Source organism: Aphelocoma coerulescens, chromosome 3, assembly GCF_041296385.1.
Source record: "Aphelocoma coerulescens isolate FSJ_1873_10779 chromosome 3, UR_Acoe_1.0, whole genome shotgun sequence".
In the NCBI taxonomy this organism is placed as follows: Eukaryota; Metazoa; Chordata; class Aves; order Passeriformes; family Corvidae; genus Aphelocoma; species Aphelocoma coerulescens.
In genome coordinates this window covers 26891599-27027029 of record NC_091016.1, presented here as the reverse complement: position 1 = coordinate 27027029, position 135431 = coordinate 26891599, and positions in this window count along the sequence as shown.

Here is a 135431-nt window from a genome sequence, read left to right as displayed (position 1 = left end):
GCGCTCTTTTTCCCGTTCCCTTCTTCCTAATTTTTCCCCGCACTCGTTCCTTGCGCTCTTTTTCTCGTTCCCTTCTTCTGGATTTTTCCCTGCACTCGTTCCTTGCGCTCTTTTTCTCGTTCCCTTCTTCCCAATTTTTCCCTGAACTCGTTCCTTGCGATCTTTTTCCCGTTCCCTTCTTCCCAATTTTTCCCTGAACTCGTTCCTTGCGCTCTTTTTCCCGTTCCCTTCTTCCCAATTTATCCCCGCACTCGTTCGTTGCGCTCTTTTTCCCGTTCCCTTCTTCTGGATTTTTCCCTGCACTCGTTCCTTGCGCTCTTTTTCTCGTTCCCTTCTTCCCAATTTTTCCCCGCACTCGTTCCTTGCGCTCTTTTTCCCGTTCCCTTCTTCCCAATTTTTCCCCGCACTCGTTCCTTGCGCTCTTTTTCCCGTTCCCTTCTTCCCAATTTATCCCCGCACTCGTTCGTTGCGCTCTTTTTCTCGTTCCCTTCTTCTGGATTTTTCCCTGCACTCGTTCCTTGCGCTCTTTTTCCCATTCCATTCTTCTCAATTTATCCCCGCACTCGTTCGTTGCGCTCTTTTTCCCGTTACTTTCTTCCCAATTTTTCCCCGCACTCGTTCCTTGCGCTCTTTTTCTCGTTCCCTTCTTCTGGATTTTTCCCTGCACTCGTTCCTTGCGCTCTTTTTCTCGTTCCCTTCTTCCCAATTTTTCCCCGCACTCGTTCCTTGCGCTCTTTTTCCCGTTCCCTTCTTCCCAATTTTTCCCCGCACTCGTTCCTTGCGCTCTTTTTCCCGTTCCCTTCTTCCCAATTTTTCCCTGAACTCGTTCCTTGCGCTCTTTTTCTCGTTCCCTTCTTCTGGATTTTTCCCCTGCACTCGTTCCTTGCGCTCTTTTTCTCGTTCCCTTCTTCCCAATTTATCCCTGCACTCGTTTCTTGCGCTCTTGTTCTCGTTCCCTTCTTCCCCATTTTTCCCTGCACTCGTTCCTTGCACGCTTTTTCTCGTTCCCTTCTTCCCGATTTTATTTTGCACTCGTTCGTTGCACGCTTTTTCTCGTTCCCTTCTTCCCGATTTTATTTTGCACTAGTTCGTTGCACGCTTTTTCTCGTTCCCTTCTTCCCGCTTTTCCCCTGCACTCGTTCGTTGCACGCTTTTTCTCGTTCCTTTCTTCCCGATTTTATTTTGCACTCGTTCTTCGCACGCTTTTTCTCGTTCCCTTCTTCCCGCTTTTATTTTGCACTCGTTCGTTGCATGCTTTTTCTCGTTCCCTTCTTCCCGGTTTTTCCCTGCACTCGTTCGTTGCACGCTTTTTCTCGTTCCCTTCTTCCCACTTTTTCCCTGCACTCGTTCGTTGCACGTTTTCTCGTTCCCTTCTTCCCGCTTTTTCCCTGCACTCGTTGGTTGCACGCTTTTTCTCGTTCCCTTCTTCCCGCTTTTTCCCTGCACTCGTTCGTTACACGCTTTTTCTCGTTCCCTTCTTCCCGCTTTTTCCCTGCACTCATTCCTTGCACTCTTTTTCCCGTTCCCTTCTTCCCAATTTTTCCCTGCACTCATTCATTGCGCTCTTTTTCCCGTTCCCTTCTTCTGGATTTTTTCCCTGCACTCGTTCCTTGCGTTCTTTTTCCCGTTCCCTTCTTCCCAATTTTTCCCTGAACTCGTTCCTTGCGCTCTTTTTCTCGTTCCCTTCTTCTGGATTTTTCCCTGCACTCGTTCCTTGCGCTCGTTTTCCCGTTCCCTTCTTCCCAATTTTTCCCCGCACTCGTTCCTTGCGCTCTTTTTCTCGTTTCCTTCTTCCCAATTTTTCCCTGCACTCGTTCCTTGCGCTCTTTTTCCCGTTCCCTTCTTCTCAATTTATCCCCGCACTCGTTCCTTGCGCTCTTTTTCCCGTTACTTTCTTCCCAATTTTTCCCCGCACTCGTTCCTTGCGCTCTTTTTCTCGTTCCCTTCTTCCCAATTTTTCCCTGCACTCGTTCCTTGCGCTCTTTTTCTCGTTCCCTTCTTCCCAATTTATCCCTGCACTCGTTCCTTGAGCTCTTGTTCTCGTTCCCTTCTTCCCAATTTTTCCCTGCACTCGTTCCTTGCGCTTTTTCTCGTTCCCTTCTTCCCAATTTTTCTCTGCACTCGTTCCTTGCTCTCTTTTTCCCGTTCCCTTCTTCCCAATTTTTCCCCGCACTCGTTCCTTGCGCTCTTTTTCTCGTTCCCTTCTTCTGGATTTTTCCCCGCACCCGTTCGTTACGCTCTTTTTCCCGTTCCCTTCTTCCCAATTTTTCCCTGCACTCGTTCCTTGCGCTCTTTTTCCCGATCCCTTCTTCCCAATTTTTCCCTGCACTCGTTCCTTGCGCTCTTTTTCCCGTTCCATTCTTCCCAATTTTTCCCTGCACTCGTTTGTTGCGCTCTTTTTCTCGTTCCCTTCCTCTGGATTTTTCCCTGCACTCGTTCCTTGCGCTCTTTTTCCCGCTCCCTTCTTCCCAATTTTTCCCTGCACCCGTTCGTTGAAGTCCTTTTCCCGTTCCCTTCTTCCCAATTTTTCCCTGCACTCGTTCCTTGCACTCTTTTCTCCCGCTCCCTTCTTCCCAATTTTTCCCCACACTCCTTCCTTGCGCTCTTTTTCCCGTTCCATTCTTCCCAATTTTTCCCTGCACTCGTTCCTTGCGCTCTTTTTCCCGTTCCCTTCTTCCCAATTTTTCCCTGCACTCATTCCTTGCGCTCTTTTTCCCGTTCCCTTCTTCTGGATTTTTTCCCTGCACTCGTTCCTTGCGTTCTTTTTCCTGTTCCCTTCTTCCCAATTTTTCCCCGCACTCATTCCTTGCGCTCTTTTTCCCGCTCCCTTCTTCTGGATTTTTTCCCTGCACTCATTCCTTGCGCTCTTTTTCCCGTTCCCATCTTCTGGATTTTTTCCCTGCACTCGTTCCTTGCGCTCTTTTGCCCGTTCCCTTCTTCCCAATTTTTCCCTGAACTGGTTTGTTGCGCTCTTTTTCTCGTTCCCTTCTTCCCAATTCTTCCCCTGCACTCATTCCTTGCGCTCTTTTTCTCGTTCCCTTCTTCCCAATTTTTCCCTGCACTCATTCATTGCGCTCGTTTTCCCGTTCCCTTCTTCCCAATTTTTCCCTGCACTCGTTCCTTGCGATCTTTTCTCGTTCCCTTCTTCCCAATTTTTTCCCTGCACTCGTTCCTTGCGCTCGTTTTTTCGTTCCCTTCTTCCCAATTTTTCCCTGCACTCGTTTGTTGCGCTATTTTTCTCATTCCCTTCTTCTGGATTTTTCCCTGCACTCGTTCCTTGCGCTCTTTTTCTCGTTCCCTTCTTCCCAATTTATCCCTGCACTCGTTCCTTGCGCTCTTTTTCTCGTTCCCTTCTTCCCAATTTTTCCCCGCACTCGTTCCTTGCGCTCTTTTTCTCGTTCCCTTCTTCTGGATTTTTCCCTGCACTCGTTCCTTGCGCTCTTTTTCTCGTTCCCTTCTTCCCAATTTATCCCTGCACTCGTTCCTTGCGCTCTTTTTCTCGTTCCCTTCTTCCCAATTTTTCCCCGCACTCGTTCCTTGCGCTCTTTTTCTCGTTCCCTTCTTCTGGATTTTTCCCTGCACTCGTTCCTTGCGCTCTTTTTCTCGTTCCCTTCTTCCCAATTTTTTCCTGCACTCGTTCCTTGCGCTCTTTTTCCCGTTCCTTTCTTCCCAATTTATCCCCGCACTCGTTCCTTTTGCTCTTTTTCCCGTTCCCTTCTTCCCAATTTTTCCCTGCACTCGTTCCTTGCGCTCTTTTTCCCGTTCCCTTCTTCCTAATTTTTCCCCGCACTCGTTCCTTGCGCTCTTTTTCTCGTTCCCTTCTTCTGGATTTTTCCCTGCACTCGTTCCTTGCGCTCTTTTTCTCGTTCCCTTCTTCCCAATTTTTCCCTGAACTCGTTCCTTGCGATCTTTTTCCCGTTCCCTTCTTCCCAATTTTTCCCTGAACTCGTTCCTTGCGCTCTTTTTCCCGTTCCCTTCTTCCCAATTTATCCCCGCACTCGTTCGTTGCGCTCTTTTTCTCGTTCCCTTCTTCTGGATTTTTCCCTGCACTCGTTCCTTGCGCTCTTTTTCTCGTTCCCTTCTTCCCAATTTTTCCCCGCACTCGTTCCTTGCGCTCTTTTTCCCGTTCCCTTCTTCCCAATTTTTCCCCGCACTCGTTCCTTGCGCTCTTTTTCTCGTTCCCTTCTTCTGGATTTTTCCCTGCACTCGTTCCTTGCGCTCTTTTTCTCGTTCCCTTCTTCCCAATTTTTTCCTGCACTCGTTCCTTGCGCTCTTTTTCCCGTTCCTTTCTTCCCAATTTATCCCCGCACTCGTTCCTTTTGCTCTTTTTCCCGTTCCCTTCTTCCCAATTTTTCCCTGCACTCGTTCCTTGCGCTCTTTTTCCCGTTCCCTTCTTCCTAATTTTTCCCCGCACTCGTTCCTTGCGCTCTTTTTCTCGTTCCCTTCTTCTGGATTTTTCCCTGCACTCGTTCCTTGCGCTCTTTTTCTCGTTCCCTTCTTCCCAATTTTTCCCTGAACTCGTTCCTTGCGATCTTTTTCCCGTTCCCTTCTTCCCAATTTTTCCCTGAACTCGTTCCTTGCGCTCTTTTTCCCGTTCCCTTCTTCCCAATTTATCCCCGCACTCGTTCGTTGCGCTCTTTTTCCCGTTCCCTTCTTCTGGATTTTTCCCTGCACTCGTTCCTTGCGCTCTTTTTCTCGTTCCCTTCTTCCCAATTTTTCCCCGCACTCGTTCCTTGCGCTCTTTTTCCCGTTCCCTTCTTCCCAATTTTTCCCCGCACTCGTTCCTTGCGCTCTTTTTCCCGTTCCCTTCTTCCCAATTTTTCCCTGAACTCGTTCCTTGCGCTCTTTTTCTCGTTCCCTTCTTCTGGATTTTTCCCCTGCACTCGTTCCTTGCGCTCTTTTTCTCGTTCCCTTCTTCCCAATTTATCCCTGCACTCGTTTCTTGCGCTCTTGTTCTCGTTCCCTTCTTCCCCATTTTTCCCTGCACTCGTTCCTTGCACGCTTTTTCTCGTTCCCTTCTTCCCGATTTTATTTTGCACTCGTTCGTTGCACGCTTTTTCTCGTTCCCTTCTTCCCGATTTTATTTTGCACTAGTTCGTTGCACGCTTTTTCTCGTTCCCTTCTTCCCGCTTTTCCCCTGCACTCGTTCGTTGCACGCTTTTTCTCGTTCCTTTCTTCCCGATTTTATTTTGCACTCGTTCTTCGCACGCTTTTTCTCGTTCCCTTCTTCCCGCTTTTATTTTGCACTCGTTCGTTGCATGCTTTTTCTCGTTCCCTTCTTCCCGGTTTTTCCCTGCACTCGTTCGTTGCACGCTTTTTCTCGTTCCCTTCTTCCCACTTTTTCCCTGCACTCGTTCGTTGCACGTTTTCTCGTTCCCTTCTTCCCGCTTTTTCCCTGCACTCGTTGGTTGCACGCTTTTTCTCGTTCCCTTCTTCCCGCTTTTTCCCTGCACTCGTTCCTTGCACTCTTTTGCCCGTTCCCTTCTTCCCAATTTTTCCCTGCACTCATTCATTGCGCTCTTTTTCCCGTTCCCTTCTTCTGGATTTTTTCCCTGCACTCGTTCCTTGCGTTCTTTTTCCCGTTCCCTTCTTCCCAATTTTTCCCTGAACTCGTTCCTTGCGCTCTTTTTCTCGTTCCCTTCTTCTGGATTTTTCCCTGCACTCCTTCGTTGCGCTCGTTTTCCCGTTCCCTTCTTCCCAATTTTTCCCTGCACTCGTTCCTTGCGCTCTTTTTCTCGTTTCCTTCTTCTGGACTTTTCCCTGCACTCGTTCCTTGCGCTCTTTTTCCCGTTCCCTTCTTCCCAATTTTTCCCCGCACTCGTTCCTTGCGCTCTTTTTCTCGTTCCCTTCTTCTGGATTTTTCCCTGCACTCGTTCCTTGCGCTCTTTTTCTCGTTCCCTTCTTCCCAATTTTTTCCTGCACTCGTTCCTTGCGCTCTTTTTCCCGTTCCTTTCTTCCCAATTTATCCCCGCACTCGTTCCTTTTGCTCTTTTTCCCGTTCCCTTCTTCCCAATTTTTCCCTGCACTCATTCCTTGCGCTCTTTTTCCCGTTCCCTTCTTCCTAATTTTTCCCCGCACTCGTTCCTTGCGCTCTTTTTCTCGTTCCCTTCTTCTGGATTTTTCCCTGCACTCGTTCCTTGCGCTCTTTTTCTCGTTCCCTTCTTCCCAATTTTTCCCTGAACTCGTTCCTTGCGATCTTTTTCCCGTTCCCTTCTTCCCAATTTTTCCCTGAACTCGTTCCTTGCGCTCTTTTTCCCGTTCCCTTCTTCCCAATTTATCCCCGCACTCGTTCGTTGCGCTCTTTTTCCCGTTCCCTTCTTCTGGATTTTTCCCTGCACTCGTTCCTTGCGCTCTTTTTCTCGTTCCCTTCTTCCCAATTTTTCCCCGCACTCGTTCCTTGCGCTCTTTTTCCCGTTCCCTTCTTCCCAATTTTTCCCCGCACTCGTTCCTTGCGCTCTTTTTCCCGTTCCCTTCTTCCCAATTTTTCCCTGAACTCGTTCCTTGCGCTCTTTTTCTCGTTCCCTTCTTCTGGATTTTTCCCCTGCACTCGTTCCTTGCGCTCTTTTTCTCGTTCCCTTCTTCCCAATTTATCCCTGCACTCGTTTCTTGCGCTCTTGTTCTCGTTCCCTTCTTCCCCATTTTTCCCTGCACTCGTTCCTTGCACGCTTTTTCTCGTTCCCTTCTTCCCGATTTTATTTTGCACTCGTTCGTTGCACGCTTTTTCTCGTTCCCTTCTTCCCGATTTTATTTTGCACTAGTTCGTTGCACGCTTTTTCTCGTTCCCTTCTTCCCGCTTTTCCCCTGCACTCGTTCGTTGCACGCTTTTTCTCGTTCCTTTCTTCCCGATTTTATTTTGCACTCGTTCTTCGCACGCTTTTTCTCGTTCCCTTCTTCCCGCTTTTATTTTGCACTCGTTCGTTGCATGCTTTTTCTCGTTCCCTTCTTCCCGGTTTTTCCCTGCACTCGTTCGTTGCACGCTTTTTCTCGTTCCCTTCTTCCCACTTTTTCCCTGCACTCGTTCGTTGCACGTTTTCTCGTTCCCTTCTTCCCGCTTTTTCCCTGCACTCGTTGGTTGCACGCTTTTTCTCGTTCCCTTCTTCCCGCTTTTTCCCTGCACTCGTTCCTTGCACTCTTTTGCCCGTTCCCTTCTTCCCAATTTTTCCCTGCACTCATTCATTGCGCTCTTTTTCCCGTTCCCTTTTTCTGGATTTTTTCCCTGCACTCGTTCCTTGCGTTCTTTTTCCCGTTCCCTTCTTCCCAATTTTTCCCTGAACTCGTTCCTTGCGCTCTTTTTCTCGTTCCCTTCTTCTGGATTTTTCCCTGCACTCCTTCGTTGCGCTCGTTTTCCCGTTCCCTTCTTCCCAATTTTTCCCTGCACTCGTTCCTTGCGCTCTTTTTCTCGTTTCCTTCTTCTGGACTTTTCCCTGCACTCGTTCCTTGCGCTCTTTTTCCCGTTCCCTTTTTCCCAATTTTTCTCCGCACTCGTTCCTTGCGCTCTTTTTCCCGTTCCCTTCTTCCCAATTTTTCCCTGAACTCGTTCGTTGCGCTCTTTTTCTCGTCCCTTCTTCTGGATTTTTCCCTGCACTCGTTCCTGGCGCTCATTTCCCCGTTCCCTTCTTCCCAATTTTTCCCTGCACTCGTTCGTTGCGCTCTTTTTCTCATTCCCTTCTTCTGGATTTTTCCCTGCACTCGTTCCTTGCGCTCTTTTTCTCGTTCCTTTCTTCCCAATTTTCCCCCGCACTCGTTCCTTGCGCTCTTTTTCTCGTTCCCTTCTTCTGGATTTTTCCGTGAACTCGTTCCTTGTGCTCTTTTTCCCGTTCCCTTTTTCCCAATTTTTCCCTGAACTCGTTCCTTGCGCTCTTTTTCCCGTTCCCTTTTTCCCAATTTTTCCCTGCACTCGTTCGTTGCGCTCTTTTTCCCGTTCCCTTCTTCCCAATTTTTCCCCGCACTCGTTCCTTGCACTCTTTTTCCCGTTCCCTTCTTCCCAATTTTTCCCCGCACTCGTTCCTTGCGCTCTTTTTCTCGTTCCCTTCTTCTGGATTTTTCCCTGCACTCGTTCCTTGCGCTCTTTTCCCGTTCCCTTCTTCCCAATTTTTCCCTGAACTCGTTCCTTGCGATGTTTTTCTCATTCCCTTCTTCCCAATTTTTCCCTGCACTCGTTCCTTGCGCTCTTTTTCCCGTTCCCTTCTTCTCAATTTATCCCCGCACTCGTTCGTTGCGCTCTTTTTCCCGTTACTTTCTTCCCAATTTTTCCCCGCACTCGTTCCTTGCGCTCTTTTTCTCGTTCCCTTCTTCTGGTTTTTTCCCTGAACTCGTTCCTTGCGCTCTTTTTCCCGTTCCCTTCTTCCCAATTTTTCCCCGCACTCGTTCCTTGCGCTCTTTTTCTCGTTCCCTTCTTCCCAATTTTTCCCTGAACTCGTTCCTTGCGCTCTTTTTCTCGTTCCCTTCTTCCCAATTTATCCCTGCACTCGTTCCTTGCGCTCTTTTTCTCGTTCCCTTCTTCCCAATTTTTTCCTGCACTCGTTCCTTGCGCTCTTTTTCCCGTTCCTTTCTTCCCAATTTATCCCCGCACTCGTTCCTTTTGCTCTTTTTCCCGTTCCCTTCTTCCCAATTTTTCCCTGCACTCGTTCCTTGCGCTCTTTTTCCCGTTCCCTTCTTCCTAATTTTTCCCCGCACTCGTTCCTTGCGCTCTTTTTCTCGTTCCCTTCTTCTGGATTTTTCCCTGCACTCGTTCCTTGCGCTCTTTTTCTCGTTCCCTTCTTCCCAATTTTTCCCTGAACTCGTTCCTTGCGATCTTTTTCCCGTTCCCTTCTTCCCAATTTTTCCCTGAACTCGTTCCTTGCGCTCTTTTTCCCGTTCCCTTCTTCCCAATTTATCCCCGCACTCGTTCGTTGCGCTCTTTTTCTCGTTCCCTTCTTCTGGATTTTTCCCTGCACTCGTTCCTTGCGCTCTTTTTCTCGTTCCCTTCTTCCCAATTTTTCCCCGCACTCGTTCCTTGCGCTCTTTTTCCCGTTCCCTTCTTCCCAATTTTTCCCCGCACTCGTTCCTTGCGCTCTTTTTCTCGTTCCCTTCTTCTGGATTTTTCCCTGCACTCGTTCCTTGCGCTCTTTTTCTCGTTCCCTTCTTCCCAATTTTTTCCTGCACTCGTTCCTTGCGCTCTTTTTCCCGTTCCTTTCTTCCCAATTTATCCCCGCACTCGTTCCTTTTGCTCTTTTTCCCGTTCCCTTCTTCCCAATTTTTCCCTGCACTCGTTCCTTGCGCTCTTTTTCCCGTTCCCTTCTTCCTAATTTTTCCCCGCACTCGTTCCTTGCGCTCTTTTTCTCGTTCCCTTCTTCTGGATTTTTCCCTGCACTCGTTCCTTGCGCTCTTTTTCTCGTTCCCTTCTTCCCAATTTTTCCCTGAACTCGTTCCTTGCGATCTTTTTCCCGTTCCCTTCTTCCCAATTTTTCCCTGAACTCGTTCCTTGCGCTCTTTTTCCCGTTCCCTTCTTCCCAATTTATCCCCGCACTCGTTCGTTGCGCTCTTTTTCCCGTTCCCTTCTTCTGGATTTTTCCCTGCACTCGTTCCTTGCGCTCTTTTTCTCGTTCCCTTCTTCCCAATTTTTCCCCGCACTCGTTCCTTGCGCTCTTTTTCCCGTTCCCTTCTTCCCAATTTTTCCCCGCACTCGTTCCTTGCGCTCTTTTTCCCGTTCCCTTCTTCCCAATTTTTCCCTGAACTCGTTCCTTGCGCTCTTTTTCTCGTTCCCTTCTTCTGGATTTTTCCCCTGCACTCGTTCCTTGCGCTCTTTTTCTCGTTCCCTTCTTCCCAATTTATCCCTGCACTCGTTTCTTGCGCTCTTGTTCTCGTTCCCTTCTTCCCCATTTTTCCCTGCACTCGTTCCTTGCACGCTTTTTCTCGTTCCCTTCTTCCCGATTTTATTTTGCACTCGTTCGTTGCACGCTTTTTCTCGTTCCCTTCTTCCCGATTTTATTTTGCACTAGTTCGTTGCACGCTTTTTCTCGTTCCCTTCTTCCCGCTTTTCCCCTGCACTCGTTCGTTGCACGCTTTTTCTCGTTCCTTTCTTCCCGATTTTATTTTGCACTCGTTCTTCGCACGCTTTTTCTCGTTCCCTTCTTCCCGCTTTTATTTTGCACTCGTTCGTTGCATGCTTTTTCTCGTTCCCTTCTTCCCGGTTTTTCCCTGCACTCGTTCGTTGCACGCTTTTTCTCGTTCCCTTCTTCCCACTTTTTCCCTGCACTCGTTCGTTGCACGTTTTCTCGTTCCCTTCTTCCCGCTTTTTCCCTGCACTCGTTGGTTGCACGCTTTTTCTCGTTCCCTTCTTCCCGCTTTTTCCCTGCACTCGTTCCTTGCACTCTTTTGCCCGTTCCCTTCTTCCCAATTTTTCCCTGCACTCATTCATTGCGCTCTTTTTCCCGTTCCCTTCTTCTGGATTTTTTCCCTGCACTCGTTCCTTGCGTTCTTTTTCCCGTTCCCTTCTTCCCAATTTTTCCCTGAACTCGTTCCTTGCGCTCTTTTTCTCGTTCCCTTCTTCTGGATTTTTCCCTGCACTCCTTCGTTGCGCTCGTTTTCCCGTTCCCTTCTTCCCAATTTTTCCCTGCACTCGTTCCTTGCGCTCTTTTTCTCGTTTCCTTCTTCTGGACTTTTCCCTGCACTCGTTCCTTGCGCTCTTTTTCCCGTTCCCTTCTTCCCAATTTTTCCCCGCACTCGTTCCTTGCGCTCTTTTTCTCGTTCCCTTCTTCTGGATTTTTCCCTGCACTCGTTCCTTGCGCTCTTTTTCTCGTTCCCTTCTTCCCAATTTTTTCCTGCACTCGTTCCTTGCGCTCTTTTTCCCGTTCCTTTCTTCCCAATTTATCCCCGCACTCGTTCCTTTTGCTCTTTTTCCCGTTCCCTTCTTCCCAATTTTTCCCTGCACTCATTCCTTGCGCTCTTTTTCCCGTTCCCTTCTTCCTAATTTTTCCCCGCACTCGTTCCTTGCGCTCTTTTTCTCGTTCCCTTCTTCTGGATTTTTCCCTGCACTCGTTCCTTGCGCTCTTTTTCTCGTTCCCTTCTTCCCAATTTTTCCCTGAACTCGTTCCTTGCGATCTTTTTCCCGTTCCCTTCTTCCCAATTTTTCCCTGAACTCGTTCCTTGCGCTCTTTTTCCCGTTCCCTTCTTCCCAATTTATCCCCGCACTCGTTCGTTGCGCTCTTTTTCCCGTTCCCTTCTTCTGGATTTTTCCCTGCACTCGTTCCTTGCGCTCTTTTTCTCGTTCCCTTCTTCCCAATTTTTCCCCGCACTCGTTCCTTGCGCTCTTTTTCCCGTTCCCTTCTTCCCAATTTTTCCCCGCACTCGTTCCTTGCGCTCTTTTTCCCGTTCCCTTCTTCCCAATTTTTCCCTGAACTCGTTCCTTGCGCTCTTTTTCTCGTTCCCTTCTTCTGGATTTTTCCCCTGCACTCGTTCCTTGCGCTCTTTTTCTCGTTCCCTTCTTCCCAATTTATCCCTGCACTCGTTTCTTGCGCTCTTGTTCTCGTTCCCTTCTTCCCCATTTTTCCCTGCACTCGTTCCTTGCACGCTTTTTCTCGTTCCCTTCTTCCCGATTTTATTTTGCACTCGTTCGTTGCACGCTTTTTCTCGTTCCCTTCTTCCCGATTTTATTTTGCACTAGTTCGTTGCACGCTTTTTCTCGTTCCCTTCTTCCCGCTTTTCCCCTGCACTCGTTCGTTGCACGCTTTTTCTCGTTCCTTTCTTCCCGATTTTATTTTGCACTCGTTCTTCGCACGCTTTTTCTCGTTCCCTTCTTCCCGCTTTTATTTTGCACTCGTTCGTTGCATGCTTTTTCTCGTTCCCTTCTTCCCGGTTTTTCCCTGCACTCGTTCGTTGCACGCTTTTTCTCGTTCCCTTCTTCCCACTTTTTCCCTGCACTCGTTCGTTGCACGTTTTCTCGTTCCCTTCTTCCCGCTTTTTCCCTGCACTCGTTGGTTGCACGCTTTTTCTCGTTCCCTTCTTCCCGCTTTTTCCCTGCACTCGTTCCTTGCACTCTTTTGCCCGTTCCCTTCTTCCCAATTTTTCCCTGCACTCATTCATTGCGCTCTTTTTCCCGTTCCCTTTTTCTGGATTTTTTCCCTGCACTCGTTCCTTGCGTTCTTTTTCCCGTTCCCTTCTTCCCAATTTTTCCCTGAACTCGTTCCTTGCGCTCTTTTTCTCGTTCCCTTCTTCTGGATTTTTCCCTGCACTCCTTCGTTGCGCTCGTTTTCCCGTTCCCTTCTTCCCAATTTTTCCCTGCACTCGTTCCTTGCGCTCTTTTTCTCGTTTCCTTCTTCTGGACTTTTCCCTGCACTCGTTCCTTGCGCTCTTTTTCCCGTTCCCTTTTTCCCAATTTTTCTCCGCACTCGTTCCTTGCGCTCTTTTTCCCGTTCCCTTCTTCCCAATTTTTCCCTGAACTCGTTCGTTGCGCTCTTTTTCTCGTCCCTTCTTCTGGATTTTTCCCTGCACTCGTTCCTGGCGCTCATTTCCCCGTTCCCTTCTTCCCAATTTTTCCCTGCACTCGTTCGTTGCGCTCTTTTTCTCATTCCCTTCTTCTGGATTTTTCCCTGCACTCGTTCCTTGCGCTCTTTTTCTCGTTCCTTTCTTCCCAATTTTCCCCCGCACTCGTTCCTTGCGCTCTTTTTCTCGTTCCCTTCTTCTGGATTTTTCCGTGAACTCGTTCCTTGTGCTCTTTTTCCCGTTCCCTTTTTCCCAATTTTTCCCTGAACTCGTTCCTTGCGCTCTTTTTCCCGTTCCCTTTTTCCCAATTTTTCCCTGCACTCGTTCGTTGCGCTCTTTTTCCCGTTCCCTTCTTCCCAATTTTTCCCCGCACTCGTTCCTTGCACTCTTTTTCCCGTTCCCTTCTTCCCAATTTTTCCCCGCACTCGTTCCTTGCGCTCTTTTTCTCGTTCCCTTCTTCTGGATTTTTCCCTGCACTCGTTCCTTGCGCTCTTTTCCCGTTCCCTTCTTCCCAATTTTTCCCTGAACTCGTTCCTTGCGATGTTTTTCTCATTCCCTTCTTCCCAATTTTTCCCTGCACTCGTTCCTTGCGCTCTTTTTCCCGTTCCCTTCTTCTCAATTTATCCCCGCACTCGTTCGTTGCGCTCTTTTTCCCGTTACTTTCTTCCCAATTTTTCCCCGCACTCGTTCCTTGCGCTCTTTTTCTCGTTCCCTTCTTCTGGTTTTTTCCCTGAACTCGTTCCTTGCGCTCTTTTTCCCGTTCCCTTCTTCCCAATTTTTCCCCGCACTCGTTCCTTGCGCTCTTTTTCTCGTTCCCTTCTTCCCAATTTTTCCCTGAACTCGTTCCTTGCGCTCTTTTTCTCGTTCCCTTCTTCCCAATTTATCCCTGCACTCGTTCCTTGAGCTCTTGTTCTCGTTCCCTTCTTCCCAATTTTTCCCTGCACTCGTTCCTTGCGCTTTTTCTCGTTCCCTTCTTCCCAATTTTTCTCTTCACTCGTTCCTTGCTCTCTTTTTCCCGTTCCCTTCTTCCCAATTTTTCCCTGCACTCGTTCCTTGCGCTCTTTTTCTCGTTCCCTTCTTCTGGATTTTTCCCCGCACCCGTTCGTTGCGCTCCTTTTCCCGTTCCCTTCTTCCCAATTTTTCCCTGCACTCGTTCCTTGCGCTCTTTTTCCCGATCCCTTCTTCCCAATTTTTCCCTGCACTCGTTCCTTGCGCTCTTTTTCCCGTTCCCTTCTTCCCAATTTGTCCCTGTACTCGCTCGTTGCGCTCCTTTTCCTGCTCCCTTCTTCCCAATTTTTCCCTGCACTTTTTCCTTGCGCTCTCTTTCCCGCTCACTTTTTCCCAATTTTTCCCTGAACTCGTTCCTTGCACTCTTTTTCCCATTCCCTTCTTCCCAATTTTTCCCTGCACTCGTTTGTTGCGCTCTTTTTCTCGTTCCCTTCCTCTGGATTTTTCCCTGCACTCGTTCCTTGCGCTCTTTTTCCCGCTCCCTTCTTCCCAATTTTTCCCTGCACCCGTTCGTTGAAGTCCTTTTCCCGTTCCCTTCTTCCCAATTTTTCCCTGCACTTGTTCCTTGCACTCTTTTCTCCCGCTCCCTTCTTCCCAATTTTTCCCCACACTCCTTCCTTGCGCTCTTTTTCCCGTTCCATTCTTCCCAATTTTTCCCTGCACTCGTTCCTTGCGCTATTTTTCCCGTTCCCTTCTTCCCAATTTTTCCCTGCACTCATTCCTTGTGCTCTTTTTCCCGTTCCCTTCTTCTGGATTTTTTCCCTGCACTCGTTCCTTGCGTTCTTTTTCCTGTTCCCTTCTTCCCAATTTTTCCCTGCACTCATTCCTTGCGCTCTTTTTCCCGTTCCCTTCTTCTGGATTTTTTCCCTGCACTCATTCCTTGCGCTCTTTTTCCCGTTCCCTTCTTCTGGATTTTTTCCCTGCACTCGTTCCTTGCGCTCTTTTGCCCGTTCCCTTCTTCCCAATTTTTCCCTGAACTGGTTTGTTGCGCTCTTTTTCTCGTTCCCTTCTTCCCAATTCCTCCCCTGCACTCATTCATTGCGCTCTTTTTCTCGTTCCCTTCTTCCCAATTTTTCCCTGCACTCATTCATTGCGCTCGTTTTCCCGTTCCCTTCTTCCCAATTTTTCCCTGCACTCGTTCCTTGCGCTCTTTTTCCCGTTCCCTTCTTCCCAATTTTTCCCTGCACTCATTCCTTGCGCTCGTTTTTTCGTTCCCTTCTTCCCAATTTTTCCCCGCACTCGTTCCTTGCGCTCTTTTTCCCGTTCCCTTCTTCCCAATTTTTCCCTGCACTCGTTTGTTGCGCTATTTTTCTCATTCCCTTCTTCTGGATTTTTCCCTGCACTCGTTCCTTGCGCTCTTTTTCTCGTTCCCTTCTTCCCAATTTTTCCCCGCACTCGTTCCTTGCGCTCTTTTTCTCGTTCCCTTCTTCCCAATTTTTCCCTGCACTCGTTCCTTGCGGTCTTTTTCTCGTTCCCTTCTTCCCAATTTTTCCCCGCACTCGTTCGTTGCGCTCTTTTTCCCGTTCCCTTCTTCCCAATTTTTCCCCGCACTCGTTCCTTGCGCACTTTTTCCCGTTCCCTTCTTCCCAATTTTTCCCCGCACTCATTCCTTGCGCTCTTTTTCTCGTTCCCTTCTTCTGGATTTTCCCCTGCACTCGTTCGTTGCGCTCTTTTTCCCGTTCCTTTCTTCCCAATTTATCCCTGCACTCGTTCGTTGCGCTATTTTTCTCGTTCCCTTCTTCTGGATTTTTCCCTGCACTCGTTCGTTGCGCTGTTTTTCCCGTTCCCTTCTTCCCAATTTTTCCCCGCACTCTTTCCTTGCGCTCTTTTTCCCGTTCCCTTTTTCCCAATTTTTCTCCGCACTCGTTCCTTGCGCTCTTTTTCCCGTTCCCTTCTTCCCAATTTTTCCCTGCACTCGTTCCTTGCGCTCTTTTTCCCGTTCCCTTCTTCCTAATTTTTCCCCGCACTCGTTCCTTGCGCTCTTTTTCTCGTTCCCTTCTTCTGGATTTTTCCCTGCACTCGTTCCTTGCGCTCTTTTTCTCGTTCCCTTCTTCCCAATTTTTCCCTGAACTCGTTCCATGCGATCTTTTTCCCGTTCCCTTCTTCCCAATTTTTCCCTGAACTCGTTCCTTGCGCTCTTTTTCCCGTTCCCTTCTTCCCAATTTATCCCCGCACTCGTTCGTTGCGCTCTTTTTCTCGTTCCCTTCTTCTGGATTTTTCCCTGCACTCGTTCCTTGCGCTCTTTTTCCCGTTCCATTCTTCTCAATTTATCCCCGCACTCGTTCGTTGCGCTCTTTTTCCCGTTACTTTCTTCCCAATTTTTCCCCGCACTCGTTCCTTGCGCTCTTTTTCTCGTTCCCTTCTTCTGGATTTTTCCCTGCACTCGTTCCTTGCGCTCTTTTTCTCGTTCCCTTCTTCCCAATTTTTCCCCGCACTCGTTCCTTGCGCTCTTTTTCCCGTTCCCTTCTTCCCAATTTTTCCCCGCACTCGTTCCTTGCGCTCTTTTTCCCGTTCCCTTCTTCCCAATTTTTCCCTGAACTCGTTCCTTGCGCTCTTTTTCTCGTTCCCTTCTTCTGGATTTTTCCCCTGCACTCGTTCCTTGCGCTCTTTTTCTCGTTCCCTTCTTCCCAATTTTTCCCTGCACTCGTTCCTTGAGCTCTTGTTCTCGTTCCCTTCTTCCCAATTTTTCCCTGCACTCGTTCCTTGCGCTTTTTCTCGTTCCCTTCTTCCCAATTTTTCTCTGCACTCGTTCCTTGCTCTCTTTTTCCCGTTCCCTTCTTCCCAATTTTTCCCCGCACTCGTTCCTTGCGCTCTTTTTCTCGTTCCCTTCTTCTGGATTTTTCCCCGCACCCGTTCGTTACGCTCTTTTTCCCGTTCCCTTCTTCCCAATTTTTCCCTGCACTCGTTCCTTGCGCTCTTTTTCCCGATCCCTTCTTCCCAATTTTTCCCTGCACTCGTTCCTTGCGCTCTTTTTCCCGTTCCATTCTTCCCAATTTTTCCCTGCACTCGTTTGTTGCGCTCTTTTTCTCGTTCCCTTCCTCTGGATTTTTCCCTGCACTCGTTCCTTGCGCTCTTTTTCCCGCTCCCTTCTTCCCAATTTTTCCCTGCACCCGTTCGTTGAAGTCCTTTTCCCGTTCCCTTCTTCCCAATTTTTCCCTGCACTCGTTCCTTGCACTCTTTTCTCCCGCTCCCTTCTTCCCAATTTTTCCCCACACTCCTTCCTTGCGCTCTTTTTCCCGTTCCATTCTTCCCAATTTTTCCCTGCACTCGTTCCTTGCGCTCTTTTTCCCGTTCCCTTCTTCCCAATTTTTCCCTGCACTCATTCCTTGCGCTCTTTTTCCCGTTCCCTTCTTCTGGATTTTTTCCCTGCACTCGTTCCTTGCGTTCTTTTTCCTGTTCCCTTCTTCCCAATTTTTCCCCGCACTCATTCCTTGCGCTCTTTTTCCCGCTCCCTTCTTCTGGATTTTTTCCCTGCACTCATTCCTTGCGCTCTTTTTCCCGTTCCCATCTTCTGGATTTTTTCCCTGCACTCGTTCCTTGCGCTCTTTTGCCCGTTCCCTTCTTCCCAATTTTTCCCTGAACTGGTTTGTTGCGCTCTTTTTCTCGTTCCCTTCTTCCCAATTCTTCCCCTGCACTCATTCCTTGCGCTCTTTTTCTCGTTCCCTTCTTCCCAATTTTTCCCTGCACTCATTCATTGCGCTCGTTTTCCCGTTCCCTTCTTCCCAATTTTTCCCTGCACTCGTTCCTTGCGATCTTTTCTCGTTCCCTTCTTCCCAATTTTTTCCCTGCACTCGTTCCTTGCGCTCGTTTTTTCGTTCCCTTCTTCCCAATTTTTCCCTGCACTCGTTTGTTGCGCTATTTTTCTCATTCCCTTCTTCTGGATTTTTCCCTGCACTCGTTCCTTGCGCTCTTTTTCTCGTTCCCTTCTTCCCAATTTATCCCTGCACTCGTTCCTTGCGCTCTTTTTCTCGTTCCCTTCTTCCCAATTTTTCCCCGCACTCGTTCCTTGCGCTCTTTTTCTCGTTCCCTTCTTCTGGATTTTTCCCTGCACTCGTTCCTTGCGCTCTTTTTCTCGTTCCCTTCTTCCCAATTTATCCCTGCACTCGTTCCTTGCGCTCTTTTTCTCGTTCCCTTCTTCCCAATTTTTCCCCGCACTCGTTCCTTGCGCTCTTTTTCTCGTTCCCTTCTTCTGGATTTTTCCCTGCACTCGTTCCTTGCGCTCTTTTTCTCGTTCCCTTCTTCCCAATTTTTTCCTGCACTCGTTCCTTGCGCTCTTTTTCCCGTTCCTTTCTTCCCAATTTATCCCCGCACTCGTTCCTTTTGCTCTTTTTCCCGTTCCCTTCTTCCCAATTTTTCCCTGCACTCGTTCCTTGCGCTCTTTTTCCCGTTCCCTTCTTCCTAATTTTTCCCCGCACTCGTTCCTTGCGCTCTTTTTCTCGTTCCCTTCTTCTGGATTTTTCCCTGCACTCGTTCCTTGCGCTCTTTTTCTCGTTCCCTTCTTCCCAATTTTTCCCTGAACTCGTTCCTTGCGATCTTTTTCCCGTTCCCTTCTTCCCAATTTTTCCCTGAACTCGTTCCTTGCGCTCTTTTTCCCGTTCCCTTCTTCCCAATTTATCCCCGCACTCGTTCGTTGCGCTCTTTTTCTCGTTCCCTTCTTCTGGATTTTTCCCTGCACTCGTTCCTTGCGCTCTTTTTCTCGTTCCCTTCTTCCCAATTTTTCCCCGCACTCGTTCCTTGCGCTCTTTTTCCCGTTCCCTTCTTCCCAATTTTTCCCCGCACTCGTTCCTTGCGCTCTTTTTCTCGTTCCCTTCTTCTGGATTTTTCCCTGCACTCGTTCCTTGCGCTCTTTTTCTCGTTCCCTTCTTCCCAATTTTTTCCTGCACTCGTTCCTTGCGCTCTTTTTCCCGTTCCTTTCTTCCCAATTTATCCCCGCACTCGTTCCTTTTGCTCTTTTTCCCGTTCCCTTCTTCCCAATTTTTCCCTGCACTCGTTCCTTGCGCTCTTTTTCCCGTTCCCTTCTTCCTAATTTTTCCCCGCACTCGTTCCTTGCGCTCTTTTTCTCGTTCCCTTCTTCTGGATTTTTCCCTGCACTCGTTCCTTGCGCTCTTTTTCTCGTTCCCTTCTTCCCAATTTTTCCCTGAACTCGTTCCTTGCGATCTTTTTCCCGTTCCCTTCTTCCCAATTTTTCCCTGAACTCGTTCCTTGCGCTCTTTTTCCCGTTCCCTTCTTCCCAATTTTTTCCCGCACTCGTTCGTTGCGCTCTTTTTCCCGTTCCCTTCTTCTGGATTTTTCCCTGCACTCGTTCCTTGCGCTCTTTTTCTCGTTCCCTTCTTCCCAATTTTTCCCCGCACTCGTTCCTTGCGCTCTTTTTCCCGTTCCCTTCTTCCCAATTTTTCCCCGCACTCGTTCCTTGCGCTCTTTTTCCCGTTCCCTTCTTCCCAATTTTTCCCTGAACTCGTTCCTTGCGCTCTTTTTCTCGTTCCCTTCTTCTGGATTTTTCCCCTGCACTCGTTCCTTGCGCTCTTTTTCTCGTTCCCTTCTTCCCAATTTATCCCTGCACTCGTTTCTTGCGCTCTTGTTCTCGTTCCCTTCTTCCCCATTTTTCCCTGCACTCGTTCCTTGCACGCTTTTTCTCGTTCCCTTCTTCCCGATTTTATTTTGCACTCGTTCGTTGCACGCTTTTTCTCGTTCCCTTCTTCCCGATTTTATTTTGCACTAGTTCGTTGCACGCTTTTTCTCGTTCCCTTCTTCCCGCTTTTCCCCTGCACTCGTTCGTTGCACGCTTTTTCTCGTTCCTTTCTTCCCGATTTTATTTTGCACTCGTTCTTCGCACGCTTTTTCTCGTTCCCTTCTTCCCGCTTTTATTTTGCACTCGTTCGTTGCATGCTTTTTCTCGTTCCCTTCTTCCCGGTTTTTCCCTGCACTCGTTCGTTGCACGCTTTTTCTCGTTCCCTTCTTCCCACTTTTTCCCTGCACTCGTTCGTTGCACGTTTTCTCGTTCCCTTCTTCCCGCTTTTTCCCTGCACTCGTTGGTTGCACGCTTTTTCTCGTTCCCTTCTTCCCGCTTTTTCCCTGCACTCGTTCCTTGCACTCTTTTGCCCGTTCCCTTCTTCCCAATTTTTCCCTGCACTCATTCATTGCGCTCTTTTTCCCGTTCCCTTCTTCTGGATTTTTTCCCTGCACTCGTTCCTTGCGTTCTTTTTCCCGTTCCCTTCTTCCCAATTTTTCCCTGAACTCGTTCCTTGCGCTCTTTTTCTCGTTCCCTTCTTCTGGATTTTTCCCTGCACTCCTTCGTTGCGCTCGTTTTCCCGTTCCCTTCTTCCCAATTTTTCCCTGCACTCGTTCCTTGCGCTCTTTTTCTCGTTTCCTTCTTCTGGACTTTTCCCTGCACTCGTTCCTTGCGCTCTTTTTCCCGTTCCCTTCTTCCCAATTTTTCCCCGCACTCGTTCCTTGCGCTCTTTTTCTCGTTCCCTTCTTCTGGATTTTTCCCTGCACTCGTTCCTTGCGCTCTTTTTCTCGTTCCCTTCTTCCCAATTTTTTCCTGCACTCGTTCCTTGCGCTCTTTTTCCCGTTCCTTTCTTCCCAATTTATCCCCGCACTCGTTCCTTTTGCTCTTTTTCCCGTTCCCTTCTTCCCAATTTTTCCCTGCACTCGTTCCTTGCGCTCTTTTTCCCGTTCCCTTCTTCCTAATTTTTCCCCGCACTCGTTCCTTGCGCTCTTTTTCTCGTTCCCTTCTTCTGGATTTTTCCCTGCACTCGTTCCTTGCGCTCTTTTTCTCGTTCCCTTCTTCCCAATTTATCCCTGAACTCGTTCCTTGCGATCTTTTTCCCGTTCCCTTCTTCCCAATTTTTCCCTGAACTCGTTCCTTGCGCTCTTTTTCCCGTTCCCTTCTTCCCAATTTATCCCCGCACTCGTTCGTTGCGCTCTTTTTCCCGTTCCCTTCTTCTGGATTTTTCCCTGCACTCGTTCCTTGCGCTCTTTTTCTCGTTCCCTTCTTCCCAATTTTTCCCCGCACTCGTTCCTTGCGCTCTTTTTCCCGTTCCCTTCTTCCCAATTTTTCCCCGCACTCGTTCCTTGCGCTCTTTTTCTCGTTCCCTTCTTCCCAATTTTTCCCTGAACTCGTTCCTTGCGCTCTTTTTCTCGTTCCCTTCTTCTGGATTTTTCCCCTGCACTCGTTCCTTGCGCTCTTTTTCTCGTTCCCTTCTTCCCAATTTATCCCTGCACTCGTTTCTTGCGCTCTTGTTCTCGTTCCCTTCTTCCCCATTTTTCCCTGCACTCGTTCCTTGCACGCTTTTTCTCGTTCCCTTCTTCCCGATTTTATTTTGCACTCGTTCGTTGCACGCTTTTTCTCGTTCCCTTCTTCCCGATTTTATTTTGCACTAGTTCGTTGCACGCTTTTTCTCGTTCCCTTCTTCCCGCTTTTCCCCTGCACTCGTTCGTTGCACGCTTTTTCTCGTTCCTTTCTTCCCGATTTTATTTTGCACTCGTTCTTCGCACGCTTTTTCTCGTTCCCTTCTTCCCGCTTTTATTTTGCACTCGTTCGTTGCATGCTTTTTCTCGTTCCCTTCTTCCCGGTTTTTCCCTGCACTCGTTCGTTGCACGCTTTTTCTCGTTCCCTTCTTCCCACTTTTTCCCTGCACTCGTTCGTTGCACGTTTTCTCGTTCCCTTCTTCCCGCTTTTTCCCTGCACTCGTTGGTTGCACGCTTTTTCTCGTTCCCTTCTTCCCGCTTTTTCCCTGCACTCGTTCCTTGCACTCTTTTGCCCGTTCCCTTCTTCCCAATTTTTCCCTGCACTCATTCATTGCGCTCTTTTTCCCGTTCCCTTCTTCTGGATTTTTTCCCTGCACTCGTTCCTTGCGTTCTTTTTCCCGTTCCCTTCTTCCCAATTTTTCCCTGAACTCGTTCCTTGCGCTCTTTTTCTCGTTCCCTTCTTCTGGATTTTTCCCTGCACTCCTTCGTTGCGCTCGTTTTCCCGTTCCCTTCTTCCCAATTTTTCCCTGCACTCGTTCCTTGCGCTCTTTTTCTCGTTTCCTTCTTCTGGACTTTTCCCTGCACTCGTTCCTTGCGCTCTTTTTCCCGTTCCCTTTTTCCCAATTTTTCTCCGCACTCGTTCCTTGCGCTCTTTTTCCCGTTCCCTTCTTCCCAATTTTTCCCTGAACTCGTTCGTTGCGCTCTTTTTCTCGTCCCTTCTTCTGGATTTTTCCCTGCACTCGTTCCTGGCGCTCATTTCCCCGTTCCCTTCTTCCCAATTTTTCCCTGCACTCGTTCGTTGCGCTCTTTTTCTCATTCCCTTCTTCTGGATTTTTCCCTGCACTCGTTCCTTGCGCTCTTTTTCTCGTTCCTTTCTTCCCAATTTTCCCCCGCACTCGTTCCTTGCGCTCTTTTTCTCGTTCCCTTCTTCTGGATTTTTCCGTGAACTCGTTCCTTGTGCTCTTTTTCCCGTTCCCTTTTTCCCAATTTTTCCCTGAACTCGTTCCTTGCGCTCTTTTTCCCGTTCCCTTTTTCCCAATTTTTCCCTGCACTCGTTCGTTGCGCTCTTTTTCCCGTTCCCTTCTTCCCAATTTTTCCCCGCACTCGTTCCTTGCACTCTTTTTCCCGTTCCCTTCTTCCCAATTTTTCCCCGCACTCGTTCCTTGCGCTCTTTTTCTCGTTCCCTTCTTCTGGATTTTTCCCTGCACTCGTTCCTTGCGCTCTTTTCCCGTTCCCTTCTTCCCAATTTTTCCCTGAACTCGTTCCTTGCGATGTTTTTCTCATTCCCTTCTTCCCAATTTTTCCCTGCACTCGTTCCTTGCGCTCTTTTTCCCGTTCCCTTCTTCTCAATTTATCCCCGCACTCGTTCGTTGCGCTCTTTTTCCCGTTACTTTCTTCCCAATTTTTCCCCGCACTCGTTCCTTGCGCTCTTTTTCTCGTTCCCTTCTTCTGGTTTTTTCCCTGAACTCGTTCCTTGCGCTCTTTTTCCCGTTCCCTTCTTCCCAATTTTTCCCCGCACTCGTTCCTTGCGCTCTTTTTCTCGTTCCCTTCTTCCCAATTTTTCCCTGAACTCGTTCCTTGCGCTCTTTTTCTCGTTCCCTTCTTCCCAATTTATCCCTGCACTCGTTCCTTGAGCTCTTGTTCTCGTTCCCTTCTTCCCAATTTTTCCCTGCACTCGTTCCTTGCGCTTTTTCTCGTTCCCTTCTTCCCAATTTTTCTCTGCACTCGTTCCTTGCTCTCTTTTTCCCGTTCCCTTCTTCCCAATTTTTCCCTGCACTCGTTCCTTGCGCTCTTTTTCTCGTTCCCTTCTTCTGGATTTTTCCCCGCACCCGTTCGTTGCGCTCCTTTTCCCGTTCCCTTCTTCCCAATTTTTCCCTGCACTCGTTCCTTGCGCTCTTTTTCCCGATCCCTTCTTCCCAATTTTTCCCTGCACTCGTTCCTTGCGCTCTTTTTCCCGTTCCCTTCTTCCCAATTTGTCCCTGTACTCGCTCGTTGCGCTCCTTTTCCTGCTCCCTTCTTCCCAATTTTTCCCTGCACTTTTTCCTTGCGCTCTCTTTCCCGCTCACTTTTTCCCAATTTTTCCCTGAACTCGTTCCTTGCACTCTTTTTCCCATTCCCTTCTTCCCAATTTTTCCCTGCACTCGTTTGTTGCGCTCTTTTTCTCGTTCCCTTCCTCTGGATTTTTCCCTGCACTCGTTCCTTGCGCTCTTTTTCCCGCTCCCTTCTTCCCAATTTTTCCCTGCACCCGTTCGTTGAAGTCCTTTTCCCGTTCCCTTCTTCCCAATTTTTCCCTGCACTTGTTCCTTGCACTCTTTTCTCCCGCTCCCTTCTTCCCAATTTTTCCCCACACTCCTTCCTTGCGCTCTTTTTCCCGTTCCATTCTTCCCAATTTTTCCCTGCACTCGTTCCTTGCGCTATTTTTCCCGTTCCCTTCTTCCCAATTTTTCCCTGCACTCATTCCTTGTGCTCTTTTTCCCGTTCCCTTCTTCTGGATTTTTTCCCTGCACTCGTTCCTTGCGTTCTTTTTCCTGTTCCCTTCTTCCCAATTTTTCCCTGCACTCATTCCTTGCGCTCTTTTTCCCGTTCCCTTCTTCTGGATTTTTTCCCTGCACTCATTCCTTGCGCTCTTTTTCCCGTTCCCTTCTTCTGGATTTTTTCCCTGCACTCGTTCCTTGCGCTCTTTTGCCCGTTCCCTTCTTCCCAATTTTTCCCTGAACTGGTTTGTTGCGCTCTTTTTCTCGTTCCCTTCTTCCCAATTCCTCCCCTGCACTCATTCATTGCGCTCTTTTTCTCGTTCCCTTCTTCCCAATTTTTCCCTGCACTCATTCATTGCGCTCGTTTTCCCGTTCCCTTCTTCCCAATTTTTCCCTGCACTCGTTCCTTGCGCTCTTTTTCCCGTTCCCTTCTTCCCAATTTTTCCCTGCACTCATTCCTTGCGCTCGTTTTTTCGTTCCCTTCTTCCCAATTTTTCCCCGCACTCGTTCCTTGCGCTCTTTTTCCCGTTCCCTTCTTCCCAATTTTTCCCTGCACTCGTTTGTTGCGCTATTTTTCTCATTCCCTTCTTCTGGATTTTTCCCTGCACTCGTTCCTTGCGCTCTTTTTCTCGTTCCCTTCTTCCCAATTTTTCCCCGCACTCGTTCCTTGCGCTCTTTTTCTCGTTCCCTTCTTCCCAATTTTTCCCTGCACTCGTTCCTTGCGGTCTTTTTCTCGTTCCCTTCTTCCCAATTTTTCCCCGCACTCGTTCGTTGCGCTCTTTTTCCCGTTCCCTTCTTCCCAATTTTTCCCCGCACTCGTTCCTTGCGCACTTTTTCCCGTTCCCTTCTTCCCAATTTTTCCCCGCACTCATTCCTTGCGCTCTTTTTCTCGTTCCCTTCTTCTGGATTTTCCCCTGCACTCGTTCGTTGCGCTCTTTTTCCCGTTCCTTTCTTCCCAATTTATCCCTGCACTCGTTCGTTGCGCTATTTTTCTCGTTCCCTTCTTCTGGATTTTTCCCTGCACTCGTTCGTTGCGCTGTTTTTCCCGTTCCCTTCTTCCCAATTTTTCCCCGCACTCTTTCCTTGCGCTCTTTTTCCCGTTCCCTTTTTCCCAATTTTTCTCCGCACTCGTTCCTTGCGCTCTTTTTCCCGTTCCCTTCTTCCCAATTTTTCCCTGCACTCGTTCCTTGCGCTCTTTTTCCCGTTCCCTTCTTCCTAATTTTTCCCCGCACTCGTTCCTTGCGCTCTTTTTCTCGTTCCCTTCTTCTGGATTTTTCCCTGCACTCGTTCCTTGCGCTCTTTTTCTCGTTCCCTTCTTCCCAATTTTTCCCTGAACTCGTTCCATGCGATCTTTTTCCCGTTCCCTTCTTCCCAATTTTTCCCTGAACTCGTTCCTTGCGCTCTTTTTCCCGTTCCCTTCTTCCCAATTTATCCCCGCACTCGTTCGTTGCGCTCTTTTTCTCGTTCCCTTCTTCTGGATTTTTCCCTGCACTCGTTCCTTGCGCTCTTTTTCCCGTTCCATTCTTCTCAATTTATCCCCGCACTCGTTCGTTGCGCTCTTTTTCCCGTTACTTTCTTCCCAATTTTTCCCCGCACTCGTTCCTTGCGCTCTTTTTCTCGTTCCCTTCTTCTGGATTTTTCCCTGCACTCGTTCCTTGCGCTCTTTTTCTCGTTCCCTTCTTCCCAATTTTTCCCCGCACTCGTTCCTTGCGCTCTTTTTCCCGTTCCCTTCTTCCCAATTTTTCCCCGCACTCGTTCCTTGCGCTCTTTTTCCCGTTCCCTTCTTCCCAATTTTTCCCTGAACTCGTTCCTTGCGCTCTTTTTCTCGTTCCCTTCTTCTGGATTTTTCCCCTGCACTCGTTCCTTGCGCTCTTTTTCTCGTTCCCTTCTTCCCAATTTATCCCTGCACTCGTTTCTTGCGCTCTTGTTCTCGTTCCCTTCTTCCCCATTTTTCCCTGCACTCGTTCCTTGCACGCTTTTTCTCGTTCCCTTCTTCCCGATTTTATTTTGCACTCGTTCGTTGCACGCTTTTTCTCGTTCCCTTCTTCCCGATTTTATTTTGCACTAGTTCGTTGCACGCTTTTTCTCGTTCCCTTCTTCCCGCTTTTCCCCTGCACTCGTTCGTTGCACGCTTTTTCTCGTTCCTTTCTTCCCGATTTTATTTTGCACTCGTTCTTCGCACGCTTTTTCTCGTTCCCTTCTTCCCGCTTTTATTTTGCACTCGTTCGTTGCATGCTTTTTCTCGTTCCCTTCTTCCCGGTTTTTCCCTGCACTCGTTCGTTGCACGCTTTTTCTCGTTCCCTTCTTCCCACTTTTTCCCTGCACTCGTTCGTTGCGCTCTTTTTCTCGTTCCCTTCTTCCCGCTTTTTCCCTGCACTCGTTGGTTGCACGCTTTTTCTCGTTCCCTTCTTCCCGCTTTTTCCCTGCACTCGTTCGTTACACGCTTTTTCTCGTTCCCTTCTTCCCGCTTTTTCCCTGCACTCGTTCCTTGCACTCTTTTTCCCGTTCCCTTCTTCCCAATTTTTCCCTGCACTCATTCATTGCGCTCTTTTTCCCGTTCCCTTCTTCTGGATTTTTTCCCTGCACTCGTTCCTTGCGTTCTTTTTCCCGTTCCCTTCTTCCCAATTTTTCCCTGAACTCGTTCCTTGCGCTCTTTTTCTCGTTCCCTTCTTCTGGATTTTTCCCTGCACTCGTTCGTTGCGCTCGTTTTCCCGTTCCCTTCTTCCCAATTTTTCCCCGCACTCGTTCCTTGCGCTCTTTTTCTCGTTTCCTTCTTCCCAATTTTTCCCTGCACTCGTTCCTTGCGCTCTTTTTCCCGTTCCCTTCTTCTCAATTTATCCCCGCACTCGTTCCTTGCGCTCTTTTTCCCGTTACTTTCTTCCCAATTTTTCCCCGCACTCGTTCCTTGCGCTCTTTTTCTCGTTCCCTTCTTCCCAATTTTTCCCTGCACTCGTTCCTTGCGCTCTTTTTCTCGTTCCCTTCTTCCCAATTTATCCCTGCACTCGTTCCTTGAGCTCTTGTTCTCGTTCCCTTCTTCCCGCTTTTTTCCCTCCACTCGTTCGTTGCACGCTTTTTCTCGTTCCCTTCTTCCCGCTTTTTCCCTGCACTCGTTTGTTGCACGCTTTTTCTAGTTCCCTTCTTCCCGCTTTTTTCTTCACTCGCTCGTTGCAAGCTTTTTCTCGTTCCCTTCTTCCTGCTTTTCCCCTGCACTCTTTCTTTGCACGCTTTTTCTCGTTCCCTTCTTCCCGATTTTATTTTGCACTCGTTCGTTGCACGCTTTTTCTCGTTCCCTTCTTCCCGCATTTCCCTGCACTCGTTCGTTGCACGCTTTTTCTCGTTCCCTTCTTACCGCTTTTTTCCTCCACTCGTTCGTTGCACGCTTTTTCTCGTTCCCTTCTTCCCGCTTTTTCCCTGCACTCGTTCGTTGCACGCTTTTTCTCGTTCCCTTCTTCCCGCTTTTTCCCTGCACTCGTTCGTTGCACGCTTTTTCTCGTTCCCTTCTTCCCGCTTTTTTCCTGCACTCGTTCGTTGCACGCTTTTTCTCGTTCCCTTCTTCCCGCTTTTCCCCTGCACTCGTTCGTTGCACGCTTTTTCTCGTTCCCTTCTTCCCGCTTTTTCCCTGCACTCGTTCGTTGCACGCTTTTTCTCGTTCCCTTTTTCACGATTTTTTCCTGCACTCGTTCGTTGCACGCTTTTTCTCGTTCCCTTCTTCCCGCATTTCCCTTCACTCGTTCATTGCACGCTTTTTCTCGTTCCCTTCTTCTTGCTTTTCCCCTGCACTCGTTCGTTGCACGCTTTTTCTCGTTCCCTTCTTCCCGCTTTTTCCCTGCACTCGTTCGTTGCACGCTTTGTCTCGTTCCCTTCTTCCCGTTTTTCCCCTGCACTCGTTCGTTGCAAGCTTTTTCTCATTCCCTTCTTCCCGCTTTTTCCCTGCACTCGTTCGTTGCACGCTTTTTCTCGTTCCCTTCTTCCCGCTTTTATTTTGCACTCGTTCGTTGCACGCTTTTTCTCGTTCCCTTCTTCCCGCTTTTTTCCTGCACTCGTTCGTTGCACGATTTTTCTCGTTCCCTTCTTGCCGCTTTTCCCCTGCACTCGTTCGTTGCACGCTTTTTCTCGTTCCCTTCTTCCCGCATTTATTTTGCACTCGTTCGTTGCACGCTTTTTCTCGTTCCCTTCTTCCCGCTTTTCCCCTGCACTCGTTCGTTGCGCTCTTTTTCCCGTTCCCTTCTTCCCAATTTTTCCCTGCACTCGTTCCTTGCGCTCTTTTTCCCGTTCCATTCTTCCCAATTTTTCCCCACACTCATTCCTTGCGCTCTTTTTCCCGTTCCCTTCTTCTGGATTTTTTCCCTGCACTCGTTCCTTGCGTTCTTTTTCCCGTTCCCTTCTTCCCAATTTTTCCCTGCACTCGTTCCTTGCGCTCTTTTGCCCGTTCCCTTCTTCCCAATTTTTCCCTGAACTGGTTCCTTGCGCTCGTTTTCCCGTTCCCTTCTTCCCGATTTTTCCCTGCACTCGTTCCTTGCGCTCTTTTTCTCGTTTCCTTCTTCTGGATTTTTCACTGAACTCGTTCCTTGCGCTCTTTTTATCGTTCCCTTCTTCCCAATTTTTCCCTGCACTCATTCCTTGCGCTCGTTTTTTCGTTCCCTTCTTCCGAATTTTTCCCTGCACTCGTTCCTTGCGCTCTTTTTCCCGTTCCCTTCTTCCCAATTTTTCCCTGCACTCGTTTGTTGCGCTCTTTTTCTCATTCCCTTCTTCTGGATTTTTCCCTGCACTCGTTCCTTGCGCTCTTTTTCTCGTTCCCTTCTTCCCAATTTTTCCCCGCACTCGTTCCTTGCGCTCTTTTTCTCGTTCCCTTCTTCCCAATTTATCCCTGCACTCGTTCCTTGCGCTCTTTTTCCCGTTCCCTTCTTCCCAATTTATCCCTGCACTCGTTCGTTGCGCTCTTTTTCTCGTTCCCTTCTTCCCAATTTTTCCCTGCACTCGTTCCTTGCGCTCTTTTTCCTGTTCCCTTCTTCCCAATTTTTCCCTGCACTCGTTCCTTGCGCTCTTTTTCTCGTTCCTTTCTTCCCAATTTTCCCCCGCACTTGTTCCTTGCGCTCTTTTTCTCGTTCCCTTCTTCTGGATTTTTCCGTGAACTCGTTCCTTGCGCTCTTTTTCCCGTTCCCTTTTTCCCGCATTTCCCTTCACTCGTTCGTTGCACGCTTTTTCTCGTTCCCTTCTTCTTGCTTTTCCCCTGCACTCGTTCGTTGCACGCTTTTTCTCGTTCCCTTCTTCCCGCTTTTTCCCTGCACTCGTTCGTTGCACGCTTTGTCTCGTTCCCTTCTTCCCGTTTTTCCCCTGCACTCGTTCGTTGCAAGCTTTTTCTCATTCCCTTCTTCCCGCTTTTTCCCTGCACTCGTTCGTTGCACGCTTTTTCTCGTTCCCTTCTTCCCGCTTTTTCCCTGCACTCGTTCGTTGCACGCTTTTTCTCGTTCCCTTCTTCCCGATTTTATTTTGCACTCGTTCGTTGCACGCTTTTTCTCGTTCCCTTCTTCCCGCTTTTCCCTTGCACTTGTTCGTTGCACGCTTTTTCTCGTTCCCTTCTTCCCGCTTTTTTCCTGCACTCGTTCGTTGCACGATTTTTCTCGTTCCCTTCTTCCCGCTTTTCCCCTGCACTCGTTCGTTGCACGCTTTTTCTCGTTCCCTTCTTCCCGTTTTTCCCCTGCACTCGTTCGTTGCACGCTTTTTCTCGTTCCCTTCTTCCCGCATTTATTTTGCACTCGTTCGTTGCACGCTTTTTCTCGTTCCCTTCTTCCCGCTTTTCCCCTGCACTCGTTCGTTGCGCTCTTTTTCCCGTTCCCTTCTTCCCAATTTTTCCCTGCACTCGTTCCTTGCGCTCTTTTTCCCGTTCCATTCTTCCCAATTTTTCCCCACACTCATTCCTTGCGCTCTTTTTCCCGTTCCCTTCTTCTGGATTTTTTCCCTGCACTCGTTCCTTGCGTTCTTTTTCCCGTTCCCTTCTTCCCAATTTTTCCCTGCACTCGTTCCTTGCGCTCTTTTGCCCGTTCCCTTCTTCCCAATTTTTCCCTGAACTGGTTCCTTGCGCTCTTTTTCTCGTTCCCTTCTTCCCAATTTTTCCCTGCACTCATTCATTTCGCTCGTTTTCCCGTTCCCTTCTTCCCGATTTTTCCCTGCACTCGTTCCTTGCGCTCTTTTTCTCGTTTCCTTCTTCTGGATTTTTCCCTGAACTCGTTCCTTGCGCTCTTTTTATCGTTCCCTTCTTCCCAATTTTTCCCTGCACTCATTCCTTGCGCTCGTTTTTTCGTTCCCTTCTTCCGAATTTTTCCCCGCACTCGTTCCTTGCGCTCTTTTTCCCGTTCCCTTCTTCCCAATTTTTCCCTGCACTCGTTTGTTGCGCTCTTTTTCTCATTCCCTTCTTCTGGATTTTTCCCTGCACTCGTTCCTTGCGCTCTTTTTCTCGTTCCCTTCTTCCCAATTTTTCCCCGCACTCGTTCCTTGCGCTCTTTTTCTCGTTCCCTTCTTCCCAATTTATCCCTGCACTCGTTCCTTGCGCTCTTTTTCTCGTTCCCTTCTTCCCAATTTATCCCTGCACTCGTTCGTTGCGCTCTTTTTCTCGTTCCCTTCTTCCCAATTTTTCCCTGCACTCGTTCCTTGCGCTCTTTTTCCTGTTCCCTTCTTCCCAATTTTTCCCTGCACTCGTTCCTTGCGCTCTTTTTCCCGTTCCCTTCTTCCCAATTTTTCCCCGCACTCGTTCCTTGCGCTCTTTTTCCCGTTCCCTTCTTCCCAATTTTTCCCTGAACTCGTTCGTTGCGCTCTTTTTCTCGTTCCCTTCTTCCCAATTTTTTCCCGCACTCGTTCCTTGTGCTCTTTTTCCCGTTCCCTTCTTCCTAATTTTTCCCCTCACTCGTTCCTTGAGCTCTTTTTCTCGTTCCCTTCTTCTGGATTTTTCCCTGCACTCGTTCCTTGCGCTCTTTTTCTCGTTCCCTTCTTCCCAATTTTTCCCTGAACTCGTTCCTTGCGATCTTTTTCCCGTTCCCTTCTTCCCAATTTTTCCCTGAACTCGTTCCTTGCGCTCTTTTTCCCGTTCCCTTCTTCCCAATTTATCCCCGCACTCGTTCGTTGCGCTCTTTTTCTCGTTCCCTTCTTCCCAATTTTTCCCCGCACTCGTTCCTTGCGCACTTTTTCTCGTTCCCTTCTTCCCAATTTTTCCCCGCACTCATTCCTTGCGCTCTTTTTCTCGTTCCCTTCTTCTGGATTTTCCCCTGCACTCGTTCGTTGCGCTCTTTTTCCCGTTCCTTTCTTCCCAATTTATCCCTGCACTCGTTCCTTGCGCTCTTTTTCTCGTTCCCTTCTTCCCAATTTTTCCCTGCACTCGTTCCTTGCGCTCTTTTTCTCGTTCCCTTCTTCCCAATTTATCCCTGCACTCGTTCCTTGAGCTCTTGTTCTCGTTCCCTTCTTCCCAATTTTTCCCTGCACTCGTTCCTTGCGCTTTTTCTCGTTCCCTTCTTCCCAATTTTTCTCTGCACTCGTTCCTTGCTCTCTTTTTCCCGTTCCCTTCTTCCCAATTTTTCCCCGCACTCGTTCCTTGCGCTCTTTTTCTCGTTCCCTTCTTCTGGATTTTTCCCCGCACCCGTTCGTTGCGCTCTTTTTCCCGTTCCCTTCTTCCCAATTTTTCCCTGCACTCGTTCCTTGCGCTCTTTTTCCCGATCCCTTCTTCCCAATTTTTCCCTGCACTCGTTCCTTGCGCTCTTTTTCCCGTTCTCTTCTTCCCAATTTGTCCCTGCACTCGCTCGTTGCGCTACTTTTCCTGCTCCCTTCTTCCCAATTTTTCCCTGCACTTTTTCCTTGCGCTCTCTTTCCCGCTCACTTTTTCCCAATTTTTCCCTGAACTCGTTCCTTGCACTCTTTTTCCCGTTCCCTTCTTCCCAATTTTTCCCTGCACTCGTTCCTTGCGCTCTTTTTCCCGCTCCCTTCTTCCCAATTTTTCCCTGCACCCGTTCGTTGAAGTCCTTTTCCCGTTCCCTTCTTCCCAATTTTTCCCTGCACTCGTTCCTTGCGCTCTTTTTCTCGTTTCCTTCTTCTGGATTTTTCCCTGAACTCGTTCCTTGCGCTCTTTTTATCGTTCCCTTCTTCCCAATTTTTCCCTGCACTCGTTCCTTGCGCTCTTTTTCCCGTTCCCTTCTTCCCAATTTTTCCCTGCACTCATTCCTTGCGCTCTTTTTCCCGTTCCCTTCTTCTGGATTTTTTCCCTGCACTCGTTCCTTGCGTTCTTTTTCCTGTTCCCTTCTTCCCAATTTTTCCCCGCACTCATTCCTTGCGCTCTTTTTCCCGCTCCCTTCTTCTGGATTTTTTCCCTGCACTCATTCCTTGCGCTCTTTTTCCCGTTCCCATTTTCTGGATTTTTTCCCTGCACTCGTTCCTTGCGCTCTTTTGCCCGTTCCCTTCTTCCCAATTTTTCCCTGAACTGGTTTGTTGCGCTCTTTTTCTCGTTCCCTTCTTCCCAATTCTTCCCCTGCACTCATTCCTTGCGCTCTTTTTCTCGTTCCCTTCTTCCCAACTTTTCCCTGCACTCATTCATTGCGCTCGTTTTCCCGTTCCCTTCTTCCCAATTTTTCCCTGCACTCGTTCCTTGCGATCTTTTCCCGTTCCCTTCTTCCCAATTTTTCCCTGCACTCGTTCCTTGCGCTCGTTTTTTCGTTCCCTTCTTCCGAATTTTTCCTTGCACTCGTTCCTTGCGCTCTTTTTCCCGTTCCCTTCTTCCCAATTTTTCCCTGCACTCGTTTGTTGCGCTATTTTTCTCATTCCCTTCTTCTGGATTTTTCCCTGCACTCGTTCCTTGCGCTCTTTTTCTCGTTCCCTTCTTCCCAATTTATCCCTGCACTCGTTCCTTGCGCTCTTTTTCTCGTTCCCTTCTTCCCAATTTTTCCCCGCACTCGTTCCTTGCGCTCTTTTTCCCGTTCCCTTCTTCTGGATTTTTCCCTGCACTCGTTCCTTGCGCTCTTTTTCTCGTTCCCTTCTTCCCAATTTTTTCCTGCACTCGTTCCTTGCGCTCTTTTTCCCGTTCCTTTCTTCCCAATTTATCCCCGCACTCGTTCCTTGCGCTCTTTTTCCCGTTCCCTTCTTCCTAATTTTTCCCCGCACTCGTTCCTTGCACTCTTTTTCTCGTTCCCTTCTTCTGGATTTTTCCCTGCACTCGTTCCTTGCGCTCTTTTTCTCGTTCCCTTCTTCCCAATTTTTCCCTGAACTCGTTCCTTGCGATCTTTTTCCCGTTCCCTTCTTCCCAATTTTTCCCTGAACTCGTTCCTTGCGCTCTTTTTCCCGTTCCCTTCTTCCCAATTTATCCCCGCACTCGTTCGTTGCGCTCTTTTTCTCGTTCCCTTCTTCTGGATTTTTCCCTGCACTCGTTCCTTGCGCTCTTTTTCTCGTTCCCTTCTTCCAAATTTTTCCCCGCACTCGTTCCTTGCGCTCTTTTTCCCGTTCCCTTCTTCCCAATTTTTCCCCGCACTCGTTCCTTGCGCTCTTTTTCTCGTTCCCTTCTTCCCAATTTTTCCCTGCACTTGTTCGTTGCACGTTTTCTCGTTCCCTTCTTCCCGCTTTTTCCCTGCACTCGTTGGTTGCACGCTTTTTCTCGTTCCCTTCTTCCCGCTTTTTCCCTGCACTCGTTCGTTACACGCTTTTTCTCGTTCCCTTCTTCCCGCTTTTTCCCTGCACTCGTTCCTTGCACTCTTTTTCCCGTTCCCTTCTTCCCAATTTTTCCCTGCACTCATTCATTGCGCTCTTTTTCCCGTTCCCTTCTTCTGGATTTTTTCCCTGCACTCGTTCCTTGCGTTCTTTTTCCCGTTCCCTTCTTCCCAATTTTTCCCTGAACTCGTTCCTTGCGCTCTTTTTCTCGTTCCCTTCTTCTGGATTTTTCCCTGCACTCCTTCGTTGCGCTCGTTTTCCCGTTCCCTTCTTCCCAATTTTTCCCCGCACTCGTTCCTTGCGCTCTTTTTCTCGTTTCCTTCTTCTGGACTTTTCCCTGCACTCGTTCCTTGCGCTCTTTTTCCCGTTCCCTTTTTCCCAATTTTTCTCCGCACTCGTTCCTTGCGCTCTTTTTCCCGTTCCCTTCTTCCCAATTTTTCCCTGAACTCGTTCGTTGCGCTCTTTTTCTCGTCCCTACTTCTGGATTTTTCCCTGCACTCGTTCCTGGCGCTCATTTCCCCGTTCCCTTCTTCCCAATTTTTCCCTGCACTCGTTCGTTGCGCTCTTTTTCTCATTCCCTTCTTCTGGATTTTTCCCTGCACTCGTTCCTTGCGCTCTTTTTCTCGTTCCTTTCTTCCCAATTTTCCCCCGCACTTGTTCCTTGCGCTCTTTTTCTCGTTCCCTTCTTCTGGATTTTTCCGTGAACTCGTTCCTTGCGCTCTTTTTCCCGTTCCCTTTTTCCCGCATTTCCCTTCACTCGTTCGTTGCACGCTTTTTCTCGTTCCCTTCTTCTTGCTTTTCCCCTGCACTCGTTCGTTGCACGCTTTTTCTCGTTCCCTTCTTCCCGCTTTTTCCCTGCACTCGTTCGTTGCACGCTTTGTCTCGTTCCCTTCTTCCCGTTTTTCCCCTGCACTCGTTCGTTGCAAGCTTTTTCTCATTCCCTTCTTCCCGCTTTTTCCCTGCACTCGTTCGTTGCACGCTTTTTCTCGTTCCCTTCTTCCCGCTTTTATTTTGCACTCGTTCGTTGCACGCTTTTTCTCGTTCCCTTCTTCCCGCTTTTTTCCTGCACTCGTTCGTTGCACGCTTTTTCTCGTTCCCTTCTTCCCGCTTTTCCCTTGCACTCGTTCGTTGCACACTTTTTCTCGTTCCCTTCTTCCCGCTTTTTTCCTGCACTCGTTCGTTGCACGATTTTTCTCGTTCCCTTCTTGCCGCTTTTCCCCTGCACTCGTTCGTTGCACGCTTTTTCTCGTTCCCTTCTTCCCGTTTTTCCCCTGCACTCGTTCGTTGCACGCTTTTTCTCGTTCCCTTCTTCCCGCATTTATTTTGCACTCGTTCGTTGCACGCTTTTTCTCGTTCCCTTCTTCCCGCTTTTCCCCTGCACTCGTTCGTTGCGCTCTTTTTCCCGTTCCCTTCTTCCCAATTTTTCCCTGCACTCGTTCCTTGCGCTCTTTTTCCCGTTCCATTCTTCCCAATTTTTCCCCACACTCATTCCTTGCGCTCTTTTTCCCGTTCCCTTCTTCTGGATTTTTTCCCTGCACTCGTTCCTTGCGTTCTTTTTCCCGTTCCCTTCTTCCCAATTTTTCCCTGCACTCGTTCCTTGCGCTCTTTTGCCCGTTCCCTTCTTCCCAATTTTTCCCTGAACTGGTTCCTTGCGCTCTTTTTCTCGTTCCCTTCTTCCCAATTTTTCCCTGCACTCATTCATTTCGCTCGTTTTCCCGTTCCCTTCTTCCCGATTTTTCCCTGCACTCGTTCCTTGCGCTCTTTTTCTCGTTTCCTTCTTCTGGATTTTTCCCTGAACTCGTTCCTTGCGCTCTTTTTATCGTTCCCTTCTTCCCAATTTTTCCCTGCACTCATTCCTTGCGCTCGTTTTTTCGTTCCCTTCTTCCGAATTTTTCCCCGCACTCGTTCCTTGCGCTCTTTTTCCCGTTCCCTTCTTCCCAATTTTTCCCTGCACTCGTTTGTTGCGCTCTTTTTCTCATTCCCTTCTTCTGGATTTTTCCCTGCACTCGTTCCTTGCGCTCTTTTTCTCGTTCCCTTCTTCCCAATTTTTCCCCGCACTCGTTCCTTGCGCTCTTTTTCTCGTTCCCTTCTTCCCAATTTATCCCTGCACTCGTTCCTTGCGCTCTTTTTCTCGTTCCCTTCTTCCCAATTTATCCCTGCACTCGTTCGTTGCGCTCTTTTTCTCGTTCCCTTCTTCCCAATTTTTCCCTGCACTCGTTCCTTGCGCTCTTTTTCCTGTTCCCTTCTTCCCAATTTTTCCCTGCACTCGTTCCTTGCGCTCTTTTTCCCGTTCCCTTCTTCCCAATTTTTCCCCGCACTCCTTCCTTGCGCTCTTTTTCCCGTTCCCTTCTTCCCAATTTTTCCCTGAACTCGTTCGTTGCGCTCTTTTTCTCGTTCCCTTCTTCCCAATTTTTTCCCGCACTCGTTCCTTGTGCTCTTTTTCCCGTTCCCTTCTTCCTAATTTTTCCCCTCACTCGTTCCTTGAGCTCTTTTTCTCGTTCCCTTCTTCTGGATTTTTCCCTGCACTCGTTCCTTGCGCTCTTTTTCTCGTTCCCTTCTTCCCAATTTATCCCTGAACTCGTTCCTTGCGATCTTTTTCCCGTTCCCTTCTTCCCAATTTTTCCCTGAACTCGTTCCTTGCGCTCTTTTTCCCGTTCCCTTCTTCCCAATTTATCCCCGCACTCGTTCGTTGCGCTCTTTTTCTCGTTCCCTTCTTCCCAATTTTTCCCCGCACTCGTTCCTTGCGCACTTTTTCTCGTTCCCTTCTTCCCAATTTTTCCCCGCACTCATTCCTTGCGCTCTTTTTCTCGTTCCCTTCTTCTGGATTTTCCCCTGCACTCGTTCGTTGCGCTCTTTTTCCCGTTCCTTTCTTCCCAATTTATCCCTGCACTCGTTCGTTGCGCTATTTTTCTCGTTCCCTTCTTCTGGATTTTTCCCTGCACTCGTTCGTTGCGCTCTTTTTCCCGTTCCCTTCTTCCCAATTTTTCCCTGCACTCGTTCCTTGCGCTCTTTTTCCCGTTCCCTTCTTCCCAATTTTTCCCCGCACTCGTTCCTTGCGCACTTTTTCCCGTTCCCTTCTTCCCAATTTTTCCCCGCACTCATTCCTTGCGCTCTTTTTCTCGTTCCCTTCTTCTGGATTTTCCCCTGCACTCGTTCGTTGCGCTCTTTTTCCCGTTCCTTTCTTCCCAATTTATCCCTGCACTCGTTCGTTGCGCTATTTTTCTCGTTCCCTTCTTCTGGATTTTTCCCTGCACTCGTTCGTTGCGCTCTTTTTCCCGTTCCCTTCTTCCCAATTTTTCCCCGCACTCGTTCGTTGCGCTCTTTTTCCCGTTCCCTTCTTCCCAATTTTTCCCCGCACTCGTTCCTTGCGCACTTTTTCCCGTTCCCTTCTTCCCAATTTTTCCCCGCACTCATTCCTTGCGCTCTTTTTCTCGTTCCCTTCTTCTGGATTTTCCCCTGCACTCGTTCGTTGCGCTCTTTTTCCCGTTCCTTTCTTCCCAATTTATCCCTGCACTCGTTTCTTGCGCTATTTTTCTCGTTCCCTTCTTCTGGATTTTTCCCTGCACTCGTTCGTTGCGCTGTTTTTCCCGTTCCCTTCTTCCCAATTTTTCCCCGCACTCTTTCCTTGCGCTCTTTTTCCCATTCCCTTTTTCCCAATTTTTCTCCGCACTCGTTCCTTGCGCTCTTTTTCCCGTTCCCTTCTTCCCAATTTTTCCCTGCACTCGTTCCTTGCGCTCTTTTTCCCGTTCCCTTCTTCCTAATTTTTCCCCGCACTCGTTCCTTGCGCTCTTTTTCTCGTTCCCTTCTGGATTTTTCCCTGCACTCGTTCCTTGCGCTCTTTTTCTCGTTCCCTTCTTCCCAATTTTTCCCTGAACTCGTTCCATGCGATCTTTTTCCCGTTCCCTTCTTCCCAATTTTTCCCTGAACTCGTTCCTTGCGCTCTTTTTCCCGTTCCCTTCTTCCCAATTTATCCCCGCACTCGTTCGTTGCGCTCTTTTTCTCGTTCCCTTCTTCCCAATTTTTCCCTGCACTCGTTCCTTGCGCTCTTTTTCCCGTTCCATTCTTCTCAATTTATCCCCGCACTCGTTCGTTGCGCTCTTTTTCCCGTTACTTTCTTCCCAATTTTTCCCCGCACTCGTTCCTTGCGCTCTTTTTCTCGTTCCCTTCTTCTGGATTTTTCCCTGCACTCGTTCCTTGCGCTCTTTTTCTCGTTCCCTTCTTCCCAATTTTTCCCCGCACTCGTTCCTTGCGCTCTTTTTCCCGTTCCCTTCTTCCCAATTTTTCCCCGCACTCGTTCCTTGCGCTCTTTTTCCCGTTCCCTTCTTCCCAATTTTTCCCTGAACTCGTTCCTTGCGCTCTTTTTCTCGTTCCCTTCTTCTGGATTTTTCCCCTGCACTCGTTCCTTGCGCTCTTTTTCTCGTTCCCTTCTTCCCAATTTATCCCTGCACTCGTTTCTTGCGCTCTTGTTCTCGTTCCCTTCTTCCCCATTTTTCCCTGCACTCGTTCCTTGCACGCTTTTTCTCGTTCCCTTCTTCCCGATTTTATTTTGCACTCGTTCGTTGCACGCTTTTTCTCGTTCCCTTCTTCCCGATTTTATTTTGCACTAGTTCGTTGCACGCTTTTTCTCGTTCCCTTCTTCCCGCTTTTCCCCTGCACTCGTTCGTTGCACGCTTTTTCTCGTTCCTTTCTTCCCGATTTTATTTTGCACTCGTTCTTCCCACGCTTTTTCTCGTTCCCTTCTTCCCGCTTTTATTTTGCACTCGTTCGTTGCATGCTTTTTCTCGTTCCCTTCTTCCCGGTTTTTCCCTGCACTCGTTCGTTGCACGCTTTTTCTCGTTCCCTTCTTCCCACTTTTTCCCTGCACTCGTTCGTTGCGCTCTTTTTCTCGTTCCCTTCTTCCCGCTTTTTCCCTGCACTCGTTGGTTGCACGCTTTTTCTCGTTCCCTTCTTCCCGCTTTTTCCCTGCACTCGTTCGTTACACGCTTTTTCTCGTTCCCTTCTTCCCGCTTTTTCCCTGCACTCGTTCCTTGCACTCTTTTTCCCGTTCCCTTCTTCCCAATTTTTCCCTGCACTCATTCATTGCGCTCTTTTTCCCGTTCCCTTCTTCTGGATTTTTTCCCTGCACTCGTTCCTTGCGTTCTTTTTCCTGTTCCCTTCTTCCCAATTTTTCCCTGAACTCGTTCCTTGCGCTCTTTTTCTCGTTCCCTTCTTCTGGATTTTTCCCTGCACTCGTTCGTTGCGCTCGTTTTCCCGTTCCCTTCTTCCCAATTTTTCCCCGCACTCGTTCCTTGCGCTCTTTTTCTCGTTTCCTTCTTCCCAATTTTTCCCTGCACTCGTTCCTTGCGCTCTTTTTCCCGTTCCCTTCTTCTCAATTTATCCCCGCACTCGTTCCTTGCGCTCTTTTTCCCGTTACTTTCTTCCCAATTTTTCCCCGCACTCGTTCCTTGCGCTCTTTTTCTCGTTCCCTTCTTCCCAATTTTTCCCTGCACTCGTTCCTTGCGCTCTTTTTCTCGTTCCCTTCTTCCCAATTTATCCCTGCACTCGTTCCTTGAGCTCTTGTTCTCGTTCCCTTCTTCCCGCTTTTTTCCCTCCACTCGTTCGTTGCACGCTTTTTCTCGTTCCCTTCTTCCCGCTTTTTCCCTGCACTCATTCGTTGCACGCTTTTTCTAGTTCCCTTCTTCCCGCTTTTTTCTTCACTCGCTCGTTGCAAGCTTTTTCTCGTTCCCTTCTTCCTGCTTTTCCCCTGCACTCTTTCTTTGCACGCTTTTTCTCGTTCCCTTCTTCCCGATTTTATTTTGCACTCGTTCGTTGCACGCTTTTTCTCGTTCCCTTCTTCCCGCATTTTTTTTGCACTCGTTCGTTGCACGCTTTTTCTCGTTCCCTTCTTCCCGCTTTTCCCCTGCACTCGTTCGTTGCACTCTTTTTCCCGTTCCCTTCTTCCCAATTTTTCCCTGCACTCGTTCCTTGCGCTCTTTTTCCCGTTCCATTCTTCCCAATTTTTCCCCACACTCATTCCTTGCGCTCTTTTTCCCGTTCCCTTCTTCTGGATTTTTTCCCTGCACTCGTTCCTTGCGTTCTTTTTCCCGTTCCCTTCTTCCCAATTTTTCCCTGCACTCGTTCCTTGCGCTCTTTTGCCCGTTCCCTTCTTCCCAATTTTTCCCTGAACTGGTTCCTTGCGCTCTTTTTCTCGTTCCCTTCTTCCCAATTTTTCCCTGCACTCATTCATTTCGCTCGTTTTCCCGTTCCCTTCTTCCCGATTTTTCCCTGCACTCGTTCCTTGCGCTCTTTTTCTCGTTTCCTTCTTCTGGATTTTTCCCTGAACTCGTTCCTTGCGCTCTTTTTATCGTTCCCTTCTTCCCAATTTTTCCCTGCACTCATTCCTTGCGCTCGTTTTTTCGTTCCCTTCTTCCGAATTTTTCCCTGCACTCGTTCCTTGCGCTCTTTTTCCCGTTCCCTTCTTCCCAATTTTTCCCTGCACTCGTTTGTTGCGCTCTTTTTCTCATTCCCTTCTTCTGGATTTTTCCCTGCACTCGTTCCTTGCGCTCTTTTTCTCGTTCCCTTCTTCCCAATTTTTCCCCGCACTCGTTCCTTGCGCTCTTTTTCTCGTTCCCTTCTTCCCAATTTATCCCTGCACTCGTTCCTTGCGCTCTTTTTCTCGTTCCCTTCTTCCCAATTTATCCCTGCACTCGTTCGTTGCGCTCTTTTTCTCGTTCCCTTCTTCCCAATTTTTCCCTGCACTCGTTCCTTGCGCTCTTTTTCCTGTTCCCTTCTTCCCAATTTTTCCCTGCACTCGTTCCTTGCGCTCTTTTTCTCGTTCCTTTCTTCCCAATTTTCCCCCGCACTTGTTCCTTGCGCTCTTTTTCTCGTTCCCTTCTTCTGGATTTTTCCGTGAACTCGTTCCTTGCGCTCTTTTTCCCGTTCCCTTTTTCCCGCATTTCCCTTCACTCGTTCGTTGCACGCTTTTTCTCGTTCCCTTCTTCTTGCTTTTCCCCTGCACTCGTTCGTTGCACGCTTTTTCTCGTTCCCTTCTTCCCGCTTTTTCCCTGCACTCGTTCGTTGCACGCTTTGTCTCGTTCCCTTCTTCCCGTTTTTCCCCTGCACTCGTTCGTTGCAAGCTTTTTCTCATTCCCTTCTTCCCGCTTTTTCCCTGCACTCGTTCGTTGCACGCTTTTTCTCGTTCCCTTCTTCCCGCTTTTTCCCTGCACTCGTTCGTTGCACGCTTTTTCTCGTTCCCTTCTTCCCGATTTTATTTTGCACTCGTTCGTCGCACGCTTTTTCTCGTTCCCTTCTTCCCACTTTTATTTTGCACTTGTTCGTTGCACGCTTTTTCTCGTTCCCTTCTTCCCGCTTTTTTCCTGCACTCGTTCGTTGCACGATTTTTCTCGTTCCCTTCTTGCCGCTTTTCCCCTGCACTCGTTCGTTGCACGCTTTTTCTCATTCCCTTCTTCCCGTTTTTCCCCTGCACTCGTTCGTTGCACGCTTTTTCTCGTTCCCTTCTTCCCGCATTTATTTTGCACTCGTTCGTTGCACGCTTTTTCTCGTTCCCTTCTTCCCGCTTTTCCCCTGCACTCGTTCGTTGCGCTCTTTTTCCCGTTCCCTTCTTCCCAATTTTTCCCTGCACTCGTTCCTTGCGCTCTTTTTCCCGTTCCATTCTTCCCAATTTTTCCCCACACTCATTCCTTGCGCTCTTTTTCCCGTTCCCTTCTTCTGGATTTTTTCCCTGCACTCGTTCCTTGCGTTCTTTTTCCCGTTCCCTTCTTCCCAATTTTTCCCTGCACTCGTTCCTTGCGCTCTTTTGCCCGTTCCCTTCTTCCCAATTTTTCCCTGAACTGGTTCCTTGCGCTCTTTTTCTCGTTCCCTTCTTCCCAATTTTTCCCTGCACTCATTCATTTCGCTCGTTTTCCCGTTCCCTTCTTCCCGATTTTTCCCTGCACTCGTTCCTTGCGCTCTTTTTCTCGTTTCCTTCTTCTGGATTTTTCCCTGAACTCGTTCCTTGCGCTCTTTTTATCGTTCCCTTCTTCCCAATTTTTCCCTGCACTCATTCCTTGCGCTCGTTTTTTCGTTCCCTTCTTCCGAATTTTTCCCCGCACTCGTTCCTTGCGCTCTTTTTCCCGTTCCCTTCTTCCCAATTTTTCCCTGCACTCGTTTGTTGCGCTCTTTTTCTCATTCCCTTCTTCTGGATTTTTCCCTGCACTCGTTCCTTGCGCTCTTTTTCTCGTTCCCTTCTTCCCAATTTTTCCCCGCACTCGTTCCTTGCGCTCTTTTTCTCGTTCCCTTCTTCCCAATTTATCCCTGCACTCGTTCCTTGCGCTCTTTTTCTCGTTCCCTTCTTCCCACTTTATCCCTGCACTCGTTCGTTGCGCTCTTTTTCTCGTTCCCTTCTTCCCAATTTTTCCCTGCACTCGTTCCTTGCGCTCTTTTTCCTGTTCCCTTCTTCCCAATTTTTCCCTGCACTCGTTCCTTGCGCTCTTTTTCCCGTTCCCTTCTTCCCAATTTTTCCCCGCACTCGTTCCTTGCGCTCTTTTTCCCGTTCCCTTCTTCCCAATTTTTCCCTGAACTCGTTCGTTGCGCTCTTTTTCTCGTTCCCTTCTTCCCAATTTTTTCCCGCACTCGTTCCTTGTGCTCTTTTTCCCGTTCCCTTCTTCCTAATTTTTCCCCTCACTCGTTCCTTGAGCTCTTTTTCTCGTTCCCTTCTTCTGGATTTTTCCCTGCACTCGTTCCTTGCGCTCTTTTTCTCGTTCCCTTCTTCCCAATTTTTCCCTGAACTCGTTCCTTGCGATCTTTTTCCCGTTCCCTTCTTCCCAATTTTTCCCTGAACTCGTTCCTTGCGCTCTTTTTCCCGTTCCCTTCTTCCCAATTTATCCCCGCACTCGTTCGTTGCGCTCTTTTTCTCGTTCCCTTCTTCCCAATTTTTCCCCGCACTCATTCCTTGCGCTCTTTTTCTCGTTCCCTTCTTCTGGATTTTCCCCTGCACTCGTTCGTTGCGCTCTTTTTCCCGTTCCTTTCTTCCCAATTTATCCCTGCACTCGTTCCTTGCGCTCTTTTTCTCGTTCCCTTCTTCCCAATTTTTCCCTGCACTCGTTCCTTGCGCTCTTTTTCTCGTTCCCTTCTTCCCAATTTATCCCTGCACTCGTTCCTTGAGCTCTTGTTCTCGTTCCCTTCTTCCCAATTTTTCCCTGCACTCGTTCCTTGCGCTTTTTCTCGTTCCCTTCTTCCCAATTTTTCTCTGCACTCGTTCCTTGCTCTCTTTTTCCCGTTCCCTTCTTCCCAATTTTTCCCCGCACTCGTTCCTTGCGCTCTTTTTCTCGTTCCCTTCTTCTGGATTTTTCCCCGCACCCGTTCGTTGCGCTCTTTTTCCCGTTCCCTTCTTCCCAATTTTTCCCTGCACTCGTTCCTTGCGCTCTTTTTCCCGATCCCTTCTTCCCAATTTTTCCCTGCACTCGTTCCTTGCGCTCTTTTTCCCGTTCCCTTCTTCCCAATTTGTCCCTGCACTCGCTCGTTGCGCTACTTTTCCTGCTCCCTTCTTCCCAATTTTTCCCTGCACTTTTTCCTTGCGCTCTCTTTCCCGCTCACTTTTTCCCAATTTTTCCCTGAACTCGTTCCTTGCACTCTTTTTCCCGTTCCCTTCTTCCCAATTTTTCCCTGCACTCGTTCCTTGCGCTCTTTTTCCCGCTCCCTTCTTCCCAATTTTTCCCTGCACCCGTTCGTTGAAGTCCTTTTCCCGTTCCCTTCTTCCCAATTTTTCCCTGCACTCGTTCCTTGCGCTCTTTTTCTCGTTTCCTTCTTCTGGATTTTTCCCTGAACTCGTTCCTTGCACTCTTTTTATCGTTCCCTTCTTCCCAATTTTTCCCTGCACTCGTTCCTTGCGCTCTTTTTCCCGTTCCCTTCTTCCCAATTTTTCCCTGCACTCATTCCTTGCGCTCTTTTTCCCGTTCCCTTCTTCTGGATTTTTTCCCTGCACTCGTTCCTTGCGCTCTTTTTCCCGTTCCCTTCTTCCTAATTTTTCCCCGCACTCGTTCCTTGCACTCTTTTTCTCGTTCCCTTCTTCTGGATTTTTCCCTGCACTCATTCCTTGCGCTCTTTTTCCCGTTCCCATCTTCTGGATTTTTTCCCTGCACTCGTTCCTTGCGATCTTTTTCCCGTTCCATTCTTCCCAATTTTTCCCTGCACTCGTTCCTTGCGCTCGTTTTTTCGTTCCCTTCTTCCGAATTTTTCCTTGCACTCGTTCCTTGCGCTCTTTTTCCCGTTCCCTTCTTCCCAATTTTTCCCTGCACTCGTTTGTTGCGCTATTTTTCTCATTCCCTTCTTCTGGATTTTTCCCTGCACTCGTTCCTTGCGCTCTTTTTCTCGTTCCCTTCTTCCCAATTTATCCCTGCACTCGTTCCTTGCGCTCTTTTTCTCGTTCCCTTCTTCCCAATTTTTCCCCGCACTCGTTCCTTGCGCTCTTTTTCCCGTTCCCTTCTTCTGGATTTTTCCCTGCACTCGTTCCTTGCGCTCTTTTTCTCGTTCCCTTCTTCCCAATTTTTTCCTGCACTCGTTCCTTGCGCTCTTTTTCCCGTTCCTTTCTTCCCAATTTATCCCCGCACTCGTTCCTTGCGCTCTTTTTCCCGTTCCCTTCTTCCTAATTTTTCCCCGCACTCGTTCCTTGCACTCTTTTTCTCGTTCCCTTCTTCTGGATTTTTCCCTGCACTCGTTCCTTGCGCTCTTTTTCTCGTTCCCTTCTTCCCAATTTTTCCCTGAACTCGTTCCTTGCGATCTTTTTCCCGTTCCCTTCTTCCCAATTTTTCCCTGAACTCGTTCCATGCGATCTTTTTCCCGTTCCCTTCTTCCCAATTTTTCCCTGAACTCGTTCCTTGCGCTCTTTTTCCCGTTCCCTTCTTCCCAATTTATCCCCGCACTCGTTCGTTGCGCTCTTTTTCTCGTTCCCTTCTTCCCAATTTTTCCCTGCACTCGTTCCTTGCGCTCTTTTTCCCGTTCCATTCTTCTCAATTTATCCCCGCACTCGTTCGTTGCGCTCTTTTTCCCGTTACTTTCTTCCCAATTTTTCCCTGCACTCGTTCCTTGCGCTCTTTTTCTCGTTCCCTTCTTCCCAATTTTTCCCCGCACTCGTTCCTTGCGCTCTTTTTCCCGTTCCCTTCTTCCCAATTTTTCCCCGCACTCGTTCCTTGCGCTCTTTTTCCCGTTCCCTTCTTCCCAATTTTTCCCTGAACTCGTTCCTTGCGCTCTTTTTCTCGTTCCCTTCTTCTGGATTTTTCCCCTGCACTCGTTCCTTGCGCTCTTTTTCTCGTTCCCTTCTTCCCAATTTATCCCTGCACTCGTTTCTTGCGCTCTTGTTCTCGTTCCCTTCTTCCCCATTTTTCCCTGCACTCGTTCCTTGCACGCTTTTTCTCGTTCCCTTCTTCCCGATTTTATTTTGCACTCGTTCGTTGCACGCTTTTTCTCGTTCCCTTCTTCCCGATTTTATTTTGCACTAGTTCGTTGCACGCTTTTTCTCGTTCCCTTCTTCCCGCTTTTCCCCTGCACTCGTTCGTTGCACGCTTTTTCTCGTTCCTTTCTTCCCGATTTTATTTTGCACTCGTTCTTCGCACGATTTTTCTCGTTCCCTTCTTCCCGCTTTTATTTTGCACTCGTTCGTTGCATGCTTTTTCTCGTTCCCTTCTTCCCGGTTTTTCCCTGCACTCGTTCGTTGCACGCTTTTTCTCGTTCCCTTCTTCCCACTTTTTCCCTGCACTCGTTCGTTGCGCTCTTTTTCTCGTTCCCTTCTTCCCGCTTTTTCCCTGCACTCGTTGGTTGCACGCTTTTTCTCGTTCCCTTCTTCCCGCTTTTTCCCTGCACTCGTTCGTTACACGCTTTTTCTCGTTCCCTTCTTCCCGCTTTTTCCCTGCACTCGTTCCTTGCACTCTTTTTCCCGTTCCCTTCTTCCCAATTTTTCCCTGCACTCATTCATTGCGCTCTTTTTCCCGTTCCCTTCTTCCCGATTTTTTCCCTGCACTCGTTCCTTGCGTTCTTTTTCCTGTTCCCTTCTTCCCAATTTTTCCCTGAACTCGTTCCTTGCGCTCTTTTTCTCGTTCCCTTCTTCTGGATTTTTCCCTGCACTCGTTCGTTGCGCTCGTTTTCCCGTTCCCTTCTTCCCAATTTTTCCCCGCACTCGTTCCTTGCGCTCTTTTTCTCGTTTCCTTCTTCCCAATTTTTCCCTGCACTCGTTCCTTGCGCTCTTTTTCCCGTTCCCTTCTTCTCAATTTATCCCCGCACTCGTTCCTTGCGCTCTTTTTCCCGTTACTTTCTTCCCAATTTTTCCCCGCACTCGTTCCTTGCGCTCTTTTTCTCGTTCCCTTCTTCCCAATTTTTCCCTGCACTCGTTCCTTGCGCTCTTTTTCTCGTTCCCTTCTTCCCAATTTATCCCTGCACTCGTTCCTTGAGCTCTTGTTCTCGTTCCCTTCTTCCCGCTTTTTTCCCTCCACTCGTTCGTTGCACGCTTTTTCTCGTTCCCTTCTTCCCGCTTTTTCCCTGCACTCATTCGTTGCACGCTTTTTCTAGTTCCCTTCTTCCCGCTTTTTTCTTCACTCGCTCGTTGCAAGCTTTTTCTCGTTCCCTTCTTCCTGCTTTTCCCCTGCACTCTTTCTTTGCACGCTTTTTCTCGTTCCCTTCTTCCCGATTTTATTTTGCACTCGTTCGTTGCACGCTTTTTCTCGTTCCCTTCTTCCCGCATTTCCCTGCACTCGTTCGTTGCACGCTTTTTCTCGTTCCCTTCTTACCGCTTTTTTCCTCCACTCGTTCGTTGCACGCTTTTTCTCGTTCCCTTCTTCCCGCTTTTTCCCTGCACTCGTTCGTTGCACGCTTTTTCTCGTTCCCTTCTTCCCGCTTTTTCCCTGCACTCGTTCGTTGCACGCTTTTTCTCGTTCCCTTCTTCCCGCTTTTTTCCTGCACTCGTTCGTTGCACGCTTTTTCTCGTTCCCTTCTTCCCGCTTTTCCCCTGCACTCGTTCGTTGCACGCTTTTTCTCGTTCCCTTCTTCCCGCTTTTTCCCTGCACTCGTTCGTTGCACGCTTTTCCGCGTTCCCTTTTTCACGATTTTTTCCCCTGCACTCGTTCGTTGCACGCTTTTTCTCGTTCCCTTCTTCCCGCATTTCCCTTCACTCGTTCATTGCACGCTTTTTCTCGTTCCCTTCTTCTTGCTTTTCCCCTGCACTCGTTCGTTGCACGCTTTTTCTCGTTCCCTTCTTCCCGCTTTTTCCCTGCACTCGTTCGTTGCACGCTTTGTCTCGTTCCCTTCTTCCCGTTTTTCCCCTGCACTCGTTCGTTGCAAGCTTTTTCTCATTCCCTTCTTCCCGCTTTTTCCCTGCACTCGTTCGTTGCACGCTTTTTCTCGTTCCCTTCTTCCCGCTTTTATTTTGCACTCGTTCGTTGCACGCTTTTTCTCGTTCCCTTCTTCCCGCTTTTTTCCTGCACTCGTTCGTTGCACGATTTTTCTCGTTCCCTTCTTGCCGCTTTTCCCCTGCACTCGTTCGTTGCACGCTTTTTCTCGTTCCCTTCTTCCCGTTTTTCCCCTGCACTCGTTCGTTGCACGCTTTTTCTCGTTCCCTTCTTCCCGCATTTATTTTGCACTCGTTCGTTGCACGCTTTTTCTCGTTCCCTTCTTCCCGCTTTTCCCCTGCACTCGTTCGTTGCACTCTTTTTCCCGTTCCCTTCTTCCCAATTTTTCCCTGCACTCGTTCCTTGCGCTCTTTTTCCCGTTCCATTCTTCCCAATTTTTCCCCACACTCATTCCTTGCGCTCTTTTTCCCGTTCCCTTCTTCTGGATTTTTTCCCTGCACTCGTTCCTTGCGTTCTTTTTCCCGTTCCCTTCTTCCCAATTTTTCCCTGCACTCGTTCCTTGCGCTCTTTTGCCCGTTCCCTTCTTCCCAATTTTTCCCTGAACTGGTTCCTTGCGCTCTTTTTCTCGTTCCCTTCTTCCCAATTTTTCCCTGCACTCATTCATTTCGCTCGTTTTCCCGTTCCCTTCTTCCCGATTTTTCCCTGCACTCGTTCCTTGCGCTCTTTTTCTCGTTTCCTTCTTCTGGATTTTTCCCTGAACTCGTTCCTTGCGCTCTTTTTATCGTTCCCTTCTTCCCAATTTTTCCCTGCACTCATTCCTTGCGCTCGTTTTTTCGTTCCCTTCTTCCGAATTTTTCCCTGCACTCGTTCCTTGCGCTCTTTTTCCCGTTCCCTTCTTCCCAATTTTTCCCTGCACTCGTTTGTTGCGCTCTTTTTCTCATTCCCTTCTTCTGGATTTTTCCCTGCACTCGTTCCTTGCGCTCTTTTTCTCGTTCCCTTCTTCCCAATTTTTCCCCGCACTCGTTCCTTGCGCTCTTTTTCTCGTTCCCTTCTTCCCAATTTATCCCTGCACTCGTTCCTTGCGCTCTTTTTCTCGTTCCCTTCTTCCCAATTTATCCCTGCACTCGTTCGTTGCGCTCTTTTTCTCGTTCCCTTCTTCCCAATTTTTCCCTGCACTCGTTCCTTGCGCTCTTTTTCCTGTTCCCTTCTTCCCAATTTTTCCCTGCACTCGTTCCTTGCGCTCTTTTTCTCGTTCCTTTCTTCCCAATTTTCCCCCGCACTTGTTCCTTGCGCTCTTTTTCTCGTTCCCTTCTTCTGGATTTTTCCGTGAACTCGTTCCTTGCGCTCTTTTTCCCGTTCCCTTTTTCCCGCATTTCCCTTCACTCGTTCGTTGCACGCTTTTTCTCGTTCCCTTCTTCTTGCTTTTCCCCTGCACTCGTTCGTTGCACGCTTTTTCTCGTTCCCTTCTTCCCGCTTTTTCCCTGCACTCGTTCGTTGCACGCTTTGTCTCGTTCCCTTCTTCCCGTTTTTCCCCTGCACTCGTTCGTTGCAAGCTTTTTCTCATTCCCTTCTTCCCGCTTTTTCCCTGCACTCGTTCGTTGCACGCTTTTTCTCGTTCCCTTCTTCCCGCTTTTTCCCTGCACTCGTTCGTTGCACGCTTTTTCTCGTTCCCTTCTTCCCGATTTTATTTTGCACTCGTTCGTTGCACGCTTTTTCTCGTTCCCTTCTTCCCGCTTTTCCCTTGCACTTGTTCGTTGCACGCTTTTTCTCGTTCCCTTCTTCCCGCTTTTTTCCTGCACTCGTTCGTTGCACGATTTTTCTCGTTCCCTTCTTGCCGCTTTTCCCCTGCACTCGTTCGTTGCACGCTTTTTCTCGTTCCCTTCTTCCCGTTTTTCCCCTGCACTCGTTCGTTGCACGCTTTTTCTCGTTCCCTTCTTCCCGCATTTATTTTGCACTCGTTCGTTGCACGCTTTTTCTCGTTCCCTTCTTCCCGCTTTTCCCCTGCACTCGTTCGTTGCGCTCTTTTTCCCGTTCCCTTCTTCCCAATTTTTCCCTGCACTCGTTCCTTGCGCTCTTTTTCCCGTTCCATTCTTCCCAATTTTTCCCCACACTCATTCCTTGCGCTCTTTTTCCCGTTCCCTTCTTCTGGATTTTTTCCCTGCACTCGTTCCTTGCGTTCTTTTTCCCGTTCCCTTCTTCCCAATTTTTCCCTGCACTCGTTCCTTGCGCTCTTTTGCCCGTTCCCTTCTTCCCAATTTTTCCCTGAACTGGTTCCTTGCGCTCTTTTTCTCGTTCCCTTCTTCCCAATTTTTCCCTGCACTCATTCATTTCGCTCGTTTTCCCGTTCCCTTCTTCCCGATTTTTCCCTGCACTCGTTCCTTGCGCTCTTTTTCTCGTTTCCTTCTTCTGGATTTTTCCCTGAACTCGTTCGTTGCGCTCTTTTTATCGTTCCCTTCTTCCCAATTTTTCCCTGCACTCATTCCTTGCGCTCGTTTTTTCGTTCCCTTCTTCCGAATTTTTCCCCGCACTCGTTCCTTGCGCTCTTTTTCCCGTTCCCTTCTTCCCAATTTTTCCCTGCACTCGTTTGTTGCGCTCTTTTTCTCATTCCCTTCTTCTGGATTTTTCCCTGCACTCGTTCCTTGCGCTCTTTTTCTCGTTCCCTTCTTCCCAATTTTTCCCCGCACTCGTTCCTTGCGCTCTTTTTCTCGTTCCCTTCTTCCCAATTTATCCCTGCACTCGTTCCTTGCGCTCTTTTTCCCGTTCCCTTCTTCCCAATTTGTCCCTGCACTCGCTCGTTGCGCTACTTTTCCTGCTCCCTTCTTCCCAATTTTTCCCTGCACTTTTTCCTTGCGCTCTCTTTCCCGCTCACTTTTTCCCAATTTTTCCCTGAACTCGTTCCTTGCACTCTTTTTCCCGTTCCCTTCTTCCCAATTTTTCCCTGCACTCGTTCCTTGCGCTCTTTTTCCCGCTCCCTTCTTCCCAATTTTTCCCTGCACCCGTTCGTTGAAGTCCTTTTCCCGTTCCCTTCTTCCCAATTTTTCCCTGCACTCGTTCCTTGCGCTCTTTTTCTCGTTTCCTTCTTCTGGATTTTTCCCTGAACTCGTTCCTTGCGCTCTTTTTATCGTTCCCTTCTTCCCAATTTTTCCCTGCACTCGTTCCTTGCGCTCTTTTTCCCGTTCCCTTCTTCCCAATTTTTCCCTGCACTCATTCCTTGCGCTCTTTTTCCCGTTCCCTTCTTCTGGATTTTTTCCCTGCACTCGTTCCTTGCGTTCTTTTTCCTGTTCCCTTCTTCCCAATTTTTCCCCGCACTCATTCCTTGCGCTCTTTTTCCCGCTCCCTTCTTCTGGATTTTTTCCCTGCACTCATTCCTTGCGCTCTTTTTCCCGTTCCCATCTTCTGGATTTTTTCCCTGCACTCGTTCCTTGCGCTCTTTTGCCCGTTCCCTTCTTCCCAATTTTTCCCTGAACTGGTTTGTTGCGCTCTTTTTCTCGTTCCCTTCTTCCCAATTCTTCCCCTGCACTCATTCCTTGCGCTCTTTTTCTCGTTCCCTTCTTCCCAACTTTTCCCTGCACTCATTCATTGCGCTCGTTTTCCCGTTCCCTTCTTCCCAATTTTTCCCTGCACTCGTTCCTTGCGATCTTTTCTCGTTCCCTTCTTCCCAATTTTTCCCTGCACTCGTTCCTTGCGCTCGTTTTTTCGTTCCCTTCTTCCGAATTTTTCCTTGCACTCGTTCCTTGCGCTCTTTTTCCCGTTCCCTTCTTCCCAATTTTTCCCTGCACTCGTTTGTTGCGCTATTTTTCTCATTCCCTTCTTCTGGATTTTTCCCTGCACTCGTTCCTTGCGCTCTTTTTCTCGTTCCCTTCTTCCCAATTTATCCCTGCACTCGTTCCTTGCGCTCTTTTTCTCGTTCCCTTCTTCCCAATTTTTCCCCGCACTCGTTCCTTGCGCTCTTTTTCCCGTTCCCTTCTTCTGGATTTTTCCCTGCACTCGTTCCTTGCGCTCTTTTTCTCGTTCCCTTCTTCCCAATTTTTTCCTGCACTCGTTCCTTGCGCTCTTTTTCCCGTTCCTTTCTTCCCAATTTATCCCCGCACTCGTTCCTTGCGCTCTTTTTCCCGTTCCCTTCTTCCTAATTTTTCCCCGCACTCGTTCCTTGCACTCTTTTTCTCGTTCCCTTCTTCTGGATTTTTCCCTGCACTCGTTCCTTGCGCTCTTTTTCTCGTTCCCTTCTTCCCAATTTTTCCCTGAACTCGTTCCTTGCGATCTTTTTCCCGTTCCCTTCTTCCCAATTTTTCCCTGAACTCGTTCCTTGCGCTCTTTTTCCCGTTCCCTTCTTCCCAATTTATCCCCGCACTCGTTCGTTGCGCTCTTTTTCTCGTTCCCTTCTTCTGGATTTTTCCCTGCACTCGTTCCTTGCGCTCTTTTTCTCGTTCCCTTCTTCCCAATTTTTCCCCGCACTCGTTCCTTGCGCTCTTTTTCCCGTTCCCTTCTTCCCAATTTTTCCCCGCACTCGTTCCTTGCGCTCTTTTTCTCGTTCCCTTCTTCCCAATTTTTCCCTGCACTTCTTCGTTGCACGTTTTCTCGTTCCCTTCTTCCCGCTTTTTCCCTGCACTCGTTGGTTGCACGCTTTTTCTCGTTCCCTTCTTCCCGCTTTTTCCCTGCACTCGTTCGTTACACGCTTTTTCTCGTTCCCTTCTTCCCGCTTTTTCCCTGCACTCGTTCCTTGCACTCTTTTTCCCGTTCCATTCTTCCCAATTTTTCCCCACACTCATTCCTTGCGCTCTTTTTCCCGTTCCCTTCTTCTGGATTTTTTCCCTGCACTCGTTCCTTGCGTTCTTTTTCCCGTTCCCTTCTTCCCAATTTTTCCCTGCACTCGTTCCTTGCGCTCTTTTGCCCGTTCCCTTCTTCCCAATTTTTCCCTGAACTGGTTCCTTGCGCTCTTTTTCTCGTTCCCTTCTTCCCAATTTTTCCCTGCACTCATTCATTTCGCTCGTTTTCCCGTTCCCTTCTTCCCGATTTTTCCCTGCACTCGTTCCTTGCGCTCTTTTTCTCGTTTCCTTCTTCTGGATTTTTCCCTGAACTCGTTCCTTGCGCTCTTTTTATCGTTCCCTTCTTCCCAATTTTTCCCTGCACTCATTCCTTGCGCTCGTTTTTTCGTTCCCTTCTTCCGAATTTTTCCCCGCACTCGTTCCTTGCGCTCTTTTTCCCGTTCCCTTCTTCCCAATTTTTCCCTGCACTCGTTTGTTGCGCTCTTTTTCTCATTCCCTTCTGGATTTTTCCCCGCACTCGTTCCTTGCGCTCTTTTTCTCGTTCCCTTCTTCCCAATTTATCCCTGCACTCGTTCCTTGCGCTCTTTTTCTCGTTCCCTTCTTCCCAATTTATCCCTGCACTCGTTCGTTGCGCTCTTTTTCTCGTTCCCTTCTTCCCAATTTTTCCCTGCACTCGTTCCTTGCGCTCTTTTTCCTGTTCCCTTCTTCCCAATTTTTCCCTGCACTCGTTCCTTGCGCTCTTTTTCCCGTTCCCTTCTTCCCAATTTTTCCCCGCACTCGTTCCTTGCGCTCTTTTTCCCGTTCCCTTCTTCCCAATTTTTCCCTGAACTCGTTCGTTGCGCTCTTTTTCTCGTTCCCTTCTTCCCAATTTTTTCCCGCACTCGTTCCTTGTGCTCTTTTTCCCGTTCCCTTCTTCCTAATTTTTCCCCTCACTCGTTCCTTGAGCTCTTTTTCTCGTTCCCTTCTTCTGGATTTTTCCCTGCACTCGTTCCTTGCGCTCTTTTTCTCGTTCCCTTCTTCCCAATTTTTCCCTGAACTCGTTCCTTGCGATCTTTTTCCCGTTCCCTTCTTCCCAATTTTTCCCTGAACTCGTTCCTTGCGCTCTTTTTCCCGTTCCCTTCTTCCCAATTTATCCCCGCACTCGTTCGTTGCGCTCTTTTTCTCGTTCCCTTCTTCCCAATTTTTCCCCGCACTCGTTCCTTGCGCACTTTTTCTCGTTCCCTTCTTCCCAATTTTTCCCCGCACTCATTCCTTGCGCTCTTTTTCTCGTTCCCTTCTTCTGGATTTTCCCCTGCACTCGTTCGTTGCGCTCTTTTTCCCGTTCCTTTCTTCCCAATTTATCCCTGCACTCGTTCCTTGCGCTCTTTTTCTCGTTCCCTTCTTCCCAATTTTTCCCGGCACTCGTTCCTTGCGCTCTTTTTCTCGTTCCCTTCTTCCCAATTTATCCCTGCACTCGTTCCTTGAGCTCTTGTTCTCGTTCCCTTCTTCCCAATTTTTCCCTGCACTCGTTCCTTGCGCTTTTTCTCGTTCCCTTCTTCCCAATTTTTCTCTGCACTCGTTCCTTGCTCTCTTTTTCCCGTTCCCTTCTTCCCAATTTTTCCCCGCACTCGTTCCTTGCGCTCTTTTTCTCGTTCCCTTCTTCTGGATTTTTCCCCGCACCCGTTCGTTGCGCTCTTTTTCCCGTTCCCTTCTTCCCAATTTTTCCCTGCACTCGTTCCTTGCGCTCTTTTTCCCGATCCCTTCTTCCCAATTTTTCCCTGCACTCGTTCCTTGCGCTCTTTTTCCCGTTCTCTTCTTCCCAATTTGTCCCTGCACTCGCTCGTTGCGCTACTTTTCCTGCTCCCTTCTTCCCAATTTTTCCCTGCACTTTTTCCTTGCGCTCTCTTTCCCGCTCACTTTTTCCCAATTTTTCCCTGAACTCGTTCCTTGCACTCTTTTTCCCGTTCCCTTCTTCCCAATTTTTCCCTGCACTCGTTCCTTGCGCTCTTTTTCCCGTTCCCTTCTTCCCAATTTTTCCCTGCACCCGTTCGTTGAAGTCCTTTTCCCGTTCCCTTCTTCCCAATTTTTCCCTGCACTCGTTCCTTGCGCTCTTTTTCTCGTTTCCTTCTTCTGGATTTTTCCCTGAACTCGTTCCTTGCGCTCTTTTTATCGTTCCCTTCTTCCCAATTTTTCCCTGCACTCGTTCCTTGCGCTCTTTTTCCCGTTCCCTTCTTCCCAATTTTTCCCTGCACTCATTCCTTGCGCTCTTTTTCCCGTTCCCTTCTTCTGGATTTTTTCCCTGCACTCGTTCCTTGCGTTCTTTTTCCTGTTCCCTTCTTCCCAATTTTTCCCCGCACTCATTCCTTGCGCTCTTTTTCCCGCTCCCTTCTTCTGGATTTTTTCCCTGCACTCATTCCTTGCGCTCTTTTTCCCGTTCCCATTTTCTGGATTTTTTCCCTGCACTCGTTCCTTGCGCTCTTTTGCCCGTTCCCTTCTTCCCAATTTTTCCCTGAACTGGTTTGTTGCGCTCTTTTTCTCGTTCCCTTCTTCCCAATTCTTCCCGTGCACTCATTCCTTGCGCTCTTTTTCTCGTTCCCTTCTTCCCAACTTTTCCCTGCACTCATTCATTGCGCTCGTTTTCCCGTTCCCTTCTTCCCAATTTTTCCCTGCACTCGTTCCTTGCGATCTTTTCTCGTTCCCTTCTTCCCAATTTTTCCCTGCACTCGTTCCTTGCGCTCATTTTTTCGTTCCCTTCTTCCGAATTTTTCCTTGCACTCGTTCCTTGCGCTCTTTTTCCCGTTCCCTTCTTCCCAATTTTTCCCTGCACTCATTTGTTGCGCTATTTTTCTCATTCCCTTCTTCTGGATTTTTCCCTGCACTCGTTCCTTGCGCTCTTTTTCTCGTTCCCTTCTTCCCAATTTTTTCCTGCACTCGTTCCTTGCGCTCTTTTTCCCGTTCCTTTCTTCCCAATTTATCCCCGCACTCGTTCCTTGCGCTCTTTTTCCCGTTCCCTTCTTCCTAATTTTTCCCCGCACTCGTTCCTTGCACTCTTTTTCTCGTTCCCTTCTTCTGGATTTTTCCCTGCACTCGTTCCTTGCGCTCTTTTTCTCGTTCCCTTCTTCCCAATTTTTCCCTGAACTCGTTCCTTGCGATCTTTTTCCCGTTCCCTTCTTCCCAATTTTTCCCTGAACTCGTTCCTTGCGCTCTTTTTCCCGTTCCCTTCTTCCCAATTTATCCCCGCACTCGTTCGTTGCGCTCTTTTTCTCGTTCCCTTCTTCTGGATTTTTCCCTGCACTCGTTCCTTGCGCTCTTTTTCTCGTTCCCTTCTTCCCAATTTTTCCCCGCACTCGTTCCTTGCGCTCTTTTTCCCGTTCCCTTCTTCCCAATTTTTCCCCGCACTCGTTCCTTGCGCTCTTTTTCTCGTTCCCTTCTTCCCAATTTTTCCCTGCACTTGTTCGTTGCACGTTTTCTCGTTCCCTTCTTCCCGCTTTTTCCCTGCACTCGTTGGTTGCACGCTTTTTCTCGTTCCCTTCTTCCCGCTTTTTCCCTGCACTCGTTCGTTACACGCTTTTTCTCGTTCCCTTCTTCCCGCTTTTTCCCTGCACTCGTTCCTTGCACTCTTTTTCCCGTTCCCTTCTTCCCAATTTTTCCCTGCACTCATTCATTGCGCTCTTTTTCCCGTTCCCTTCTTCTGGATTTTTTCCCTGCACTCGTTCCTTGCGTTCTTTTTCCCGTTCCCTTCTTCCCAATTTTTCCCTGAACTCGTTCCTTGCGCTCTTTTTCTCGTTCCCTTCTTCTGGATTTTTCCCTGCACTCCTTCGTTGCGCTCGTTTTCCCGTTCCCTTCTTCCCAATTTTTCCCCGCACTCGTTCCTTGCGCTCTTTTTCTCGTTTCCTTCTTCTGGACTTTTCCCTGCACTCGTTCCTTGCGCTCTTTTTCCCGTTCCCTTTTTCCCAATTTTTCTCCGCACTCGTTCCTTGCGCTCTTTTTCCCGTTCCCTTCTTCCCAATTTTTCCCTGAACTCGTTCGTTGCGCTCTTTTTCTCGTCCCTACTTCTGGATTTTTCCCTGCACTCGTTCCTGGCGCTCATTTCCCCGTTCCCTTCTTCCCAATTTTTCCCTGCACTCGTTCGTTGCGCTCTTTTTCTCATTCCCTTCTTCTGGATTTTTCCCTGCACTCGTTCCTTGCGCTCTTTTTCTCGTTCCTTTCTTCCCAATTTTCCCCCGCACTTGTTCCTTGCGCTCTTTTTCTCGTTCCCTTCTTCTGGATTTTTCCGTGAACTCGTTCCTTGCGCTCTTTTTCCCGTTCCCTTTTTCCCGCATTTCCCTTCACTCGTTCGTTGCACGCTTTTTCTCGTTCCCTTCTTCTTGCTTTTCCCCTGCACTCGTTCGTTGCACGCTTTTTCTCGTTCCCTTCTTCCCGCTTTTTCCCTGCACTCGTTCGTTGCACGCTTTGTCTCGTTCCCTTCTTCCCGTTTTTCCCCTGCACTCGTTCGTTGCAAGCTTTTTCTCATTCCCTTCTTCCCGCTTTTTCCCTGCACTCGTTCGTTGCACGCTTTTTCTCGTTCCCTTCTTCCCGCTTTTATTTTGCACTCGTTCGTTGCACGCTTTTTCTCGTTCCCTTCTTCCCGCTTTTTTCCTGCACTCGTTCGTTGCACGCTTTTTCTCGTTCCCTTCTTCCCGCTTTTCCCTTGCACTCGTTCGTTGCACGCTTTTTCTCGTTCCCTTCTTCCCGCTTTTTTCCTGCACTCGTTCGTTGCACGATTTTTCTCGTTCCCTTCTTCCCGCTTTTTCCCTGCACTCGTTCGTTGCACGCTTTTTCTCGTTCCCTTCTTCCCGTTTTTCCCCTGCACTCGTTCGTTGCACGCTTTTTCTCGTTCCCTTCTTCCCGCATTTATTTTGCACTCGTTCGTTGCACGCTTTTTCTCGTTCCCTTCTTCCCGCTTTTCCCCTGCACTCGTTCGTTGCGCTCTTTTTCCCGTTCCCTTCTTCCCAATTTTTCCCTGCACTCGTTCCTTGCGCTCTTTTTCCCGTTCCATTCTTCCCAATTTTTCCCCACACTCATTCCTTGCGCTCTTTTTCCCGTTCCCTTCTTCTGGATTTTTTCCCTGCACTCGTTCCTTGCGTTCTTTTTCCCGTTCCCTTCTTCCCAATTTTTCCCTGCACTCGTTCCTTGCGCTCTTTTGCCCGTTCCCTTCTTCCCAATTTTTCCCTGAACTGGTTCCTTGCGCTCTTTTTCTCGTTCCCTTCTTCCCAATTTTTCCCTGCACTCATTCATTTCGCTCGTTTTCCCGTTCCCTTCTTTCCGATTTTTCCCTGCACTCGTTCCTTGCGCTCTTTTTCTCGTTTCCTTCTTCTGGATTTTTCCCTGAACTCGTTCCTTGCGCTCTTTTTATCGTTCCCTTCTTCCCAATTTTTCCCTGCACTCATTCCTTGCGCTCGTTTTTTCGTTCCCTTCTTCCGAATTTTTCCCCGCACTCGTTCCTTGCGCTCTTTTTCCCGTTCCCTTCTTCCCAATTTTTCCCTGCACTCGTTTGTTGCGCTCTTTTTCTCATTCCCTTCTTCTGGATTTTTCCCTGCACTCGTTCCTTGCGCTCTTTTTCTCGTTCCCTTCTTCCCAATTTTTCCCCGCACTCGTTCCTTGCGCTCTTTTTCTCGTTCCCTTCTTCCCAATTTATCCCTGCACTCGTTCCTTGCGCTCTTTTTCTCGTTCCCTTCTTCCCAATTTATCCCTGCACTCGTTCGTTGCGCTCTTTTTCTCGTTCCCTTCTTCCCAATTTTTCCCTGCACTCGTTCCTTGCGCTCTTTTTCCTGTTCCCTTCTTCCCAATTTTTCCCTGCACTCGTTCCTTGCGCTCTTTTTCCCGTTCCCTTCTTCCCAATTTTTCCCCGCACTCGTTCCTTGCGCTCTTTTTCCCGTTCCCTTCTTCCCAATTTTTCCCTGAACTCGTTCGTTGCGCTCTTTTTCTCGTTCCCTTCTTCCCAATTTTTTCCCGCACTCGTTCCTTGTGCTCTTTTTCCCGTTCCCTTCTTCCTAATTTTTCCCCTCACTCGTTCCTTGAGCTCTTTTTCTCGTTCCCTTCTTCTGGATTTTTCCCTGCACTCGTTCCTTGCGCTCTTTTTCTCGTTCCCTTCTTCCCAATTTATCCCTGAACTCGTTCCTTGCGATCTTTTTCCCGTTCCCTTCTTCCCAATTTTTCCCTGAACTCGTTCCTTGCGCTCTTTTTCCCGTTCCCTTCTTCCCAATTTATCCCCGCACTCGTTCGTTGCGCTCTTTTTCTCGTTCCCTTCTTCCCAATTTTTCCCCGCACTCGTTCCTTGCGCACTTTTTCTCGTTCCCTTCTTCCCAATTTTTCCCCGCACTCATTCCTTGCGCTCTTTTTCTCGTTCCCTTCTTCTGGATTTTCCCCTGCACTCGTTCGTTGCGCTCTTTTTCCCGTTCCTTTCTTCCCAATTTATCCCTGCACTCGTTCGTTGCGCTATTTTTCTCGTTCCCTTCTTCTGGATTTTTCCCTGCACTCGTTCGTTGCGCTCTTTTTCCCGTTCCCTTCTTCCCAATTTTTCCCCGTACTCGTTCGTTGCGCTCTTTTTCCCGTTCCCTTCTTCCCAATTTTTCCCCGCACTCGTTCCTTGCGCACTTTTTCCCGTTCCCTTCTTCCCAATTTTTCCCCGCACTCATTCCTTGCGCTCTTTTTCTCGTTCCCTTCTTCTGGATTTTCCCCTGCACTCGTTCGTTGCGCTCTTTTTCCCGTTCCTTTCTTCCCAATTTATCCCTGCACTCGTTCGTTGCGCTATTTTTCTCGTTCCCTTCTTCTGGATTTTTCCCTGCACTCGTTCGTTGCGCTCTTTTTCCCGTTCCCTTCTTCCCAATTTTTCCCCGCACTCGTTCGTTGCGCTCTTTTTCCCGTTCCCTTCTTCCCAATTTTTCCCCGCACTCGTTCCTTGCGCACTTTTTCCCGTTCCCTTCTTCCCAATTTTTCCCCGCACTCATTCCTTGCGCTCTTTTTCTCGTTCCCTTCTTCTGGATTTTCCCCTGCACTCGTTCGTTGCGCTCTTTTTCCCGTTCCTTTCTTCCCAATTTATCCCTGCACTCGTTCGTTGCGCTATTTTTCTCGTTCCCTTCTTCTGGATTTTTCCCTGCACTCGTTCGTTGCGCTCTTTTTCCCGTTCCCTTCTTCCCAATTTTTCCCCGCACTCGTTCGTTGCGCTCTTTTTCCCGTTCCCTTCTTCCCAATTTTTCCCCGCACTCGTTCCTTGCGCACTTTTTCCCGTTCCCTTCTTCCCAATTTTTCCCCGCACTCATTCCTTGCGCTCTTTTTCTCGTTCCCTTCTTCTGGATTTTCCCCTGCACTCGTTCGTTGCGCTCTTTTTCCCGTTCCTTTCTTCCCAATTTATCCCTGCACTCGTTCGTTGCGCTATTTTTCTCGTTCCCTTCTTCTGGATTTTTCCCTGCACTCGTTCGTTGCGCTGTTTTTCCCGTTCCCTTCTTCCCAATTTTTCCCCGCACTCTTTCCTTGCGCTCTTTTTCCCGTTCCCTTTTTCCCAATTTTTCTCCGCACTCGTTCCTTGCGCTCTTTTTCCCGTTCCCTTCTTCCCAATTTTTCCCTGCACTCGTTCCTTGCGCTCTTTTTCCCGTTCCCTTCTTCCTAATTTTTCCCCGCACTCGTTCCTTGCGCTCTTTTTCTCGTTCCCTTCTGGATTTTTCCCTGCACTCGTTCCTTGCGCTCTTTTTCTCGTTCCCTTCTTCCCAATTTTTCCCTGAACTCGTTCCATGCGATCTTTTTCCCGTTCCCTTCTTCCCAATTTTTCCCTGAACTCGTTCCTTGCGCTCTTTTTCCCGTTACTTTCTTCCCAATTTATCCCCGCACTCGTTCGTTGCGCTCTTTTTCTCGTTCCCTTCTTCCCAATTTTTCCCTGCACTCGTTCCTTGCGCTCTTTTTCCCGTTCCATTCTTCTCAATTTATCCCCGCACTCGTTCGTTGCGCTCTTTTTCCCGTTACTTTCTTCCCAATTTTTCCCCGCACTCGTTCCTTGCGCTCTTTTTCTCGTTCCCTTCTTCTGGATTTTTCCCTGCACTCGTTCCTTGCGCTCTTTTTCTCGTTCCCTTCTTCCCAATTTTTCCCCGCACTCGTTCCTTGCGCTCTTTTTCCCGTTCCCTTCTTCCCAATTTTTCCCCGCACTCGTTCCTTGCGCTCTTTTTCCCGTTCCCTTCTTCCCAATTTTTCCCTGAACTCGTTCCTTGCGCTCTTTTTCTCGTTCCCTTCTTCTGGATTTTTCCCCTGCACTCGTTCCTTGCGCTCTTTTTCTCGTTCCCTTCTTCCCAATTTATCCCTGCACTCGTTTCTTGCGCTCTTGTTCTCGTTCCCTTCTTCCCCATTTTTCCCTGCACTCGTTCCTTGCACGCTTTTTCTCGTTCCCTTCTTCCCGATTTTATTTTGCACTCGTTCGTTGCACGCTTTTTCTCGTTCCCTTCTTCCCGATTTTATTTTGCACTAGTTCGTTGCACGCTTTTTCTCGTTCCCTTCTTCCCGCTTTTCCCCTGCACTCGTTCGTTGCACGCTTTTTCTCGTTCCTTTCTTCCCGATTTTATTTTGCACTCGTTCTTCGCACGCTTTTTCTCGTTCCCTTCTTCCCGCTTTTATTTTGCACTCGTTCGTTGCATGCTTTTTCTCGTTCCCTTCTTCCCGGTTTTTCCCTGCACTCGTTCGTTGCACGCTTTCTCTCGTTCCCTTCTTCCCACTTTTTCCCTGCACTCGTTCGTTGCGCTCTTTTTCTCGTTCCCTTCTTCCCGCTTTTTCCCTGCACTCGTTGGTTGCACGCTTTTTCTCGTTCCCTTCTTCCCGCTTTTTCCCTGCACTCGTTCGTTACACGCTTTTTCTCGTTCCCTTCTTCCCGCTTTTTCCCTGCACTCGTTCCTTGCACTCTTTTTCCCGTTCCCTTCTTCCCAATTTTTCCCTGCACTCATTCATTGCGCTCTTTTTCCCGTTCCCTTCTTCTGGATTTTTTCCCTGCACTCGTTCCTTGCGTTCTTTTTCCTGTTCCCTTCTTCCCAATTTTTCCCTGAACTCGTTCCTTGCGCTCTTTTTCTCGTTCCCTTCTTCTGGATTTTTCCCTGCACTCGTTCCTTGCGCTCGTTTTCCCGTTCCCTTCTTCCCAATTTTTCCCCGCACTCGTTCCTTGCGCTCTTTTTCTCGTTTCCTTCTTCCCAATTTTTCCCTGCACTCGTTCCTTGCGCTCTTTTTCCCGTTCCCTTCTTCTCAATTTATCCCCGCACTCGTTCCTTGCGCTCTTTTTCCCGTTACTTTCTTCCCAATTTTTCCCCGCACTCGTTCCTTGCGCTCTTTTTCTCGTTCCCTTCTTCCCAATTTTTCCCTGCACTCGTTCCTTGCGCTCTTTTTCTCGTTCCCTTCTTCCCAATTTATCCCTGCACTCGTTCCTTGAGCTCTTGTTCTCGTTCCCTTCTTCCCGCTTTTTTCCCTCCACTCGTTCGTTGCACGCTTTTTCTCGTTCCCTTCTTCCCGCTTTTTCCCTGCACTCATTCGTTGCACGCTTTTTCTAGTTCCCTTCTTCCCGCTTTTTTCTTCACTCGCTCGTTGCAAGCTTTTTCTCGTTCCCTTCTTCCTGCTTTTCCCCTGCACTCTTTCTTTGCACGCTTTTTCTCGTTCCCTTCTTCCCGATTTTATTTTGCACTCGTTCGTTGCACGCTTTTTCTCGTTCCCTTCTTCCCGCATTTCCCTGCACTCGTTCGTTGCACGCTTTTTCTCGTTCCCTTCTTACCGCTTTTTTCCTCCACTAGTTCGTTGCACGCTTTTTCTCGTTCCCTTCTTCCCGCTTTTTCCCTGCACTCGTTCGTTGCACGCTTTTTCTCGTTCCCTTCTTCCCGCTTTTTCCCTGCACTCGTTCGTTGCACGCTTTTTCTCGTTCCCTTCTTCCCGCTTTTTTCCTGCACTCGTTCGTTGCACGCTTTTTCTCGTTCCCTTCTTCCCGCTTTTCCCCTGCACTCGTTCGTTGCACGCTTTTTCTCGTTCCCTTCTTCCCGCTTTTTCCCTGCACTCGTTCGTTGCACGCTTTTTCTCGTTCCCTTTTTCACGATTTTTTCCCCTGCACTCGTTCGTTGCACGCTTTTTCTCGTTCCCTTCTTCCCGCATTTCCCTTCACTCGTTCATTGCACGCTTTTTCTCGTTCCCTTCTTCTTGCTTTTCCCCTGCACTCGTTCGTTGCACGCTTTTTCTCGTTCCCTTCTTCCCGCTTTTTCCCTGCACTCGTTCGTTGCACGCTTTGTCTCGTTCCCTTCTTCCCGTTTTTCCCCTGCACTCGTTCGTTGCAAGCTTTTTCTCATTCCCTTCTTCCCGCTTTTTCCCTGCACTCGTTCGTTGCACGCTTTTTCTCGTTCCCTTCTTCCCGCTTTTATTTTGCACTCGTTCGTTGCACGCTTTTTCTCGTTCCCTTCTTCCCGCTTTTTTCCTGCACTCGTTCGTTGCACGATTTTTCTCGTTCCCTTCTTGCCGCTTTTCCCCTGCACTCGTTCGTTGCACGCTTTTTCTCGTTCCCTTCTTCCCGTTTTTCCCCTGCACTCGTTCGTTGCACGCTTTTTCTCGTTCCCTTCTTCCCGCATTTATTTTGCACTCGTTCGTTGCACGCTTTTTCTCGTTCCCTTCTTCCCGCTTTTCCCCTGCACTCGTTCGTTGCACTCTTTTTCCCGTTCCCTTCTTCCCAATTTTTCCCTGCACTCGTTCCTTGCGCTCTTTTTCCCGTTCCATTCTTCCCAATTTTTCCCCACACTCATTCCTTGCGCTCTTTTTCCCGTTCCCTTCTTCTGGATTTTTTCCCTGCACTCGTTCCTTGCGTTCTTTTTCCCGTTCCCTTCTTCCCAATTTTTCCCTGCACTCGTTCCTTGCGCTCTTTTGCCCGTTCCCTTCTTCCCAATTTTTCCCTGAACTGGTTCCTTGCGCTCTTTTTCTCGTTCCCTTCTTCCCAATTTTTCCCTGCACTCATTCATTTCGCTCGTTTTCCCGTTCCCTTCTTCCCGATTTTTCCCTGCACTCGTTCCTTGCGCTCTTTTTCTCGTTTCCTTCTTCTGGATTTTTCCCTGAACTCGTTCCTTGCGCTCTTTTTATCGTTCCCTTCTTCCCAATTTTTCCCTGCACTCATTCCTTGCGCTCGTTTTTTCGTTCCCTTCTTCCGAATTTTTCCCTGCACTCGTTCCTTGCGCTCTTTTTCCCGTTCCCTTCTTCCCAATTTTTCCCTGCACTCGTTTGTTGCGCTCTTTTTCTCATTCCCTTCTTCTGGATTTTTCCCTGCACTCGTTCCTTGCGCTCTTTTTCTCGTTCCCTTCTTCCCAATTTTTCCCCGCACTCGTTCCTTGCGCTCTTTTTCCCGTTCCCTTCTTCCCAATTTATCCCTGCACTCGTTCCTTGCGCTCTTTTTCTCGTTCCCTTCTTCCCAATTTATCCCTGCACTCGTTCGTTGCGCTCTTTTTCTCGTTCCCTTCTTCCCAATTTTTCCCTGCACTCGTTCCTTGCGCTCTTTTTCCTGTTCCCTTCTTCCCAATTTTTCCCTGCACTCGTTCCTTGCGCTCTTTTTCTCGTTCCTTTCTTCCCAATTTTCCCCCGCACTTGTTCCTTGCGCTCTTTTTCTCGTTCCCTTCTTCTGGATTTTTCCGTGAACTCGTTCCTTGCGCTCTTTTTCCCGTTCCCTTTTTCCCGCATTTCCCTTCACTCGTTCGTTGCACGCTTTTTCTCGTTCCCTTCTTCTTGCTTTTCCCCTGCACTCGTTCGTTGCACGCTTTTTCTCGTTCCCTTCTTCCCGCTTTTTCCCTGCACTCGTTCGTTGCACGCTTTGTCTCGTTCCCTTCTTCCCGTTTTTCCCCTGCACTCGTTCGTTGCAAGCTTTTTCTCATTCCCTTCTTCCCGCTTTTTCCCTGCACTCGTTCGTTGCACGCTTTTTCTCGTTCCCTTCTTCCCGCTTTTTCCCTGCACTCGTTCGTTGCACGCTTTTTCTCGTTCCCTTCTTCCCGATTTTATTTTGCACTCGTTCGTTGCACGCTTTTTCTCGTTCCCTTCTTCCCGCTTTTCCCTTGCACTTGTTCGTTGCACGCTTTTTCTCGTTCCCTTCTTCCCGCTTTTTTCCTGCACTCGTTCGTTGCACGATTTTTCTCGTTCCCTTCTTGCCGCTTTTCCCCTGCACTCGTTCGTTGCACGCTTTTTCTCGTTCCCTTCTTCCCGTTTTTCCCCTGCACTCGTTCGTTGCACGCTTTTTCTCGTTCCCTTCTTCCCGCATTTATTTTGCACTCGTTCGTTGCACGCTTTTTCTCGTTCCCTTCTTCCCGCTTTTCCCCTGCACTCGTTCGTTGCGCTCTTTTTCCCGTTCCCTTCTTCTGGATTTTTTCCCTGCACTCGTTCCTTGCGTTCTTTTTCCCGTTCCCTTCTTCCCAATTTTTCCCTGCACTCGTTCCTTGCGCTCTTTTGCCCGTTCCCTTCTTCCCAATTTTTCCCTGAACTGGTTCCTTGCGCTCTTTTTCTCGTTCCCTTCTTCCCAATTTTTCCCTGCACTCATTCATTTCGCTCGTTTTCCCGTTCCCTTCTTCTCGATTTTTCCCTGCACTCGTTCCTTGCGCTCTTTTTCTCGTTTCCTTCTTCTGGATTTTTCCCTGAACTCGTTCGTTGCGCTCTTTTTATCGTTCCCTTCTTCCCAATTTTTCCCTGCACTCATTCCTTGCGCTCGTTTTTTCGTTCCCTTCTTCCGAATTTTTCCCCGCACTCGTTCCTTGCGCTCTTTTTCCCGTTCCCTTCTTCCCAATTTTTCCCTGCACTCGTTTGTTGCGCTCTTTTTCTCATTCCCTTCTTCTGGATTTTTCCCTGCACTCGTTCCTTGCGCTCTTTTTCTCGTTCCCTTCTTCCCAATTTTTCCCCGCACTCGTTCCTTGCGCTCTTTTTCTCGTTCCCTTCTTCCCAATTTATCCCTGCACTCGTTCCTTGCGCTCTTTTTCTCGTTCCCTTCTTCCCAATTTATCCCTGCACTCGTTCGTTGCGCTCTTTTTCTCGTTCCCTTCTTCCCAATTTTTCCCTGCACTCGTTCCTTGCGCTCTTTTTCCTGTTCCCTTCTTCCCAATTTTTCCCTGCACTCGTTCCTTGCGCTCTTTTTCCCGTTCCCTTCTTCCCAATTTTTCCCCGCACTCGTTCCTTGCGCTCTTTTTCCCGTTCCCTTCTTCCCAATTTTTCCCTGAACTCGTTCGTTGCGCTCTTTTTCTCGTTCCCTTCTTCCCAATTTTTTCCCGCACTCGTTCCTTGTGCTCTTTTTCCCGTTCCCTTCTTCCTAATTTTTCCCCTCACTCGTTCCTTGAGCTCTTTTTCTCGTTCCCTTCTTCTGGATTTTTCCCTGCACTCGTTCCTTGCGCTCTTTTTCTCGTTCCCTTCTTCCCAATTTTTCCCTGAACTCGTTCCTTGCGATCTTTTTCCCGTTCCCTTCTTCCCAATTTTTCCCTGAACTCGTTCCTTGCGCTCTTTTTCCCGTTCCCTTCTTCCCAATTTATCCCCGCACTCGTTCGTTGCGCTCTTTTTCTCGTTCCCTTCTTCCCAATTTTTCCCCGCACTCGTTCCTTGCGCACTTTTTCTCGTTCCCTTCTTCCCAATTTTTCCCCGCACTCATTCCTTGCGCTCTTTTTCTCGTTCCCTTCTTCTGGATTTTCCCCTGCACTCGTTCGTTGCGCTCTTTTTCCCGTTCCTTTCTTCCCAATTTATCCCTGCACTCGTTCCTTGCGCTCTTTTTCTCGTTCCCTTCTTCCCAATTTTTCCCTGCACTCGTTCCTTGCGCTCTTTTTCTCGTTCCCTTCTTCCCAATTTATCCCTGCACTCGTTCCTTGAGCTCTTGTTCTCGTTCCCTTCTTCCCAATTTTTCCCTGCACTCGTTCCTTGCGCTTTTTCTCGTTCCCTTCTTCCCAATTTTTCTCTGCACTCGTTCCTTGCTCTCTTTTTCCCGTTCCCTTCTTCCCAATTTTTCCCCGCACTCGTTCCTTGCGCTCTTTTTCTCGTTCCCTTCTTCTGGATTTTTCCCCGCACCCGTTCGTTGCGCTCTTTTTCCCGTTCCCTTCTTCCCAATTTTTCCCTGCACTCGTTCCTTGCGCTCTTTTTCCCGATCCCTTCTTCCCAATTTTTCCCTGCACTCGTTCCTTGCGCTCTTTTTCCCGTTCCCTTCTTCCCAATTTGTCCCTGAACTCGTTCCTTGCACTCTTTTTCCCGTTCCCTTCTTCCCAATTTTTCCCTGCACTCGTTCCTTGCGCTCTTTTTCCCGCTCCCTTCTTCCCAATTTTTCCCTGCACCCGTTCGTTGAAGTCCTTTTCCCGTTCCCTTCTTCCCAATTTTTCCCTGCACTCGTTCCTTGCGCTCTTTTTCTCGTTTCCTTCTTCTGGATTTTTCCCTGAACTCGTTCCTTGCGCTCTTTTTATCGTTCCCTTCTTCCCAATTTTTCCCTGCACTCGTTCCTTGCGCTCTTTTTCCCGTTCCCTTCTTCCCAATTTTTCCCTGCACTCATTCCTTGCGCTCTTTTTCCCGTTCCCTTCTTCTGGATTTTTTCCCTGCACTCGTTCCTTGCGTTCTTTTTCCTGTTCCCTTCTTCCCAATTTTTCCCCGCACTCATTCCTTGCGCTCTTTTTCCCGCTCCCTTCTTCTGGATTTTTTCCCTGCACTCATTCCTTGCGCTCTTTTTCCCGTTCCCATCTTCTGGATTTTTTCCCTGCACTCGTTCCTTGCGCTCTTTTGCCCGTTCCCTTCTTCCCAATTTTTCCCTGAACTGGTTTGTTGCGCTCTTTTTCTCGTTCCCTTCTTCCCAATTCTTCCCGTGCACTCATTCCTTGCGCTCTTTTTCTCGTTCCCTTCTTCCCAACTTTTCCCTGCACTCATTCATTGCGCTCGTTTTCCCGTTCCCTTCTTCCCAATTTTTCCCTGCACTCGTTCCTTGCGATCTTTTCTCGTTCCCTTCTTCCCAATTTTTCCCTGCACTCGTTCCTTGCGCTCGTTTTTTCGTTCCCTTCTTCCGAATTTTTCCTTGCACTCGTTCCTTGCGCTCTTTTTCCCGTTCCCTTCTTCTGGATTTTTCCCTGCACTCGTTCCTTGCGCTATTTTTCTCATTCCCTTCTTCTGGATTTTTCCCTGCACTCGTTCCTTGCGCTCTTTTTCTCGTTCCCTTCTTCCCAATTTATCCCTGCACTCGTTCCTTGCGCTCTTTTTCTCGTTCCCTTCTTCCCAATTTTTCCCCGCACTCGTTCCTTGCGCTCTTTTTCCCGTTCCCTTCTTCTGGATTTTTCCCTGCACTCGTTCGTTGCACTCTTTTTCCCGTTCCCTTCTTCCCAATTTTTCCCTGCACTCGTTCCTTGCGCTCTTTTTCCCGTTCCATTCTTCCCAATTTTTCCCCACACTCATTCCTTGCGCTCTTTTTCCCGTTCCCTTCTTCTGGATTTTTTCCCTGCACTCGTTCCTTGCGTTCTTTTTCCCGTTCCCTTCTTCCCAATTTTTCCCTGCACTCGTTCCTTGCGCTCTTTTGCCCGTTCCCTTCTTCCCAATTTTTCCCTGAACTGGTTCCTTGCGCTCTTTTTCTCGTTCCCTTCTTCCCAATTTTTCCCTGCACTCATTCATTTCGCTCGTTTTCCCGTTCCCTTCTTCCCGATTTTTCCCTGCACTCGTTCCTTGCGCTCTTTTTCTCGTTTCCTTCTTCTGGATTTTTCCCTGAACTCGTTCCTTGCGCTCTTTTTATCGTTCCCTTCTTCCCAATTTTTCCCTGCACTCATTCCTTGCGCTCGTTTTTTCGTTCCCTTCTTCCGAATTTTTCCCTGCACTCGTTCCTTGCGCTCTTTTTCCCGTTCCCTTCTTCCCAATTTTTCCCTGCACTCGTTTGTTGCGCTCTTTTTCTCATTCCCTTCTTCTGGATTTTTCCCTGCACTCGTTCCTTGCGCTCTTTTTCTCGTTCCCTTCTTCCCAATTTTTCCCCGCACTCGTTCCTTGCGCTCTTTTTCCCGTTCCCTTCTTCCCAATTTATCCCTGCACTCGTTCCTTGCGCTCTTTTTCTCGTTCCCTTCTTCCCAATTTATCCCTGCACTCGTTCGTTGCGCTCTTTTTCTCGTTCCCTTCTTCCCAATTTTTCCCTGCACTCGTTCCTTGCGCTCTTTTTCTCGTTCCTTTCTTCCCAATTTTCCCCCGCACTTGTTCCTTGCGCTCTTTTTCTCGTTCCCTTCTTCTGGATTTTTCCGTGAACTCGTTCCTTGCGCTCTTTTTCCCGTTCCCTTTTTCCCGCATTTCCCTTCACTCGTTCGTTGCACGCTTTTTCTCGTTCCCTTCTTCTTGCTTTTCCCCTGCACTCGTTCGTTGCACGCTTTTTCTCGTTCCCTTCTTCCCGCTTTTTCCCTGCACTCGTTCGTTGCACGCTTTGTCTCGTTCCCTTCTTCCCGTTTTTCCCCTGCACTCGTTCGTTGCAAGCTTTTTCTCATTCCCTTCTTCCCGCTTTTTCCCTGCACTCGTTCGTTGCACGCTTTTTCTCGTTCCCTTCTTCCCGCTTTTTCCCTGCACTCGTTCGTTGCACGCTTTTTCTCGTTCCCTTCTTCCCGATTTTATTTTGCACTCGTTCGTTGCACGCTTTTTCTCGTTCCCTTCTTCCCGCTTTTCCCTTGCACTTGTTCGTTGCACGCTTTTTCTCGTTCCCTTCTTCCCGCTTTTTTCCTGCACTCGTTCGTTGCACGATTTTTCTCGTTCCCTTCTTGCCGCTTTTCCCCTGCACTCGTTCGTTGCACGCTTTTTCTCGTTCCCTTCTTCCCGTTTTTCCCCTGCACTCGTTCGTTGCACGCTTTTTCTCGTTCCCTTCTTCCCGCATTTATTTTGCACTCGTTCGTTGCACGCTTTTTCTCGTTCCCTTCTTCCCGCTTTTCCCCTGCACTCGTTCGTTGCGCTCTTTTTCCCGTTCCCTTCTTCCCAATTTTTCCCTGCACTCGTTCCTTGCGCTCTTTTTCCCGTTCCATTCTTCCCAATTTTTCCCCACACTCATTCCTTGCGCTCTTTTTCCCGTTCCCTTCTTCTGGATTTTTTCCCTGCACTCGTTCCTTGCGTTCTTTTTCCCGTTCCCTTCTTCCCAATTTTTCCCTGCACTCGTTCCTTGCGCTCTTTTGCCCGTTCCCTTCTTCCCAATTTTTCCCTGAACTGGTTCCTTGCGCTCTTTTTCTCGTTCCCTTCTTCCCAATTTTTCCCTGCACTCATTCATTTCGCTCGTTTTCCCGTTCCCTTCTTCCCGATTTTTCCCTGCACTCGTTCCTTGCGCTCTTTTTCTCGTTTCCTTCTTCTGGATTTTTCCCTGAACTCGTTCGTTGCGCTCTTTTTATCGTTCCCTTCTTCCCAATTTTTCCCTGCACTCATTCCTTGCGCTCGTTTTTTCGTTCCCTTCTTCCGAATTTTTCCCCGCACTCGTTCCTTGCGCTCTTTTTCCCGTTCCCTTCTTCCCAATTTTTCCCTGCACTCGTTTGTTGCGCTCTTTTTCTCATTCCCTTCTTCTGGATTTTTCCCTGCACTCGTTCCTTGCGCTCTTTTTCTCGTTCCCTTCTTCCCAATTTTTCCCCGCACTCGTTCCTTGCGCTCTTTTTCTCGTTCCCTTCTTCCCAATTTATCCCTGCACTCGTTCCTTGCGCTCTTTTTCTCGTTCCCTTCTTCCCAATTTATCCCTGCACTCGTTCGTTGCGCTCTTTTTCTCGTTCCCTTCTTCCCAATTTTTCCCTGCACTCGTTCCTTGCGCTCTTTTTCCTGTTCCCTTCTTCCCAATTTTTCCCTGCACTCGTTCCTTGCGCTCTTTTTCCCGTTCCCTTCTTCCCAATTTTTCCCCGCACTCGTTCCTTGCGCTCTTTTTCCCGTTCCCTTCTTCCCAATTTTTCCCTGAACTCGTTCGTTGCGCTCTTTTTCTCGTTCCCTTCTTCCCAATTTTTTCCCGCACTCGTTCCTTGTGCTCTTTTTCCCGTTCCCTTCTTCCTAATTTTTCCCCTCACTCGTTCCTTGAGCTCTTTTTCTCGTTCCCTTCTTCTGGATTTTTCCCTGCACTCGTTCCTTGCGCTCTTTTTCTCGTTCCCTTCTTCCCAATTTTTCCCTGAACTCGTTCCTTGCGATCTTTTTCCCGTTCCCTTCTTCCCAATTTTTCCCTGAACTCGTTCCTTGCGCTCTTTTTCCCGTTCCCTTCTTCCCAATTTATCCCCGCACTCGTTCGTTGCGCTCTTTTTCTCGTTCCCTTCTTCCCAATTTTTCCCCGCACTCGTTCCTTGCGCACTTTTTCTCGTTCCCTTCTTCCCAATTTTTCCCCGCACTCATTCCTTGCGCTCTTTTTCTCGTTCCCTTCTTCTGGATTTTCCCCTGCACTCGTTCGTTGCGCTCTTTTTCCCGTTCCTTTCTTCCCAATTTATCCCTGCACTCGTTCCTTGCGCTCTTTTTCTCGTTCCCTTCTTCCCAATTTTTCCCTGCACTCGTTCCTTGCGCTCTTTTTCTCGTTCCCTTCTTCCCAATTTATCCCTGCACTCGTTCCTTGAGCTCTTGTTCTCGTTCCCTTCTTCCCAATTTTTCCCTGCACTCGTTCCTTGCGCTTTTTCTCGTTCCCTTCTTCCCAATTTTTCTCTGCACTCGTTCCTTGCTCTCTTTTTCCCGTTCCCTTCTTCCCAATTTTTCCCCGCACTCGTTCCTTGCGCTCTTTTTCTCGTTCCCTTCTTCTGGATTTTTCCCCGCACCCGTTCGTTGCGCTCTTTTTCCCGTTCCCTTCTTCCCAATTTTTCCCTGCACTCGTTCCTTGCGCTCTTTTTCCCGATCCCTTCTTCCCAATTTTTCCCTGCACTCGTTCCTTGCGCTCTTTTTCCCGTTCCCTTCTTCCCAATTTGTCCCTGCACTCGCTCGTTGCGCTACTTTTCCTGCTCCCTTCTTCCCAATTTTTCCCTGCACTTTTTCCTTGCGCTCTCTTTCCCGCTCACTTTTTCCCAATTTTTCCCTGAACTCGTTCCTTGCACTCTTTTTCCCGTTCCCTTCTTCCCAATTTTTCCCTGCACTCGTTCCTTGCGCTCTTTTTCCCGCTCCCTTCTTCCCAATTTTTCCCTGCACCCGTTCGTTGAAGTCCTTTTCCCGTTCCCTTCTTCCCAATTTTTCCCTGCACTCGTTCCTTGCGCTCTTTTTCTCGTTTCCTTCTTCTGGATTTTTCCCTGAACTCGTTCCTTGCGCTCTTTTTATCGTTCCCTTCTTCCCAATTTTTCCCTGCACTCGTTCCTTGCGCTCTTTTTCCCGTTCCCTTCTTCCCAATTTTTCCCTGCACTCATTCCTTGCGCTCTTTTTCCCGTTCCCTTCTTCTGGATTTTTTCCCTGCACTCGTTCCTTGCGTTCTTTTTCCTGTTCCCTTCTTCCCAATTTTTCCCCGCACTCATTCCTTGCGCTCTTTTTCCCGCTCCCTTCTTCTGGATTTTTTCCCTGCACTCATTCCTTGCGCTCTTTTTCCCGTTCCCATCTTCTGGATTTTTTCCCTGCACTCGTTCCTTGCGCTCTTTTGCCCGTTCCCTTCTTCCCAATTTTTCCCTGAACTGGTTTGTTGCGCTCTTTTTCTCGTTCCCTTCTTCCCAATTCTTCCCGTGCACTCATTCCTTGCGCTCTTTTTCTCGTTCCCTTCTTCCCAACTTTTCCCTGCACTCATTCATTGCGCTCGTTTTCCCGTTCCCTTCTTCCCAATTTTTCCCTGCACTCGTTCCTTGCGATCTTTTCTCGTTCCCTTCTTCCCAATTTTTCCCTGCACTCGTTCCTTGCGCTCGTTTTTTCGTTCCCTTCTTCCGAATTTTTCCTTGCACTCGTTCCTTGCGCTCTTTTTCCCGTTCCCTTCTTCCCAATTTTTCCCTGCACTCGTTTGTTGCGCTATTTTTCTCATTCCCTTCTTCTGGATTTTTCCCTGCACTCGTTCCTTGCGCTCTTTTTCTCGTTCCCTTCTTCCCAATTTATCCCTGCACTCGTTCCTTGCGCTCTTTTTCTCGTTCCCTTCTTCCCAATTTTTCCCCGCACTCGTTCCTTGCGCTCTTTTTCCCGTTCCCTTCTTCTGGATTTTTCCCTGCACTCGTTCCTTGCGCTCTTTTTCTCGTTCCCTTCTTCCCAATTTTTTCCTGCACTCGTTCCTTGCGCTCTTTTTCCCGTTCCTTTCTTCCCAATTTATCCCCGCACTCGTTCCTTGCGCTCTTTTTCCCGTTCCCTTCTTCCTAATTTTTCCCCGCACTCGTTCCTTGCACTCTTTTTCTCGTTCCCTTCTTCTGGATTTTTCCCTGCACTCGTTCCTTGCGCTCTTTTTCTCGTTCCCTTCTTCCCAATTTTTCCCTGAACTCGTTCCTTGCGATCTTTTTCCCGTTCCCTTCTTCCCAATTTTTCCCTGAACTCGTTCCTTGCGCTCTTTTTCCCGTTCCCTTCTTCCCAATTTATCCCCGCACTCGTTCGTTGCGCTCTTTTTCTCGTTCCCTTCTTCTGGATTTTTCCCTGCACTTGTTCCTTGCGCTCTTTTTCTCGTTCCCTTCTTCCCAATTTTTCCCCGCACTCGTTCCTTGCGCTCTTTTTCCCGTTCCCTTCTTCCCAATTTTTCCCCGCACTCGTTCCTTGCGCTCTTTTTCTCGTTCCCTTCTTCCCAATTTTTCCCTGCACTTGTTCGTTGCACGTTTTCTCGTTCCCTTCTTCCCGCTTTTTCCCTGCACTCGTTGGTTGCACGCTTTTTCTCGTTCCCTTCTTCCCGCTTTTTCCCTGCACTCGTTCGTTACACGCTTTTTCTCGTTCCCTTCTTCCCGCTTTTTCCCTGCACTCGTTCCTTGCACTCTTTTTCCCGTTCCCTTCTTCCCAATTTTTCCCTGCACTCATTCATTGCGCTCTTTTTCCCGTTCCCTTCTTCTGGATTTTTTCCCTGCACTCGTTCCTTGCGTTCTTTTTCCCGTTCCCTTCTTCCCAATTTTTCCCTGAACTCGTTCCTTGCGCTCTTTTTCTCGTTCCCTTCTTCTGGATTTTTCCCTGCACTCCTTCGTTGCGCTCGTTTTCCCGTTCCCTTCTTCCCAATTTTTCCCCGCACTCGTTCCTTGCGCTCTTTTTCTCGTTTCCTTCTTCTGGACTTTTCCCTGCACTCGTTCCTTGCGCTCTTTTTCCCGTTCCATTCTTCCCAATTTTTCTCCGCACTCGTTCCTTGCGCTCTTTTTCCCGTTCCCTTCTTCCCAATTTTTCCCTGAACTCGTTCGTTGCGCTCTTTTTCTCGTCCCTACTTCTGGATTTTTCCCTGCACTCGTTCCTGGCGCTCATTTCCCCGTTCCCTTCTTCCCAATTTTTCCCTGCACTCGTTCGTTGCGCTCTTTTTCTCATTCCCTTCTTCTGGATTTTTCCCTGCACTCGTTCCTTGCGCTCTTTTTCTCGTTCCTTTCTTCCCAATTTTCCCCCGCACTTGTTCCTTGCGCTCTTTTTCTCGTTCCCTTCTTCTGGATTTTTCCGTGAACTCGTTCCTTGCGCTCTTTTTCCCGTTCCCTTTTTCCCGCATTTCCCTTCACTCGTTCGTTGCACGCTTTTTCTCGTTCCCTTCTTCTTGCTTTTCCCCTGCACTCGTTCGTTGCACGCTTTTTCTCGTTCCCTTCTTCCCGCTTTTTCCCTGCACTCGTTCGTTGCACGCTTTGTCTCGTTCCCTTCTTCCCGTTTTTCCCCTGCACTCGTTCGTTGCAAGCTTTTTCTCATTCCCTTCTTCCCGCTTTTTCCCTGCACTCGTTCGTTGCACGCTTTTTCTCGTTCCCTTCTTCCCGCTTTTATTTTGCACTCGTTCGTTGCACGCTTTTTCTCGTTCCCTTCTTCCCGCTTTTTTCCTGCACTCGTTCGTTGCACGCTTTTTCTCGTTCCCTTCTTCCCGCTTTTCCCTTGCACTCGTTCGTTGCACGCTTTTTCTCGTTCCCTTCTTCCCGCTTTTTTCCTGCACTCGTTCGTTGCACGATTTTTCTCGTTCCCTTCTTGCCGCTTTTCCCCTGCACTCGTTCGTTGCACGCTTTTTCTCGTTCCCTTCTTCCCGTTTTTCCCCTGCACTCGTTCGTTGCACGCTTTTTCTCGTTCCCTTCTTCCCGCATTTATTTTGCACTCGTTCGTTGCACGCTTTTTCTCGTTCCCTTCTTCCCGCTTTTCCCCTGCACTCGTTCGTTGCGCTCTTTTTCCCGTTCCCTTCTTCCCAATTTTTCCCTGCACTCGTTCCTTGCGCTCTTTTTCCCGTTCCATTCTTCCCAATTTTTCCCCACACTCATTCCTTGCGCTCTTTTTCCCGTTCCCTTCTTCTGGATTTTTTCCCTGCACTCGTTCCTTGCGTTCTTTTTCCCGTTCCCTTCTTCCCAATTTTTCCCTGCACTCGTTCCTTGCGCTCTTTTGCCCGTTCCCTTCTTCCCAATTTTTCCCTGAACTGGTTCCTTGCGCTCTTTTTCTCGTTCCCTTCTTCCCAATTTTTCCCTGCACTCATTCATTTCGCTCGTTTTCCCGTTCCCTTCTTCCCGATTTTTCCCTGCACTCGTTCCTTGCGCTCTTTTTCTCGTTTCCTTCTTCTGGATTTTTCCCTGAACTCGTTCCTTGCGCTCTTTTTATCGTTCCCTTCTTCCCAATTTTTCCCTGCACTCATTCCTTGCGCTCGTTTTTTCGTTCCCTTCTTCCGAATTTTTCCCCGCACTCGTTCCTTGCGCTCTTTTTCCCGTTCCCTTCTTCCCAATTTTTCCCTGCACTCGTTTGTTGCGCTCTTTTTCTCATTCCCTTCTTCTGGATTTTTCCCTGCACTCGTTCCTTGCGCTCTTTTTCTCGTTCCCTTCTTCCCAATTTTTCCCCGCACTCGTTCCTTGCGCTCTTTTTCTCGTTCCCTTCTTCCCAATTTATCCCTGCACTCGTTCCTTGCGCTCTTTTTCTCGTTCCCTTCTTCCCAATTTATCCCTGCACTCGTTCGTTGCGCTCTTTTTCTCGTTCCCTTCTTCCCAATTTTTCCCTGCACTCGTTCCTTGCGCTCTTTTTCCCGTTCCCTTCTTCCCAATTTTTCCCCGCACTCGTTCCTTGCGCTCTTTTTCCCGTTCCCTTCTTCCCAATTTTTCCCCGCACTCGTTCCTTGCGCTCTTTTTCCCGTTCCCTTCTTCCCAATTTTTCCCTGAACTCGTTCGTTGCGCTCTTTTTCTCGTTCCCTTCTTCCCAATTTTTTCCCGCACTCGTTCCTTGTGCTCTTTTTCCCGTTCCCTTCTTCCTAATTTTTCCCCTCACTCGTTCCTTGAGCTCTTTTTCTCGTTCCCTTCTTCTGGATTTTTCCCTGCACTCGTTCCTTGCGCTCTTTTTCTCGTTCCCTTCTTCCCAATTTTTCCCTGAACTCGTTCCTTGCGATCTTTTTCCCGTTCCCTTCTTCCCAATTTTTCCCTGAACTCGTTCCTTGCGCTCTTTTTCCCGTTCCCTTCTTCCCAATTTGTCCCCGCACTCGTTCGTTGCGCTCTTTTTCTCGTTCCCTTCTTCCCAATTTTTCCCCGCACTCGTTCCTTGCGCACTTTTTCTCGTTCCCTTCTTCCCAATTTTTCCCCGCACTCATTCCTTGCGCTCTTTTTCTCGTTCCCTTCTTCTGGATTTTCCCCTGCACTCGTTCGTTGCGCTCTTTTTCCCGTTCCTTTCTTCCCAATTTATCCCTGCACTCGTTCCTTGCGCTCTTTTTCTCGTTCCCTTCTACCCAATTTTTCCCGGCACTCGTTCCTTGCGCTCTTTTTCTCGTTCCCTTCTTCCCAATTTATCCCTGCACTCGTTCCTTGAGCTCTTGTTCTCGTTCCCTTCTTCCCAATTTTTCCCTGCACTCGTTCCTTGCGCTTTTTCTCGTTCCCTTCTTCCCAATTTTTCTCTGCACTCGTTCCTTGCTCTCTTTTTCCCGTTCCCTTCTTCCCAATTTTTCCCCGCACTCGTTCCTTGCGCTCTTTTTCTCGTTCCCTTCTTCTGGATTTTTCCCCGCACCCGTTCGTTGCGCTCTTTTTCCCGTTCCCTTCTTCCCAATTTTTCCCTGCACTCGTTCCTTGCGCTCTTTTTCCCGATCCCTTCTTCCCAATTTTTCCCTGCACTCGTTCCTTGCGCTCTTTTTCCCGTTCCCTTCTTCCCAATTTGTCCCTGCACTCGCTCGTTGCGCTACTTTTCCTGCTCCCTTCTTCCCAATTTTTCCCTGCACTCGTTCCTTGCGCTCTCTTTCCCGCTCACTTTTTCCCAATTTTTCCCTGAACTCGTTCCTTGCACTCTTTTTCCCGTTCCCTTCTTCCCAATTTTTCCCTGCACTCGTTCCTTGCGCTCTTTTTCCCGCTCCCTTCTTCCCAATTTTTCCCTGCACCCGTTCGTTGAAGTCCTTTTCCCGTTCCCTTCTTCCCAATTTTTCCCTGCACTCATTCCTTGCGCTCTTTTTCTCGTTTCCTTCTTCTGGATTTTTCCCTGAACTCGTTCCTTGCGCTCTTTTTATCGTTCCCTTCTTCCCAATTTTTCCCTGCACTCGTTCCTTGCGCTCTTTTTCCCGTTCCCTTCTTCCCAATTTTTCCCTGCACTCATTCCTTGCGCTCTTTTTCCCGTTCCCTTCTTCTGGATTTTTTCCCTGCACTCGTTCCTTGCGTTCTTTTTCCTGTTCCCTTCTTCCCAATTTTTCCCCGCACTCATTCCTTGCGCTCTTTTTCCCGCTCCCTTCTTCTGGATTTTTTCCCTGCACTCATTCCTTGCGCTCTTTTTCCCGTTCCCATCTTCTGGATTTTTTCCCTGCACTCGTTCCTTGCGCTCTTTTGCCCGTTCCCTTCTTCCCAATTTTTCCCTGAACTGGTTTGTTGCGCTCTTTTTCTCGTTCCCTTCTTCCCAATTCTTCCCCTGCACTCATTCCTTGCGCTCTTTTTCTCGTTCCCTTCTTCCCAACTTTTCCCTGCACTCATTCATTGCGCTCGTTTTCCCGTTCCCTTCTTCCGAATTTTTCCCTGCACTCGTTCCTTGCGATCTTTTCTCGTTCCCTTCTTCCCAATTTTTCCCTGCACTCGTTCCTTGCGCTCGTTTTTTCGTTCCCTTCTTCCCAATTTTTCCTTGCACTCGTTCCTTGCGCTCTTTTTCCCGTTCCCTTCTTCCCAATTTTTCCCTGCACTCGTTTGTTGCGCTATTTTTCTCATTCCCTTCTTCTGGATTTTTCCCTGCACTCGTTCCTTGCGCTCTTTTTCTCGTTCCCTTCTTCCCAATTTATCCCTGCACTCGTTCCTTGCGCTCTTTTTCTCGTTCCCTTCTTCCCAATTTTTCCCCGCACTCGTTCCTTGCGCTCTTTTTCCCGTTCCCTTCTTCTGGATTTTTCCCTGCACTCGTTCCTTGCGCTCTTTTTCTCGTTCCCTTCTTCCCAATTTTTTCCTGCACTCGTTCCTTGCGCTCTTTTTCCCGTTCCTTTCTTCCGAATTTATCCCCGCACTCGTTCCTTGCGCTCTTTTTCCCGTTCCCTTCTTCCTAATTTTTCCCCGCACTCGTTCCTTGCGCTCTTTTTCTCGTTCCCTTCTTCTGGATTTTTCCCTGCACTCGTTCCTTGCGCTCTTTTTCTCGTTCCCTTCTTCCCAATTTTTCCCTGAACTCGTTCCTTGCGATCTTTTTCCCGTTCCCTTCTTCCCAATTTTTCCCTGAACTCGTTCCTTGCGCTCTTTTTCCCGTTCCCTTCTTCCCAATTTATCCCCGCACTCGTTCGTTGCGCTCTTTTTCTCGTTCCCTTCTTCTGGATTTTTCCCTGCACTCGTTCCTTGCGCTCTTTTTCTCGTTCCCTTCTTCCCAATTTTTCCCCGCACTCGTTCCTTGCGCTCTTTTTCCCGTTCCCTTCTTCCCAATTTTTCCCCGCACTCGTTCCTTGCGCTCTTTTTCTCGTTCCCTTCTTCCCAATTTTTCCCTGCACTTGTTCGTTGCACGTTTTCTCGTTCCCTTCTTCCCGCTTTTTCCCTGCACTCGTTGGTTGCACGCTTTTTCTCGTTCCCTTCTTCCCGCTTTTTCCCTGCACTCGTTCGTTACACGCTTTTTCTCGTTCCCTTCTTCCCGCTTTTTCCCTGCACTCGTTCCTTGCACTCTTTTTCCCGTTCCCTTCTTCCCAATTTTTCCCTGCACTCATTCATTGCGCTCTTTTTCCCGTTCCCTTCTTCTGGATTTTTTCCCTGAACTCGTTCCTTGCGATGTTTTTCTCATTCCCTTCTTCCCAATTTTTCCCTGCACTCGTTCCTTGCGCTCTTTTTCCCGTTCCCTTCTTCTCAATTTATCCCCGCACTCGTTCGTTGCGCTCTTTTTCCCGTTACTTTCTTCCCAATTTTTCCCCGCACTCGCTCGTTGCGCTACTTTTCCTGCTCCCTTCTTCCCAATTTTTCCCTGCACTCGTTCCTTGCGCTCTCTTTCCCGCTCACTTTTTCCCAATTTTTCCCTGAACTCGTTCCTTGCACTCTTTTTCCCGTTCCCTTCTTCCCAATTTTTCCCTGCACTCGTTCCTTGCGCTCTTTTTCCCGCTCCCTTCTTCCCAATTTTTCCCTGCACCCGTTCGTTGAAGTCCTTTTCCCGTTCCCTTCTTCCCAATTTTTCCCTGCACTCGTTCCTTGCGCTCTTTTTCTCGTTTCCTTCTTCTGGATTTTTCCCTGAACTCGTTCCTTGCGCTCTTTTTATCGTTCCCTTCTTCCCAATTTTTCCCTGCACTCGTTCCTTGCGCTCTTTTTCCCGTTCCCTTCTTCCCAATTTTTCCCTGCACTCATTCCTTGCGCTCTTTTTCCCGTTCCCTTCTTCTGGATTTTTTCCCTGCACTCGTTCCTTGCGTTCTTTTTCCTGTTCCCTTCTTCCCAATTTTTCCCCGCACTCATTCCTTGCGCTCTTTTTCCCGCTCCCTTCTTCTGGATTTTTTCCCTGCACTCATTCCTTGCGCTCTTTTTCCCGTTCCCATCTTCTGGATTTTTTCCCTGCACTCGTTCCTTGCGCTCTTTTGCCCGTTCCCTTCTTCCCAATTTTTCCCTGAACTGGTTTGTTGCGCTCTTTTTCTCGTTCCCTTCTTCCCAATTCTTCCCCTGCACTCATTCCTTGCGCTCTTTTTCTCGTTCCCTTCTTCCCAACTTTTCCCTGCACTCATTCATTGCGCTCGTTTTCCCGTTCCCTTCTTCCCAATTTTTCCCTGCACTCGTTCCTTGCGATCTTTTCTCGTTCCCTTCTTCCCAATTTTTCCCTGCACTCGTTCCTTGCGCTCGTTTTTTCGTTCCCTTCTTCCGAATTTTTCCTTGCACTCGTTCCTTGCGCTCTTTTTCCCGTTCCCTTCTTCCCAATTTTTCCCTGCACTCGTTTGTTGCGCTATTTTTCTCATTCCCTTCTTCTGGATTTTTCCCTGCACTCGTTCCTTGCGCTCTTTTTCTCGTTCCCTTCTTCCCAATTTATCCCTGCACTCGTTCCTTGCGCTCTTTTTCTCGTTCCCTTCTTCCCAATTTTTCCCCGCACTCGTTCCTTGCGCTCTTTTTCCCGTTCCCTTCTTCTGGATTTTTCCCTGCACTCGTTCCTTGCGCTCTTTTTCTCGTTCCCTTCTTCCCAATTTTTTCCTGCACTCGTTCCTTGCGCTCTTTTTCCCGTTCCTTTCTTCCCAATTTATCCCCGCACTCGTTCCTTGCGCTCTTTTTCCCGTTCCCTTCTTCCTAATTTTTCCCCGCACTCGTTCCTTGCGCTCTTTTTCTCGTTCCCTTCTTCTGGATTTTTCCCTGCACTCGTTCCTTGCGCTCTTTTTCTCGTTCCCTTCTTCCCAATTTTTCCCTGAACTCGTTCCTTGCGCTCTTTTTCCCGTTCCCTTCTTCCCAATTTTTCCCCGCACTCGTTCCTTGCGCTCTTTTTCCCGTTCCCTTCTTCCCAATTTATCCCCGCACTCGTTCGTTGCGCTCTTTTTCTCGTTCCCTTCTTCTGGATTTTTCCCTGCACTCGTTCCTTGCGCTCTTTTTCTCGTTCCCTTCTTCCCAATTTTTCCCCGCACTCGTTCCTTGCGCTCTTTTTCCCGTTCCCTTCTTCCCAATTTTTCCCCGCACTCGTTCCTTGCGCTCTTTTTCTCGTTCCCTTCTTCCCAATTTTTCCCTGCACTTGTTCGTTGCACGTTTTCTCGTTCCCTTCTTCCCGCTTTTTCCCTGCACTCGTTGGTTGCACGCTTTTTCTCGTTCCCTTCTTCCCGCTTTTTCCCTGCACTCGTTCGTTACACGCTTTTTCTCGTTCCCTTCTTCCCGCTTTTTCCCAGCACTCGTTCCTTGCACTCTTTTTCCTGTTCCCTTCTTCCCAATTTTTCCCTGCACTCATTCATTGCGCTCTTTTTCCCGTTCCCTTCTTCTGGATTTTTTCCCTGAACTCGTTCCTTGCGATGTTTTTCTCATTCCCTTCTTCCCAATTTTTCCCTGCACTCGTTCCTTGCGCTCTTTTTCCCGTTCCCTTCTTCTCAATTTATCCCCGCACTCGTTCGTTGCGCTATTTTTCCCGTTACTTTCTTCCCAATTTTTCCCCGCACTCGTTCCTTGCGCTCTTTTTCTCGTTCCCTTCTTCTGGTTTTTTCCCTGAACTCGTTCCTTGCGCTCTTTTTCCCGTTCCCTTCTTCCCAATTTTTCCCCGCACTCGTTCCTTGCGCTCTTTTTCTCGTTCCCTTCTTCCCAATTTTTCCCTGAACTCGTTCCTTGCACTCTTTTTCTCGTTCCCTTCTTCCCAATTTATCCCTGCACTCGTTCCTTGAGCTCTTGTTCTCGTTCCCTTCTTCCCAATTTTTCCCTGCACTCGTTCCTTGCGCTTTTTCTCGTTCCCTTCTTCCCAATTTTTCTCTTCACTCGTTCCTTGCTCTCTTTTTCCCGTTCCCTTCTTCCCAATTTTTCCCTGCACTCGTTCCTTGCGCTCTTTTTCTCGTTCCCTTCTTCTGGATTTTTCCCCGCACCCGTTCGTTGCGCTCCTTTTCCCGTTCCCTTCTTCCCAATTTTTCCCTGCACTCGTTCCTTGCGCTCTTTTTCCCGATCCCTTCTTCCCAATTTTTCCCTGCACTCGTTCCTTGCGCTCTTTTTCCCGTTCCCTTCTTCCCAATTTGTCCCTGTACTCGCTCGTTGCGCTCCTTTTCCTGCTCCCTTCTTCCCAATTTTTCCCTGCACTTTTTCCTTGCGCTCTCTTTCCCGCTCACTTTTTCCCAATTTTTCCCTGAACTCGTTCCTTGCACTCTTTTTCCCATTCCCTTCTTCCCAATTTTTCCCTGCACTCGTTTGTTGCGCTCTTTTTCTCGTTCCCTTCCTCTGGATTTTTCCCTGCACTCGTTCCTTGCGCTCTTTTTCCCGCTCCCTTCTTCCCAATTTTTCCCTGCACCCGTTCGTTGAAGTCCTTTTCCCGTTCCCTTCTTCCCAATTTTTCCCTGCACTTGTTCCTTGCACTCTTTTCTCCCGCTCCCTTCTTCCCAATTTTTCCCCACACTCCTTCCTTGCGCTCTTTTTCCCGTTCCATTCTTCCCAATTTTTCCCTGCACTCGTTCCTTGCGCTCTTTTTCCCGTTCCCTTCTTCCCAATTTTTCCCTGCACTCATTCCTTGCGCTCTTTTTCCCGTTCCCTTCTTCTGGATTTTTTCCCTGCACTCGTTCCTTGCGTTCTTTTTCCTGTTCCCTTCTTCCCAATTTTTCCCTGCACTCATTCCTTGCGCTCTTTTTCCCGTTCCCTTCTTCTGGATTTTTTCCCTGCACTCATTCCTTGCGCTCTTTTTCCCGTTCCCTTCTTCTGGATTTTTTCCCTGCACTCGTTCCTTGCGCTCTTTTGCCCGTTCCCTTCTTCCCAATTTTTCCCTGAACTGGTTTGTTGCGCTCTTTTTCTCGTTCCCTTCTTCCCAATTCCTCCCCTGCACTCATTCTTTGCGCTCGTTTTCCCGTTCCCTTCTTCCCAATTTTTCCCTGCACTCATTCCTTGCGCTCGTTTTTTCGTTCCCTTCTTCCGAATTTTTCCCCGCACTCGTTCCTTGCGCTCTTTTTCCCGTTCCCTTCTTCCCAATTTTTCCCCGCACTCGTTCCTTGCGCTCTTTTTCTCATTCCCTTCTTCTGGATTTTTCCCTGCACTCGTTCCTTGCGCTCTTTTTCTCGTTCCCTTCTTCCCAATTTTTCCCCGCACTCGTTCCTTGCGCTCTTTTTCTCGTTCCCTTCTTCCCAATTTTTCCCTGCACTCGTTCCTTGCGGTCTTTTTCTCGTTCCCTTCTTCCCAATTTATCCCCGCACTCGTTCCTTGCGCTCTTGTTCTCGTTCCCTTCTTCCCAATTTTTCCCTGCACTCGTTCCTTGCACGCTTTTTCTCGTTCCCTTCTTCCCAATTTATCCCTGCACTCGTTCCTTGAGCTCTTGTTCTCGTTCCCTTCTTCCCAATTTTTCCCTGCACTCGTTCCTTGCGCTTTTTCTCGTTCCCTTCTTCCCAATTTTTCTCTGCACTCGTTCCTTGCGCTCTTTTTCCCGTTCCCTTCTTCCCAATTTTTCCCTGCACTCGTTCCTTGCGCTCTTTTTCTCGTTCCCTTCTTCTGGATTTTTCCCCGCACCCGTTCGTTGCGCTCCTTTTCCCGTTCCCTTCTTCCCAATTTTTCCCTGCACTCGTTCCTTGCGCTGTTTTTCCCGATCCCTTCTTCCCAATTTTTCCCTGCACTCGTTCCTTGCACTCTTTTTCCCATTCCCTTCTTCCCAATTTTTCCCCGCACTCGTTCCTTGCGCTCTTTTTCTCGTTCCCTGCTTCCCGATTTTATTTTGCACTCGTTCGTTGCACGCTTTTTCTCGTTCCCTTCTTCCCGCTATTTCCCTGCACTCGTTCGGTTCACGCTTTTTCTCGTTCCCTTCTTCCCGTTTTTCCCCTGCACTCGTTCGTTGCAAGCTTTTTCTCGTTCCCTTCTTCCCGCTTTTTCCCTCCACTCGTTCGTTGCACGCTTTTTCTCGTTCCCTTCTTCCCGCTTTTTCCCTGCACTCGTTCGTTGCAAGCTTTTTCTAGTTCCCTTCTTCCCGCTTTTTTCTTCACTCGTTCGTTGCAAGCTTTTTCTCGTTCCCTTCTTCCTGCTTTTCCCCTGCACTCTTTCTTTGCACGCTTTTTCTCGTTCCCTTCTTCCGGATTTTATTTTGCACTCGTTCGTTGCACGCTTTTTCTCGTTCCCTTCTTCCCGCATTTCCCTGCACTCGTTCGTTGCACGCTTTTTCTCGTTCCCTTCTTACCGCTTTTTTCCTCCACTCGTTCGTTGCACGCTTTTTCTCGTTCCCTTCTTCCCGCTTTTTCCCTGCACTCGTTCGTTGCACGCTTTTTCTCGTTCCCTTCTTCCCGCTTTTTCCCTGCACTCGTTCGTTGCACGCTTTTTCTCGTTCCCTTCTTCCCGCTTTTTTCCTGCACTCGTTCGTTGCACGCTTTTTCTCGTTCCCTTCTTCCCGCTTTTCCCCTGCACTCGTTCGTTGCACGCTTTTTCTCGTTCCCTTCTTCCCGCTTTTTCCCTGCACTCGTTCGTTGCACGCTTTTTCTCGTTCCCTTTTTCACGATTTTTTCCTGCACTCGTTCGTTGCACGCTTTTTCTCGTTCCCTTCTTCCCGCATTTCCCTTCACTCGTTCGTTGCACGCTTTTTCTCGTTCCCTTCTTCCCGCATTTCCCTTCACTCGTTCGTTGCACGCTTTTTCTCGTTCCCTTCTTCTTGCTTTTCCCCTGCACTCGTTCGTTGCACGCTTTTTCTCGTTCCCTTCTTCCCGCTTTTTCCCTGCACTCGTTCGTTGCACGCTTTGTCTCGTTCCCTTCTTCCCGTTTTTCCCCTGCACTCGTTCGTTGCAAGCTTTTTCTCATTCCCTTCTTCACGCTTTTTCCCTGCACTCGTTCGTTGCACGCTTTTTCTCGTTCCCTTCTTCCCGATTTTATTTTGCACTCGTTCGTTGCACGCTTTTTCTCGTTCCCTTCTTCCCGCTTTTTTCCTGCACTCGTTCGTTGCACGCTTTTTCTCGTTCCCTTCTTCCCGCTTTTCCCTTGCACTCGTTCGTTGCACGCTTTTTCTCGTTCCCTTCTTCCCGCTTTTTTCCTGCACTCGTTCGTTGCACGATTTTTCTCGTTCCCTTCTTGCCGCTTTTCCCCTGCACTCGTTCCTTGCGCTCTTTTTCTCGTTCCCTTCTTCCCAATTTTTCTCTGCACTCGTTCCTTGCTCTCTTTTTCCCGTTCCCTTCTTCCCAATTTTTCCCCGCACTCGTTCCTTGCGCTCTTTTTCTCGTTCCCTTCTTCTGGATTTTTCCCCGCACCCGTTCGTTGCGCTCTTTTTCCCGTTCCCTTCTTCCCAATTTTTCCATGCACTCGTTCCTTGCGCTCTTTTTCCCGATCCCTTCTTCCCAATTTTTCCCTGCACTCGTTCCTTGCGCTCTTTTTCCCGTTCCCTTCTTCCCAATTTGTCCCTGCACTCGCTCGTTGCGCTACTTTTCCTGCTCCCTTCTTCCCAATTTTTCCCTGCACTTTTTCCTTGCGCTCTCTTTCCCGCTCACTTTTTCCCAATTTTTCCCTGAACTCGTTCCTTGCACTCTTTTTCCCGTTCCCTTCTTCCCAATTTTTCCCTGCACTCGTTCCTTGCGCTCTTTTTCCCGCTCCCTTCTTCCCAATTTTTCCCTGCACCCGTTCGTTGAAGTCCTTTTCCCGTTCCCTTCTTCCCAATTTTTCCCTGCACTCGTTCCTTGCGCTCTTTTTCTCGTTTCCTTCTTCTGGATTTTTCCCTGAACTCGTTCCTTGCGCTCTTTTTATCGTTCCCTTCTTCCCAATTTTTCCCTGCACTCGTTCCTTGCGCTCTTTTTCCCGTTCCCTTCTTCCCAATTTTTCCCTGCACTCATTCCTTGCGCTCTTTTTCCCGTTCCCTTCTTCTGGATTTTTTCCCTGCACTCGTTCCTTGCGCTCTTTTTCCCGTTCCCTTCTTCCTAATTTTTCCCCGCACTCGTTCCTTGCACTCTTTTTCTCGTTCCCTTCTTCTGGATTTTTCCCTGCACTCATTCCTTGCGCTCTTTTTCCCGTTCCCATCTTCTGGATTTTTTCCCTGCACTCGTTCCTTGCGATCTTTTTCCCGTTCCCTTCTTCCCAATTTTTCCCTGCACTCGTTCCTTGCGCTCGTTTTTTCGTTCCCTTCTTCCGAATTTTTCCTTGCACTCGTTCCTTGCGCTCTTTTTCCCGTTCCCTTCTTCCCAATTTTTCCCTGCACTCGTTTGTTGCGCTATTTTTCTCATTCCCTTCTTCTGGATTTTTCCCTGCACTCGTTCCTTGCGCTCTTTTTCTCGTTCCCTTCTTCCCAATTTATCCCTGCACTCGTTCCTTGCGCTCTTTTTCTCGTTCCCTTCTTCCCAATTTTTCCCCGCACTCGTTCCTTGCGCTCTTTTTCCCGTTCCCTTCTTCTGGATTTTTCCCTGCACTCGTTCCTTGCGCTCTTTTTCTCGTTCCCTTCTTCCCAATTTTTTCCTGCACTCGTTCCTTGCGCTCTTTTTCCCGTTCCTTTCTTCCCAATTTATCCCCGCACTCGTTCCTTGCGCTCTTTTTCCCGTTCCCTTCTTCCTAATTTTTCCCCGCACTCGTTCCTTGCACTCTTTTTCTCGTTCCCTTCTTCTGGATTTTTCCCTGCACTCGTTCCTTGCGCTCTTTTTCTCGTTCCCTTCTTCCCAATTTTTCCCTGAACTCGTTCCTTGCGATCTTTTTCCCGTTCCCTTCTTCCCAATTTTTCCCTGAACTCGTTCCATGCGATCTTTTTCCCGTTCCCTTCTTCCCAATTTTTCCCTGAACTCGTTCCTTGCGCTCTTTTTCCCGTTCCCTTCTTCCCAATTTATCCCCGCACTCGTTCGTTGCGCTCTTTTTCTCGTTCCCTTCTTCCCAATTTTTCCCTGCACTCGTTCCTTGCGCTCTTTTTCCCGTTCCATTCTTCTCAATTTATCCCCGCACTCGTTCGTTGCGCTCTTTTTCCCGTTACTTTCTTCCCAATTTTTCCCTGCACTCGTTCCTTGCGCTCTTTTTCTCGTTCCCTTCTTCCCAATTTTTCCCCGCACTCGTTCCTTGCGCTCTTTTTCCCGTTCCCTTCTTCCCAATTTTTCCCCGCACTCGTTCCTTGCGCTCTTTTTCCCGTTCCCTTCTTCCCAATTTTTCCCTGAACTCGTTCCTTGCGCTCTTTTTCTCGTTCCCTTCTTCTGGATTTTTCCCCTGCACTCGTTCCTTGCGCTCTTTTTCTCGTTCCCTTCTTCCCAATTTATCCCTGCACTCGTTTCTTGCGCTCTTGTTCTCGTTCCCTTCTTCCCCATTTTTCCCTGCACTCGTTCCTTGCACGCTTTTTCTCGTTCCCTTCTTCCCGATTTTATTTTGCACTCGTTCGTTGCACGCTTTTTCTCGTTCCCTTCTTCCCGATTTTATTTTGCACTAGTTCGTTGCACGCTTTTTCTCGTTCCCTTCTTCCCGCTTTTCCCCTGCACTCGTTCGTTGCACGCTTTTTCTCGTTCCTTTCTTCCCGATTTTATTTTGCACTCGTTCTTCGCACGCTTTTTCTCGTTCCCTTCTTCCCGCTTTTATTTTGCACTCGTTCGTTGCATGCTTTTTCTCGTTCCCTTCTTCCCGGTTTTTCCCTGCACTCGTTCGTTGCACGCTTTTTCTCGTTCCCTTCTTCCCACTTTTTCCCTGCACTCGTTCGTTGCGCTCTTTTTCTCGTTCCCTTCTTCCCGCTTTTTCCCTGCACTCGTTGGTTGCACGCTTTTTCTCGTTCCCTTCTTCCCGCTTTTTCCCTGCACTCGTTCGTTACACGCTTTTTCTCGTTCCCTTCTTCCCGCTTTTTCCCTGCACTCGTTCCTTGCACTCTTTTTCCCGTTCCCTTCTTCCCAATTTTTCCCTGCACTCATTCATTGCGCTCTTTTTCCCGTTCCCTTCTTCTGGATTTTTTCCCTGCACTCGTTCCTTGCGTTCTTTTTCCTGTTCCCTTCTTCCCAATTTTTCCCTGAACTCGTTCCTTGCGCTCTTTTTCTCGTTCCCTTCTTCTGGATTTTTCCCTGCACTCGTTCGTTGCGCTCGTTTTCCCGTTCCCTTCTTCCCAATTTTTCCCCGCACTCGTTCCTTGCGCTCTTTTTCTCGTTTCCTTCTTCCCAATTTTTCCCTGCACTCGTTCCTTGCGCTCTTTTTCCCGTTCCCTTCTTCTCAATTTATCCCCGCACTCGTTCCTTGCGCTCTTTTTCCCGTTACTTTCTTCCCAATTTTTCCCCGCACTCGTTCCTTGCGCTCTTTTTCTCGTTCCCTTCTTCCCAATTTTTCCCTGCACTCGTTCCTTGCGCTCTTTTTCTCGTTCCCTTCTTCCCAATTTATCCCTGCACTCGTTCCTTGAGCTCTTGTTCTCGTTCCCTTCTTCCCGCTTTTTTCCCTCCACTCGTTCGTTGCACGCTTTTTCTCGTTCCCTTCTTCCCGCTTTTTCCCTGCACTCATTCGTTGCACGCTTTTTCTAGTTCCCTTCTTCCCGCTTTTTTCTTCACTCGCTCGTTGCAAGCTTTTTCTCGTTCCCTTCTTCCTGCTTTTCCCCTGCACTCTTTCTTTGCACGCTTTTTCTCGTTCCCTTCTTCCCGATTTTATTTTGCACTCGTTCGTTGCACGCTTTTTCTCGTTCCCTTCTTCCCGCATTTCCCTGCACTCGTTCGTTGCACGCTTTTTCTCGTTCCCTTCTTACCGCTTTTTTCCTCCACTCGTTCGTTGCACGCTTTTTCTCGTTCCCTTCTTCCCGCTTTTTCCCTGCACTCGTTCGTTGCACGCTTTTTCTCGTTCCCTTCTTCCCGCTTTTTCCCTGCACTCGTTCGTTGCACGCTTTTTCTCGTTCCCTTCTTCCCGCTTTTTTCCTGCACTCGTTCGTTGCACGCTTTTTCTCGTTCCCTTCTTCCCGCTTTTCCCCTGCACTCGTTCGTTGCACGCTTTTTCTCGTTCCCTTCTTCCCGCTTTTTCCCTGCACTCGTTCGTTGCACGCTTTTCCGCGTTCCCTTTTTCACGATTTTTTCCCCTGCACTCGTTCGTTGCACGCTTTTTCTCGTTCCCTTCTTCCCGCATTTCCCTTCACTCGTTCATTGCACGCTTTTTCTCGTTCCCTTCTTCTTGCTTTTCCCCTGCACTCGTTCGTTGCACGCTTTTTCTCGTTCCCTTCTTCCCGCTTTTTCCCTGCACTCGTTCGTTGCACGCTTTGTCTCGTTCCCTTCTTCCCGTTTTTCCCCTGCACTCGTTCGTTGCAAGCTTTTTCTCATTCCCTTCTTCCCGCTTTTTCCCTGCACTCGTTCGTTGCACGCTTTTTCTCGTTCCCTTCTTCCCGCTTTTATTTTGCACTCGTTCGTTGCACGCTTTTTCTCGTTCCCTTCTTCCCGCTTTTTTCCTGCACTCGTTCGTTGCACGATTTTTCTCGTTCCCTTCTTGCCGCTTTTCCCCTGCACTCGTTCGTTGCACGCTTTTTCTCGTTCCCTTCTTCCCGTTTTTCCCCTGCACTCGTTCGTTGCACGCTTTTTCTCGTTCCCTTCTTCCCGCATTTATTTTGCACTCGTTCGTTGCACGCTTTTTCTCGTTCCCTTCTTCCCGCTTTTCCCCTGCACTCGTTCGTTGCACTCTTTTTCCCGTTCCCTTCTTCCCAATTTTTCCCTGCACTCGTTCCTTGCGCTCTTTTTCCCGTTCCATTCTTCCCAATTTTTCCCCACACTCATTCCTTGCGCTCTTTTTCCCGTTCCCTTCTTCTGGATTTTTTCCCTGCACTCGTTCCTTGCGTTCTTTTTCCCGTTCCCTTCTTCCCAATTTTTCCCTGCACTCGTTCCTTGCGCTCTTTTGCCCGTTCCCTTCTTCCCAATTTTTCCCTGAACTGGTTCCTTGCGCTCTTTTTCTCGTTCCCTTCTTCCCAATTTTTCCCTGCACTCATTCATTTCGCTCGTTTTCCCGTTCCCTTCTTCCCGATTTTTCCCTGCACTCGTTCCTTGCGCTCTTTTTCTCGTTTCCTTCTTCTGGATTTTTCCCTGAACTCGTTCCTTGCGCTCTTTTTATCGTTCCCTTCTTCCCAATTTTTCCCTGCACTCATTCCTTGCGCTCGTTTTTTCGTTCCCTTCTTCCGAATTTTTCCCTGCACTCGTTCCTTGCGCTCTTTTTCCCGTTCCCTTCTTCCCAATTTTTCCCTGCACTCGTTTGTTGCGCTCTTTTTCTCATTCCCTTCTTCTGGATTTTTCCCTGCACTCGTTCCTTGCGCTCTTTTTCTCGTTCCCTTCTTCCCAATTTATCCCTGCACTCGTTCCTTGCGCTCTTTTTCTCGTTCCCTTCTTCCCAATTTATCCCTGCACTCGTTCCTTGCGCTCTTTTTCCTGTTCCCTTCTTCCCAATTTTTCCCTGCACTCGTTCCTTGCGCTCTTTTTCTCGTTTCCTTCTTCTGGATTTTTCCCTGAACTCGTTCCTTGCGCTCTTTTTATCGTTCCCTTCTTCCCAATTTTTCCCTGCACTCATTCCTTGCGCTCGTTTTTTCGTTCCCTTCTTCCGAATTTTTCCCTGCACTCGTTCCTTGCGCTCTTTTTCCCGTTCCCTTCTTCCCAATTTTTCCCTGCACTCGTTTGTTGCGCTCTTTTTCTCATTCCCTTCTTCTGGATTTTTCCCTGCACTCGTTCCTTGCGCTCTTTTTCTCGTTCCCTTCTTCCCAATTTTTCCCCGCACTCGTTCCTTGCGCTCTTTTTCTCGTTCCCTTCTTCCCAATTTATCCCTGCACTCGTTCCTTGCGCTCTTTTTCTCGTTCCCTTCTTCCCAATTTTTCCCTGCACTCGTTCCTTGCGCTCTTTTTCCTGTTCCCTTCTTCCCAATTTTTCCCTGCACTCGTTCCTTGCGCTCTTTTTCTCGTTCCTTTCTTCCCAATTTTCCCCCGCACTTGTTCCTTGCGCTCTTTTTCTCGTTCCCTTCTTCTGGATTTTTCCGTGAACTCGTTCCTTGCGCTCTTTTTCCCGTTCCCTTTTTCCCGCATTTCCCTTCACTCGTTCGTTGCACGCTTTTTCTCGTTCCCTTCTTCTTGCTTTTCCCCTGCACTCGTTCGTTGCACGCTTTTTCTCGTTCCCTTCTTCCCGCTTTTTCCCTGCACTCGTTCGTTGCACGCTTTGTCTCGTTCCCTTCTTCCCGTTTTTCCCCTGCACTCGTTCGTTGCAAGCTTTTTCTCATTCCCTTCTTCCCGCTTTTTCCCTGCACTCGTTCGTTGCACGCTTTTTCTCGTTCCCTTCTTCCCGCTTTTTCCCTGCACTCGTTCGTTGCACGCTTTTTCTCGTTCCCTTCTTCCCGATTTTATTTTGCACTCGTTCGTTGCACGCTTTTTCTCGTTCCCTTCTTCCCGCTTTTCCCTTGCACTTGTTCGTTGCACGCTTTTTCTCGTTCCCTTCTTCCCGCTTTTTTCCTGCACTCGTTCGTTGCACGATTTTTCTCGTTCCCTTCTTGCCGCTTTTCCCCTGCACTCGTTCGTTGCACGCTTTTTCTCGTTCCCTTCTTCCCGTTTTTCCCCTGCACTCGTTCGTTGCACGCTTTTTCTCGTTCCCTTCTTCCCGCATTTATTTTGCACTCGTTCGTTGCACGCTTTTTCTCGTTCCCTTCTTCCCGCTTTTCCCCTGCACTCGTTCGTTGCGCTCTTTTTCCCGTTCCCTTCTTCCCAATTTTTCCCTGCACTCGTTCCTTGCGCTCTTTTTCCCGTTCCATTCTTCCCAATTTTTCCCCACACTCATTCCTTGCGCTCTTTTTCCCGTTCCCTTCTTCTGGATTTTTTCCCTGCACTCGTTCCTTGCGTTCTTTTTCCCGTTCCCTTCTTCCCAATTTTTCCCTGCACTCGTTCCTTGCGCTCTTTTGCCCGTTCCCTTCTTCCCAATTTTTCCCTGAACTGGTTCCTTGCGCTCTTTTTCTCGTTCCCTTCTTCCCAATTTTTCCCTGCACTCATTCATTTCGCTCGTTTTCCCGTTCCCTTCTTCCCGATTTTTCCCTGCACTCGTTCCTTGCGCTCTTTTTCTCGTTTCCTTCTTCTGGATTTTTCCCTGAACTCGTTCGTTGCGCTCTTTTTATCGTTCCCTTCTTCCCAATTTTTCCCTGCACTCATTCCTTGCGCTCGTTTTTTCGTTCCCTTCTTCCGAATTTTTCCCCGCACTCGTTCCTTGCGCTCTTTTTCCCGTTCCCTTCTTCCCAATTTTTCCCTGCACTCGTTTGTTGCGCTCTTTTTCTCATTCCCTTCTTCTGGATTTTTCCCTGCACTCGTTCCTTGCGCTCTTTTTCTCGTTCCCTTCTTCCCAATTTTTCCCCGCACTCGTTCCTTGCGCTCTTTTTCTCGTTCCCTTCTTCCCAATTTATCCCTGCACTCGTTCCTTGCGCTCTTTTTCCCGTTCCCTTCTTCCCAATTTGTCCCTGCACTCGCTCGTTGCGCTACTTTTCCTGCTCCCTTCTTCCCAATTTTTCCCTGCACTTTTTCCTTGCGCTCTCTTTCCCGCTCACTTTTTCCCAATTTTTCCCTGAACTCGTTCCTTGCACTCTTTTTCCCGTTCCCTTCTTCCCAATTTTTCCCTGCACTCGTTCCTTGCGCTCTTTTTCCCGCTCCCTTCTTCCCAATTTTTCCCTGCACCCGTTCGTTGAAGTCCTTTTCCCGTTCCCTTCTTCCCAATTTTTCCCTGCACTCGTTCCTTGCGCTCTTTTTCTCGTTTCCTTCTTCTGGATTTTTCCCTGAACTTGTTCCTTGCGCTCTTTTTATCGTTCCCTTCTTCCCAATTTTTCCCTGCACTCGTTCCTTGCGCTCTTTTTCCCGTTCCCTTCTTCCCAATTTTTCCCTGCACTCATTCCTTGCGCTCTTTTTCCCGTTCCCTTCTTCTGGATTTTTTCCCTGCACTCGTTCCTTGCGTTCTTTTTCCTGTTCCCTTCTTCCCAATTTTTCCCCGCACTCATTCCTTGCGCTCTTTTTCCCGCTCCCTTCTTCTGGATTTTTTCCCTGCACTCATTCCTTGCGCTCTTTTTCCCGTTCCCATCTTCTGGATTTTTTCCCTGCACTCGTTCCTTGCGCTCTTTTGCCCGTTCCCTTCTTCCCAATTTTTCCCTGAACTGGTTTGTTGCGCTCTTTTTCTCGTTCCCTTCTTCCCAATTCTTCCCGTGCACTCATTCCTTGCGCTCTTTTTCTCGTTCCCTTCTTCCCAACTTTTCCCTGCACTCATTCATTGCGCTCGTTTTCCCGTTCCCTTCTTCCCAATTTTTCCCTGCACTCGTTCCTTGCGATCTTTTCTCGTTCCCTTCTTCCCAATTTTTCCCTGCACTCGTTCCTTGCGCTCGTTTTTTCGTTCCCTTCTTCCGAATTTTTCCTTGCACTCGTTCCTTGCGCTCTTTTTCCCGTTCCCTTCTTCCCAATTTTTCCCTGCACTCGTTTGTTGCGCTATTTTTCTCATTCCCTTCTTCTGGATTTTTCCCTGCACTCGTTCCTTGCGCTCTTTTTCTCGTTCCCTTCTTCCCAATTTATCCCTGCACTCGTTCCTTGCGCTCTTTTTCTCGTTCCCTTCTTCCCAATTTTTCCCCGCACTCGTTCCTTGCGCTCTTTTTCCCGTTCCCTTCTTCTGGATTTTTCCCTGCACTCGTTCCTTGCGCTCTTTTTCTCGTTCCCTTCTTCCCAATTTTTTCCTGCACTCGTTCCTTGCGCTCTTTTTCCCGTTCCTTTCTTCCCAATTTATCCCCGCACTCGTTCCTTGCGCTCTTTTTCCCGTTCCCTTCTTCCTAATTTTTCCCCGCACTCGTTCCTTGCACTCTTTTTCTCGTTCCCTTCTTCTGGATTTTTCCCTGCACTCGTTCCTTGCGCTCTTTTTCTCGTTCCCTTCTTCCCAATTTTTCCCTGAACTCGTTCCTTGCGATCTTTTTCCCGTTCCCTTCTTCCCAATTTTTCCCTGAACTCGTTCCTTGCGCTCTTTTTCCCGTTCCCTTCTTCCCAATTTATCCCCGCACTCGTTCGTTGCGCTCTTTTTCTCGTTCCCTTCTTCTGGATTTTTCCCTGCACTCGTTCCTTGCGCTCTTTTTCTCGTTCCCTTCTTCCCAATTTTTCCCCGCACTCGTTCCTTGCGCTCTTTTTCCCGTTCCCTTCTTCCCAATTTTTCCCCGCACTCGTTCCTTGCGCTCTTTTTCTCGTTCCCTTCTTCCCAATTTTTCCCTGCACTTGTTCGTTGCACGTTTTCTCGTTCCCTTCTTCCCGCTTTTTCCCTGCACTCGTTGGTTGCACGCTTTTTCTCGTTCCCTTCTTCCCGCTTTTTCCCTGCACTCGTTCGTTACACGCTTTTTCTCGTTCCCTTCTTCCCGCTTTTTCCCTGCACTCGTTCCTTGCACTCTTTTTCCCGTTCCATTCTTCCCAATTTTTCCCCACACTCATTCCTTGCGCTCTTTTTCCCGTTCCCTTCTTCTGGATTTTTTCCCTGCACTCGTTCCTTGCGTTCTTTTTCCCGTTCCCTTCTTCCCAATTTTTCCCTGCACTCGTTCCTTGCGCTCTTTTGCCCGTTCCCTTCTTCCCAATTTTTCCCTGAACTGGTTCCTTGCGCTCTTTTTCTCGTTCCCTTCTTCCCAATTTTTCCCTGCACTCATTCATTTCGCTCGTTTTCCCGTTCCCTTCTTCCCGATTTTTCCCTGCACTCGTTCCTTGCGCTCTTTTTCTCGTTTCCTTCTTCTGGATTTTTCCCTGAACTCGTTCCTTGCGCTCTTTTTATCGTTCCCTTCTTCCCAATTTTTCCCTGCACTCATTCCTTGCGCTCGTTTTTTCGTTCCCTTCTTCCGAATTTTTCCCCGCACTCGTTCCTTGCGCTCTTTTTCCCGTTCCCTTCTTCCCAATTTTTCCCTGCACTCGTTTGTTGCGCTCTTTTTCTCATTCCCTTCTTCTGGATTTTTCCCTGCACTCGTTCCTTGCGCTCTTTTTCTCGTTCCCTTCTTCCCAATTTTTCCCCGCACTCGTTCCTTGCGCTCTTTTTCTCGTTCCCTTCTTCCCAATTTATCCCTGCACTCGTTCCTTGCGCTCTTTTTCTCGTTCCCTTCTTCCCAATTTATCCCTGCACTCGTTCGTTGCGCTCTTTTTCTCGTTCCCTTCTTCCCAATTTTTCCCTGCACTCGTTCCTTGCGCTCTTTTTCCTGTTCCCTTCTTCCCAATTTTTCCCTGCACTCGTTCCTTGCGCTCTTTTTCCCGTTCCCTTCTTCCCAATTTTTCCCCGCACTCGTTCCTTGCGCTCTTTTTCCCGTTCCCTTCTTCCCAATTTTTCCCTGAACTCGTTCGTTGCGCTCTTTTTCTCGTTCCCTTCTTCCCAATTTTTTCCCGCACTCGTTCCTTGTGCTCTTTTTCCCGTTCCCTTCTTCCTAATTTTTCCCCTCACTCGTTCCTTGAGCTCTTTTTCTCGTTCCCTTCTTCTGGATTTTTCCCTGCACTCGGTCCTTGCGCTCTTTTTCTCGTTCCCTTCTTCCCAATTTTTCCCTGAACTCGTTCCTTGCGATCTTTTTCCCGTTCCCTTCTTCCCAATTTTTCCCTGAACTCGTTCCTTGCGCTCTTTTTCCCGTTCCCTTCTTCCCAATTTATCCCCGCACTCGTTCGTTGCGCTCTTTTTCTCGTTCCCTTCTTCCCAATTTTTCCCCGCACTCGTTCCTTGCGCACTTTTTCTCGTTCCCTTCTTCCCAATTTTTCCCCGCACTCATTCCTTGCGCTCTTTTTCTCGTTCCCTTCTTCTGGATTTTCCCCTGCACTCGTTCGTTGCGCTCTTTTTCCCGTTCCTTTCTTCCCAATTTATCCCTGCACTCGTTCCTTGCGCTCTTTTTCTCGTTCCCTTCTTCCCAATTTTTCCCTGCACTCGTTCCTTGCGCTCTTTTTCTCGTTCCCTTCTTCCCAATTTATCCCTGCACTCGTTCCTTGAGCTCTTGTTCTCGTTCCCTTCTTCCCAATTTTTCCCTGCACTCGTTCCTTGCGCTTTTTCTCGTTCCCTTCTTCCCAATTTTTCTCTGCACTCGTTCCTTGCTCTCTTTTTCCCGTTCCCTTCTTCCCAATTTTTCCCCGCACTCGTTCCTTGCGCTCTTTTTCTCGTTCCCTTCTTCTGGATTTTTCCCCGCACCCGTTCGTTGCGCTCTTTTTCCCGTTCCCTTCTTCCCAATTTTTCCCTGCACTCGTTCCTTGCGCTCTTTTTCCCGATCCCTTCTTCCCAATTTTTCCCTGCACTCGTTCCTTGCGCTCTTTTTCCCGTTCTCTTCTTCCCAATTTGTCCCTGCACTCGCTCGTTGCGCTACTTTTCCTGCTCCCTTCTTCCCAATTTTTCCCTGCACTTTTTCCTTGCGCTCTCTTTCCCGCTCACTTTTTCCCAATTTTTCCCTGAACTCGTTCCTTGCACTCTTTTTCCCGTTCCCTTCTTCCCAATTTTTCCCTGCACTCGTTCCTTGCGCTCTTTTTCCCGCTCCCTTCTTCCCAATTTTTCCCTGCACCCGTTCGTTGAAGTCCTTTTCCCGTTCCCTTCTTCCCAATTTTTCCCTGCACTCGTTCCTTGCGCTCTTTTTCTCGTTTCCTTCTTCTGGATTTTTCCCTGAACTCGTTCCTTGCGCTCTTTTTATCGTTCCCTTCTTCCCAATTTTTCCCTGCACTCGTTCCTTGCGTTCTTTTTCCTGTTCCCTTCTTCCCAATTTTTCCCCGCACTCATTCCTTGCGCTCTTTTTCCCGCTCCCTTCTTCTGGATTTTTTCCCTGCACTCATTCCTTGCGCTCTTTTTCCCGTTCCCATTTTCTGGATTTTTTCCCTGCACTCGTTCCTTGCGCTCTTTTGCCCGTTCCCTTCTTCCCAATTTTTCCCTGAACTGGTTTGTTGCGCTCTTTTTCTCGTTCCCTTCTTCCCAATTCTTCCCGTGCACTCATTCCTTGCGCTCTTTTTCTCGTTCCCTTCTTCCCAACTTTTCCCTGCACTCATTCATTGCGCTCGTTTTCCCGTTCCCTTCTTCCCAATTTTTCCCTGCACTCGTTCCTTGCGATCTTTTCTCGTTCCCTTCTTCCCAATTTTTCCCTGCACTCGTTCCTTGCGCTCATTTTTTCGTTCCCTTCTTCCGAATTTTTCCTTGCACTCGTTCCTTGCGCTCTTTTTCCCGTTCCCTTCTTCCCAATTTTTCCCTGCACTCGTTTGTTGCGCTATTTTTCTCATTCCCTTCTTCTGGATTTTTCCCTGCACTCGTTCCTTGCGCTCTTTTTCTCGTTCCCTTCTTCCCAATTTTTTCCTGCACTCGTTCCTTGCGCTCTTTTTCCCGTTCCTTTCTTCCCAATTTATCCCCGCACTCGTTCCTTGCGCTCTTTTTCCCGTTCCCTTCTTCCTAATTTTTCCCCGCACTCGTTCCTTGCACTCTTTTTCTCGTTCCCTTCTTCTGGATTTTTCCCTGCACTCGTTCCTTGCGCTCTTTTTCTCGTTCCCTTCTTCCCAATTTTTCCCTGAACTCGTTCCTTGCGATCTTTTTCCCGTTCCCTTCTTCCCAATTTTTCCCTGAACTCGTTCCTTGCGCTCTTTTTCCCGTTCCCTTCTTCCCAATTTATCCCCGCACTCGTTCGTTGCGCTCTTTTTCTCGTTCCCTTCTTCTGGATTTTTCCCTGCACTCGTTCCTTGCGCTCTTTTTCTCGTTCCCTTCTTCCCAATTTTTCCCCGCACTCGTTCCTTGCGCTCTTTTTCCCGTTCCCTTCTTCCCAATTTTTCCCCGCACTCGTTCCTTGCGCTCTTTTTCTCGTTCCCTTCTTCCCAATTTTTCCCTGCACTTGTTCGTTGCACGTTTTCTCGTTCCCTTCTTCCCGCTTTTTCCCTGCACTCGTTGGTTGCACGCTTTTTCTCGTTCCCTTCTTCCCGCTTTTTCCCTGCACTCGTTCGTTACACGCTTTTTCTCGTTCCCTTCTTCCCGCTTTTTCCCTGCACTCGTTCCTTGCACTCTTTTTCCCGTTCCCTTCTTCCCAATTTTTCCCTGCACTCATTCATTGCGCTCTTTTTCCCGTTCCCTTCTTCTGGATTTTTTCCCTGCACTCGTTCCTTGCGTTCTTTTTCCCGTTCCCTTCTTCCCAATTTTTCCCTGAACTCGTTCCTTGCGCTCTTTTTCTCGTTCCCTTCTTCTGGATTTTTCCCTGCACTCCTTCGTTGCGCTCGTTTTCCCGTTCCCTTCTTCCCAATTTTTCCCCGCACTCGTTCCTTGCGCTCTTTTTCTCGTTTCCTTCTTCTGGACTTTTCCCTGCACTCGTTCCTTGCGCTCTTTTTCCCGTTCCCTTTTTCCCAATTTTTCTCCGCACTCGTTCCTTGCGCTCTTTTTCCCGTTCCCTTCTTCCCAATTTTTCCCTGAACTCGTTCGTTGCGCTCTTTTTCTCGTCCCTACTTCTGGATTTTTCCCTGCACTCGTTCCTGGCGCTCATTTCCCCGTTCCCTTCTTCCCAATTTTTCCCTGCACTCGTTCGTTGCGCCCTTTTTCTCATTCCCTTCTTCTGGATTTTTCCCTGCACTCGTTCCTTGCGCTCTTTTTCTCGTTCCTTTCTTCCCAATTTTCCCCCGCACTTGTTCCTTGCGCTCTTTTTCTCGTTCCCTTCTTCTGGATTTTTCCGTGAACTCGTTCCTTGCGCTCTTTTTCCCGTTCCCTTTTTCCCGCATTTCCCTTCACTCGTTCGTTGCACGCTTTTTCTCGTTCCCTTCTTCTTGCTTTTCCCCTGCACTCGTTCGTTGCACGCTTTTTCTCGTTCCCTTCTTCCCGCTTTTTCCCTGCACTCGTTCGTTGCACGCTTTGTCTCGTTCCCTTCTTCCCGTTTTTCCCCTGCACTCGTTCGTTGCAAGCTTTTTCTCATTCCCTTCTTCCCGCTTTTTCCCTGCACTCGTTCGTTGCACGCTTTTTCTCGTTCCCTTCTTCCCGCTTTTATTTTGCACTCGTTCGTTGCACGCTTTTTCTCGTTCCCTTCTTCCCGCTTTTTTCCTGCACTCGTTCGTTGCACGCTTTTTCTCGTTCCCTTCTTCCCGCTTTTCCCTTGCACTCGTTCGTTGCACGCTTTTTCTCGTTCCCTTCTTCCCGCTTTTTTCCTGCACTCGTTCGTTGCACGATTTTTCTCGTTCCCTTCTTCCCGCTTTTTCCCTGCACTCGTTCGTTGCACGCTTTTTCTCGTTCCCTTCTTCCCGTTTTTCCCCTGCACTCGTTCGTTGCACGCTTTTTCTCGTTCCCTTCTTCCCGCATTTATTTTGCACTCGTTCGTTGCACGCTTTTTCTCGTTCCCTTCTTCCCGCTTTTCCCCTGCACTCGTTCGTTGCGCTCTTTTTCCCGTTCCCTTCTTCCCAATTTTTCCCTGCACTCGTTCCTTGCGCTCTTTTTCCCGTTCCATTCTTCCCAATTTTTCCCCACACTCATTCCTTGCGCTCTTTTTCCCGTTCCCTTCTTCTGGATTTTTTCCCTGCACTCGTTCCTTGCGTTCTTTTTCCCGTTCCCTTCTTCCCAATTTTTCCCTGCACTCGTTCCTTGCGCTCTTTTGCCCGTTCCCTTCTTCCCAATTTTTCCCTGAACTGGTTCCTTGCGCTCTTTTTCTCGTTCCCTTCTTCCCAATTTTTCCCTGCACTCATTCATTTCGCTCGTTTTCCCGTTCCCTTCTTCCCGATTTTTCCCTGCACTCGTTCCTTGCGCTCTTTTTCTCGTTTCCTTCTTCTGGATTTTTCCCTGAACTCGTTCCTTGCGCTCTTTTTATCGTTCCCTTCTTCCCAATTTTTCCCTGCACTCATTCCTTGCGCTCGTTTTTTCGTTCCCTTCTTCCGAATTTTTCCCCGCACTCGTTCCTTGCGCTCTTTTTCCCGTTCCCTTCTTCCCAATTTTTCCCTGCACTCGTTTGTTGCGCTCTTTTTCTCATTCCCTTCTTCTGGATTTTTCCCTGCACTCGTTCCTTGCGCTCTTTTTCTCGTTCCCTTCTTCCCAATTTTTCCCCGCACTCGTTCCTTGCGCTCTTTTTCTCGTTCCCTTCTTCCCAATTTATCCCTGCACTCGTTCCTTGCGCTCTTTTTCTCGTTCCCTTCTTCCCAATTTATCCCTGCACTCGTTCGTTGCGCTCTTTTTCTCGTTCCCTTCTTCCCAATTTTTCCCTGCACTCGTTCCTTGCGCTCTTTTTCCTGTTCCCTTCTTCCCAATTTTTCCCTGCACTCGTTCCTTGCGCTCTTTTTCCCGTTCCCTTCTTCCCAATTTTTCCCCGCACTCGTTCCTTGCGCTCTTTTTCCCGTTCCCTTCTTCCCAATTTTTCCCTGAACTCGTTCGTTGCGCTCTTTTTCTCGTTCCCTTCTTCCCAATTTTTTCCCGCACTCGTTCCTTGTGCTCTTTTTCCCGTTCCCTTCTTCCTAATTTTTCCCCTCACTCGTTCCTTGAGCTCTTTTTCTCGTTCCCTTCTTCTGGATTTTTCCCTGCACTCGTTCCTTGCGCTCTTTTTCTCGTTCCCTTCTTCCCAATTTATCCCTGAACTCGTTCCTTGCGATCTTTTTCCCGTTCCCTTCTTCCCAATTTTTCCCTGAACTCGTTCCTTGCGCTCTTTTTCCCGTTCCCTTCTTCCCAATTTATCCCCGCACTCGTTCGTTGCGCTCTTTTTCTCGTTCCCTTCTTCCCAATTTTTCCCCGCACTCGTTCCTTGCGCACTTTTTCTCGTTCCCTTCTTCCCAATTTTTCCCCGCACTCATTCCTTGCGCTCTTTTTCTCGTTCCCTTCTTCTGGATTTTCCCCTGCACTCGTTCGTTGCGCTCTTTTTCCCGTTCCTTTCTTCCCAATTTATCCCTGCACTCGTTCGTTGCGCTATTTTTCTCGTTCCCTTCTTCTGGATTTTTCCCTGCACTCGTTCGTTGCGCTCTTTTTCCCGTTCCCTTCTTCCCAATTTTTCCCCGCACTCGTTCGTTGCGCTCTTTTTCCCGTTCCCTTCTTCCCAATTTTTCCCCGCACTCGTTCCTTGCGCAGTTTTTCCCGTTCCCTTCTTCCCAATTTTTCCCCGCACTCATTCCTTGCGCTCTTTTTCTCGTTCCCTTCTTCTGGATTTTCCCCTGCACTCGTTCGTTGCGCTCTTTTTCCCGTTCCTTTCTTCCCAATTTATCCCTGCACTCGTTCGTTGCGCTATTTTTCTCGTTCCCTTCTTCTGGATTTTTCCCTGCACTCGTTCGTTGCGCTCTTTTTCCCGTTCCCTTCTTCCCAATTTTTCCCCGCACTCGTTCGTTGCGCTCTTTTTCCCGTTCCCTTCTTCCCAATTTTTCCCCGCACTCGTTCCTTGCGCACTTTTTCCCGTTCCCTTCTTCCCAATTTTTCCCCGCACTCATTCCTTGCGCTCTTTTTCTCGTTCCCTTCTTCTGGATTTTCCCCTGCACTCATTCGTTGCGCTCTTTTTCCCGTTCCTTTCTTCCCAATTTATCCCTGCACTCGTTCGTTGCGCTATTTTTCTCGTTCCCTTCTTCTGGATTTTTCCCTGCACTCGTTCGTTGCGCTCTTTTTCCCGTTCCCTTCTTCCCAATTTTTCCCCGCACTCGTTCGTTGCGCTCTTTTTCCCGTTCCCTTCTTCCCAATTTTTCCCCGCACTCGTTCCTTGCGCACTTTTTCCCGTTCCCTTCTTCCCAATTTTTCCCCGCACTCATTCCTTGCGCTCTTTTTCTCGTTCCCTTCTTCTGGATTTTCCCCTGCACTCGTTCGTTGCGCTCTTTTTCCCGTTCCTTTCTTCCCAATTTATCCCTGCACTCGTTCGTTGCGCTATTTTTCTCGTTCCCTTCTTCTGGATTTTTCCCTGCACTCGTTCGTTGCGCTGTTTTTCCCGTTCCCTTCTTCCCAATTTTTCCCCGCACTCTTTCCTTGCGCTCTTTTTCCCGTTCCCTTTTTCCCAATTTTTCTCCGCACTCGTTCCTTGCGCTCTTTTTCCCGTTCCCTTCTTCCCAATTTTTCCCTGCACTCGTTCCTTACGCTCTTTTTCCCGTTCCCTTCTTCCTAATTTTTCCCCGCACTCGTTCCTTGCGCTCTTTTTCTCGTTCCCTTCTGGATTTTTCCCTGCACTCGTTCCTTGCGCTCTTTTTCTCGTTCCCTTCTTCCCAATTTTTCCCTGAACTCGTTCCATGCGATCTTTTTCCCGTTCCCTTCTTCCCAATTTTTCCCTGAACTCGTTCCTTGCGCTCTTTTTCCCGTTCCCTTCTTCCCAATTTATCCCCGCACTCGTTCGTTGCGCTCTTTTTCTCGTTCCCTTCTTCTGGATTTTTCCCTGCACTCGTTCCTTGCGCTCTTTTTCCCGTTCCATTCTTCTCAATTTATCCCCGCACTCGTTCGTTGCGCTCTTTTTCCCGTTACTTTCTTCCCAATTTTTCCCCGCACTCGTTCCTTGCGCTCTTTTTCTCGTTCCCTTCTTCTGGATTTTTCCCTGCACTCGTTCCTTGCGCTCTTTTTCTCGTTCCCTTCTTCCCAATTTTTCCCCGCACTCGTTCCTTGCGCTCTTTTTCCCGTTCCCTTCTTCCCAATTTTTCCCCGCACTCGTTCCTTGCGCTCTTTTTCCCGTTCCCTTCTTCCCAATTTTTCCCTGAACTCGTTCCTTGCGCTCTTTTTCTCGTTCCCTTCTTCTGGATTTTTCCCCTGCACTCGTTCCTTGCGCTCTTTTTCTCGTTCCCTTCTTCCCAATTTATCCCTGCACTCGTTTCTTGCGCTCTTGTTCTCGTTCCCTTCTTCCCCATTTTTCCCTGCACTCGTTCCTTGCACGCTTTTTCTCGTTCCCTTCTTCCCGATTTTATTTTGCACTCGTTCGTTGCACGCTTTTTCTCGTTCCCTTCTTCCCGATTTTATTTTGCACTAGTTCGTTGCACGCTTTTTCTCGTTCCCTTCTTCCCGCTTTTCCCCTGCACTCGTTCGTTGCACGCTTTTTCTCGTTCCTTTCTTCCCGATTTTATTTTGCACTCGTTCTTCGCACGCTTTTTCTCGTTCCCTTCTTCCCGCTTTTATTTTGCACTCGTTCGTTGCATGCTTTTTCTCGTTCCCTTCTTCCCGGTTTTTCCCTGCACTCGTTCGTTGCACGCTTTTTCTCGTTCCCTTCTTCCCACTTTTTCCCTGCACTCGTTCGTTGCGCTCTTTTTCTCGTTCCCTTCTTCCCGCTTTTTCCCTGCACTCGTTGGTTGCACGCTTTTTCTCGTTCCCTTCTTCCCGCTTTTTCCCTGCACTCGTTCGTTACACGCTTTTTCTCGTTCCCTTCTTCCCGCTTTTTCCCTGCACTCGTTCCTTGCACTCTTTTTCCCGTTCCCTTCTTCCCAATTTTTCCCTGCACTCATTCATTGCGCTCTTTTTCCCGTTCCCTTCTTCTGGATTTTTTCCCTGCACTCGTTCCTTGCGTTCTTTTTCCTGTTCCCTTCTTCCCAATTTTTCCCTGAACTCGTTCCTTGCGCTCTTTTTCTCGTTCCCTTCTTCTGGATTTTTCCCTGCACTCGTTCGTTGCGCTCGTTTTCCCGTTCCCTTCTTCCCAATTTTTCCCCGCACTCGTTCCTTGCGCTCTTTTTCTCGTTTCCTTCTTCCCAATTTTTCCCTGCACTCGTTCCTTGCGCTCTTTTTCCCGTTCCCTTCTTCTCAATTTATCCCCGCACTCGTTCCTTGCGCTCTTTTTCCCGTTACTTTCTTCCCAATTTTTCCCCGCACTCGTTCCTTGCGCTCTTTTTCTCGTTCCCTTCTTCCCAATTTTTCCCTGCACTCGTTCCTTGCGCTCTTTTTCTCGTTCCCTTCTTCCCAATTTATCCCTGCACTCGTTCCTTGAGCTCTTGTTCTCGTTCCCTTCTTCCCGCTTTTTTCCCTCCACTCGTTCGTTGCACGCTTTTTCTCGTTCCCTTCTTCCCGCTTTTTCCCTGCACTCATTCGTTGCACGCTTTTTCTAGTTCCCTTCTTCCCGCTTTTTTCTTCACTCGCTCGTTGCAAGCTTTTTCTCGTTCCCTTCTTCCTGCTTTTCCCCTGCACTCTTTCTTTGCACGCTTTTTCTCGTTCCCTTCTTCCCGATTTTATTTTGCACTCGTTCGTTGCACGCTTTTTCTCGTTCCCTTCTTCCCGCATTTCCCTGCACTCGTTCGTTGCACGCTTTTTCTCGTTCCCTTCTTACCGCTTTTTTCCTCCACTAGTTCGTTGCACGCTTTTTCTCGTTCCCTTCTTCCCGCTTTTTCCCTGCACTCGTTCGTTGCACGCTTTTTCTCGTTCCCTTCTTCCCGCTTTTTCCCTGCACTCGTTCGTTGCACGCTTTTTCTCGTTCCCTTCTTCCCGCTTTTTTCCTGCACTCGTTCGTTGCACGCTTTTTCTCGTTCCCTTCTTCCCGCTTTTCCCCTGCACTCGTTCGTTGCACGCTTTTTCTCGTTCCCTTCTTCCCGCTTTTTCCCTGCACTCGTTCGTTGCACGCTTTTTCTCGTTCCCTTTTTCACGATTTTTTCCCCTGCACTCGTTCGTTGCACGCTTTTTCTCGTTCCCTTCTTCCCGCATTTCCCTTCACTCGTTCATTGCACGCTTTTTCTCGTTCCCTTCTTCTTGCTTTTCCCCTGCACTCGTTCGTTGCACGCTTTTTCTCGTTCCCTTCTTCCCGCTTTTTCCCTGCACTCGTTCGTTGCACGCTTTGTCTCGTTCCCTTCTTCCCGTTTTTCCCCTGCACTCGTTCGTTGCAAGCTTTTTCTCATTCCCTTCTTCCCGCTTTTTCCCTGCACTCGTTCGTTGCACGCTTTTTCTCGTTCCCTTCTTCCCGCTTTTATTTTGCACTCGTTCGTTGCACGCTTTTTCTCGTTCCCTTCTTCCCGCTTTTTTCCTGCACTCGTTCGTTGCACGATTTTTCTCGTTCCCTTCTTGCCGCTTTTCCCCTGCACTCGTTCGTTGCACGCTTTTTCTCGTTCCCTTCTTCCCGTTTTTCCCCTGCACTCGTTCGTTGCACGCTTTTTCTCGTTCCCTTCTTCCCGCATTTATTTTGCACTCGTTCGTTGCACGCTTTTTCTCGTTCCCTTCTTCCCGCTTTTCCCCTGCACTCGTTCGTTGCACTCTTTTTCCCGTTCCCTTCTTCCCAATTTTTCCCTGCACTCGTTCCTTGCGCTCTTTTTCCCGTTCCATTCTTCCCAATTTTTCCCCACACTCATTCCTTGCGCTCTTTTTCCCGTTCCCTTCTTCTGGATTTTTTCCCTGCACTCGTTCCTTGCGTTCTTTTTCCCGTTCCCTTCTTCCCAATTTTTCCCTGCACTCGTTCCTTGCGCTCTTTTGCCCGTTCCCTTCTTCCCAATTTTTCCCTGAACTGGTTCCTTGCGCTCTTTTTCTCGTTCCCTTCTTCCCAATTTTTCCCTGCACTCATTCATTTCGCTCGTTTTCCCGTTCCCTTCTTCCCGATTTTTCCCTGCACTCGTTCCTTGCGCTCTTTTTCTCGTTTCCTTCTTCTGGATTTTTCCCTGAACTCGTTCCTTGCGCTCTTTTTATCGTTCCCTTCTTCCCAATTTTTCCCTGCACTCATTCCTTGCGCTCGTTTTTTCGTTCCCTTCTTCCGAATTTTTCCCTGCACTCGTTCCTTGCGCTCTTTTTCCCGTTCCCTTCTTCCCAATTTTTCCCTGCACTCGTTTGTTGCGCTCTTTTTCTCATTCCCTTCTTCTGGATTTTTCCCTGCACTCGTTCCTTGCGCTCTTTTTCTCGTTCCCTTCTTCCCAATTTTTCCCCGCACTCGTTCCTTGCGCTCTTTTTCCCGTTCCCTTCTTCCCAATTTATCCCTGCACTCGTTCCTTGCGCTCTTTTTCTCGTTCCCTTCTTCCCAATTTATCCCTGCACTCGTTCGTTGCGCTCTTTTTCTCGTTCCCTTCTTCCCAATTTTTCCCTGCACTCGTTCCTTGCGCTCTTTTTCCTGTTCCCTTCTTCCCAATTTTTCCCTGCACTCGTTCCTTGCGCTCTTTTTCTCGTTCCTTTCTTCCCAATTTTCCCCCGCACTTGTTCCTTGCGCTCTTTTTCTCGTTCCCTTCTTCTGGATTTTTCCGTGAACTCGTTCCTTGCGCTCTTTTTCCCGTTCCCTTTTTCCCGCATTTCCCTTCACTCGTTCGTTGCACGCTTTTTCTCGTTCCCTTCTTCTTGCTTTTCCCCTGCACTCGTTCGTTGCACGCTTTTTCTCGTTCCCTTCTTCCCGCTTTTTCCCTGCACTCGTTCGTTGCACGCTTTGTCTCGTTCCCTTCTTCCCGTTTTTCCCCTGCACTCGTTCGTTGCAAGCTTTTTCTCATTCCCTTCTTCCCGCTTTTTCCCTGCACTCGTTCGTTGCACGCTTTTTCTCGTTCCCTTCTTCCCGCTTTTTCCCTGCACTCGTTCGTTGCACGCTTTTTCTCGTTCCCTTCTTCCCGATTTTATTTTGCACTCGTTCGTTGCACGCTTTTTCTCGTTCCCTTCTTCCCGCTTTTCCCTTGCACTTGTTCGTTGCACGCTTTTTCTCGTTCCCTTCTTCCCGCTTTTTTCCTGCACTCGTTCGTTGCACGATTTTTCTCGTTCCCTTCTTGCCGCTTTTCCCCTGCACTCGTTCGTTGCACGCTTTTTCTCGTTCCCTTCTTCCCGTTTTTCCCCTGCACTCGTTCGTTGCACGCTTTTTCTCGTTCCCTTCTTCCCGCATTTATTTTGCACTCGTTCGTTGCACGCTTTTTCTCGTTCCCTTCTTCCCGCTTTTCCCCTGCACTCGTTCGTTGCGCTCTTTTTCCCGTTCCCTTCTTCCCAATTTTTCCCTGCACTCGTTCCTTGCGCTCTTTTTCCCGTTCCATTCTTCCCAATTTTTCCCCACACTCATTCCTTGCGCTCTTTTTCCCGTTCCCTTCTTCTGGATTTTTTCCCTGCACTCGTTCCTTGCGTTCTTTTTCCCGTTCCCTTCTTCCCAATTTTTCCCTGCACTCGTTCCTTGCGCTCTTTTGCCCGTTCCCTTCTTCCCAATTTTTCCCTGAACTGGTTCCTTGCGCTCTTTTTCTCGTTCCCTTCTTCCCAATTTTTCCCTGCACTCATTCATTTCGCTCGTTTTCCCGTTCCCTTCTTCCCGATTTTTCCCTGCACTCGTTCCTTGCGCTCTTTTTCTCGTTTCCTTCTTCTGGATTTTTCCCTGAACTCGTTCGTTGCGCTCTTTTTATCGTTCCCTTCTTCCCAATTTTTCCCTGCACTCATTCCTTGCGCTCGTTTTTTCGTTCCCTTCTTCCGAATTTTTCCCCGCACTCGTTCCTTGCGCTCTTTTTCCCGTTCCCTTCTTCCCAATTTTTCCCTGCACTCGTTTGTTGCGCTCTTTTTCTCATTCCCTTCTTCTGGATTTTTCCCTGCACTCGTTCCTTGCGCTCTTTTTCTCGTTCCCTTCTTCCCAATTTTTCCCCGCACTCGTTCCTTGCGCTCTTTTTCTCGTTCCCTTCTTCCCAATTTATCCCTGCACTCGTTCCTTGCGCTCTTTTTCTCGTTCCCTTCTTCCCAATTTATCCCTGCACTCGTTCGTTGCGCTCTTTTTCTCGTTCCCTTCTTCCCAATTTTTCCCTGCACTCGTTCCTTGCGCTCTTTTTCCTGTTCCCTTCTTCCCAATTTTTCCCTGCACTCGTTCCTTGCGCTCTTTTTCCCGTTCCCTTCTTCCCAATTTTTCCCCGCACTCGTTCCTTGCGCTCTTTTTCCCGTTCCCTTCTTCCCAATTTTTCCCTGAACTCGTTCGTTGCGCTCTTTTTCTCGTTCCCTTCTTCCCAATTTTTTCCCGCACTCGTTCCTTGTGCTCTTTTTCCCGTTCCCTTCTTCCTAATTTTTCCCCTCACTCGTTCCTTGAGCTCTTTTTCTCGTTCCCTTCTTCTGGATTTTTCCCTGCACTCGTTCCTTGCGCTCTTTTTCTCGTTCCCTTCTTCCCAATTTTTCCCTGAACTCGTTCCTTGCGATCTTTTTCCCGTTCCCTTCTTCCCAATTTTTCCCTGAACTCGTTCCTTGCGCTCTTTTTCCCGTTCCCTTCTTCCCAATTTATCCCCGCACTCGTTCGTTGCGCTCTTTTTCTCGTTCCCTTCTTCCCAATTTTTCCCCGCACTCGTTCCTTGCGCACTTTTTCTCGTTCCCTTCTTCCCAATTTTTCCCCGCACTCATTCCTTGCGCTCTTTTTCTCGTTCCCTTCTTCTGGATTTTCCCCTGCACTCGTTCGTTGCGCTCTTTTTCCCGTTCCTTTCTTCCCAATTTATCCCTGCACTCGTTCCTTGCGCTCTTTTTCTCGTTCCCTTCTTCCCAATTTTTCCCTGCACTCGTTCCTTGCGCTCTTTTTCTCGTTCCCTTCTTCCCAATTTATCCCTGCACTCGTTCCTTGAGCTCTTGTTCTCGTTCCCTTCTTCCCAATTTTTCCCTGCACTCGTTCCTTGCGCTTTTTCTCGTTCCCTTCTTCCCAATTTTTCTCTGCACTCGTTCCTTGCTCTCTTTTTCCCGTTCCCTTCTTCCCAATTTTTCCCCGCACTCGTTCCTTGCGCTCTTTTTCTCGTTCCCTTCTTCTGGATTTTTCCCCGCACCCGTTCGTTGCGCTCTTTTTCCCGTTCCCTTCTTCCCAATTTTTCCCTGCACTCGTTCCTTGCGCTCTTTTTCCCGATCCCTTCTTCCCAATTTTTCCCTGCACTCGTTCCTTGCGCTCTTTTTCCCGTTCCCTTCTTCCCAATTTGTCCCTGCACTCGCTCGTTGCGCTACTTTTCCTGCTCCCTTCTTCCCAATTTTTCCCTGCACTTTTTCCTTGCGCTCTCTTTCCCGCTCACTTTTTCCCAATTTTTCCCTGAACTCGTTCCTTGCACTCTTTTTCCCGTTCCCTTCTTCCCAATTTTTCCCTGCACTCGTTCCTTGCGCTCTTTTTCCCGCTCCCTTCTTCCCAATTTTTCCCTGCACCCGTTCGTTGAAGTCCTTTTCCCGTTCCCTTCTTCCCAATTTTTCCCTGCACTCGTTCCTTGCGCTCTTTTTCTCGTTTCCTTCTTCTGGATTTTTCCCTGAACTCGTTCCTTGCGCTCTTTTTATCGTTCCCTTCTTCCCAATTTTTCCCTGCACTCGTTCCTTGCGCTCTTTTTCCCGTTCCCTTCTTCCCAATTTTTCCCTGCACTCATTCCTTGCGCTCTTTTTCCCGTTCCCTTCTTCTGGATTTTTTCCCTGCACTCGTTCCTTGCGTTCTTTTTCCTGTTCCCTTCTTCCCAATTTTTCCCCGCACTCATTCCTTGCGCTCTTTTTCCCGCTCCCTTCTTCTGGATTTTTTCCCTGCACTCATTCCTTGCGCTCTTTTTCCCGTTCCCATCTTCTGGATTTTTTCCCTGCACTCGTTCCTTGCGCTCTTTTGCCCGTTCCCTTCTTCCCAATTTTTCCCTGAACTGGTTTGTTGCGCTCTTTTTCTCGTTCCCTTCTTCCCAATTCTTCCCGTGCACTCATTCCTTGCGCTCTTTTTCTCGTTCCCTTCTTCCCAACTTTTCCCTGCACTCATTCATTGCGCTCGTTTTCCCGTTCCCTTCTTCCCAATTTTTCCCCGCACTCGTTCCTTGCGCACTTTTTCCCGTTCCCTTCTTCCCAATTTTTCCCCGCACTCATTCCTTGCGCTCTTTTTCTCGTTCCCTTCTTCTGGATTTTCCCCTGCACTCGTTCGTTGCGCTCTTTTTCCCGTTCCTTTCTTCCCAATTTATCCCTGCACTCGTTCGTTGCGCTATTTTTCTCGTTCCCTTCTTCTGGATTTTTCCCTGCACTCGTTCGTTGCGCTGTTTTTCCCGTTCCCTTCTTCCCAATTTTTCCCCGCACTCTTTCCTTGCGCTCTTTTTCCCGTTCCCTTTTTCCCAATTTTTCTCCGCACTCGTTCCTTGCGCTCTTTTTCCCGTTCCCTTCTTCCCAATTTTTCCCTGCACTCGTTCCTTGCGCTCTTTTTCCCGTTCCCTTCTTCCTAATTTTTCCCCGCACTCGTTCCTTGCGCTCTTTTTCTCGTTCCCTTCTGGATTTTTCCCTGCACTCGTTCCTTGCGCTCTTTTTCTCGTTCCCTTCTTCCCAATTTTTCCCTGAACTCGTTCCATGCGATCTTTTTCCCGTTCCCTTCTTCCCAATTTTTCCCTGAACTCGTTCCTTGCGCTCTTTTTCCCGTTCCCTTCTTCCCAATTTATCCCCGCACTCGTTCGTTGCGCTCTTTTTCTCGTTCCCTTCTTCTGGATTTTTCCCTGCACTCGTTCCTTGCGCTCTTTTTCCCGTTCCATTCTTCTCAATTTATCCCCGCACTCGTTCGTTGCGCTCTTTTTCCCGTTACTTTCTTCCCAATTTTTCCCCGCACTCGTTCCTTGCGCTCTTTTTCTCGTTCCCTTCTTCTGGATTTTTCCCTGCACTCGTTCCTTGCGCTCTTTTTCTCGTTCCCTTCTTCCCAATTTTTCCCCGCACTCGTTCCTTGCGCTCTTTTTCCCGTTCCCTTCTTCCCAATTTTTCCCCGCACTCGTTCCTTGCGCTCTTTTTCCCGTTCCCTTCTTCCCAATTTTTCCCTGAACTCGTTCCTTGCGCTCTTTTTCTCGTTCCCTTCTTCTGGATTTTTCCCCTGCACTCGTTCCTTGCGCTCTTTTTCTCGTTCCCTTCTTCCCAATTTATCCCTGCACTCGTTTCTTGCGCTCTTGTTCTCGTTCCCTTCTTCCCCATTTTTCCCTGCACTCGTTCCTTGCACGCTTTTTCTCGTTCCCTTCTTCCCGATTTTATTTTGCACTCGTTCGTTGCACGCTTTTTCTCGTTCCCTTCTTCCCGATTTTATTTTGCACTAGTTCGTTGCACGCTTTTTCTCGTTCCCTTCTTCCCGCTTTTCCCCTGCACTCGTTCGTTGCACGCTTTTTCTCGTTCCTTTCTTCCCGATTTTATTTTGCACTCGTTCTTCGCACGCTTTTTCTCGTTCCCTTCTTCCCGCTTTTATTTTGCACTCGTTCGTTGCATGCTTTTTCTCGTTCCCTTCTTCCCGGTTTTTCCCTGCACTCGTTCGTTGCACGCTTTTTCTCGTTCCCTTCTTCCCACTTTTTCCCTGCACTCGTTCGTTGCGCTCTTTTTCTCGTTCCCTTCTTCCCGCTTTTTCCCTGCACTCGTTGGTTGCACGCTTTTTCTCGTTCCCTTCTTCCCGCTTTTTCCCTGCACTCGTTCGTTACACGCTTTTTCTCGTTCCCTTCTTCCCGCTTTTTCCCTGCACTCGTTCCTTGCACTCTTTTTCCCGTTCCCTTCTTCCCAATTTTTCCCTGCACTCATTCATTGCGCTCTTTTTCCCGTTCCCTTCTTCTGGATTTTTTCCCTGCACTCGTTCCTTGCGTTCTTTTTCCTGTTCCCTTCTTCCCAATTTTTCCCTGAACTCGTTCCTTGCGCTCTTTTTCTCGTTCCCTTCTTCTGGATTTTTCCCTGCACTCGTTCGTTGCGCTCGTTTTCCCGTTCCCTTCTTCCCAATTTTTCCCCGCACTCGTTCCTTGCGCTCTTTTTCTCGTTTCCTTCTTCCCAATTTTTCCCTGCACTCGTTCCTTGCGCTCTTTTTCCCGTTCCCTTCTTCTCAATTTATCCCCGCACTCGTTCCTTGCGCTCTTTTTCCCGTTACTTTCTTCCCAATTTTTCCCCGCACTCGTTCCTTGCGCTCTTTTTCTCGTTCCCTTCTTCCCAATTTTTCCCTGCACTCGTTCCTTGCGCTCTTTTTCTCGTTCCCTTCTTCCCAATTTATCCCTGCACTCGTTCCTTGAGCTCTTGTTCTCGTTCCCTTCTTCCCGCTTTTTTCCCTCCACTCGTTCGTTGCACGCTTTTTCTCGTTCCCTTCTTCCCGCTTTTTCCCTGCACTCATTCGTTGCACGCTTTTTCTAGTTCCCTTCTTCCCGCTTTTTTCTTCACTCGCTCGTTGCAAGCTTTTTCTCGTTCCCTTCTTCCTGCTTTTCCCCTGCACTCTTTCTTTGCACGCTTTTTCTCGTTCCCTTCTTCCCGATTTTATTTTGCACTCGTTCGTTGCACGCTTTTTCTCGTTCCCTTCTTCCCGCATTTCCCTGCACTCGTTCGTTGCACGCTTTTTCTCGTTCCCTTCTTACCGCTTTTTTCCTCCACTAGTTCGTTGCACGCTTTTTCTCGTTCCCTTCTTCCCGCTTTTTCCCTGCACTCGTTCGTTGCACGCTTTTTCTCGTTCCCTTCTTCCCTCTTTTTCCCTGCACTCGTTCGTTGCACGCTTTTTCTCGTTCCCTTCTTCCCGCTTTTTTCCTGCACTCGTTCGTTGCACGCTTTTTCTCGTTCCCTTCTTCCCGCTTTTCCCCTGCACTCGTTCGTTGCACGCTTTTTCTCGTTCCCTTCTTCCCGCTTTTTCCCTGCACTCGTTCGTTGCACGCTTTTTCTCGTTCCCTTTTTCACGATTTTTTCCCCTGCACTCGTTCGTTGCACGCTTTTTCTCGTTCCCTTCTTCCCGCATTTCCCTTCACTCGTTCATTGCACGCTTTTTCTCGTTCCCTTCTTCTTGCTTTTCCCCTGCACTCGTTCGTTGCACGCTTTTTCTCGTTCCCTTCTTCCCGCTTTTTCCCTGCACTCGTTCGTTGCACGCTTTGTCTCGTTCCCTTCTTCCCGTTTTTCCCCTGCACTCGTTCGTTGCAAGCTTTTTCTCATTCCCTTCTTCCCGCTTTTTCCCTGCACTCGTTCGTTGCACGCTTTTTCTCGTTCCCTTCTTCCCGCTTTTATTTTGCACTCGTTCGTTGCACGCTTTTTCTCGTTCCCTTCTTCCCGCTTTTTTCCTGCACTCGTTCGTTGCACGATTTTTCTCGTTCCCTTCTTGCCGCTTTTCCCCTGCACTCGTTCGTTGCACGCTTTTTCTCGTTCCCTTCTTCCCGTTTTTCCCCTGCACTCGTTCGTTGCACGCTTTTTCTCGTTCCCTTCTTCCCGCATTTATTTTGCACTCGTTCGTTGCACGCTTTTTCTCGTTCCCTTCTTCCCGCTTTTCCCCTGCACTCGTTCGTTGCACTCTTTTTCCCGTTCCCTTCTTCCCAATTTTTCCCTGCACTCGTTCCTTGCGCTCTTTTTCCCGTTCCATTCTTCCCAATTTTTCCCCACACTCATTCCTTGCGCTCTTTTTCCCGTTCCCTTCTTCTGGATTTTTTCCCTGCACTCGTTCCTTGCGTTCTTTTTCCCGTTCCCTTCTTCCCAATTTTTCCCTGCACTCGTTCCTTGCGCTCTTTTGCCCGTTCCCTTCTTCCCAATTTTTCCCTGAACTGGTTCCTTGCGCTCTTTTTCTCGTTCCCTTCTTCCCAATTTTTCCCTGCACTCATTCATTTCGCTCGTTTTCCCGTTCCCTTCTTCCCGATTTTTCCCTGCACTCGTTCCTTGCGCTCTTTTTCTCGTTTCCTTCTTCTGGATTTTTCCCTGAACTCGTTCCTTGCGCTCTTTTTATCGTTCCCTTCTTCCCAATTTTTCCCTGCACTCATTCCTTGCGCTCGTTTTTTCGTTCCCTTCTTCCGAATTTTTCCCTGCACTCGTTCCTTGCGCTCTTTTTCCCGTTCCCTTCTTCCCAATTTTTCCCTGCACTCGTTTGTTGCGCTCTTTTTCTCATTCCCTTCTTCTGGATTTTTCCCTGCACTCGTTCCTTGCGCTCTTTTTCTCGTTCCCTGCTTCCCAATTTTTCCCCGCACTCGTTCCTTGCGCTCTTTTTCCCGTTCCCTTCTTCCCAATTTATCCCTGCACTCGTTCCTTGCGCTCTTTTTCTCGTTCCCTTCTTCCCAATTTATCCCTGCACTCGTTCGTTGCGCTCTTTTTCTCGTTCCCTTCTTCCCAATTTTTCCCTGCACTCGTTCCTTGCGCTCTTTTTCCTGTTCCCTTCTTCCCAATTTTTCCCTGCACTCGTTCCTTGCGCTCTTTTTCTCGTTCCTTTCTTCCCAATTTTCCCCCGCACTTGTTCCTTGCGCTCTTTTTCTCGTTCCCTTCTTCTGGATTTTTCCGTGAACTCGTTCCTTGCGCTCTTTTTCCCGTTCCCTTTTTCCCGCATTTCCCTTCACTCGTTCGTTGCACGCTTTTTCTCGTTCCCTTCTTCTTGCTTTTCCCCTGCACTCGTTCGTTGCACGCTTTTTCTCGTTCCCTTCTTCCCGCTTTTTCCCTGCACTCGTTCGTTGCACGCTTTGTCTCGTTCCCTTCTTCCCGTTTTTCCCCTGCACTCGTTCGTTGCAAGCTTTTTCTCATTCCCTTCTTCCCGCTTTTTCCCTGCACTCGTTCGTTGCACGCTTTTTCTCGTTCCCTTCTTCCCGCTTTTTCCCTGCACTCGTTCGTTGCACGCTTTTTCTCGTTCCCTTCTTCCCGATTTTATTTTGCACTCGTTCGTTGCACGCTTTTTCTCGTTCCCTTCTTCCCGCTTTTCCCTTGCACTTGTTCGTTGCACGCTTTTTCTCGTTCCCTTCTTCCCGCTTTTTTCCTGCACTCGTTCGTTGCACGATTTTTCTCGTTCCCTTCTTCCCGCTTTTTCCCTGCACTCGTTCGTTGCACGCTTTTTCTCGTTCCCTTCTTCCCGTTTTTCCCCTGCACTCGTTCGTTGCACGCTTTTTCTCGTTCCCTTCTTCCCGCATTTATTTTGCACTCGTTCGTTGCACGCTTTTTCTCGTTCCCTTCTTCCCGCTTTTCCCCTGCACTCGTTCGTTGCGCTCTTTTTCCCGTTCCCTTCTTCCCAATTTTTCCCTGCACTCGTTCCTTGCGCTCTTTTTCCCGTTCCATTCTTCCCAATTTTTCCCCACACTCATTCCTTGCGCTCTTTTTCCCGTTCCCTTCTTCTGGATTTTTTCCCTGCACTCGTTCCTTGCGTTCTTTTTCCCGTTCCCTTCTTCCCAATTTTTCCCTGCACTCGTTCCTTGCGCTCTTTTGCCCGTTCCCTTCTTCCCAATTTTTCCCTGAACTGGTTCCTTGCGCTCTTTTTCTCGTTCCCTTCTTCCCAATTTTTCCCTGCACTCATTCATTTCGCTCGTTTTCCCGTTCCCTTCTTCCCGATTTTTCCCTGCACTCGTTCCTTGCGCTCTTTTTCTCGTTTCCTTCTTCTGGATTTTTCCCTGAACTCGTTCGTTGCGCTCTTTTTATCGTTCCCTTCTTCCCAATTTTTCCCTGCACTCATTCCTTGCGCTCGTTTTTTCGTTCCCTTCTTCCGAATTTTTCCCCGCACTCGTTCCTTGCGCTCTTTTTCCCGTTCCCTTCTTCCCAATTTTTCCCTGCACTCGTTTGTTGCGCTCTTTTTCTCATTCCCTTCTTCTGGATTTTTCCCTGCACTCGTTCCTTGCGCTCTTTTTCTCGTTCCCTTCTTCCCAATTTTTCCCCGCACTCGTTCCTTGCGCTCTTTTTCTCGTTCCCTTCTTCCCAATTTATCCCTGCACTCGTTCCTTGCGCTCTTTTTCTCGTTCCCTTCTTCCCAATTTATCCCTGCACTCGTTCGTTGCGCTCTTTTTCTCGTTCCCTTCTTCCCAATTTTTCCCTGCACTCGTTCCTTGCGCTCTTTTTCCTGTTCCCTTCTTCCCAATTTTTCCCTGCACTCGTTCCTTGCGCTCTTTTTCCCGTTCCCTTCTTCCCAATTTTTCCCCGCACTCGTTCCTTGCGCTCTTTTTCCCGTTCCCTTCTTCCCAATTTTTCCCTGAACTCGTTCGTTGCGCTCTTTTTCTCGTTCCCTTCTTCCCAATTTTTTCCCGCACTCGTTCCTTGTGCTCTTTTTCCCGTTCCCTTCTTCCTAATTTTTCCCCTCACTCGTTCCTTGAGCTCTTTTTCTCGTTCCCTTCTTCTGGATTTTTCCCTGCACTCGTTCCTTGCGCTCTTTTTCTCGTTCCCTTCTTCCCAATTTTTCCCTGAACTCGTTCCTTGCGATCTTTTTCCCGTTCCCTTCTTCCCAATTTTTCCCTGAACTCGTTCCTTGCGCTCTTTTTCCCGTTCCCTTCTTCCCAATTTATCCCCGCACTCGTTCGTTGCGCTCTTTTTCTCGTTCCCTTCTTCCCAATTTTTCCCCGCACTCGTTCCTTGCGCACTTTTTCTCGTTCCCTTCTTCCCAATTTTTCCCCGCACTCATTCCTTGCGCTCTTTTTCTCGTTCCCTTCTTCTGGATTTTCCCCTGCACTCGTTCGTTGCGCTCTTTTTCCCGTTCCTTTCTTCCCAATTTATCCCTGCACTCGTTCCTTGCGCTCTTTTTCTCGTTCCCTTCTTCCCAATTTTTCCCTGCACTCGTTCCTTGCGCTCTTTTTCTCGTTCCCTTCTTCCCAATTTATCCCTGCACTCGTTCCTTGAGCTCTTGTTCTCGTTCCCTTCTTCCCAATTTTTCCCTGCACTCGTTCCTTGCGCTTTTTCTCGTTCCCTTCTTCCCAATTTTTCTCTGCACTCGTTCCTTGCTCTCTTTTTCCCGTTCCCTTCTTCCCAATTTTTCCCCGCACTCGTTCCTTGCGCTCTTTTTCTCGTTCCCTTCTTCTGGATTTTTCCCCGCACCCGTTCGTTGCGCTCTTTTTCCCGTTCCCTTCTTCCCAATTTTTCCCTGCACTCGTTCCTTGCGCTCTTTTTCCCGATCCCTTCTTCCCAATTTTTCCCTGCACTCGTTCCTTGCGCTCTTTTTCCCGTTCCCTTCTTCCCAATTTGTCCCTGCACTCGCTCGTTGCGCTACTTTTCCTGCTCCCTTCTTCCCAATTTTTCCCTGCACTTTTTCCTTGCGCTCTCTTTCCCGCTCACTTTTTCCCAATTTTTCCCTGAACTCGTTCCTTGCACTCTTTTTCCCGTTCCCTTCTTCCCAATTTTTCCCTGCACTCGTTCCTTGCGCTCTTTTTCCCGCTCCCTTCTTCCCAATTTTTCCCTGCACCCGTTCGTTGAAGTCCTTTTCCCGTTCCCTTCTTCCCAATTTTTCCCTGCACTCGTTCCTTGCGCTCTTTTTCTCGTTTCCTTCTTCTGGATTTTTCCCTGAACTCGTTCCTTGCGCTCTTTTTATCGTTCCCTTCTTCCCAATTTTTCCCTGCACTCGTTCCTTGCGCTCTTTTTCCCGTTCCCTTCTTCCCAATTTTTCCCTGCACTCATTCCTTGCGCTCTTTTTCCCGTTCCCTTCTTCTGGATTTTTTCCCTGCACTCGTTCCTTGCGTTCTTTTTCCTGTTCCCTTCTTCCCAATTTTTCCCCGCACTCATTCCTTGCGCTCTTTTTCCCGCTCCCTTCTTCTGGATTTTTTCCCTGCACTCATTCCTTGCGCTCTTTTTCCCGTTCCCATCTTCTGGATTTTTTCCCTGCACTCGTTCCTTGCGCTCTTTTGCCCGTTCCCTTCTTCCCAATTTTTCCCTGAACTGGTTTGTTGCGCTCTTTTTCTCGTTCCCTTCTTCCCAATTCTTCCCGTGCACTCATTCCTTGCGCTCTTTTTCTCGTTCCCTTCTTCCCAACTTTTCCCTGCACTCATTCATTGCGCTCGTTTTCCCGTTCCCTTCTTCCCAATTTTTCCCTGCACTCGTTCCTTGCGATCTTTTCTCGTTCCCTTCTTCCCAATTTTTCCCTGCACTCGTTCCTTGCGCTCGTTTTTTCGTTCCCTTCTTCCGAATTTTTCCTTGCACTCGTTCCTTGCGCTCTTTTTCCCGTTCCCTTCTTCCCAATTTTTCCCTGCACTCGTTTGTTGCGCTATTTTTCTCATTCCCTTCTTCTGGATTTTTCCCTGCACTCGTTCCTTGCGCTCTTTTTCTCGTTCCCTTCTTCCCAATTTATCCCTGCACTCGTTCCTTGCGCTCTTTTTCTCGTTCCCTTCTTCCCAATTTTTCCCCGCACTCGTTCCTTGCGCTCTTTTTCCCGTTCCCTTCTTCTGGATTTTTCCCTGCACTCGTTCCTTGCGCTCTTTTTCTCGTTCCCTTCTTCCCAATTTTTTCCTGCACTCGTTCCTTGCGCTCTTTTTCCCGTTCCTTTCTTCCCAATTTATCCCCGCACTCGTTCCTTGCGCTCTTTTTCCCGTTCCCTTCTTCCTAATTTTTCCCCGCACTCGTTCCTTGCACTCTTTTTCTCGTTCCCTTCTTCTGGATTTTTCCCTGCACTCGTTCCTTGCGCTCTTTTTCTCGTTCCCTTCTTCCCAATTTTTCCCTGAACTCGTTCCTTGCGATCTTTTTCCCGTTCCCTTCTTCCCAATTTTTCCCTGAACTCGTTCCTTGCGCTCTTTTTCCCGTTCCCTTCTTCCCAATTTATCCCCGCACTCGTTCGTTGCGCTCTTTTTCTCGTTCCCTTCTTCTGGATTTTTCCCTGCACTCGTTCCTTGCGCTCTTTTTCTCGTTCCCTTCTTCCCAATTTTTCCCCGCACTCGTTCCTTGCGCTCTTTTTCCCGTTCCCTTCTTCCCAATTTTTCCCCGCACTCGTTCCTTGCGCTCTTTTTATCGTTCCCTTCTTCCCAATTTTTCCCTGCACTCATTCCTTGCGCTCGTTTTTTCGTTCCCTTCTTCCGAATTTTTCCCCGCACTCGTTCCTTGCGCTCTTTTTCCCGTTCCCTTCTTCCCAATTTTTCCCTGCACTCGTTTGTTGCGCTCTTTTTCTCATTCCCTTCTTCTGGATTTTTCCCTGCACTCGTTCCTTGCGCTCTTTTTCTCGTTCCCTTCTTCCCAATTTTTCCCCGCACTCGTTCCTTGCGCTCTTTTTCTCGTTCCCTTCTTCCCAATTTATCCCTGCACTCGTTCCTTGCGCTCTTTTTCTCGTTCCCTTCTTCCCAATTTATCCCTGCACTCGTTCGTTGCGCTCTTTTTCTCGTTCCCTTCTTCCCAATTTTTCCCTGCACTCGTTCCTTGCGCTCTTTTTCCTGTTCCCTTCTTCCCAATTTTTCCCTGCACTCGTTCCTTGCGCTCTTTTTCCCGTTCCCTTCTTCCCAATTTTTCCCCGCACTCGTTCCTTGCGCTCTTTTTCCCGTTCCCTTCTTCCCAATTTTTCCCTGAACTCGTTCGTTGCGCTCTTTTTCTCGTTCCCTTCTTCCCAATTTTTTCCCGCACTCGTTCCTTGTGCTCTTTTTCCCGTTCCCTTCTTCCTAATTTTTCCCCTCACTCGTTCCTTGAGCTCTTTTTCTCGTTCCCTTCTTCTGGATTTTTCCCTGCACTCGTTCCTTGCGCTCTTTTTCTCGTTCCCTTCTTCCCAATTTTTCCCTGAACTCGTTCCTTGCGATCTTTTTCCCGTTCCCTTCTTCCCAATTTTTCCCTGAACTCGTTCCTTGCGCTCTTTTTCCCGTTCCCTTCTTCCCAATTTATCCCCGCACTCGTTCGTTGCGCTCTTTTTCTCGTTCCCTTCTTCCCAATTTTTCCCCGCACTCGTTCCTTGCGCACTTTTTCTCGTTCCCTTCTTCCCAATTTTTCCCCGCACTCATTCCTTGCGCTCTTTTTCTCGTTCCCTTCTTCTGGATTTTCCCCTGCACTCGTTCGTTGCGCTCTTTTTCCCGTTCCTTTCTTCCCAATTTATCCCTGCACTCGTTCCTTGCGCTCTTTTTCTCGTTCCCTTCTTCCCAATTTTTCCCTGCACTCGTTCCTTGCGCTCTTTTTCTCGTTCCCTTCTTCCCAATTTATCCCTGCACTCGTTCCTTGAGCTCTTGTTCTCGTTCCCTTCTTCCCAATTTTTCCCTGCACTCGTTCCTTGCGCTTTTTCTCGTTCCCTTCTTCCCAATTTTTCTCTGCACTCGTTCCTTGCTCTCTTTTTCCCGTTCCCTTCTTCCCAATTTTTCCCCGCACTCGTTCCTTGCGCTCTTTTTCTCGTTCCCTTCTTCTGGATTTTTCCCCGCACCCGTTCGTTGCGCTCTTTTTCCCGTTCCCTTCTTCCCAATTTTTCCCTGCACTCGTTCCTTGCGCTCTTTTTCCCGATCCCTTCTTCCCAATTTTTCCCTGCACTCGTTCCTTGCGCTCTTTTTCCCGTTCCCTTCTTCCCAATTTGTCCCTGCACTCGCTCGTTGCGCTACTTTTCCTGCTCCCTTCTTCCCAATTTTTCCCTGCACTTTTTCCTTGCGCTCTCTTTCCCGCTCACTTTTTCCCAATTTTTCCCTGAACTCGTTCCTTGCACTCTTTTTCCCGTTCCCTTCTTCCCAATTTTTCCCTGCACTCGTTCCTTGCGCTCTTTTTCCCGCTCCCTTCTTCCCAATTTTTCCCTGCACCCGTTCGTTGAAGTCCTTTTCCCGTTCCCTTCTTCCCAATTTTTCCCTGCACTCGTTCCTTGCGCTCTTTTTCTCGTTTCCTTCTTCTGGATTTTTCCCTGAACTCGTTCCTTGCGCTCTTTTTATCGTTCCCTTCTTCCCAATTTTTCCCTGCACTCGTTCCTTGCGCTCTTTTTCCCGTTCCCTTCTTCCCAATTTTTCCCTGCACTCATTCCTTGCGCTCTTTTTCCCGTTCCCTTCTTCTGGATTTTTTCCCTGCACTCGTTCCTTGCGTTCTTTTTCCTGTTCCCTTCTTCCCAATTTTTCCCCGCACTCATTCCTTGCGCTCTTTTTCCCGCTCCCTTCTTCTGGATTTTTTCCCTGCACTCATTCCTTGCGCTCTTTTTCCCGTTCCCATCTTCTGGATTTTTTCCCTGCACTCGTTCCTTGCGCTCTTTTGCCCGTTCCCTTCTTCCCAATTTTTCCCTGAACTGGTTTGTTGCGCTCTTTTTCTCGTTCCCTTCTTCCCAATTCTTCCCGTGCACTCATTCCTTGCGCTCTTTTTCTCGTTCCCTTCTTCCCAACTTTTCCCTGCACTCATTCATTGCGCTCGTTTTCCCGTTCCCTTCTTCCCAATTTTTCCCTGCACTCGTTCCTTGCGATCTTTTCTCGTTCCCTTCTTCCCAATTTTTCCCTGCACTCGTTCCTTGCGCTCGTTTTTTCGTTCCCTTCTTCCGAATTTTTCCTTGCACTCGTTCCTTGCGCTCTTTTTCCCGTTCCCTTCTTCCCAATTTTTCCCTGCACTCGTTTGTTGCGCTATTTTTCTCATTCCCTTCTTCTGGATTTTTCCCTGCACTCGTTCCTTGCGCTCTTTTTCTCGTTCCCTTCTTCCCAATTTATCCCTGCACTCGTTCCTTGCGCTCTTTTTCTCGTTCCCTTCTTCCCAATTTTTCCCCGCACTCGTTCCTTGCGCTCTTTTTCCCGTTCCCTTCTTCTGGATTTTTCCCTGCACTCGTTCCTTGCGCTCTTTTTCTCGTTCCCTTCTTCCCAATTTTTTCCTGCACTCGTTCCTTGCGCTCTTTTTCCCGTTCCTTTCTTCCCAATTTATCCCCGCACTCGTTCCTTGCGCTCTTTTTCCCGTTCCCTTCTTCCTAATTTTTCCCCGCACTCGTTCCTTGCACTCTTTTTCTCGTTCCCTTCTTCTGGATTTTTCCCTGCACTCGTTCCTTGCGCTCTTTTTCTCGTTCCCTTCTTCCCAATTTTTCCCTGAACTCGTTCCTTGCGATCTTTTTCCCGTTCCCTTCTTCCCAATTTTTCCCTGAACTCGTTCCTTGCGCTCTTTTTCCCGTTCCCTTCTTCCCAATTTATCCCCGCACTCGTTCGTTGCGCTCTTTTTCTCGTTCCCTTCTTCTGGATTTTTCCCTGCACTCGTTCCTTGCGCTCTTTTTCTCGTTCCCTTCTTCCCAATTTTTCCCCGCACTCGTTCCTTGCGCTCTTTTCCCCGTTCCCTTCTTCCCAATTTTTCCCCGCACTCGTTCCTTGCGCTCTTTTTCTCGTTCCCTTCTTCCCAATTTTTCCCTGCACTTGTTCGTTGCACGTTTTCTCGTTCCCTTCTTCCCGCTTTTTCCCTGCACTCGTTGGTTGCACGCTTTTTCTCGTTCCCTTCTTCCCGCTTTTTCCCTGCACTCGTTCGTTACACGCTTTTTCTCGTTCCCTTCTTCCCGCTTTTTCCCTGCACTCGTTCCTTGCACTCTTTTTCCCGTTCCCTTCTTCCCAATTTTTCCCTGCACTCATTCATTGCGCTCTTTTTCCCGTTCCCTTCTTCTGGATTTTTTCCCTGCACTCGTTCCTTGCGTTCTTTTTCCCGTTCCCTTCTTCCCAATTTTTCCCTGAACTCGTTCCTTGCGCTCTTTTTCTCGTTCCCTTCTTCTGGATTTTTCCCTGCACTCCTTCGTTGCGCTCGTTTTCCCGTTCCCTTCTTCCCAATTTTTCCCCGCACTCGTTCCTTGCGCTCTTTTTCTCGTTTCCTTCTTCTGGACTTTTCCCTGCACTCGTTCCTTGCGCTCTTTTTCCCGTTCCCTTTTTCCCAATTTTTCTCCGCACTCGTTCCTTGCGCTCTTTTTCCCGTTCCCTTCTTCCCAATTTTTCCCTGAACTCGTTCGTTGCGCTCTTTTTCTCGTCCCTACTTCTGGATTTTTCCCTGCACTCGTTCCTGGCGCTCATTTCCCCGTTCCCTTCTTCCCAATTTTTCCCTGCACTCGTTCGTTGCGCTCTTTTTCTCATTCCCTTCTTCTGGATTTTTCCCTGCACTCGTTCCTTGCGCTCTTTTTCTCGTTCCTTTCTTCCCAATTTTCCCCCGCACTTGTTCCTTGCGCTCTTTTTCTCGTTCCCTTCTTCTGGATTTTTCCGTGAACTCGTTCCTTGCGCTCTTTTTCCCGTTCCCTTTTTCCCGCATTTCCCTTCACTCGTTCGTTGCACGCTTTTTCTCGTTCCCTTCTTCTTGCTTTTCCCCTGCACTCGTTCGTTGCACGCTTTTTCTCGTTCCCTTCTTCCCGCTTTTTCCCTGCACTCGTTCGTTGCACGCTTTGTCTCGTTCCCTTCTTCCCGTTTTTCCCCTGCACTCGTTCGTTGCAAGCTTTTTCTCATTCCCTTCTTCCCGCTTTTTCCCTGCACTCGTTCGTTGCACGCTTTTTCTCGTTCCCTTCTTCCCGCTTTTATTTTGCACTCGTTCGTTGCACGGTTTTTCTCGTTCCCTTCTTCCCGCTTTTTTCCTGCACTCGTTCGTTGCACGCTTTTTCTCGTTCCCTTCTTCCCGCTTTTCCCTTGCACTCGTTCGTTGCACGCTTTTTCTCGTTCCCTTCTTCCCGCTTTTTTCCTGCACTCGTTCGTTGCACGATTTTTCTCGTTCCCTTCTTGCCGCTTTTCCCCTGCACTCGTTCGTTGCACGCTTTTTCTCGTTCCCTTCTTCCCGTTTTTCCCCTGCACTCGTTCGTTGCACGCTTTTTCTCGTTCCCTTCTTCCCGCATTTATTTTGCACTCGTTCGTTGCACGCTTTTTCTCGTTCCCTTCTTCCCGCTTTTCCCCTGCACTCGTTCGTTGCGCTCTTTTTCCCGTTCCCTTCTTCCCAATTTTTCCCTGCACTCGTTCCTTGCGCTCTTTTTCCCGTTCCATTCTTCCCATGTTTTCCCCACACTCATTCCTTGCGCTCTTTTTCCCGTTCCCTTCTTCTGGATTTTTTCCCTGCACTCGTTCCTTGCGTTCTTTTTCCCGTTCCCTTCTTCCCAATTTTTCCCTGCACTCGTTCCTTGCGCTCTTTTGCCCGTTCCCTTCTTCCCAATTTTTCCCTGAACTGGTTCCTTGCGCTCTTTTTCTCGTTCCCTTCTTCCCAATTTTTCCCTGCACTCATTCATTTCGCTCGTTTTCCCGTTCCCTTCTTCCCGATTTTTCCCTGCACTCGTTCCTTGCGCTCTTTTTCTCGTTTCCTTCTTCTGGATTTTTCCCTGAACTCGTTCCTTGCGCTCTTTTTATCGTTCCCTTCTTCCCAATTTTTCCCTGCACTCATTCCTTGCGCTCTTTTTCCCGTTCCCTTCTTCCCAATTTTTCCCTGCACTCGTTTGTTGCGCTCTTTTTCTCATTCCCTTCTTCTGGATTTTTCCCTGCACTCGTTCCTTGCGCTCTTTTTCTCGTTCCCTTCTTCCCAATTTTTCCCCGCACTCGTTCCTTGCGCTCTTTTTCTCGTTCCCTTCTTCCCAATTTATCCCTGCACTCGTTCCTTGCGCTCTTTTTCTCGTTCCCTTCTTCCCAATTTATCCCTGCACTCGTTCGTTGCGCTCTTTTTCTCGTTCCCTTCTTCCCAATTTTTCCCTGCACTCGTTCCTTGCGCTCTTTTTCCTGTTCCCTTCTTCCCAATTTTTCCCTGCACTCGTTCCTTGCGCTCTTTTTCCCGTTCCCTTCTTCCCAATTTTTCCCCGCACTCGTTCCTTGCGCTCTTTTTCCCGTTCCCTTCTTCCCAATTTTTCCCTGAACTCGTTCGTTGCGCTCTTTTTCTCGTTCCCTTCTTCCCAATTTTTTCCCGCACTCGTTCCTTGTGCTCTTTTTCCCGTTCCCTTCTTCCTAATTTTTCCCCTCACTCGTTCCTTGAGCTCTTTTTCTCGTTCCCTTCTTCTGGATTTTTCCCTGCACTCGTTCCTTGCGCTCTTTTTCTCGTTCCCTTCTTCCCAATTTTTCCCTGAACTCGTTCCTTGCGATCTTTTTCCCGTTCCCTTCTTCCCAATTTTTCCCTGAACTCGTTCCTTGCGCTCTTTTTCCCGTTCCCTTCTTCCCAATTTGTCCCCGCACTCGTTCGTTGCGCTCTTTTTCTCGTTCCCTTCTTCCCAATTTTTCCCCGCACTCGTTCGTTGCGCTCTTTTTCTCGTTCCCTTCTTCCCAATTTTTCCCCGCACTCATTCCTTGCGCTCTTTTTCTCGTTCCCTTCTTCTGGATTTTCCCCTGCACTCGTTCGTTGCGCTCTTTTTCCCGTTCCTTTCTTCCCAATTTATCCCTGCACTCGTTCCTTGCGCTCTTTTTCTCGTTCCCTTCTTCCCAATTTTTCCCGGCACTCGTTCCTTGCGCTCTTTTTCTCGTTCCCTTCTTCCCAATTTATCCCTGCACTCGTTCCTTGAGCTCTTGTTCTCGTTCCCTTCTTCCCAATTTTTCCCTGCACTCGTTCCTTGCGCTTTTTCTCGTTCCCTTCTTCCCAATTTTTCTCTGCACTCGTTCCTTGCTCTCTTTTTCCCGTTCCCTTCTTCCCAATTTTTCCCCGCACTCGTTCCTTGCGCTCTTTTTCTCGTTCCCTTCTTCTGGATTTTTCCCCGCACCCGTTCGTTGCGCTCTTTTTCCCGTTCCCTTCTTCCCAATTTTTCCCTGCACTCGTTCCTTGCGCTCTTTTTCCCGATCCCTTCTTCCCAATTTTTCCCTGCACTCGTTCCTTGCGCTCTTTTTCCCGTTCCCTTCTTCCCAATTTGTCCCTGCACTCGCTCGTTGCGCTACTTTTCCTGCTCCCTTCTTCCCAATTTTTCCCTGCACTCGTTCCTTGCGCTCTCTTTCCCGCTCACTTTTTCCCAATTTTTCCCTGAACTCGTTCCTTGCACTCTTTTTCCCGTTCCCTTCTTCCCAATTTTTCCCTGCACTCGTTCCTTGCGCTCTTTTTCCCGCTCCCTTCTTCCCAATTTTTCCCTGCACCCGTTCGTTGAAGTCCTTTTCCCGTTCCCTTCTTCCCAATTTTTCCCTGCACTCGTTCCTTGCGCTCTTTTTCTCGTTTCCTTCTTCTGGATTTTTCCCTGAACTCGTTCCTTGCGCTCTTTTTATCGTTCCCTTCTTCCCAATTTTTCCCTGCACTCGTTCCTTGCGCTCTTTTTCCCGTTCCCTTCTTCCCAATTTTTCCCTGCACTCATTCCTTGCGCTCTTTTTCCCGTTCCCTTCTTCTGGATTTTTTCCCTGCACTCGTTCCTTGCGTTCTTTTTCCTGTTCCCTTCTTCCCAATTTTTCCCCGCACTCATTCCTTGCGCTCTTTTTCCCGCTCCCTTCTTCTGGATTTTTTCCCTGCACTCATTCCTTGCGCTCTTTTTCCCGTTCCCATCTTCTGGATTTTTTCCCTGCACTCGTTCCTTGCGCTCTTTTGCCCGTTCCCTTCTTCCCAATTTTTCCCTGAACTGGTTTGTTGCGCTCTTTTTCTCGTTCCCTTCTTCCCAATTCTTCCCCTGCACTCATTCCTTGCGCTCTTTTTCTCGTTCCCTTCTTCCCAACTTTTCCCTGCACTCATTCATTGCGCTCGTTTTCCCGTTCCCTTCTTCCGAATTTTTCCCTGCACTCGTTCCTTGCGATCTTTTCTCGTTCCCTTCTTCCCAATTTTTCCCTGCACTCGTTCCTTGCGCTCGTTTTTTCGTTCCCTTCTTCCGAATTTTTCCTTGCACTCGTTCCTTGCGCTCTTTTTCCCGTTCCCTTCTTCCCAATTTTTCCCTGCACTCGTTTGTTGCGCTATTTTTCTCATTCCCTTCTTCTGGATTTTTCCCTGCACTCGTTCCTTGCGCTCTTTTTCTCGTTCCCTTCTTCCCAATTTATCCCTGCACTCTTTCCTTGCGCTCTTTTTCTCGTTCCCTTCTTCCCAATTTTTCCCCGCACTCGTTCCTTGCGCTCTTTTTCCCGTTCCCTTCTTCTGGATTTTTCCCTGCACTCGTTCCTTGCGCTCTTTTTCTCGTTCCCTTCTTCCCAATTTTTTCCTGCACTCGTTCCTTGCGCTCTTTTTCCCGTTCCTTTCTTCCGAATTTATCCCCGCACTCGTTCCTTGCGCTCTTTTTCCCGTTCCCTTCTTCCTAATTTTTCCCCGCACTCGTTCCTTGCGCTCTTTTTCTCGTTCCCTTCTTCTGGATTTTTCCCTGCACTCGTTCCTTGCGCTCTTTTTCTCGTTCCCTTCTTCCCAATTTTTCCCTGAACTCGTTCCTTGCGATCTTTTTCCCGTTCCCTTCTTCCCAATTTTTCCCTGAACTCGTTCCTTGCGCTCTTTTTCCCGTTCCCTTCTTCCCAATTTATCCCCGCACTCGTTCGTTGCGCTCTTTTTCTCGTTCCCTTCTTCTGGATTTTTCCCTGCACTCGTTCCTTGCGCTCTTTTTCTCGTTCCCTTCTTCCCAATTTTTCCCCGCACTCGTTCCTTGCGCTCTTTTTCCCGTTCCCTTCTTCCCAATTTTTCCCCGCACTCGTTCCTTGCGCTCTTTTTCTCGTTCCCTTCTTCCCAATTTTTCCCTGCACTTGTTCGTTGCACGTTTTCTCGTTCCCTTCTTCCCGCTTTTTCCCTGCACTCGTTGGTTGCACGCTTTTTCTCGTTCCCTTCTTCCCGCTTTTTCCCTGCACTCGTTCGTTACACGCTTTTTCTCGTTCCCTTCTTCCCGCTTTTTCCCTGCACTCGTTCCTTGCACTCTTTTTCCCGTTCCCTTCTTCCCAATTTTTCCCTGCACTCATTCATTGCGCTCTTTTTCCCGTTCCCTTCTTCTGGATTTTTTCCCTGAACTCGTTCCTTGCGATGTTTTTCTCATTCCCTTCTTCCCAATTTTTCCCTGCACTCGTTCCTTGCGCTCTTTTTCCCGTTCCCTTCTTCTCAATTTATCCCCGCACTCGTTCGTTGCGCTCTTTTTCCCGTTACTTTCTTCCCAATTTTTCCCCGCACTCGCTCGTTGCGCTACTTTTCCTGCTCCCTTCTTCCCAATTTTTCCCTGCACTCGTTCCTTGCGCTCTCTTTCCCGCTCACTTTTTCCCAATTTTTCCCTGAACTCGTTCCTTGCACTCTTTTTCCCGTTCCCTTCTTCCCAATTTTTCCCTGCACTCGTTCCTTGCGCTCTTTTTCCCGCTCCCTTCTTCCCAATTTTTCCCTGCACCCGTTCGTTGAAGTCCTTTTCCCGTTCTCTTCTTCCCAATTTTTCCCTGCACTCGTTCCTTGCGCTCTTTTTCTCGTTTCCTTCTTCTGGATTTTTCCCTGAACTCGTTCCTTGCGCTCTTTTTATCGTTCCCTTCTTCCCAATTTTTCCCTGCACTCGTTCCTTGCGCTCTTTTTCCCGTTCCCTTCTTCCCAATTTTTCCCTGCACTCATTCCTTGCGCTCTTTTTCCCGTTCCCTTCTTCTGGATTTTTTCCCTGCACTCGTTCCTTGCGTTCTTTTTCCTGTTCCCTTCTTCCCAATTTTTCCCCGCACTCATTCCTTGCGCTCTTTTTCCCGCTCCCTTCTTCTGGATTTTTTCCCTGCACTCATTCTTTGCGCTCTTTTTCCCGTTCCCATCTTCTGGATTTTTTCCCTGCACTCGTTCCTTGCGCTCTTTTGCCCGTTCCCTTCTTCCCAATTTTTCCCTGAACTGGTTTGTTGCGCTCTTTTTCTCGTTCCCTTCTTCCCAATTCTTCCCCTGCACTCATTCCTTGCGCTCTTTTTCTCGTTCCCTTCTTCCCAACTTTTCCCTGCACTCATTCATTGCGCTCGTTTTCCCGTTCCCTTCTTCCCAATTTTTCCCTGCACTCGTTCCTTGCGATCTTTTCTCGTTCCCTTCTTCCCAATTTTTCCCTGCACTCGTTCCTTGCGCTCGTTTTTTCGTTCCCTTCTTCCGAATTTTTCCTTGCACTCGTTCCTTGCGCTCTTTTTCCCGTTCCCTTCTTCCCAATTTTTCCCTGCACTCGTTTGTTGCGCTATTTTTCTCATTCCCTTCTTCTGGATTTTTCCCTGCACTCGTTCCTTGCGCTCTTTTTCTCGTTCCCTTCTTCCCAATTTATCCCTGCACTCGTTCCTTGCGCTCTTTTTCTCGTTCCCTTCTTCCCAATTTTTCCCCGCACTCGTTCCTTGCGCTCTTTTTCCCGTTCCCTTCTTCTGGATTTTTCCCTGCACTCGTTCCTTGCGCTCTTTTTCTCGTTCCCTTCTTCCCAATTTTTTCCTGCACTCGTTCCTTGCGCTCTTTTTCCCGTTCCTTTCTTCCCAATTTATCCCCGCACTCGTTCCTTGCGCTCTTTTTCCCGTTCCCTTCTTCCTAATTTTTCCCCGCACTCGTTCCTTGCGCTCTTTTTCTCGTTCCCTTCTTCTGGATTTTTCCCTGCACTCGTTCCTTGCGCTCTTTTTCTCGTTCCCTTCTTCCCAATTTTTCCCTGAACTCGTTCCTTGCGCTCTTTTTCCCGTTCCCTTCTTCCCAATTTTTCCCTGAACTCGTTCCTTGCGCTCTTTTTCCCGTTCCCTTCTTCCCAATTTATCCCCGCACTCGTTCGTTGCGCTCTTTTTCTCGTTCCCTTCTTCTGGATTTTTCCCTGCACTCGTTCCTTGCGCTCTTTTTCTCGTTCCCTTCTTCCCAATTTTTCCCCGCACTCGTTCCTTGCGCTCTTTTTCCCGTTCCCTTCTTCCCAATTTTTCCCCGCACTCGTTCCTTGCGCTCTTTTTCTCGTTCCCTTCTTCCCAATTTTTCCCTGCACTTGTTCGTTGCCCGTTTTCTCGTTCCCTTCTTCCCGCTTTTTCCCTGCACTCGTTGGTTGCACGCTTTTTCTCGTTCCCTTCTTCCCGCTTTTTCCCTGCACTCGTTCGTTACACGCTTTTTCTCGTTCCCTTCTTCCCGCTTTTTCCCAGCACTCGTTCCTTGCACTCTTTTTCCCGTTCCCTTCTTCCCAATTTTTCCCTGCACTCATTCATTGCGCTCTTTTTCCCGTTCCCTTCTTCTGGATTTTTTCCCTGAACTCGTTCCTTGCGATGTTTTTCTCATTCCCTTCTTCCCAATTTTTCCCTGCACTCGTTCCTTGCGCTCTTTTTCCCGTTCCCTTCTTCTCAATTTATCCCCGCAGTCGTTCGTTGCGCTCTTTTTCCCGTTACTTTCTTCCCAATTTTTCCCCGCACTCGTTCCTTGCGCTCTTTTTCTCGTTCCCTTCTTCCCAATTTTTCCCTGAACTCGTTCCTTGCACTCTTTTTCTCGTTCCCTTCTTCCCAATTTATCCCTGCACTCGTTCCTTGAGCTCTTGTTCTCGTTCCCTTCTTCCCAATTTTTCCCTGCACTCGTTCCTTGCGCTTTTTCTCGTTCCCTTCTTCCCAATTTTTCTCTTCACTCGTTCCTTGCTCTCTTTTTCCCGTTCCCTTTTTCCCAATTTTTCCCTGCACTCGTTCCTTGCGCTCTTTTTCTCGTTCCCTTCTTCTGGATTTTTCCCCGCACCCGTTCGTTGCGCTCCTTTTCCCGTTCCCTTCTTCCCAATTTTTCCCTGCACTCGTTCCTTGCGCTCTTTTTCCCGATCCCTTCTTCCCAATTTTTCCCTGCACTCGTTCCTTGCGCTCTTTTTCCCGTTCCCTTCTTCCCAATTTGTCCCTGTACTCGCTCGTTGCGCTCCTTTTCCTGCTCCCTTCTTCCCAATTTTTCCCTGCACTTTTTCCTTGCGCTCTCTTTCCCGCTCACTTTTTCCCAATTTTTCCCTGAACTCGTTCCTTGCACTCTTTTTCCCATTCCCTTCTTCCCAATTTTTCCCTGCACTCGTTTGTTGCGCTCTTTTTCTCGTTCCCTTCCTCTGGATTTTTCCCTGCACTCGTTCCTTGCGCTCTTTTTCCCGCTCCCTTCTTCCCAATTTTTCCCTGCACCCGTTCGTTGAAGTCCTTTTCCCGTTCCGTTCTTCCCAATTTTTCCCTGCACTTGTTCCTTGCACTCTTTTCTCCCGCTCCCTTCTTCCCAATTTTTCCCCACACTCCTTCCTTGCGCTCTTTTTCCCGTTCCATTCTTCCCAATTTTTCCCTGCACTCGTTCCTTGCGCTCTTTTTCCCGTTCCCTTCTTCCCAATTTTTCCCTGCACTCATTCCTTGCGCTCTTTTTCCCGTTCCCTTCTTCTGGATTTTTTCCCTGCACTCGTTCCTTGCGTTCTTTTTCCTGTTCCCTTCTTCCCAATTTTTCCCTGCACTCATTCCTTGCGCTCTTTTTCCCGTTCCCTTCTTCTGGATTTTTTCCCTGCACTCATTCCTTGCGCTCTTTTTCCCGTTCCCTTCTTCTGGATTTTTTCCCTGCACTCGTTCCTTGCGCTCTTTTGCCCGTTCCCTTCTTCCCAATTTTTCCCTGAACTGGTTTGTTGCGCTCTTTTTCTCGTTCCCTTCTTCCCAATTCCTCCCCTGCACTCATTCTTTGCGCTCGTTTTCCCGTTCCCTTCTTCCCAATTTTTCCCTGCACTCATTCCTTGCGCTCGTTTTTTCGTTCCCTTCTTCCGAATTTTTCCCCGCACTCGTTCCTTGCGCTCTTTTTCCCGTTCCCTTCTTCCCAATTTTTCCCCGCACTCGTTCCTTGCGCTCTTTTTCTCATTCCCTTCTTCTGGATTTTTCCCTGCACTCGTTCCTTGCGCTCTTTTTCTCGTTCCCTTCTTCCCAATTTTTCCCCGCACTCGTTCCTTGCGCTCTTTTTCTCGTTCCCTTCTTCCCAATTTTTCCCTGCACTCGTTCCTTGCGGTCTTTTTCTCGTTCCCTTCTTCCCAATTTATCCCCGCACTCGTTCCTTGCGCTCTTGTTCTCGTTCCCTTCTTCCCAATTTTTCCCTGCACTCGTTCCTTGCACGCTTTTTCTCGTTCCCTTCTTCCCAATTTATCCCTGCACTCGTTCCTTGAGCTCTTGTTCTCGTTCCCTTCTTCCCAATTTTTCCCTGCACTCGTTCCTTGCGCTTTTTCTCGTTCCCTTCTTCCCAATTTTTCTCTGCACTCGTTCCTTGCGCTCTTTTTCCCGTTCCCTTCTTCCCAATTTTTCCCTGCACTCGTTCCTTGCGCTCTTTTTCTCGTTCCCTTCTTCTGGATTTTTCCCCGCACCCGTTCGTTGCGCTCCTTTTCCCGTTCCCTTCTTCCCAATTTTTCCCTGCACTCGTTCCTTGCGCTGTTTTTCCCGATCCCTTCTTCCCAATTTTTCCCTGCACTCGTTCCTTGCACTCTTTTTCCCATTCCCTTCTTCCCAATTTTTCCCCGCACTCGTTCCTTGCGCTCTTTTTCTCGTTCCCTGCTTCCCGATTTTATTTTGCACTCGTTCGTTGCACGCTTTTTCTCGTTCCCTTCTTCCCGCTATTTCCCTGCACTCGTTCGGTTCACGCTTTTTCTCGTTCCCTTCTTCCCGTTTTTCCCCTGCACTCGTTCGTTGCAAGCTTTTTCTCGTTCCCTTCTTCCCGCTTTTTCCCTCCACTCGTTCGTTGCACGCTTTTTCTCGTTCCCTTCTTCCCGCTTTTTCCCTGCACTCGTTCGTTGCAAGCTTTTTCTAGTTCCCTTCTTCCCGCTTTTTTCTTCACTCGTTCGTTGCAAGCTTTTTCTCGTTCCCTTCTTCCTGCTTTTCCCCTGCACTCTTTCTTTGCACGCTTTTTCTCGTTCCCTTCTTCCGGATTTTATTTTGCACTCGTTCGTTGCACGCTTTTTCTCGTTCCCTTCTTCCCGCATTTCCCTGCACTCGTTCGTTGCACGCTTTTTCTCGTTCCCTTCTTACCGCTTTTTTCCTCCACTCGTTCGTTGCACGCTTTTTCTCGTTCCCTTCTTCCCGCTTTTTCCCTGCACTCGTTCGTTGCACGCTTTTTCTCGTTCCCTTCTTCCCGCTTTTTCCCTGCACTCGTTCGTTGCACGCTTTTTCTCGTTCCCTTCTTCCCGCTTTTTTCCTGCACTCGTTCGTTGCACGCTTTTTCTCGTTCCCTTCTTCCCGCTTTTCCCCTGCACTCGTTCCTTGCACGCTTTTTCTCGTTCCCTTCTTCCCGCTTTTTCCCTGCACTCGTTCGTTGCACGCTTTTTCTCGTTCCCTTTTTCACGATTTTTTCCTGCACTCGTTCGTTGCACGCTTTTTCTCGTTCCCTTCTTCCCGCATTTCCCTTCACTCGTTCGTTGCACGCTTTTTCTCGTTCCCTTCTTCCCGCATTTCCCTTCACTCGTTCGTTGCACGCTTTTTCTCGTTCCCTTCTTCTTGCTTTTCCCCTGCACTCGTTCGTTGCACGCTTTTTCTCGTTCCCTTCTTCCCGCTTTTTCCCTGCACTCGTTCGTTGCACGCTTTGTCTCGTTCCCTTCTTCCCGTTTTTCCCCTGCACTCGTTCGTTGCAAGCTTTTTCTCATTCCCTTCTTCCCGCTTTTTCCCTGTTCTCGTTCGTTGCACGCTTTTTCTTGTTCCCTTCTTCCCGATTTTATTTTGCACTCGTTCGTTGCACGCTTTTTCTCGTTCCCTTCTTCCCGCTTTTTTCCTGCACTCGTTCGTTGCACGCTTTTTCTCGTTCCCTTCTTCCCGCTTTTCCCTTGCACTCGTTCGTTGCACGCTTTTTCTCGTTCCCTTCTTCCCGCTTTTTTCCTGCACTCGTTCGTTGCACGATTTTTCTCGTTCCCTTCTTGCCGCTTTTCCCCTGCACTCGTTCGTTGCACGCTTTTTCTCGTTCCCTTCTTCCCGTTTTTCCCCTGCACTCGTTCGTTGCACGCTTTTTCTCGTTCCCTTCTTCCCGCATTTATTTTGCACTCGTTCGTTGCACGCTTTTTCTCGTTCCCTTCTTCCCGCTTTTCCCCTGCACTCGTTCGTTGCGCTCTTTTTCCCGTTCCCTTCTTCCCAATTTTTCCCTGCACTCGTTCCTTGCGGTCTTTTTCCCGTTCCATTCTTCCCAATTTTTCCCCACACTCATTCCTTGCGCTCTTTTTCCCGTTCCCTTCTTCTGGATTTTTTCCCTGCACTCATTCATTTCGCTCGTTTTCCCGTTCCCTTCTTCCCAATTTTTCCCTGCACTCGTTCCTTGCGCTCTTTTTCTCGTTTCCTTCTTCTGGATTTTTCCCTGAACTCGTTCCTTGCGCTCTTTTTATCGTTCCCTTCTTCCCAATTTTTCCCTGCACTCATTCCTTGCGCTCGTTTTTTCGTTCCCTTCTTCCGAATTTTTCCCCGCACTCGTTCCTTGCGCTCTTTTTCCCGTTCCCTTCTTCCCAATTTTTCCCTGCACTCGTTTGTTGCGCTCTTTTTCTCATTCCCTTCTTCCCAATTTTTCCCTGCACTCGTTCCTTGCGCTCTTTTGCCCGTTCCCTTCTTCCCAATTTTTCCCTGAACTGGTTCCTTGCGCTCTTTTTCTCGTTCCCTTCTTCCCAATTTTTCCCTGCACTCATTCATTTCGCTCGTTTTCCCGTTCCCTTCTTCCCAATTTTTCCCTGCACTCGTTCCTTGCGCTCTTTTTCTCGTTTCCTTCTTCTGGATTTTTCCCTGAACTCGTTCCTTGCGCTCTTTTTATCGTTCCCTTCTTCCCAATTTTTCCCTGCACTCATTCCTTGCGCTCGTTTTTTCGTTCCCTTCTTCCGAATTTTTCCCCGCACTCGTTCCTTGCGCTCTTTTTCCCGTTCCCTTCTTCCCAATTTTTCCCTGCACTCGTTTGTTGCGCTCTTTTTCTCATTCCCTTCTTCTGGATTTTTCCCTGCACTCGTTCCTTGCGCTCTTTTTCTCGTTCCCTTCTTCCCAATTTTTCCCCGCACTCGTTCCTTGCGCTCTTTTTCTCGTTCCCTTCTTCCCAATTTATCCCTGCACTCGTTCCTTGCGCTCTTTTTCTCGTTCCCTTCTTCCCAATTTATCCCTGCACTCGTTCGTTGCGCTCTTTTTCTCGTTCCCTTTTTCCCAATTTTTCCCTGCACTCGTTCCTTGCGCTCTTTTTCCTGTTCCCTTCTTCCCAATTTTTCCCTGCACTCGTTCCTTGCGCTCTTTTTCTCGTTCCTTTCTTCCCAATTTTCCCCCGCACTTGTTCCTTGCGCTCTTTTTCTCGTTCCCTTCTTCTGGATTTTTCCGTGAACTCGTTCCTTGCGCTCTTTTTCCCGTTCCCTTTTTCCCGCATTTCCCTTCACTCGTTCGTTGCACGCTTTTTCTCGTTCCCTTCTTCTTGCTTTTCCCCTGCACTCGTTCGTTGCACGCTTTTTCTCGTTCCCTTCTTCCCGCTTTTTCCCTGCACTCGTTCGTTGCACGCTTTGTCTCGTTCCCTTCTTCCCGTTTTTCCCCTGCACTCGTTCGTTGCAAGCTTTTTCTCATTCCCTTCTTCCCGCTTTTTCCCTGCACTCGTTCGTTGCACGCTTTTTCTCGTTCCCTTCTTCCCGCTTTTTCCCTGCACTCGTTCGTTGCACGCTTTTTCTCGTTCCCTTCTTCCCGATTTTATTTTGCACTCGTTCGTCGCACGCTTTTTCTCGTTCCCTTCTTCCCACTTTTATTTTGCACTTGTTCGTTGCACGCTTTTTCTCGTTCCCTTCTTCCCGCTTTTTTCCTGCACTCGTTCGTTGCACGATTTTTCTCGTTCCCTTCTTGCCGCTTTTCCCCTGCACTCGTTCGTTGCACGCTTTTTCTCGTTCCCTTCTTCCCGTTTTTCCCCTGCACTCGTTCGTTGCACGCTTTTTCTCGTTCCCTTCTTCCCGCATTTATTTTGCACTCGTTCGTTGCACGCTTTTTCTCGTTCCCTTCTTCCCGCTTTTCCCCTGCACTCGTTCGTTGCGCTCTTTTTCCCGTTCCCTTCTTCCCAATTTTTCCCTGCACTCGTTCCTTGCGCTCTTTTTCCCGTTCCATTCTTCCCAATTTTTCCCCACACTCATTCCTTGCGCTCTTTTTCCCGTTCCCTTCTTCTGGATTTTTTCCCTGCACTCGTTCCTTGCGTTCTTTTTCCCGTTCCCTTCTTCCCAATTTTTCCCTGCACTCGTTCCTTGCGCTCTTTTGCCCGTTCCCTTCTTCCCAATTTTTCCCTGAACTGGTTCCTTGCGCTCTTTTTCTCGTTCCCTTCTTCCCAATTTTTCCCTGCACTCATTCATTTCGCTCGTTTTCCCGTTCCCTTCTTCCCGATTTTTCCCTGCACTCGTTCCTTGCGCTCTTTTTCTCGTTTCCTTCTTCTGGATTTTTCCCTGAACTCGTTCGTTGCGCTCTTTTTATCGTTCCCTTCTTCCCAATTTTTCCCTGCACTCATTCCTTGCGCTCGTTTTTTCGTTCCCTTCTTCCGAATTTTTCCCCGCACTCGTTCCTTGCGCTCTTTTTCCCGTTCCCTTCTTCCCAATTTTTCCCTGCACTCGTTTGTTGCGCTCTTTTTCTCATTCCCTTCTTCTGGATTTTTCCCTGCACTCGTTCCTTGCGCTCTTTTTCTCGTTCCCTTCTTCCCAATTTTTCCCCGCACTCGTTCCTTGCGCTCTTTTTCTCGTTCCCTTCTTCCCAATTTATCCCTGCACTCGTTCCTTGCGCTCTTTTTCTCGTTCCCTTCTTCCCAATTTATCCCTGCACTCGTTCGTTGCGCTCTTTTTCTCGTTCCCTTCTTCCCAATTTTTCCCTGCACTCGTTCCTTGCGCTCTTTTTCCTGTTCCCTTCTTCCCAATTTTTCCCTGCACTCGTTCCTTGCGCTCTTTTTCCCGTTCCCTTCTTCCCAATTTTTCCCCGCACTCGTTCCTTGCGCTCTTTTTCCCGTTCCCTTCTTCCCAATTTTTCCCTGAACTCGTTCGTTGCGCTCTTTTTCTCGTTCCCTTCTTCCCAATTTTTTCCCGCACTCGTTCCTTGTGCTCTTTTTCCCGTTCCCTTCTTCCTAATTTTTCCCCTCACTCGTTCCTTGAGCTCTTTTTCTCGTTCCCTTCTTCTGGATTTTTCCCTGCACTCGTTCCTTGCGCTCTTTTTCTCGTTCCCTTCTTCCCAATTTTTCCCTGAACTCGTTCCTTGCGATCTTTTTCCCGTTCCCTTCTTCCCAATTTTTCCCTGAACTCATTCCTTGCGCTCTTTTTCCCGTTCCCTTCTTCCCAATTTATCCCCGCACTCGTTCGTTGCGCTCTTTTTCTCGTTCCCTTCTTCCCAATTTTTCCCCGCACTCGTTCCTTGCGCACTTTTTCTCGTTCCCTTCTTCCCAATTTTTCCCCGCACTCATTCCTTGCGCTCTTTTTCTCGTTCCCTTCTTCTGGATTTTCCCCTGCACTCGTTCATTGCGCTCTTTTTCCCGTTCCTTTCTTCCCAATTTATCCCTGCACTCGTTCCTTGCGCTCTTTTTCTCGTTCCCTTCTTCCCAATTTTTCCCTGCACTCGTTCCTTGCGCTCTTTTTCTCGTTCCCTTCTTCCCAATTTATCCCTGCACTCGTTCCTTGAGCTCTTGTTCTCGTTCCCTTCTTCCCAATTTTTCCCTGCACTCGTTCCTTGCGCTTTTTCTCGTTCCCTTCTTCCCAATTTTTCTCTGCACTCGTTCCTTGCTCTCTTTTTCCCGTTCCCTTCTTCCCAATTTTTCCCCGCACTCGTTCCTTGCGCTCTTTTTCTCGTTCCCTTCTTCTGGATTTTTCCCCGCACCCGTTCGTTGCGCTCTTTTTCCCGTTCCCTTCTTCCCAATTTTTCCCTGCACTCGTTCCTTGCGCTCTTTTTCCCGATCCCTTCTTCCCAATTTTTCCCTGCACTCGTTCCTTGCGCTCTTTTTCCCGTTCCCTTCTTCCCAATTTGTCCCTGCACTCGCTCGTTGCGCTACTTTTCCTGCTCCCTTCTTCCCAATTTTTCCCTGCACTTTTTCCTTGCGCTCTCTTTCCCGCTCACTTTTTCCCAATTTTTCCCTGAACTCGTTCCTTGCACTCTTTTTCCCGTTCCCTTCTTCCCAATTTTTCCCTGCACTCGTTCCTTGCGCTCTTTTTCCCGCTCCCTTCTTCCCAATTTTTCCCTGCACCCGTTCGTTGAAGTCCTTTTCCCGTTCCCTTCTTCCCAATTTTTCCCTGCACTCGTTCCTTGCGCTCTTTTTCTCGTTTCCTTCTTCTGGATTTTTCCCTGAACTCGTTCCTTGCGCTCTTTTTATCGTTCCCTTCTTCCCAATTTTTCCCTGCACTCGTTCCTTGCGCTCTTTT